General features: G+C 39.4%; 2 pseudogenes; both read right to left on the reverse strand.

The window, feature by feature from the left end:
- Positions 1-16,024: 16,024 nt before the first annotated feature.
- Positions 16,025-17,175, reverse strand: LOC101429646 (transcriptional coactivator YAP1-like; annotated as a pseudogene).
- A 4,043-nt stretch (positions 17,176-21,218) lies between these two features.
- LOC101430102 (serine/threonine-protein kinase Nek4 pseudogene) lies at positions 21,219-61,684 on the reverse strand (annotated as a pseudogene).
- Positions 61,685-144,179: the final 82,495 nt, after the last annotated feature.

The following is a 144,179-nucleotide window of genomic DNA, read 5'->3' on the forward strand; positions in this document are numbered from 1 at the left end:
TTGGGAAGCCAACTTCATCCCCAGATGAGGAGTAGGGTAGGATTGGCTTAACCCAGTCAACACGTAACATTTCACTGGCCTTAGGAGTGACCACGTGATCCAAACTAGTTGAATCTGAATGTATACCAGGACTCTTGCTTGGACTGGGGAGCACACTTTCCCACTGACAGTATACAGTGAAGCACTGCCCTCATTATGGCTGGCAGTCAGCCTAAATCAACAAAGGGCTTCATTTATGCCTTAGGATGAGCCAATACCATGGATGGCCAAAAAGAGAAATGGAAAAAAAGCAGTTCTTTAAAATGATATTGACGTGCCACTGAATCAACAGGTCCTTCTACCTTTTGAATTTCTCCTTATATAATCTCTAAATCCCTCTTTATTGTTTAAGCTAATTTTAAGCTGGATTTTCTGTTGCAAACTATAATACTCTAAAAAGTAAAAAAGGAGTCAAGAACCATAACAAACAGCTATGGAAAAGTGGCTATGTAGCAAGCTCTGACCTAAGTAATGATCTTTATAACCCCAAGAGACAGGTATTATGATTCTCATTCTCTACTGAAGTGTGGGACTCTGAATGCCATATGCAAAGTGTCATGACTACAAACTTTATACTTCCAATATGGCCTGTTTGTTGGCTAGATGGTACAGAAAACAAACATATAAAGCTTAGCTAGTGAGCCTCCCTCTTCCCTGCTACTCGGAATTTAATTTATAAATTGAATATGGAAGATATGATTTGGGCACAACTCAACTGAAACCTGACAGTTGGTTAAGACCTTCTTATATTTGTTTGGATTTTCAGTTTGTTTGAAGGTTTTGTTTTGTTTCTCATTTAATTGCAGATTTAATATGAAAATGTAGTTTTCTAGGATTTGAATGCTCATTGCTTTTTTTCCATCTCATTTATTGTAACCAAGGCATTTGACTCTTTGGAATAGATTTCTTGGCAGAAAGTCAAACTATCTCTGGTTCTTTGCATACTTTGGGATTTGAAACAAATGCTTTGAAGATTTATTTATCAGGAATTAAGTTTTTTTTCTCTAGCATCAGTCAGTGTATAATCAGGAGACCAAAACCATATAATAATTTGAATAGGGAAAGTTGAACACTGATAATTTTATAACTAATAATGTGTGATGACCTATGAAGGGGTGAGACAGTGCAAAAGAATACCCTAGGCCTCAGGTAGGGTACCCAAGTCAGGATAAATGTGGGAAAAGGCCACCCTCTCCAAGGCTGGGTTTCAGACCATGTTGGAGAAGGTATGTTTAGAGCACCTGAATGGTGGTTTCTCTGGGTTTCTCAGGCCAGAGATGACCCACAGACCTTGGGCAAGCAGTAAAGTCTCCTCCAAAGTGCAGGTGGATCAAGGCTGGGTAAGTAACTTCTGGGACACCTGTGCTGGGAAGCTGTTAACAGGAGTGCCTTTGACACTTGATGAGAAGTCTCCCACATGGGCACTCCTGAAACTTGGTAGGGGTGAATGCCACAGGATGTATCCTACACATGTAGGTGGCAGTCATGAGATAGAAACAAGAGGCAAATAGAAATCACCAGAACCAGGAAAAGAAGCTCTGCCCTTTTGTAATGCCTCTTTAGCAACTATACTGACAAAGCTTAACATCATGCTCACTGCCAAGGAGAAATATTTGAAGGTTCCATCCGTCTCCATTTTTGCAGAGCGAAGAGTAGTTTTTGAGCTGAGAGGCAATAAAATTTTAACTAGTATATGTGAATGCAGGGGATTAGTTTTCATTATACCCTATGTCAGCATTCAACAATAACTTTCATTTAAGTATACTACCTGTGATACTTAAAGGTAGATAAAGTATTAATATTATAATGTCTTTTCAAGTATTAATATTATAATGTCTTTTCAAAGCCTAAAGGCTCCCCAAATCCTCTTTGATTGACATCTGAAATAGGTTAGATCTTTGTTTATAACATAAAATATTGGCTGTAGTTAAATATGACTACCTTATGAAAAATAACTTTTACACTGTTAATGGTCATTAAACCTTAAGGTAACTGAAGGCTGTAAAGACAACTATTGATAAGGGAAATGAGGAATTCTGGGGGAATTGAGCTGTGGGAGAGGTTACTGAAGAGGAAATGGGCTAAGAATGAAGAGGCTAGGAGTACAAAAGAGAGTTTGTCCATTTCTTAATTTTATCTTGTCTGATTTCATGGACAAGAGGCAGGGGATAAGATTCTTGTTAAGGATAGTGGAGATTTGGCAGAAATATGGTCATTGGGAACTTTGTACATGATTAGGTGGCTTAAACATTTTATATTTAAGTGAAATTATGAATGACTGAATGATAGTAGAAAATGGAAATGCCTCTAATGCATGGAGCAAGTAGGAGGAGGACTCTATGATGTCTAAGATGCTGTCTGGCTCTCATGCACCAATATTTTATTGTTCCATTTCTTGGCATAATTGAATGTCCCACAATGGACTTGTTTATGAAGAGAAAAGACACAGGAGAAATTGAGAAAAAAAGATGAAGCAAGGGTAAGGGTGGGAAGTGGACTTGGCCCAATGGATAGGGCATCTGCCTACCACATGGGAGATCCGCGGTTCAAACCCCAGGCCTCCTTGACCCGTATGGAGCTGGCCCATGCGCAGTGCTGATGTGCGCAAGGAGTGCCCTGCCACTCAGGGGTGTCTCCCGTGTAGGAGAGCCCCACGTGCAAGGAGTGCGCCCCGTAAGGAGAGCCGCCCAGCATGAAAGAAAGTGCAGCCTGCCCAGGAATGGCGCTGCATACAAGGAGAGCTGACACAACAAGATGATGCAACAAAAAGAAACACAGATTCCCAGTGCTGCTGATAAGGAAAGATGTAGTCACAGAAGAACACACAGTGAATGGACACAGAGAGCAGACAACTGGGGAGGGGGAAGGGGAGAGAAATAAATCTTTAAAAAAAAAGGGTAAGGGTAAGGGTAGGGAAAGGAAGGTTAGGATAAAGATAGTCATATGGAGATGGACTCCATTCATTGTTCTAGAATTACTCCATGTATTTTGAGAGGAGAGGTCATGACTTATACGTCATTTGTACCGTCACAGCACCTGTAAATGCTCTATCTATGCTAGGCATTTAATAGTTAATGGCTAAGATATATTTAGGGGATTTGAATCTCTGGACTGACAATGTGATAGCCAGATCCTGAGCCTCAACAGACTCCAGCACCTACAATCTGATTTATTGGACTTACCACACTCAGCTAAGATGGAGTTGAAGAAGGACAACCACCACACCATGGAGCCTAGAGTGATTACAACTGAAAATGGGAGGATTGCATCCAGCATCCAGGTGGAATCTGACCCTCCTCTTGACATAGAGGTGCAATGGACACAACCAATCTAATGTCCACATAGAAGAGGTGGCATTGGAATGGGAAAAGTGGACATAGTGGACGAAGGGTATGGGGAAAGACAGGAAGAGATGAGAGGTGGAGGCGTCTTTGGGACATGGAGCTGCCCTGGATGGTACTTCAGAGGCAATCACCGGACATTGTAAATCCTCACAGGGCCCACTGGATGGAATGGAGGAGAGTATGGGCCATGATGTGAACCAATGTATATGAGGTGCAGAGGTGCCCAAAGATGTACTTACCAAATCCAATGGATGTGTCATGATGATGGGAACGAGTGTTGTTGGGGGGGGGAGAGGGGGGGTGGGGGGATGGGGTTGAATGGGACCTCACATATATATTTTTAATGTAATATTATTACAAAGTCAATAAAAAAAAATGAAAAAACAAACAAACAAACAAAAAAAAAATAGTTAATGGCATTTCCAGTATATGAAGGAATCTAATATCAGGGTTTGCGATCTGACCAATAATAGTATAATAGTTCTCCTCCATAAGAACTATCACCATTACTACTACCAAATAGATGGCCATACAGAATGAGTTTATATTACTGAAGGAAGAATTTCTTATTTGGCATTGTTTGTTAAGAAAAACTTCCTCTAGCAACAAGACTCTTATTCAAAGAACAAGAGACCAAAAGATTTGGAAATTCCCTCTTCTCTTGAACTGAGTTCCACCCCAAAACACAAGGAACCAACCATATTGAATAACTTAGCTCTACCCACTTATAAGAATTATGGTGCAAGGTAGTAAACAAAGAAACCTTATGACAGTATTCAGTGTAATCTAATGTTATCACTGGCAGTACTCAACGCTTTCTTCCAAGATCTTCAAAGTAAATCATGGTACAAGATGAGAGAGCTGAAAATAAATATTAATGAAGAAAAAGGAAACAAATTCATTAACTTCCTGTGCCAAGCACCACACTAGTTTCTGTATACAACTACATTATCTTACTGAATCATCTCACCCACACTATGAAGTAGAACTTATTGTCATTATAGATGAGTAAGCAGATGCTAGGTTCACACAGCTAGTGAAGCAGAACCAGAATTTGAATCAAGGCCTGTCTATCTCTGGAGGCCATGTTCCTCCTACCACACGACGTAATCTTTCTTAATAAGAGAATCTATACTAATCACAACCAGAGGAAAATGCACCATGACTTGGGTCTCCTCTAAGAGCAGAGAAAATTTCCATGTGGATTGGGTTGTGGATTCGAATAAGGTTGGCTTGGGTGGAGTCAGAGCTTGCCAGAGCAGCTGTCAAGACAAGAACCACAGTTTTAGTTCAGTTTTAGATCAACTCAAGCAGGGAGGGGGTGCAATTAGGAAGATTTTCTCCAGCTGGGTACTTCTTGCAAAAGGGAGGGGGCTATGGTCTGGTGGTGCCACAGTTGAAGCCTTGTAAATTACTGAAGATAAAACTACTGTAAATAATTATCTCTTTGACTTTCCCATTACATTTTATGTTTTACTTCTGTCAACTAGAGGAGGCACCTTTTGTCTACATACACTCTGAGGATTTAGAGGAAATGGTTACTTAATAGTTGAAAGCTGCAATTGAGTAGAATAAATTTCTGCAAACTATTATGTGGGATATAGAGAAGAATAAAGCATTATCATCTAATTTAATAAAAGGGGGGATTATAGGCAGGGAAATCAATTGGAAATAATTATTTGACTGTATAATTGGCAGGATATGGGGACTGATTGAATGTGGGAAATCAACGAAAAAAAGAGTTGACAATGCCTCTAATTGGGTGACACCAGGGACTGAGAGTAACTGTTGTGTCAGGTACCATGCTGGCTGCTGAACACAAATATTTGATCTAACTGAAACTTCTCAATCATGCTAGCACCCAGATGACAGGATGTAAAGAAAAGAACAGGACCTTGGTGATGAAGAGATGTTCACGTTTATAAAAGTTGATATTTAGGTGTTGGTGAAGCATCCACACGGAGATGTCTAGCAAGTAGTTTGATATGACGTTTCTTGGGATTTCAAATTATCCCATAAAATAGCAAGAATATAAATCCTACCAAGGGCTGAGGAGAAGATTTTAACTGAAATCCTGTATCTTAATCACCATTGCCTTTTGAAATGTTTTGACAAATGGTATCAAACTGAGCTCTCTCTGAGAGTGAGTGCCCTCTTTTCTTTTTTAGCCTCAGATATATGGTTAAAGTCTTGAATGTAGTACTTCTGTCTGAACATATGTTTATGTTAATGAGAAAATTTTCTTATCTTTATGTAGGAGGAAAAATTGCTTATTTTTCTGACATATGATAAGATACAGTAGAAAGCTATAAAACTTCAGACATTATTGATAGGATGTTTAAAGATAGAGAAATTAATTCCTTCTGGTAAGATGATAAAAATCTTTAAAATTTTACTGAAATATAACAACTTTTTAGGTTAATTTTAAGTGTGATAGAGGTATGGTTCAAAATTTTTGAGAAGTTATTAGATATACAGTATTTAAACTAATAAGTGGAAGAATTGACTGCCATACATACTGTTTTTCCTCCACTAACTGGTTTATTAGATGAACTGAACTTGGCATTTCTTTTCTCAGTACCGTCTTTCACCTGTGCTATTTGAATTTTTCCTTGTTGCTGAGTGAAATCTAGGTAAATTCCAAGCTGTTTTCTACCCTCTTCCCATTTTTAATTTCTTATTTCAAGTTTTGAATAGTTCTATCTAAATCAAAACTGTAAACTTTATCCCAGCTTGGGCCTGACTTGAGGTGAGAAAAGGGGGCAGAAAGGCAGCTTGATAGGCCTCTTCATTCTTTTCCTACCCTACTCTCTCCCTCTCAGTTCCCTCTTAACTATGCTACCTCTAGGTCTTCCAGGTCTGTGGGTGGGGTTGGAGAGGAGGGGAGAGATGAGACAGAAGCTGTAGTACTGGTTTGCTGGGGCAGAAGTATTACTTTGGAGGCCTCTGTATAGGGCAGATGTCCAATTGTTTGTGAGACATTTGTCTCATATGCCCATTGTGAGACATATGCCCATTGGTGGTTTGAGTACAGCAATCTTTATCTACCTTCTTACTGTTGCTCCTCAGCTGCTGCTTCAACAGTATATAACACAGAGTCTTTTGAGACCTTGTCTTAGACCTGGTTACCTCCCGGTAGTGTCCACTTGAACCATAAGAACACTCTGCTGAACTCTAGAAGTGTGTGCCACTTCCACAGCAAGCTACTCTCCTTTCTATGTTTTCAGGTCCAGCTCCAGGCCAGCTTCTTGCCTTTAAACTTTTTCAGGTAGCAGTCTCTGCACCTCACCAACTTCTGTGGTTGCAGGTCAGGCTCTCTAAGCTGTCCCTTGAGGCTTTCCTCTTCATTTGGCTTTATGATATGTGTGTGTGTGTGTGTGTGTGTGTGTGTGTGACTTCTCTCCTGCTCCTACTGTTAGAAGTGTAGAGAAAATGCATTGTGCTCAGATACTTTTTCTGAATGAGCCCCCTTACCCCCCATAATACTGTTAGGATTCATCACCTTGCCTCTTTTTGTTTTTTGGAAGCAAGTTTCTGGATCAGCTTTCTTAGTTATCCCTTAGCAAATTCATAAATAATATGGCTCTTAATACTGTTCTCTGCTTTGGGACCTAAGAGGAAAATCAGGCAACAGGAAAAAACTCACTTACTCTGATATACACGTAAGTAATTTTACTATCAAGACAATTTTCCTACAAAGTTTAGATCCAGGCTATATCTAGAAACCCAACAAGGTAGCCTAATTTATAGACTTGTTTTTCAAAGCATTGCTTCAGTCAATATGGTCAGACCAGTTTAGTGTGTAGAATTAGTCTCAGAGACTTTCATCATTCTTTTGGGGAGTTTCCTACTGACAAGCAAATGCATAGACTGGGCAAATGGGAGTTATTTTGTAGGTCAGGGCCAAAAGAGTAGATGCTTTCCAAGACGTCTATTTAAAAATCTCTTAGTGTTGATCAGTGGCAGTATTGTAGCCAATGAGGTTCATCTGTGGCATGATTATTGCTAATTAAAATCTCTTGGGCCTCTTTTCCAAAAAGCCTGAATCAAGGGGCTTCACCTAGCATCTATCTGCCTCTGGTATTCTATGTTCCTGATCTTCAAATAGTGGCCTAATTCTGATCTACTCAGTTTCTAATTTTGGCATGGTTACCAGATTCAAACAGCCTATGTTCCTAAGCTGTTTCTTATTTACACCTGATTTCAGTGAGCATGTTTTCAGTGCTGGATTTACAATCTGGGCCTGATTCCTACTCCTCATGTGCTTGCTTGCTGGTGTTTATGGCCTTTGATTTGCTTGATCTTGATTCATCCTGTTGTCATGACTGAGCAGGAAGGACCCTGACACAGCTGTCACAGACTCCCATAGCTTACCTACTAGTAAAGATTACAAAGTTAATATCCCCCAAACTCCAAAAGCCTTTTCTTTGGTTTCATCTTAACTGTCATTGAAGCTAGTTTTAAAACATGGGAGAAAATAGTTTTGCCTTCTCTTCAAAGTCAACATAACTTCTTAAAGGTTATGGCAGAATTAAAATCCTGACAGAGACCCAGAAACTTGTTCCTCTTCTACGCATTTAGACTGTGTGGGCTGTTCATAAATGCAGCCCACAGAGTATAAAGCTGTCTGTGACACTATGATGGAAATCACAGATCCAAATTCTGGAATGACTGAAAAGCAAAAAGCTCTTTTTGTCCATAGACTGGCATATCCTCAAGAGAGAGGAGAAAGGGTCACCATAACTTGGACATGATAGAACCTATGAATACGGACCAGCAAGTAGGAGAAGGGAGCTGGGAAGGGGCATAATGGATATAAAGATGGCCTTCCAGGGGAAGCTGGGTATCTAATGCACAGAACACATAGAAGCAGGTACTGATTATCAAGCCTGGTTCAAAGAGAGCTGTTTCATTCCCCAAGCAAAGACCCTAGTACTCATTGTTGATGAGGGAACTATTACCTGCTTAAGGTAATATTGGTACTACTTAAGCCAGTAGTATACCAAACAATTAGTGTATGGACTGTTGTCCATGATAAAGTTTTTAGCAGACCATGCAGTGATTTTTCCTCTAAAGTTACATTCTTCACTTTATTTTTTTATTTTTTAGGAGGTGCCAGAGATTGAATCTGGGACCTCACACATGAGAAGCAGGCATCAACCACTGAGCTACATCCACTTCCCTGTATGTATTCACATTAAAGAGCTATTTTTATTCTGAGATTAATTTTTCCTACTTTATTTTTTGGTATTAAAATATGCTTTTGTAAAACAAAATGACAGTGTCTTGTGTATAGTAGCTATTGATTTTGAGGTTTTTGCCTACAAATTAAAGATTGACAAATTTATATTGGTCCGCAAAATGTTTGTGAAAACATTGCTAGTTCTCCTGTAGCAGTTTGATATAATTGATGAATTCCCAAAAGAAATATTGGATTATGCTTGTAATCTGATCTGTACCTGGGCATGATTGAGTTACGATTAGGCCATTGACTCCCCACTCTTTGGTGGGTGGGGACTCACAGATAAAAGGCATGGCAAAAAACAGAGTTGGGACTTTTAATGTTGGAGTTTTGATTTTGGAGTTTGATGCTGAAGACTTAAACTGGAGCCCTGGGAAGTCAACACACAGAGGAAAGAGAAGCCAGCCCCAGGAAGAAAGGAACCTTGAAGCCAGAGTAAAGCAAGCCCCAAGAACCTAGGAACCCAGGAAGCCTGAACCCTCACAGACATAGGCAGCCATCTTATTCCAAATAGACTTTGGTGAGGGAAGTAACTTATGCTTTATGGCTTGGTATCTGTAAGCTCCTACCCCAAATAAATACCCTTTATGAAAACCAACCAATTTCTGGTATTTGGCATCAGCACCCCTTTGGCTGACTAATACATCCCCAAATCCAAAAGTTTTGGAAGTTCTGATTTAAGCCACACTAACATCCAGTGATGTGTACTCATTGACAAAGAAACAGGAAACTAATCAGGAAGAGACCTATTGTGTCCTTTGAATAATGGCAGAATGTGGGATAAAGTGGCATTAAAGTCCAGACCCAGGTTTCTCAGTCAAATGCAGGAACTGAGCCTATCATAGATGCCACCTATGGCTTTTCTATCAATGCCACTTCTGGGTTCCATTTGAAATAGTTGTTGTCATATTAATAGTAAACCAGGAAGATGGAAATCAAGGATTTCATAAGATACATCAATAAAGCACACACCAATTGCATAGTTATAGGTAAAATGAATATTTAGTATTAAGTAAAAATATTTATTGTCACTAGCATATTGTTGTCACAAAGCAAGATATGCTAAAGAATTGTCTGGTTTTCAGGAAATAATTTTTGATTGCTCCCACTTGGAATTGTTTTCTCCTTTCTACTCTTTATACGTATTATCCACATCAGGGATGCCAATTGCAGCTACTGGGTAGGTGTTGAGAAAGATTCTGAGGATAAATATGGATTCAAAGAGAAGGAGTGTTATGCTTGATCACTGAAATCTGTGAAGGACTCATGAAGGGAAGTAGTGGGAAAATATGTCATCCAGGTCAATATACTCATTTGACGCTTAGCATATACTGCCTTAGATTGTACTTATCTATTTATACAGAAAAGTCTCCCCTTTCACCATGGTTCTTCCTGTGAACTGAACATGAAATGGATTGTTTTTCCATTGGAGTAATGCTTTAACTGTAGGATGCTTTTCCACCCTAAGATTTAACATCAAATTTATTGTTGAAAGATCATACAAAGAATATCTCACACACACACAAAAAGGAGCTTGAAAGAAAGAATTCTTTTCTGCTCTAGAACCTAGCAGTGAAAAGAACCATCTAATTCTCTGCCATTTTATTGTGGTTAGAAGAGTAGTAGCATCAGCATCTCTTGGGAGCTTGTTAGAAATACAGAATCTCAGCCCCCACCCCTGGCATTCTGAATCAGAATCTGCATTTTAATGAGATCCCTAAGTGATTCTCCTGTACATTTGCATATTTTATAAGGGGAAACCAGTGCCTGGAGGGCTAGCAGACAGTTTATTATGACCTCAAATGAGAGTGATTTTAGGACAAGATTGGAGAGGAGTTCCATGCAGCCAGGACACAGGGCCAGACCAAGTTATCTGGAGGGATGAAAAGAATAAATGCATCACAAGAAATGCAGCCTGGTGGTAACTTGAAAGTCACTGCAAACTCAGAGGAATTTTTCCAGTAAAGAGATGATATGGCTCATCTATAACCCCAAACCAGTGTGAGACTCAGGGATTAATCCCTGGGGAGCAGGCCTCTGAAGTATAATAAACAAAAGGTAAGAAAAAAATAAATCATGTCTCTCCTTCCCTCCATCCACCAAGATGAAATCAATGTCAGGGGAATCCAAACCCTGCAGAGTCTAGAGGAGTTAGGATGTCAATCTGAAATTCGAGGGACAAATCAAAGATGGGAGGCAAAGAATAATCGGAACAGCAGAATAATTAGTCACAAGGAGGAAATGTGGCTTGATGTCAGACAAAAAGGCAATAGAATTTGCAAATACTAAATTTTGAAGCTTCTGTCTGTGTCTTTTCCCCTCAGGTAAGCCACTGGCCACATAGCATGCACTTAAAGCAAACAGAATTTAGTTTAACCTCTCCCTTTAAAGCTGAGAAAACAGAAGTCCAGAGAGAGGAAATTATTTACCCGAAGTCATCTGGTTAGTTAATGGCAGAGCAGGAACTGAATTTGGATTTCTTGATGTCTAGACCACAGTTCTTGCCTTGTAAAATTTCTGTAAAATGGATGTAAACATATGTTCACATTGATAATCCAAGGGATCTTATTATAAATAGTGTGTGCAGTATTTTAAAAACTAACAAATATTTTATTGAGTACATAAATACATATTAAGAGGTTAAATATTGCATAGAGGGGAAACGGACTTTGGCCCAGTGGTTAGGGCGTCCGTCTACCATATGGGAGGTCCGCGGTTCAAACCCCGGGCCTCCTTGACCCGTGTGGAGCTGGCCATGCGCAGTGCTGATGCGCGCAAGGAGTGCCGTGCCACGCAAGGGTGTCCCCCGCGTGGGGGAGCCCCCACGCGCAAGGAGTGCGCCCGTGAGGAAAGCCGCCCAGCGTGAAAAGAAAGAGCAGCCTGCCCAGGAATGGTGCCACCCACACTTCCTGTGCCGCTGACGACAACAGAAGCGGACAAAGAAACAAAAGCAGACAAAGAAACAAGATGCAGCAAATAGACACCAAGAACAGACAACCAGGGGAGGGGGGGAAATTAAATAAATAAATAAATCTTTAAAAAAAAAAAATATTGCATAGGGAGAATTCACACCAATATCAGGTTACTGGTTACCTTTGGGGAGGCAAGGGAAACAGGATAGGGCTTTTTTGCTCAGTGGTTCTCAACCCAGGCTGTTCATTAGAACAAGGACGTAACCTGGGGGAGTTTTGTTTGTTTTATTCTATTTTTTTAAAAGAATATTTGAACCACATAAACAAACAAAAAGGTATTACATAAGAAAAAAAATTTAACAATTTGTCTAAGTGCCTAACATAGGAGCATGCCTTACTTCTAAAACAAAAAATAGGTAACACTGGTACTATATATATATATTTGACAAGAGTGCATTAAAGAATTCTTTAATATAAAACATTTAAAATGTAGAGAATACTTTTTCAAGATACAGAAAACTGTTCTTAAGACAGGCAGCAGATGTAGCTTGGGAGCAGATGTAGCTCAAGCAGTTGAGTGCCTGCTTCCTATATGGGAGGTCCCGGGTTCAGTCCCCAGTGCCCCTGAAAAACAAACAACAAGGAGAAAAATGAAAAAAACAACTCAGGGGCTGGTGTAGCTCAGTGGTTAAGCACTGGCGTCCCACATACGAGGTTAAAAAAAAAAAAAAGGCATACCCACAATTAATAACATGCTTTCCAAAATAAAATTCATCTGAGCACTCAGATGTACAAAAGCTACAGAATTGTTAATTACTGGAAAACTGCCTCTGTTTCTGCATTGTTTGAGTTCCAACACCGATTATGAATTCTGAATTACACAATTTATTATAAAACTGCAACTATTTAGTATGAATACTTAGAATAGCAAATTTATTTGTAGAAAATAATTTCCCTATGTTCTTTTCTTCTTATATTTTTAAAGGCACTATATTTAGAAAATAGTTATTATAACATGTTGTGCTTTGGAAGATCTGAAACTTCAATGTGCTCCACCAACCATAAGTAGAACTGAGAAATCCTAACTGAAAAGAACACAAACACAAAAAGCTAATAAACTTAAAGACAATAAAATTGTTGTTTTTATAACAGCAATACTAGAAAACTCAGTTAAAGTCTTATCCCAATGCTGTACAATACAACCAAGAAGCAGCTAGCCACTTTTACATCACGAGCAAAGACATAAAACAAAAAGTCCACATCAAGGCTGTGATTCAAACTCAAAAAAAGAAAGGACTCTTGGGGTCTCCTTCAGGTCAGTATAGAGGGTATGATCAAAGCACTGTGTCAGGTACTACAGTGTTGCTACAACACTGAGGTATAACTGGGCAAATTAAAGTTGAGGGGAAATGAAGATCTGCATGTTCTTGTTTTGTGGGTGTATTTTAAGTGAAATTTTAGGAGCAACTGCCTTTAATGACAGCAAGATTCAAGACTAGTTTTTATTGAAAAGAAAGAAACTTACAAGTTCTGTATCAAGGTCCTACTGAGGCTTTACACCCTCCCTACCTTCCCACCCTTCCCCTAATCTAAAGCAACTCTGTGGATATATAAGATGCAAATCTTAATTTGTGACTTGCTGGCAAATTGTGGCCATTCCATTCAAGTAGCTTTGGTCTTTTGCCCATTAAAAAACAACCTGCTACTGTATCATCCATATACTCAGTTATGGATTGTAAGTAAAATTAAATTATTGCTCTAAAACTCAATGCATCTGCACAGTGGCATTTCCCCCCAGACTTAATTCAAGATTTAATCTCTCTACTGTTTTCTTTTTTTTACCTGCTGTTTTCTTAATAAAAGTTGTAGAGTCAATTATTATGAATGATTGACCTATAAATCTTATACACAACACAGCTAATACATTTTCTGAGCCTTTAAAGTATTTAATATAAAATTTCTTACTTTCAACTCCTCTAAATCAAAGGACCAGAATACTTAAGAGATTTTTAAAATTAGGAAGACAAAACTCCATCTTCCCAAACTGAGGGTTTTCATATTAGCTTTAGCAAGGAAAGAGATTGTATAGCTGTTAACCCTTGAAAATAAGGGCTTATCCTAGAATTACTGAGGAACCCTTAATTACAGAGATGCTAGCTGGTACCACTATAATTCACAATCAACTATTACTTTATAACTTATACTAAAGAGCTGATTCATGCTCATTTTGCTCTTTTAAGAAATTCTCTTTGGAAACCGTTATTGCTCCTGTAGACATACACTCTAGGTATATCTCTTCATGTAAGAATAAAAGTATAATCGTGATTATCTCTATTTCTTTGCTAAATTCAGCTACCAATATACAATTATTAACCTGATGACTTTCCCAGCTAACTCATGACCTTACACTGTCCAGAGTCAATTCTAAGCAGATAGAAGTAGGAGCAAGTCTTGTAAGAAGTGAAACCTTGTAGGCAATTTTTCAATCTATTCTTTAATATATTCATTATATATTTTTTCTTTTTAAATTTTTAAATTTTTATCTTTATTTTTTTAATATTACATTCAAAACATATGAGGTCCCCATATACCCCCCACCCCCCTCACCCCACTCCTCCCCCCATAACAACAATCTCCTCCATCATCATGAGACATTCATTGCATTTGGTGAAATATATTCATTATAAATGAGAACTAAAGCAGTAGAATTTACATCCAAAGATAGAATTTAATTTGAAGGTAAATCTCCAAAGCTAAATGAGGGTAAACCACTATATAAAGCTTACTTCTTTCATGCACATTTTGAGCCTACTGAATGATTTCCCATCAAGACTTAAAATTAGTGCAAGGGAGTAATAAAGGGAAAATAAAGACATTTTTGCTTGCTCCTTTAAAAATCATCAGATAATATTTATTGTGTGCTGAGACCAGCTCAGCAATAGGTTTGCACAAAGGGAAGGTGACACAGAACTGAAGAAATAAAAGGACAGAAAGAAAGACACGAGAGAAAATAAATATGGGACCAGGGGACCACAGCTTCTGGAACTGAGAGCCTCGACCCTAGTTCCCACGTCGTATTTATTAGAGATTACAAAGCAGTAGCTATCTATGTTTACTTTCAAGGCTGCTTTTTATTAAAGCTGCAACACCTGCAATACCAGGAAACAGGCCATACAAAGTTCAAATGCTTCCTCACACAAACAGTTTTCATGCTGACCAGACAGTATTCTATCTAGTCAAGGCTGGTGCTACTAAGCCCACACTTTTTAGCTGCGTTGTGGAAACATTTCAACTTCAAGCCAGGTTCCCACGTTCAAATTCAAACTATTTTCCCATAATTTTGTGCCCAGAGGATACAGGGTACTCTTCTAAACACAATCCATAATAATAGCCTTGAACACTAAACTACCTCAAACACCTGCAGACTGCCCCAACCAGGTTTAAACTATCTGTGAAATATAAATTATTAGTCATGTATTCTAATTGCATACCTTCAAAGCTACCATTTTAAAATAAATTGAAAGGTAGGGAAACCTAAAAAAAGATATATTCTACTATTGCACTATCATAAATATTTTAAGTGTGCTTGGGTATATATATATATATATATATATATATATATATATATATATATATAGAGAGAGAGAGAGAGAGAGAGAGAGAGAGAGAGAGAGAGAAGATAATCCAGATTTAAATAAGACAATTAAAAACCTGGAAATGTAGATTTCACCAAAAGAACTATTATAACCTTCCCAAGCTACAACTTAAAGAGTAGTAATAAAGAGGTACACTAATATGGTAGTTTGCCTAGGTTCTGACAAAGCCAACTAACCCCCAAAAAACAAAATGAATACAAAACCTATACTAGGGTCTGCAGCAATAATGGATATTTCTATGGAAATTGTCTCATGCTTTATAAGCTCCTAAAATAAAATCAAGGTCACTGTGTGACTAATGATAGCAGATGGAGGGGAAAAAAAAGAAAACACTGAAAGTAAAACAGTCTTCTTCAGCCTTATTTTCAATTATCTCTTCAAATCAGCATTAAGTACTTACCCAATATTTTTGATTTGTCAGTCTAGTAAGTCATGTCTTTCCACTGGTCAAAGGCAGCTGAAAAAACAACTGCTTGAACAAACTAAATACTGTGACATGAAGCATTTGACTTCCAAGTCTGATGGAGGGCATCTAAATGGGCAAAATCCATCATCCAAACAGGCTCACTTAACCCAGCTCCCAAAATGAACAGTAGCTATAATAGCAAAACAAAAAAGGTTCTGATTTTGTTGTTGTTGTTGTTTTTCTGATTCTTTAGAGGCAACTGTAAAAGAGGTCAGGAATATATTAACAGTGACAATGGACAAGGAAGAGGAAAATAGTGGATAAAAGAATCTTGCTGGCCATTGGTTCATCCTTTTCTGTAGCAGCCAGAAGGTTGCAACTGATTTATTTGGAACCAATCAATCATTTATTTGGAGATTTGGGCTCTATAACCAGGTAAGAAAACTTTCTTTATCAGGCTTCATGGCAGTCCAAACAGATTACATATCTTTAAGGATGTCAATACTCAAAACTTCCTGCAGACTTAGCATCAACTCCTCTCTTTCTATGTTCATTCTCTCTCCCTCCAGTGTTCCAAGGTCCTCATTTGTCCCAGGAATGGCTTCAAGGTAGTCTGGGGAATCGTTCTGCTGTGAGGGTAGGATGCTCTGGTTGATAGTGTCGCCTATATCCATTTCATCAACACTGTTCAGGAAGTTACCTGGGGTTCAAGGACCTGTAGCTGCCCATGTTTAGTCCTCTGTCTGTACTCATATCTCAAGAGTGATAGGTACCACTGTTAAGAAAGGGATCTGAGCTATTGGCTGTCATTGTTCTCAGTTTCTGAGATATCACCAGAGAAGATATTGGATTTTGAGTCCCTTCATCCCCCTCCAGTGTTGGTAACTGGTTGATTCCTGCTGAAGCAGTTCTTTTCTCTCCAGTAGAAGTCTCTTTCTCCATCTGCCATTGCCAAAGCCTCATCTGTTGTTGCTGGTTGGAGTTGCCAATACCATGACTCCTCCCTTTGGGCTCTGGGGAGCCAGGGGTGGTGGCTGACTGAAGCACTCTGACTGATTCCCTGGTTCATGGCAAAATGAGGGTCAAGCTAAGGGGTGGTCTTGTTCTCATGGTTTATGCAGTAAATTTCTCCGTCCCAAGTCATGGCTTGTTCCCATCTGTCAGTAAGTGCATCAGAGTGTGGGTTCATCATGCTCTGCTGCACTGGTGGACTGGTGGGGGTCAGTCACGTTCAACTGAAAGCCTGGCCTTCCTGTGATCCTGACATTCCTTTGTCTGATCAGTATGATTTAAGAAGTATCTCTGGGGCAGTAGATATGGCTCAAGCCTTTGAGTGCCTGCCTCCTACATGGGCAGTCCGTGTTCAGTTCCTTCCTCCTAAAGAACACAAACAAAACAACGAGCAAACAGACGAGGGAGCCAACTCAGGGGAGCCTATGTGGCTCTGACGTTGAGCCCTGCCTCCTGCATACGAGGTCCTGGGTTCAATTCCTGGTCCAGTACCTCAAAAACAAAACAAAACAAAACAAAACAAAACAAAAACAAAGTATCTCTGACCAGAAGATGTCTTTGCCATCTCCAAGCCTCCTTGCAAAGGTACATCACAGGTATCTCAAAAGAAGACTGGACCATGTTGAGCAGTAGGTGCAGCTGCTGGACCAGAGACGACTCTGGTGGGGTGGGTGTCCCAGGAGAAATTGTTCTCAGTTGCAGGGAAGCTGGGGAAGAATAAACTGGAACATGCTGGGGAGTCTGGGCCCCTGCGGTGCCTGCACGGATACTGGCCTCTGGGGAGCTTGAAGAAGGAGTTAGTTTCCATTGCCTCGTGGGCACGGTCTGGGGCACGTTGCCTGCCTTGGGGTTCATGACTGCGTTGAAGAGCGCGCCCCCGAACCTGCATATTCTCTTGCCTGGCGGGAGGGGCCTAAGGGGCCTGAGGTGCCGCCTGGGAACCCGGGGACACCACCGGCCCCGATTGCGGGCGGCTACTCTGTTCCTGGCGGCTACACTGTTCCTGAGGGGCCGGCTGAGATGGCGACTGCCACCCGGAATCCGTGGCTTCGGGCTCCGACGACGACGCACACTCCCTGACCAGGCGGACCAGGGAACTGCCCGACGCCCCGGCTCAGCGGGCCAAGCCGGAGAGCTGCAGGCTGGGCGGGAACGCTGCGCTCGGGGGAAGCGTTTAAAACCCACCAGAGTCTGGGCACCTCCAATGATTCTGATTTACTTTTTCTGAGGTCGCTCCCAATTGTTAACATTTAAAAAATTTTCCCCAGTCAATTTTATATACGATCATCATTGTAAATACTGTGACTTTTGAAGTTCTTTAAAACAAAAGTCTTTAAAATACGAAAAGGGAAAAATAATAAGTATTTATAAGCTATATATTATAACATAGCTGCTCTGCTATAGCATACATATATGCTGTATAAATTAATAAGTGCACTATAGGAAAAATTGATTTAGAAATATCTTTTTATTATGTTGGAACTTAGGATGAAGGAGAGCATGAATTCGATGGTCTATATATATGTGTTTTTTTTAACAAATCAATTTTATTGACATTAATAAAGCATAAATCCATCTAAAGTGTACAATCAATGGTATTCAGTATAATCACATATTTGTGCATTCATCGCTTCAGTCATTCTTAGAGCACTTTCATTATTCCAATAATAATAAACAAAAAAACCCATCAGTCTTAATCTCTCTGCTTCTCCTGACTTATGTAGTTGGTATTCTTTTTCCTTCTCTCTAGTATATTTGTATTTGTATTTTGTAAAAACTGTCTTATATATGCAATATCAGATGATCTATATATTTTTGGAAAACTATAACTGAAGTATTGTATTTTCACTTTATTCAAATTTCCTGTAACAAACAGAAATTCAAGAGTATAAATTGGGGTTAAGAATCAGGAGGTCTGGGTGTGCTCTGCCCAGTGATTAACTGTTGTTGAAACTGATGAATGCGTGGGTGAAGGTGAGGAATGGGTGTTAATTAGACTGCCTTGAAGTAGAGCAGCTCCACAAAAGGCTAATCTTGGAAACACAAAGATTCTTTTTATTAGTTTAACACCTAGTTTGCAAATTAGTAGCTAACTTTTACTGGGTGCCTGGCTAGTCTTTCTCATTTTATTTTGACAATCATCTTGTGAATCAGGTATTTTTCAGAAGATAAAGCAGGCTCAGAGAGACTAACTTGGACATGGATAGTACCTGGTAGATCTAGGATTTGAACCCAAGGATGTCTGTCTCCAGGGCCTATGATCTTTGTATAGCATACTTGCTCTGTTCCTTGTAGGGCCTCTTAGATCATGTTTCTTTATATCCATAAAAGTATGTCCTACACAGATGGCTGATGATATTTCTTTAAGACATGAACAAATGAGTTGAAGGTGAAAGATCTTTTAGGTTGTCTGTGGCTGTGTCCTCCATTGTGGCAGTATGCCATAGTCTCTTTCTCTTTCCTTGCTTCTTGTCCTCTTCTGTTATCTTCTTTCTGGTAATCCTTCTATGATATGTGCTTTTACTCTCCTTGGAGCTAAAGAGCCAAATGCTGGCCCAACTCTCAGACCCTCCATAGGTCCTATAGTTGTTGATCCTGACCTGGCAGTCTTTGAAAGTTTAGGTGGAAGATCAGATTGGCCTGGCCTGGAGATACCCAAGAGAAATCAATGAGCTGTACCGTGTCTAAGCCTTAATTTGAGTTAGATGCAGGTGCAATTGGAATAGATCTGGAATGGTAGGCTCAAACACTCTAATTCAGAGATTAGTACAGTCTACACACTTAACAGTTAACATCATGGGTCCCTGACACCCTTCATATTTCTAAATCATTGATGGGATTGAGCAAAACAGACTGTTCTCAAAGATTAATGCTGGGACTGCCTCTTCTCTGTAATTCATGATTGCTCAAATTACTAAGATTGAGCTCAGGGGACTTTTTAATTTTTAAAAAATAAAATCTACTTCTTAGATGGCTATTACCCCTTATTGAACAACTAATAATGTATGGTAAAGAAAGTGTACACTTAAAACATTGAAAGACAACTTAATATTTTGATGTACATGAAAATCAAACTTTAGGAGCTGTATTAGTCAGTCAAAGGGATGCTGATGCAAAATACCAGAAATTGGTTGGTTTTCATAAAGGGTATTTATTTGGGGTGGGAGCTTGCAGATACCAGACCATAAAGCATAAGTTACTTCCTTCACCAAAGTCTATTTGGAGCAAGATGGCTGCTGATGTCTGTGAGGGTTCAGGCTTCCTGGGTTCCTATATTCCTGGGGCTTGCTTTTCTCTGGTTCAAGATTCCTTTCTTCCTGGCGCTGGCTTGTCTTTCCTCTGTGAACTTACTTTCCAGGGTTCCAGCTTAAGTATTTAGCATCAAACTCCAAAATCAGAAACCCCCAACTCTGTTCTTTGCCATGCCTTTTATCTGTGAGTCCCACCCATCAAGGCGTGGAGGCTCAATGCCCTATTCATAACTCAATCATGCCCAGGTACAGATCAGATTACAAGCATAATCCAATATCTATTTTTGGAATTCATAGCCATATCAAACTGCTACAGGAGCCAAACATTAAAAATATCTAACATAGGAAGTTGATGTGGCTCAAATGATTGGGCTCCCGTCTGCCATATGGGAGGTCCAGGGTTTGATTCCCAAGGCCTTCTGGTGAAGGCAAGCTGGCCTGCATGGTGAACTTAAATAAATAAATAAATCTTTTTAAAAAAATCTAATATAACTAAAAATAATCCAAAATTAACAAAAACTAACCCAAATTACTTAATTCCAAAAGGAATTAGTATTTAAGAAATGTTTTGCTGATGAAAAAATAAATCTAACAAAATGGGTTGGTAATAACATTCATGTACAAAGCCAAAATATATTAGTTTCAATTCTTGTATATACTAAATGAGGTTCATATTAAATGAAAAGTTAAAAGTCCGTCAGTGTATAAAAAAGGAAGTCAATTGTTCAAATACTGAGTACAACTTGAGATTATTCAAATCTACCCCAGAATTTTGAATTGACTTTTAAAAATATTTATTGACTACTACCTAATATTGCTAATATTATTAATAATAACAAGTATGATCACTGGCTATATTATGTCATTTGTTTCTGCTGTTGCTTTATATAACTATAGTACAATATAAAATTTCAAAGTCAATAAATTATAGTCCTACATTAAATCTAATCAGTAGTTTAAAGAAAATAAAGTTCCAAATGTAAAGTTGATGGTTTCAGGCTCAGTAAACAGTAACTGAACAAATATCTTATAAAAGACTTTTGCTCTTAAAGAGAACGTGATAGTTGAAGTTTTTTCCTTTTCTTTCTTTGTGAGCTTTGTGAGCTTGATTATGTTACTCTGTACAGTCCCAATTTTTTTCCAGAAAAACCCAGAAAGAGATATAAGCATGCTGAATGGCTTCCAAGTCTTATTATGGTTTGGTTGTTTTCATTTGTTTGTTTCATTTTTTAAGCCCAAATCTGTTGAAAATAGGTCTTTAGTTCTAGCAGTAGATTAGAACAAATTCTCGAAAATTCACATACCTTCTAAAATGTTAGCTAATGGTCATCCATACTGTAAATCCTACACATTTCATTCATGTCCTCCGCCAATGTCCCTCTCTCTCCAATGCATCCTCTTCTTACAAAAGGTCATATACTTGCTCTAAAAGCTGAACACCCAAGCCCCTGATGAGATTAGCTTTCCAAGCTTCAAATATTCTCCAGATCTTCTTGAGAGCCTGGCATGAGAGCTGACAACAGCTCTTTAAAATGGAGCTCTGCTGCTTCTGCTGCAACTTTCCCTTCAAGAATTAGCATATCCTGGTATTTCTGAGGAAGTTTGAACTCTGACACCAGATTTAGCACTGGGAGATCTTCACAGATCTATATGGAGTTCAATTTCAGGGCCCAAGTCACTCATTTCATTTGTATGACCTGCTCCTTTTCTAGACTCCCCATCTGATTAATCAATTGAACTTGTAGAAGAATTTATCTCATTCTTAGACAATGGATTGGTTTCTTTTCCTGGGCAGCACTGCATTCAGAAGAGAACCATCAGGCAGATATGGGTTGGCCTTCTTCTGATGGTTTCTGTGGCCCTGCTATACTCAGATAATGTCTCCTCATAGAAGGGCCTGGAGGAAACATTTCTTCCTGAGACTTCCTCACTTTGTCTTGCTAGTGTTGGTCTTTTGATAATGAGACTCACTGCTCTTTGAGTTCCTCACAGACATCGTGACTGCTCTGCTTTGGTTTTCAGCATCCTAATGTATTGACACGAAATCTGTTTTACTTAATAGCAGGAAGAGAAGGTAAAAATCAAGGAGGTTTACGCGCTGTGCTCCATTTGTTCTCTTATTTTCTGCTATCACAGACCAGAGAGGGAGAGTTCAAACCCAGAGCTATGTGGCTGTAAGCCTGGGTGGATTCTGTCCTCTTTTTTCTAGAATACTTTCACCAGCAACTCGATGCTGGTTCTTTGGCTTTTGGTCTTTGTTTAGGAACAGCATTGGGTTGTTCCCTTCCTCAGGGGCATCAAAGCCCCATCTGGGAATCAGGTTTTTAAGATGAGCACTGGACTTAGCATTATCTTGCAGCCTTTCCTCCTTAAGAAATATTCCATTTCCCTTATAGCTTATTAAAAGGCTCTAAGTGTCTTGGACAAGTCTGCTGAACTAAGCTGTCATTCACAGAGTCCTTCCTTTCTGCAAGTACAATGTCCGTATTTACACTGCTGCCGGTGGCTAGTGACTCTATGGTATTGCCCACATCAGGTTTTCAGGGGTGGCCTTTCAGACTAGCAGATGTCTTCAAAGGGCCAATGACCACAGGTTTCTCCTGGGACAAACATTTGTCTTAACCCATCATACATAAATAAATTCTCTTCCTGACATGAAACCCTAAAAACAAAAAAAGAAGCAAATATGTCACATTTTGATAGCTGGTCAATCAAAATTGGAACAAAACTTATTGTAAATTCTAAATTTTGTCTAATGACCTGTGAGATTTCAGAGAGGGAAAATGCAGGTGTTTTCTGGAGAGTGAATCTTTTCACTACCCTTTGAGAGAGAGTGTCTGGCAGAGATGCTGGTAGTTGAGGCCATTAAGAGAGGTAGGAGGAGGATGTGAGGATGCGATTTCTGGTTTGAGAAGTGAGTTAAATAGTCTTGGTGATAAGTGACTGGATATTAGAGAGAAGATAATGGAAATGAAGAGAACTTAATATGTTAAAGTGAAGAAATCCCCATAAGAAATCAAGGTAGACAGATTTAGTCACCTTCACCTATTCTTTTGTTTCAAAATAGCGTTGTTAATCTACTTAGTAGAATTGCCAGGCAGTAACTGAGATTTGTGTTCCCAGTCTCTGTTTCAGGCTATCTCTTTAGTTTAAATTGTAGGAAAATATAACTGTTTGTAAGTGTGTATGTGTGTTTAAATAGGGAGTGCATAATTTTACAATTCTGACCTTACCTCTTTCATTTTTCTCCCAAATACACACATATATCCAGTTGCAATCATATGTACATGAAATTTTGTGCTTTTCTTTTTTATTCTCACATGCATATTATACATTGCCTAATAATTTTCATAATGATCATTTATAATAATTGCAAAGTATTCCATTGAGTGAATGTACTATAATTATTTTTCTATTGCTAGATATTTAATCCTTTTAGACTCTGTGCCTTTTAATAAAGGAGGTCACACTATTTATATATATTGTTAGATGTACTTGGTTTTTGTAAATCATCCTATTGACTTAAATTTTTTTTTGCCTTTTGCCTTTTTGGCATGTTAATGAATGGCCCATGCTTGTGTCTTATATTTTACAATTTGGAAAATAAGCATAATAATTGAAGTTCCAATGGTGATTATTTTAAGAGTGATTCTTAAACTTTAGTGGATACAGAATCACTTGTGATGCTTGTCAAACTGCACATTTCTGGACTCCATCCTTAGATTCTGATTAAACAGATCTATGGTGTAGACCTAGTTATTCTCATATAGGGAGTTATAGAAGACATGCAGACAAAGACTGTCTTCAGGGAAATTTAGGATATCATTTAGCATGATTGCTAGTGGAATTAACCATAGAGGACTGGAAGCTCTTTATCTGAATTTAGGTATACGTTTTAAGGCAGCCTGTGAGTCTAATGATTCTTACATTTATAAGCACTGAATACATCTCTCTCATTTTGACTTTATGCCAAAAATCACTACACAGCAGAAGAAGTTAAGCCTTGGAGAAGGAAGAGGAGACCAGAATTGAGAAGTAGCACCAAGCTAGAAAACAGAAAGGGTGAGAGGCCTGGCAGCTGTGTGGGCATGAGATGATGGGGTAGGGGAGATGTTTAAAGGAGGGCTTAGAGCTAATGGATCACATCTCTTTTCCAGTTACAAGGTGGTTTCCAGCTACAAGGTGGTGGAGTAAAGAGACAGTGACCCTCTTTGATTTCTTTAGAAATGAGAATTGTGAATCCTCCCCCTCTAAACAGTGATTTCAGTAAGAACAGAGTATTTAAACATATCTAGTGAGCTTTATAGTTTGATGGAACTAATGGCTTAAACATGTTCATCTCTTACCAAAAAAAATCAGAATTTCTACCTTATCAGAATGAAATATCTGTATGTTTATCACACTTCCCTCAAAGGCATCAGAGAATAAAAATATGATTGGAACCTGGTATGTTTTTTATATGACATTCTCCTATTTTAGTGGCTATCATGAAACTCAAGGCATTTGTCAGACTGTTCTTTTCCCTTTATTTCTCAAAATAAGCAGTGAGTAGGCAGATATTTCTATTTTATAATCACAGAGAAAAACACTGCAAAGTGGAATCTTTGCTGATAGTCCTACATCAGCTAAAGGTTGGGGTCATGTTTCTTTAGACTTTATATGTGCCACAGCAGCCCCAGCCCTTCTAGGGGACAATATTGCATGGGTCTCTCACGTTTCTGCACATGTTGGAAGCAGAGGCATCAACTGTACTTTGTACTTACTGTCTGTTCCAGGAGATTTGGAGAGCAAACCACCTGTGAATAGTGTCTCCCTCCAGAGAAAAGGGCAGATGTGCTTACTGTCTAGTATAAAAGATTCAAGTTCCCTCTGTTCAGGGCTCCTATCCTGAAATGCAACCCACTCCATGTGCAGACATCTACCTGGACTTATCTGCCTTGCCTCTGGAGGACTTGAGGACAAAGGGATCTGACACAAATGTGTTACCCATGCTGATTGCTGTGCTATGAGTAATAAAGTCCTTTGCCTTCAATTGAAGAGATGTCTTCAGCCAGCATCCAGGACACTGTAGCAAGCTACTTAGCTAATAAGTGGAGTCAAATCTCCGACCTTCACAGTTTTTGGCAAGCTCAAATCATTGTTCAATTAAAGATTGTAGAATAGACTGAAGACTTAAATAATAGACTGGGTGTCTTCTGACCATAAATTCACAGCAGTTGTGGAAGTCAGCCCTGCCCTATAAAGTACAACCAGAAAAGAGATAAGAGCAGCTATTCACATTCCCAGGGCCCCAAAGATATAGTAGAATGAACCTGAATTTAGAATCACAAACTTGGGTGAATAAGAAATGTTATCTTTATTTATTTTCTGCAAATCCCTGCGTTGGTAGGAAATACAATCTTTGTCATTACTTTGCTACTTCCCTTCCTTTCAGGGATTTAAACTGTAGCCAGAAAATAGGAACAGACCCTGCTGCTTTTGTTTATAACCTTAACCATGATCATCTTTGCTGAGGCTGTATCTAGAAAGGGAAGTCCAGGTCCCAGGCTGCTCACTTTCTTTTCCAATGAGGGGAAACTTTCTCACTCTGTAAGGCCAACGTGTCTGATCATCTCTATAGCATAATGCCTTCAAGGAGATTATAATTTTTAGAAAATAAAGCTGGAAAGAAAGCCTTTCCTGGAGCAAAGGAGAGGCTTTGGTTCCTTTTCTGCAAGGGAGCTGGAGAGAAAAACATAATTTGAGAATAAAGTCTGATTTAATATCTCAATAAATATCTTGCCACACTGTGTTGTATATATTTTTCCTTCTTTATATTCTCCTTGGAGAATTAAAACAGGTGACCATTTTTAGAGTGTTAACTGGACCATTTTAGGGGTGCAAGTTCCAGGACAGCAGTCTTGGGTGTAGGAGTAGAATATAAGGTGAAATGTGGCATGCAGGGAGCAAGTAAAATGATTAGGAAATCTGTAGGTTGGTCCTTTAGATCAGGGGTTCTTAACAAGGTTCCGTGAGCTTGAATTGAAATTCTAAAAAACATTATTCTTGTGGGGACATGTTGGTGTGGTAAGATGTATTTATTAAATAATACACAATATAATGAGGACTTAGTAAGAGATCCATGGTTTTCACCTGACTGACAAAGGGGTCCATGGAACTAAAAAGGTTAAGAACCCCTGCCTTGGATTATGGCATGCTTTATTATCTTCAACTAGTAACCCTTCCTCCCCATATCAGGCTCTCAAGGTAAAAACAACCAGCAAAATGCCTGCTTAGCCAACACTTTCACATTTGAAGACTATGTTAATGACAATAAAACACTGGCAGTATGTGCAGATTCCCTTGCATACTAGATTCAGAAAGGAAAATATGGTCTGTCTTGACTCTCACTGCTGTCAAGTGTTTAAATTGTCCTTCCAGCATATATTTAAAACACATTGTCATTGCAATGTTACCAAACAGTGAGCAAGTCAATGTATCTGAGACCACACAGTGATTGACATTTTATAAGTCAAACAGAGAGACATAGAACCTCATACTGCTACTGCTGTTTCCAGCTCTGAGGACTGCTGATACAGTTTCTGACAGTGTATAGAGAGGTGTAATGTTGGTTCACAACCACAAGCTGTAAAGTCAGAAGGTAGCCTCACCTCCTTGGTTGCTTGGCACGAGTTGCATTGTTTTCTTGAGTGGGAGAGAACTGAGGCAAAGGACAGTGATGTCACCAATACATTTTTGAGCAGTTCTTTTTTGTGTGTGAGTGTTGGGGATTTTCTTCTTTCGTCATTGTCTGTTTTTCACTTTATTTGGGTTTGGAAGAGATGAGCATGTCTAGGTTACATGCTTGTGTAGTATCACCTATAGGATCACAGGATCTATGCTTGAGTGAGGTCCTTGCCTCCATCTGGATTATTTGCTAGGTTTCTCACAAGTCACCAGAATTCCACTAAGATTCAACTTTTAAAAACTGAATTTGCACTTGAAATTCAAGGACAGACTAACCTTTTCAATTAGAATGAATTTCTATCCAAGTAGCTTCCTCTATCTTAACAGAGATATGATTAAACATTTTTTTGCCCCTAGAATGTGAGCCTGTGGAAGGCAAAAAATGCATTTTCCATCCTTGAATTATGAATGTGTAGCTCAGTCCATGGTACAAAATACATTTTAATAAATTCAATAATTTTTTGTCAGATGTTTGAATGGCAACAATTGGATAACAGTGCAATTATAAAAAGAGCCTTTTGGGTTCCCTGGGTCTTGTTTTCAGAAGTTATTTTTTCTATTGACATTTTTTCTCCAGCTCTAATGACTTTTATTTCATTTTATTACATCTTTTATTTTTTTTTCTAATTAAGCTTTCCATGGTTCACAAACCCTGAGAAAATAGCAAGGTCATCCACTAAAGAGTGTTTCTTGACCTGCATTCCCTTAATAAGCATCCCTGGCAATGTTTTTGACTTCCCCAAAGAATTGTTACATAGATTTTTATATTATTTAGATGAAGAAAGAAGAGAACAACATGATCAATGAAATTAAGACTTTTGCATAATTAGGGAAAAAACACCCTTTGCCTGGCACAACTTCAATCTTCTTTTTCACCAGATGCTAAGTCATTTTCATATCCCTAGCTGCTTCCTCCAAGTGCAAACACACCTGTTCTCACAGCTCAGTACCCATTTTATGCTGGCTCCTTGTGAACAGGAGATGTGAGTGTATTTTGACTTGCATCAGAAAACTGAACAACCATCTCTTTATTCTGAGATGATAGTAGTCCTCTTTGGAGCTGGGCAGCTGAGTAGTGGTCAATCTCAGAATTTTTCTCCTGAGGCTCTGAAGAGGACAGTTCACTTATCAAATCATTTGTAGGTATAATTACAAGCTTGAATCCTTTCTTGGATCAACATGTTGCCGTCTCAATCTGTGAAAGCCCCTTTGTCTGGGCTGTACTTTATAGAGTGACCAGAGCTTAGTGTCTGGTGGCCAGTCTAGAAACAACTAATCAAGTGCTTCCATATCTGCTGCAGATGAAGCCACCAATAAATTGGGTAACTGGGAGCCAACATGGCAACTCTTGCTCTGGCACTCCAGGAAGGGGACTTGATCTAATGCATAAAGGTTGCACAGTTTATGTGTAAATGGGAACAGAGCAAAAGACAATGTCAGAGCATGAGATTAAGGGAGGCCAAAAGTAGCGAACAATCAGTGTGCTGATTGACAGTGATATTTGGCCAAACTAGGAGCTATTCCCATCTCTGCTATTCCTATTACACGTCCATCAGGTACAGATGAATTATTTGGAATTCAAGGATTTTAGCTTCAGCTCCCTTAATGCATTTACCACTGAATATCAGGAGTGCCTGCCTCACTTTTTTTTGGGAATTGCTTCTAGACCCCCAACTCAATCTGATTTATAATAGTTTCTAAAATAACAGTGTCATTCTGAGGATTTCTTTCCATTGTTCCTCTCTGCATTACTCCCATCTGGTTAGTACACCACTCATCTTAATTAGTAAAATATCATCCTGTCTGGTTCTCCCTTGCCAGCAAGTCATTCAGTTCCCAAATCACTTCTTCACCTCCATCATATAGTTTAGCATTTTGCAACAGTAAAACTGTAACATAGCACATTCTTCCCCTAACAGGGAAAAGTGAAATCCGCTACAGCAATGCTAATTAAGCAGAGTTTAACATTAGCTTTAATTTAAAGCAGCCCTCCTGAGACTTCCTAGCATGTACCCAGGGTGTCATAAAATATGAAACCACACTCCTTCTCAATTAGCATCCATTTATTTGGGAACAACAAAAAAGCAGCAATAAACAGGCACAACCTGTTCCTATCTCTCAGATTCTGCCCAGCAGCAGCCTGCTCATTGGATACTTGCTTCACAAGCAGCATCCTCCTCTAGGTGACTGGATTAAACCAAATTGGGGCCAATTAAAGTGTCTTGCTAGGCATTTCCTTCTCATGTCTTAGGTGTGTTTTTCAGTTTAAAGCTGTATCATGGCAATGAGTTGGCTGTTGAAAAACTTGCATTAAAATGAAGACTAATGAAGACACAAATTGGAATTGGTCAGAGGTCTTTTTAAGCAGAAAGCAAGCTGGAATGGAGACTGCGGGACATAATAAGACTGTGATTGTGTTAAATCTATGAATGAGGCTGCTTTTGAAAAAATCCTGTACCTGCTGCTGCTCCTCTACCTGCCCTCCACCCCTCTTCTACCATCTCTTGGCAGCCAGTACCCCTATTATTGAACCTTCTTGATTTCTCTCTCAAACTATAAATTACTTATGTCTCTGTTTAGTAGTTAGTGCTACTCTACTAGCTTATTCTAAAGTGTTCATGTTAGACTTCAGATAGGCATTTTTAGTATGGGTGAGGTGTTAACATTTTTTCTTTCAATTTTTATTACATAAGCATCAAACACACAAAAAGAACATTTTAAAAGAAAGAAAAGTAACTCGTAATCCATCCACTCATCTGCATCAAATTTTTAGTACTTTGGAAACTGCTTAATCCACCTGTGTGGTTTGTTTCTGCTGGTAAGACCTCAGCACGTTTACAAATGCACGACAGTAATGTATTTTAAATCGGATAAGGTGATCTTGGCAAAATAAGCCCAAACAGAGAAGCCTTCTGTTTCTTTCTTGTTATTGTAAATCGGAACTAGAATTTTAATAAATAATAAATAAGAGAGGTGGGAAGAAGAAAAAAATCCAAGAGAAGTAGCAATAATATCAAACGTCTTCTAGGTCCCATCTGTTGCATAGTCCATTAGCTGACAAATTGCATACAGCCCTAATAATAGTGCTTGGAATTTAAATAGAACCTTTTAACAAAGAGCTTTGCCATCACAAATCTCATCTATCTTTACAACATCCTTTTAAGGTAAGCGCTTGGATCAGGTATTATTATACATGGTTTTACAAACAGAAGTACCAGGACAGAGTTTAGTGATTTGAGCAAGGTCCCACTGTTAGCCAGGGGCAGAGGTAGGACATGTACCAGGTGCTACCAGCTATGGCACACCTCTGCAGCAGCTATACTGTTTAGACCTAGGCAGACCCAGATGTAATTTAATGACCTAAACAGCACAGACTTTAAACTTTTTGTGCACAGAGATCAGATATGCTACTTAAGGGAATACTGGTTGCATTTACAATAATGCATAATAAATATTCTTTGCCTAGGTAAACACAAAGAACAAATTCACCTTTGGAGGAAATTATCTATGCTTATCATAGCCTGAGTTCACTTCTGTCCTTTCTATATAAAGGTGTGGAACTTCTTCATATGCTGATCAAGTCTGAGGCTGAGCTACTGTTATTAGAACAAATCAAGGCAAAAAGCAGCAGTCAATCTGGTGAGGGGCAAATATATAACAAATTTATGTCAGTCTGCATTTCACTCCAGTGGATTTTCTCAGGGTTCTGCACCTGGTGTTAAGTATTATTCATTTGGAGGACCAAATGAACTTGGCTTTGGGCAATACCGCTGTGCTTTACAAGAAAAACTACAAGGAGAACAGGGGCTCCTTTAATATTTAAGAAATGTTAAGTATGTTTATGTTCTTTAGGCTTCTCAGTTTTTTTCAGTAAGTAATTAATAGATGTATCATTCAGTCAATCAGCAAATATTAATTAAACCCCTGCTGTGTGTCAGACCTTTATCTCGGTGCTGGGACAGAGCATGAAATAAGACATCCAAGCTCCCTAGGGGTCTGCAAGGAAAGAGACAATAAAGAAGAAATGGGGAAGAGGTATGGAAAATAAGAACATATAAATAAGACAAATAAATAAGACAATTAAAGATTTTGTAAAATGCTGTGAAGGAAATGAGATAAGGAGAGAGAGTATCTGGGGGAGGCCTCTTTAGACAGGATGGTAAGGGAAGACTTTTCAGAGAGGGTAACATTGAAGCTGAGGCCTAAAGCCACTGTTAAAATATCTATGCTATTTGCATGTTCCTTAATTTCTGCGTGGCCCAATATGCTAAACCAGTAGAACAATATTTCATTTCTAACTCCTTTGTACTAGAACTTACTACACAACAGTCAGTGGTTCTCAAACTCTCTTGTCTCAGGTTCCCTTTACATTGTTAGCAATTACTGTGGACCCCAGTGAATTTTAGTTTATGTGGGTTATATTGATATTCATCACACTAGAAATTAGAGAAATTTAAATATATTTATTCATTTAAAAATAATTCATGATTTTTTAAACACCAATAGCATAATAATATATTTATATATTATATGCTGATGTATAAATATAATTTTTTAAAGAAAAATATTAAAGAGAGTGACATTGTTTTATATTTTATAAATCTCTCTAATGCCTGGCTTAAGAGGAGACCGCTGGATTTACATGTCTGCTCCTGCATTTGATCTGTTGTAAAATGTTTTGAAATGTGTATTTTAAAAAATTCTCACCTCAGACAGCTATGTAGCTGGAAAAGGGGGTATTTTGTGTACCCCTGAGAACGCCCTATTCTAGAGTACCTTTAGCTCAGTATATCCATATTACTATTCCAAGAAAGTAGAAAGTATTTGTGGCAAACTAGATATCTGGTGATCTTAATCATCTTCACATTTATTACTTTCAAGTGGTTTACACCCCTCATTAATATGGGCATGGATCAGTTTAAAGTCAGACTAGAAGTCAAATCAGACTTCTAGTACCTTATTCCTTTTTGAGGAATTTACAAAGTGACTTTTAAGTCTCTGAACATAGAAAATGTAGCAGGTGGTAGAAATTTACACACTACGACTCATATTTTCACTGTATTTTCTACAACTGATTTTATTGCACTCTGGAGCCCTCACTCCCACTGATTGCACATTGGCTGTGCCAAAAACACATGCCTCCATCTCTGTGGGGCCATAACAGTTTCTTTCGTGTCATTACTCAATTGATCAGGCTCTCTTCGGGGCAAATGTATAGGAATCTCATAATTTAGGACCCCTCACTTACCTGGGACCCTTTCAAAGCTCTGAGATTTAAAAATTTGTAATTTTGTGTTCTTTTTCCTAACGAGGACTCCTTAAATTGCAAAAGCTTCAGGTACTAGGAAACCTGGGTTTGCTCCATGCTTGTCCTTCTCAAGTGTCTTGCCTTCTCCTACTTCCTAAGATGCCACTAGGTGAGAGGAAATGCTAATTATCCTTTTGCCATTGAGCATAGAATGCCTGACTCTTACGTTGCGCTCTGGTACTTGCCCAAAGAGCTGCTGAAATGCCCTGGGCCGGGATAATCTATGGTATGACAGATCTTGGCTGACTTGGCCCTCAACTCAGCTGTTGTCATGAGTCAAGATATGATGCCTAACCTAGTAGACTGCTGCAGAGTTACCTCACTCATGATCGAGTGAGCTTGACAGCCTCAACTATCATCTGTGACCACCCCTAGGGCATGTGGCATCTTCAGAATCACATTCAAGCCCTTTGCCAGCCCTGGGGACAGGTCCATCTGGCTGGCACCTTGTTTAGTTACTTTTCCTCTGTTGGTCAGGTACCATAATGGACATGGTCTCATGATGACTGTAGGACTTCTCTGAGTTGCTTACAGACAGTCTAGGAGAAAGGCTCCTGCTCCCAGATTTCTACCCCCACTTTCCTCAACCAATCTGGATACAACCCATCTGAAATTTTACTCTGAGAAGGTAAGGGGAAATTGAGCTCATTTGATCTGATCTCTTGCCTCTCTCTACTTTTTTGCTAACATCAAAACCATCCCCACCTTCACTCACCTCATGGAACAAATCTCCCCTTCTTGGGTCAAGAAATTTCTATAGATAATATAGGCTTATCCTCTTTGCATCCTGGTTCCTTGTAAAACTCTAGGCTCCCGAATTCTGTATCTGCCTTTTATTTAGCTTATCAAGGAATGCTTGGCTTTTTCAAATAAAAATAATGTTTTGGACTATTGTCTTCCTATTGACTTAGAAATGCTATTCTAAAACTCAAAATCAAGTAATGAATTCCCTATCTTAAGATTTTTTTTATGAAGAAGACTCTCCCAAAACAATGTATGAATCCACTTATAGAATATCTTAATGTACCTGCTCTCCACTGCACCCCAACTTAACTTCCACCTTCCCTCCTATGGTTTGAGGTCATGCCCTGACCATTTTTCAAACGAACTATTACAATGGTGTTCTTCTAATTGGTTTCCCAATCTCTGGTTTTGATTCTCCCAAGCTATGCTGTTTTCCATGACTGGAGTGCTATTTACAGACCATGATTTTGATAATTACTCACTGCTTGAAACTGCCCTCAGTAAAAACTTCAGATTCCTTAGTGCAGCATATAAGGCTATTTATCATCTTAGCTTTGACTATTGGTTTGTGTCTCCATCATATCCTGAATACCCTTTATCTCAAAGCACTTAATTACTTCTTTTATAGTAAATATCTTGAGGTCAGGGACCCTGTGCTAACTCATTTTTGCATCGTTATTTCTCACTTGGTGTCTGAGCCAATATAGGTACTTGACAAATATTTGCTTAATTAATGAAGGAAAATAATAACCTATAATTGCTGGAATATATGTGTAAATAATTAAATAGACTTTTCCTAAAGCAGGGATATATATAAAACTTATTAAGAAGTATTATTAAAGAGACACATAAAATTTTGAGCAAGTTGTCTCCATCCAAAAATTGACATAAAAAATGATGAAATTCAGAGAATAAAAAGAAATGAAAATATGTGGTTAATATTTATAAGAGAGTACAACCTGCTAACAATTCTATAACAGAGTTTTAACAAAATATCCAAAATAGTCAAGAATTATGTAGGAAGAGGGAATCATTCTGCACTAATTTCATCCCCATACATTTTTTATAATAAACTTTATTTTTAAAAAGGTTTTAGATTACAGAAAAATTACATAGGCAGTATAAGGGGTTCCCATGTACTTCCCACACATAAACATATCTTACCCTATCAATAACATCTTACAATTTTATGGTACATTTGTTACAAATGATAAGTAATAAAGGATTGCTACTAACCAAGGTCTATAGTCAACATTGTGGTTTACACTTTAATCCAATGCCCTAAAAATGCCCTGTTTCACCTATTATTCCCTCTCCATCACCTCAGAACTTCTGGTAACCATAATATTTATAACAATGTTACATGTTCTTCCATTACTACAGTGTTAATGTTTACTTTGTCCATGGTTGCATTCCTCAACCTTGAGGATTTGGGGATGGTGGTGCCTCTTCTGCCTCATATTGAGAGGGGTCTTAGATCTTATGGAGCAGATGGAAGGAGCCATTTTGCTTGCAGTTGGCAAGGCGGTTTTCCACCATCATTGTTTTGTTAGTTGTCCTGGGCAAGTCCTGTGATCTGGAGAGTAGGTGTTGGCTGCAACCAACTCTTCTGAGATTGCAGGCTCAACCGGCATATAAACAGACTGAAGATTTAAGTCTCTGAGATATATATTTAATGGGTATAGTGCTAATTATAGGTTCAAATAGAAGGGGTAGAGGAATCTTGTGTAAGGAAATTATAAATGTTTATAATGAGTTTAACTCTGTTACATTGGGGGAATAGGTTGCATGTATTTCAAGGTAAAGTCCACCAACAGGGTGCTGACTTCAAGGGATTGGGCCTTGCCTATAGTGTCCAGATGGCTTTATAGTCCTCTGGAGTACCCCTACTTGAGGCTTTGTTCACAGTGGCAGTTGGTGTGTTCTCCCTGAGGCATATATAATTGTAACCTCTGGACTGACCTCCTGACTCATTTTGAAATCTTAGCTGTAAAGATTTGATGTTTCCCCCTTTTGGTCAAGGTCTTTTTCCAAATGCATCCCTGCTTGGTGCTTGGTATTAATCCCTTGGTGCCAGGGAGGCTTATCCCCAAGAGTCATGTCCCAAGGTTGGGGCAGGGTGGGGGGGGGGGGTCGGTGTGGCAGGGAGTAGTACATTAATTTGCTGAATTTGGTTCAGAGAGGGCCCACATTTGAGGAACAAAGATTTTCAGGAGGTAACTCTTAGGCAATAATTATTAGATTAAGTTTCAATTTTATAAGAATAAGTTTCATAGATACATGCATTACTATTGAGGCTTGACATATCATCCCCATATATTTTAATGGAGTAGATGCTGCTGTTTTCACTGTCAATTTCTTGATTCAGATGAATGATCCTTGGGATTGATCATTTAAGGCATTGAGATCTTCTTGATATTTGTGAGACATTTGCCCTTATTTTATAAAGCCTTGACTTTGTATGCTGACCTGAAAATGACAGATAATGTAGTATGTGTTATGTTTTTAAAATTATTTGTTCCAAGTAGTGTATCTCTCTTGGACCTCAGTTCCACCCCCATGATGATTTACTGTCAGCTAGTATTGCCATGACTGAGGTTCAGAAAGCTCTTTCAGCTGCACCTCACATGTTCTTTCCCAAAATATTCCTGTGCCTCAAAATTCCTCAGCCAGTATTTACCTGGCAGGGAAATGTGTTTCATCTCTTCTGTGTAGCTGTATAAAGTGCTATACAACCATAAGGTGGTCTCATTATTCTGCTTCTGCCCTACATCTGTGCTTCTGACAGCTAGCTCCTGATGGGCCTGGGAACTGACTGCAGATGTTTATGTCACCAACAGTACCTTAGGACTCAGTTTGAAAACTGACGTGTTTCTAGCTTGGCAATCAGGGCTGGATGTTTCTCACATTTCCTTTCTTTACTGCATTTATTCCTGTTCATTCACATATTTTCCAGCATCATGGTTAGGCTTATGATGATTTTTTTCTCTTTAAGCTTCCTTCTGTAATTTAGGAACCTGAAGGTGTTCAGGACTTGTGTGCTGACCTTGGATTTTGGGAATCTTAGGTCTGTGCAGGACCTGCTACTAATTGGTAAGTCATTTGACAGGAGTCTCTGTTCTCCATTTGTCATATGGATTTATTATCACCTGACAAAAGGATTTTTGTAACATTTCAATAAGATTATTTATGAGCGAGTGCTTTGAAAGGTGTAAAGTGTCCTACAATTTTGACTTAGTATTATAATTATGTATTATTCGACCCATAGCTATTAAATTTCTGTTGGCAATTAAAAGGGTGAATCTTTGCTATATTATAATAACTAGCCATTTAGCTAATTCAGCCAAACATCTGGTCGAATCCATTGTAATGTTATTTTGACCGAATTGATTAATGATCCTGTGTAGGGAAAGTCCAAAATAGCCTGGAAATTTCATTTTGCTATTTAACAAATAAATTTCCTGTTTGCCTCGTTAATGGCACCTGTATGATTCACTTCTGGGCCAGATGTTGTATTTCATCATTTCATAACATGTCATCTCTCTGCACTGACTTTCTTTTCATAGTTTCTGAAGCAAAATCATTTCATCCCATCACCGGGATATTGTTGGTGACAGCTATAACACCTGAATTGGTAGCTTTAGCTTAACACGTGGACATGGAGATAGAATTTTTTTCTCAGAATCGAGCAAGCAGGGAACGAAACATATGGCAAGAAGCAGAGGAAGTGAAGACTAGTTTCTATAACAAACCCCTCTGAGTTTTGACCAGGCTCTCTCATATACTGTCAAATCACCCTAGGGCTGAGAAGAAGGAAACCCTTCTCATTGCTAGTCTGAGCACTAAGATTTGCCTGAGGGAAGAACTTTCTTACATTCTTATCTAAAAAACTGTTGAGAGGCAGTGAGTGCTTCACTACTGGATATAATAAAAAAATGTTTTATAACCCTAGGTGCAATCTGTATAGATGTGTGGACCCCCATATTTGGATTTTTTAATGCAATAGGTTAGGGAGGGGGTCCAGCATCTACATTTTAAAGAAGTTCTTGCATTTCTGATGTGCAAAAACCCACAGTGTTAAGACAAAAGGCTTGGCAGAAATGTATTAGAGAATTTAGTTATCTAATGGACAGTTGTTCTAGAAATTGGACTTTAAAACCCCTGCCAATACTGAGTTTATTTGAGTGGATGAAGACAGATTCACTTGCAGGGACCAAAATCTGAAATCCATTCATCATGGATTAATAGGTAAGGCAAATGTGTGAAGTGGCCTTATGAAATATAATGATAGGTAATGGTGGGGACTGTGGCAAATTTCAGAGTGAAACTCTATTGAAAGGCGCTCAAGTTAACAAAACACATTTGTGTATGTATTTGGCCCTTAGGTTGACACTTTTAGAGTGTAAAGTCTAACAGAAGGGGAGGAGGTGGGGTAGACACAGAGGGGGTTTCTACTCATGCTTGGATTTTCTTCAGCTTCTTCAGTGTGAAATGCTCAGTACGATTTTTTTTGAGGTTTTTGAAACATGTCAAACATTACAAGTAAGAGGTATATCTTTTACAAAGATGGAGGAGAGGAAATTTGATATGATTAAAATGGACCCATTTCATCCCTCAGCTTATTCCATCTGATTACGTGTCTGAAGCAAGTTTAAGTTAGACATAGACAATAAGCATAGTCTGGTGAACTTGACATTCATTTTCTCTTGATTTCTTACACTCCTGATTCCACTCAATCTTGTAGGAAATGCCAATAAAATAAGAGAAATATGAATGAATAGGAAGTACTTCAAGAAGAGTTGAAGAACTGTTTTAAAGTTAGAAGAAGTAATTTGGGGGCATCTGCTGAAAATGCTGCCTAACTGTGGTATTCTTTTTTTTTCACTTTGGGGCAATGAAATTTTATGAGTCACTGAATACATATTTTGACATCTGGCTTCACTGCTTTTTTTTCTTGAATGCTGTAAATTTTCATCATAAGAATTTCCTGCTTGCCAGTCTTTTGATACTACACTTTCAATCATTTTCTCAGCAACTTACAGATGGTGGTACCTAATTGCTTTAGTCTTGTCAGGTCTTTGTCTTCTATTTATTCTGTAGGCTAGGGTAAGGCATGAGGGCAAGGAATGGAAATGTTAAATTTTATGTGAGGACAGAATAAGTTTTAGCTATCCTTTACTGCATAATTTTTTATCTTTGTGTCTGTTTCATTTGTTAATCTAAATTTTATATCTAGCATCATTTAGACATGATTTCTTACAGATCTGAAAAATTCTCTTGCCTTAAAATTTCATTCTGACACCTCTAGTCTTAACCACAGCTACCAATTTTGGAACTCTGATCCATGTGAGAATCTGAAATGTGGTAATTTTGAATTAGTCTGTTTTCTTTTGTAGAGCTATTAATTTTATATCAACATAAGATAATGATTGCTTTATGATTTTCTATTAGTACATTTAAAAATACTAAGCTGAATATTTACGTCATCAAAAAGTGTTATGATTTCTATAACCAATGAAGTATGGTTATACTATTTGATATATAGGAAATATAGGTTAACAATAGTACTAATCATTTTCATTGCTATGAAATGAAAATTTCTCCTATAATTTTGCATTTTATGTTGTTGGTTCAAAGTTAAATAAAGGATGAGGTCACAGTTCTGTTTCTGACTGCAGTGCTTTTTGTTTTCCCTCATGATTACTCTGCCTGATTCTCTTGTCGTTTATATTATTTTATTGGAGTCCTGGTCCTGAATTTGTAAATTCATGCTTTGGTGTGTGGACTTTTATATCAAGAGCTGGGTGATGGATGGGAAATTACTTTACTGACAGTATTTTATCAAAACTGACTGCCCAGTTGAGAAGTAATGCTTAGAGTGTATGTGTATCTTTTGCTTTAGTTTTTCCTTCCTCTCAAATTTTATAAAGATTCCTCTAGCAGTATCTTACAGAGTTTTGTTCAAACCTGATCATCCTCATGGGGAGAAGGGCCTGTGAAGAGTACTAGTCAGCATGAGACAACCTTCTAAGAAAGTACACAAGGAGGGTTCTTGGGGGAGAGAGGGTCATGGCAGTTTGTAGTCACATGTGCTAGAAAATTCATGATAATGCGAAATCCCAGCTCTCCAATTAGTGAAGCAGAGAAAATGTGATCAGATCCCTTCTTATGTATGTACGTTTTTAGGAAATTAGCTCAGAATCTCTGAAGCACCTTAACATCTGAGATATCAACATTGAGCTCTGGCTGGTCACATGGATTCCTGAACTGAAATCGCCTAATCTTAGGCAATGCTGCTAGAGGATGAAAGAAAGTGGGGTGATTGTTCTTTACACTTGCCAGCAATACTCCTTTGGCTTCTAAAAGCACAGAGTTAATTCCTGAAGCAAACTACAAGAACTCTTAATGACCGTTCTTAGGACTGTAGTAAGAAACTTCTAATGGGTCCCCCTGAATTGCTAACAGTAATTATTTCTAGTAGCACTCAGTGGAGTGGCTTCTACTTTTGACTTTAGGGTTGGGGAAGAAGTTTTACCAGTTATGTACAGGATCTTCCAGGCCTGGAATGCCAAATAGTTGCTATTGGGAGGATATTCAACCCATTTGCCTGAGGGTTAATAACCAGTTTTGCTTTCCTGTCTTTCTTAAAGAAAACTGCTTCATTACGTAGCTTGGCTTTGGTCAGAGCTAGAAGTTAGGAAACTTTGACAGGCAATTATTGGCTACTTGCAATCAGTTTTGCTTTTTGTTTTATATTCTGCCCCCATGCTGTTCACTGATTTTTACTATCACTAACGTCACTCTATCAATCTCATAAAATTTGATTAAAATATTAGAATACTTTTTTAGTTTATCGCCTCTTGCATCTCAGCATCACAGACGGGCATGTCTCAATGAGCACATTATCAATTATTCATGAAGTCATATTAGATATTGTAATTATTATCTCTTCTTTAAATCAAATAGGTCTAGTCATCAATCTATAAATGAAAAGATTAATCAGAGAAGAGTCAGGAATGAAAAAGCCAGGAAGGCCAACTTGCAAATCTGATAAAAATGTCTAGTATATTGAAATTGAGGAGAAGATGTAAAATTAAGAAAGTTACAAGCAGGAAATGGCAAACACCAGCTGAGGCGATAGGGAATGCCATATGTTATATGTTCTTCAGGCTCTTTTTTTTCTCTTGCTTTTTTCAAAAAAGTCTCTCTATATATAATACATATTATATATATATATATATATATATATATATACACATACACACATACATGCATACATTACCCTGGCACATGTATCATTAAGGATCTCCTTGGAAAGATAAGTTGATATATTTATTTTTTGGAATCAAAAATCCGAAGTTATTTTCTGCAGCATCAGGTTTGCATTTATACCAGTAATCCCACAACTCTATTCATTGTTAAAGATTTAAAATTCTAGTCAGTTTTCTTTTGGTTTTTCTGTTGGATTTTATCTGTCCAAGTTCTGAGCTCTGCTGTCTCTCTGTGTTTCTGTTGATGAGCATCCAAGGAATAGTTTTGAAGCCTGTTCCAATCTATTCTTTCCACAATATTTGTTTAACACAGGATAAACAACTGATCACAAAGGGTAAACAATGATAGAACATTCTTAATCTTACTATATTAAGGCCATGTAAATCTGGGCAGCATTTATTACATGGAGGCAATTGCGAATTTTATGTTATTTTATGATGTGGAATTAATTTTGGATGTCAAAATGAATTATCCCATTTATAGTCCCAGTTTAGATTTATTTAAAATTTTTGACATTTTTCCCCCTGCAACTCACTGTTCAGAACCCGTCTGCATATTTATATCCTTTCATCGTATGCTGCTGTAAACAATAATCAATAAAGCATCCAATAAAAAGTCTAGAATTGCTAGTTGTTAAAAAAATCAACAGCTTTTGAAAAAGGAGCAGCTACTCATCCTATCTGTTCATCTACATTTCTCCAGGCCCTAGATGTTTTTGACCTCCCTAGATTGCCTTCCAGATGGCAGTAGCAACTATTTTCTCTACATGTTCTGTATTAATTTCATAGAGCTAAAAAAAAAAAAAAAAAAGGTAAAGGATCTCTTGGCCCTGGCTAACAATTTATTATCATTTAACAGACTTACAAAATTTACTAGTGTTCTCCCCGCATTTACCCCCTCCCCTAGTATTATAAAACAAATAGCAATGTTGCTTTCTATTTTAGGAAGGAGCCCACCACTTGAGTGACTTAGCCTTGCTTCATGGCTTAGCTCTCTATTGTTTTGCAATCCTAGAACCTGTGGAGACTGTTCTTCTTTCGGGATACAATGAAAGTGGGCTCTACTATAACAAAGAAATAGGCTTCATAGCCATCAAACACTTCATTCAGGATGTGACATTCTTTTCTGAGAGACTAATTTGTTAGAAGGGAAGGTTTCCTAACTCAGTCAACAATTGGCAGTGACCTAGTATGTCAGTTTAAACCAAAATTAGACTACAATAAAAGCTTTTCTTTAAATATTTCCTAGACAATGGTGATTTTAAAAGGAAGTTATTGGCATGGTATGGATACAAGCAGTATAATAATTACTAATTCAGAATGTCAGGAAGATGTAGGATCTGGGGATTTTTAAGATCTGGGAATAATATTTTAAGGCTTTGTCTACAAAAACATTGATAACTTTGGATTATTCTACAAAGTCCTGAGTTACTTAATGTTTTCTTGGTTTTTTTTTTAAAGATTTATTTTATTTATTTCTCTCCCCTTTCCCCCATTGTCTGCTCTCTGTGTCCATTCACTAGGTGTTCTTCTGCATCCACTTGCATTATCTGGTGGCACTGGGAAACTATGACTCTTTTTTGTTGCATCATCATGCTGCATCAGCTCTCTGTGTGTGTGGCGCCACTCCTGGGCAGGCTGCCCTTTTTTCACGTGGGGGGCTTTCCTTGTGGGGCTCACACCTTGTGCGTTGCGCTTGGGCCAACTTACCACCCAGGTCAGGAGGCCCTGGGGATCGAACCCTGGACCCTCCATATGGTAGAAGGATGCTCTCTCAGTTGAGCCATGTCCACTTCCCTACTTAATGTCTTAAGTAAATGTCCTTTCCTCTTCCTTCTCCTCCTCTCCTTCTGCCTCCCTCTCTCCCTTCCTCCTCCTTCTTTTAAAAAGTAAGTAAACTTATCTACTGTTATCTTAGTTGTCTATTGTATTTCATAAATGATATTCTAAGTCAGGAAAATAGAAACAAAAAAATAGGGAAATGAATAAAAGATTTCTCTTATTATATCATAAATGAAATTTCAGTTATAAATACAAAGCTAGGCATAATTTGACTGACAAATGTATCAGACTTAATTGTTTGTCTGGGTCTTCACACTGAGAGATGCAAAACAGCTGCCAGGAATCAAGGTATTCTGTTTCTCAGGGAAAGAAGAAAAACTGAAGGAAATAAGGATTATGTCAGACAAGATGGTTAAGAAATTAGAACATTGTGAATTCTAAAAGAAACTGTAGAATCACGAGAACAATTGAGAAAGAAAAATGACCAAGAGCAAAGGAGTCAGTAGGTTTTGGAAAGATTGAGAGGAGGCAGGGTGGGGGTGGGGTGGAGGGGGAGAAGGAAGATATTTTGGAACCTTAAGGTATGATGAGAAGAGAAACAGACCTGTATTCCTTTCCCTCCTTCTCTTTTTTCACTTCTCCCTGACCCACTAAATCATCATGTTGAAGGATAGGGAGAAGAGTCAGTCCTTTATTCAGAGTGATTGTTATGTGCTTTGATAAATAAACATTCCCATTTCAACTTTGTCACTGGGTGGGAATCACAGGACAATATGCCATAGTCTGGACTAAATAATTTCACTGATCCCCTGAAAAAGCAAAGATGGAGTGTTTGTGCTTGTAAATACTGATAAGGGTTAAGATTACTTGTTTTTTACAATGATATTTGCATTCTGTGTGATGTTCATGTACTGAGGATTCTAGCAGTAGAAAGGAAGATGAAAGGACAGGCAAGAAGGGGAAGAGATAGGAGACACATTTTACAATTTTCAACCTTTCCAGACTACTGATGCCTCAGTTTTTTAATTTAAAAAAGTTTGTGTTAATTTCTCTAGTATATGGTACTAAAGATAACTATCCTGATGAGTGAGGCATTACCTTTATGGTAGGATTTAGGTACTTCTGGGAGAGCTTGTTTCTTCCAAAATATTTTAGTTTCTTATTCTTTCAGTCTCAATCAGGATTGATTTCTTCATGTCCTCAAAAATGTCCCACTGAACTGCAAATACCCTGGGGGGAAGATAACACCCAGTGCTACCATCAGTTAATACCCTGGTGGGTGAGTGGGGATGGGCTTATTTCAGAGAGATAAATCCTGCTTGAATAAAGCATCTGAGGATGGGAGAAGAGACAGCAATGTTTCAAGAGGATAGCTGAGCAGGGAGGTGAGATGCTGTAATGTAGACAGAAGGTGTTGCAACTTGCTATGAGGAGAGCCAGGTAGTAATTTAATATAGCTTCCATTCTTGAATTGAACAGATGAGGTACTTAAATGGTTGCTTTTGGGGGCCAGACAGAAGAATTTGAAGTCATTCGTCACCTAACTTTTTATTTTAAAGCTAGAAAACAGAGGGCTCTGACAGAAGCATGCTGTAATTGTGACCACGTGTGAATCCCAAATGTACCATAACTATCTCTACCTGTGCCTGCAGGATCTAAGTCATTTAGTGTTCTACTTTCTAAAACTTCAAATATAAGAAATTTGGAAAATATAGGAAAGTAAAAAGAAAAAAATTGCACATTGTCTCATCTCTCAAGGGCAACTGTTGCTAATAGTTTCTTATATTTGTTTCCAGTCCTTTTTCTTTTAAGTTAATAACATTTCACGTCTGTTTATGAAGGTAAGAGATAGCCATTGCAGACTGTTTAGATAATTCAGAAAAGTATAAAGAGAAAAAATCTCCTCAAACCCTTTTACCCAGAGACGGTCACTGTGAACATTTGGTGTATTTCCTTCCTGCATTTTTTTATGTGTGTAATGTGATATGGCAGACTGCTGGTTGTTCCCAGATGCACTCTGCCCTTCTTCATGACACATGGCCATCGAACTAAAGACTACATTTCCCAGGTTCCCTTGAGACTAGGTGTGGCCATGCAATGAAGTCCTTACCTACGAGACAAGCAGAAGTCACGTATGCAATTTTGGGTCATTTTTTTTTCTCAGATGATTGGCAGAGATCTGCTTTGTTTCTTCCCCCTCAAAGGGCTTGATTGTTGGGCGGGAGCTGGAGTTCCAGGTTAAGTAGGAAAAGTCATGTTCACCACCCCACAGGACCCTGCCCTTGCTCTTCACCTTGGAGAAACTGTGTGCCTTTAGTAGACTTAAAGGGATGCTCATGCAGAAGGAAGCCTGAGGGTTTTTAATAAACTAGGTGATAGGACCTAGGGGACATTTGGATTTATATATTAATATTTTTGTGAATACTGCATAATTTTTAAAGGCCCTAGAAACATTTTTATAAATATTTTAGTTTTGGCACATATTCCTATATCATTAACTATTCTTTGAAAACATGATCTTTTACACTTGGCTAGTAATCTATTATATGGCTAAACTATTTGTAGGACATTTTAGCTATTTAAATTAAAAAAATTTTTATATACCATTCCTTGATATGCATATAATTAGTTTTTACTTTGACTTAGTAATTTTTGCTTTGGATAAAATACTGAAAGTGGAATTACTAGCTCAAAGGGTTTGCACATTTTAAAGATTCAACATATTTTGGGGTTACTAAACTGTGACCACAAGTATGAGGTAAAAGGGATGGATCTGTGAGTTTTCCCAAAAGAAAAAATTATACATATGGCAGCAAGGGAAGTGATTATATAATGTTTGCACAAGGATCATGAAAAGTCCCTCATTATTAAGAAATTATGCTTGTATACTCTCTAAGGTTTCTATTAGAGATGAGAGAGGAACCTGCCTTTCAGTACACCAAATAAATCAAGGAATTTGTGATTGGATATCATCATGGATCTTGGCTTAAATAACATAAGACCCCTGAAAGCTGATTTCTGCTTTAGTGGAAGTAATGGAAGGGGTCGGAATCCCTTCTCCTTTCGAAGCAATTGCCCATTGCTACCTTGGTGCTTGACTGTAGCCTGAGGGCAAATGCTTCTTTGGCAGCCAATCCTTAAACCAAGGGAAGTGGTCCAGATGGGAGGGCTGGGAGGTCCTAGGCTGCAAAGTGTCCTACCTTCAATAGAGGCAATATTTGAATATTGTTTATGATGTGTTAGGGAATAAATCAAATAAAACTTGTTTCACTCTGATTTAAAAAAAAAAAAGTAAAATGGACATTTGTGTAGGGTAAGCAGCCCCTAGTTCTGGTAGCTCATACCAACATTCGTGATTGTTGGAGGCATCATTTTCACAGAAGAAATCTGTAGTCTGGGGAGGGCTTTATTACTGCCTTCATCGCACAGATGTGCCACTTGCTTCTACTCTGCTGTTTTTTCCCTATGTTTATTAGAATTTATAGAATTACCTTCAATATGGATTTCACAATGAGGTTTTCCAAAAACACTTCATAAAAACCAGATTTTGTATTGTTTCTAGAAAAAGCACTGGTCAGTAAGATTGTATCACTCCAATTACTGTATGTAGCTGGAAAGAACATAACCTTCTAGCAGGGTTGCAAGTCCTAGGGAATGTACATCTTCCAACTAAGTAGTAGTGGACAAGCCAAATTCTCCATATCCTCCACATCCTCCACTCCAACTTGGTTTATACCATTCTGAATGCACAGGATAGTTCATCTACTTGCTCATTGTAATCTTCATTGCCTTTTTCCCCTCATGTCCACTTGCGCTATACCAACCAGTGTTGTAGCAACAGCAGCAATATACACGGACTTTCCTGCTACCTGTAATTCAGTTAAGTGCTGATTTCAATATGGCCTCCTTGCTTGCCAGCAACTGGAAGACATATTATATCTCATGCTTGAGTTGGCCAATGAATAATTTTGAGTGATAGCCCTCTTGTTTTGCATAAACTATAAAAATAAAAGAAACGAATTAGAGTCTGTGGGTTGAGGTCTGAAATCTATATGTTACCTCATTAGCAGTACCAGTCTCTCACTTTCCATTCCTGGCTGCATTCCTGAGCACAGATGCCATGCAAAATGATACTAAATTTCACCTGGGAGTGGGGGTAGGGAAAGTGCCAGGAAAATTATGAAACAGAAGAGTAATGATTAGAATTGCAGGCCATAGTGGAGAACAGCAAAATATAAGTCATATTATAAAGCTATAGAAATTTTAAAACTTTGACACTAGACAGAACAATGGAAAACAAATAGGAGTCCAAAATGGACTCAAATGTGTAAGGAATTTAATATGGCAGTTTTTAGTAAGGTGGCATTTCAAATAAGAGGAGCAAATACCCACTATTTAGCAAAGATGTTGGGTTTCTGGCTAGCCATTTGAAAAATATTAAGTTGTATTCCTAACTCCCTCCATAGCTGGAAAGATTGCAGACAAATAAAGGTTCAATGAAAAAATGAAATTGTTATAAAAAAGGACTAAAACATGGGCAATTAAAAATATCTGGAGCAGGGAAGACTTTTCTAAGCATGATGCAAAATCTAGAAATCATAAAGAAAAAGACGTAATTTTTACTAGTAAAAATTTAGAACTTCTGAATAGAAAAAACTATTAAAATGTTTAGATAAATATGGGGAAAATAACCTCAAGAAATGTGGCAAAGTACTAATGTCTTTAATATACAAAGAATGCTTACAAATCAATAAGAAAAAGATGAAAAAATCCAATTGAAAACGAGGCAATGGACATGAGCAGAGGAGGATCACTTGGGTTCATACAGATGGGAGAAGAGTAAAGTGGAAAAGGACTTTGAAATGTATTTGTGGGACCCAAGGTGAGTTGTCTTGATGTGTGGGAATCATCTGGAGAATAGACAGTCACCATCATGAGAGTTACCAGTTGTAGGCAGCAGGGAATTCTGTGGGACTAGTCAATATCTGCAGACACCTATTGCCATCCTATAGTCTCTGCTGACAGACCCTGTGGCTGTTTCTATAGCCTCAGCCTGGTATGGGTCTTGGTGGAAAGTTGCTTCACATGGCTTGTGGATTGCTCAACAGATATAACTACCCCTAGTTGTGATCTAATACTTTGTCCAGCTCCATCTGATTACTGCATGTGGTTTCTCCCCTTCTAGAAATGGAAGGCAAGGTCCTCCTATCTAGGGGACACTGGATAAAAGGAAATTTTGGAAGCTCAGAGTGTGTACTTAGCCACGCCTGGTCAGTGAAACAACACAGAATTTCTAATGTGACCAATTTCAAGCTACCAAGTGACATCACTGGTGTGGAGTTAGGGAGAGCTGTGCACACTCAGCTGGTGCAAACTGGCTCCAGCAACCCCTGGATAGATCTCGAAATCATTATATTGAGCAAAAGAATTGTACTTTGTATTATTCCATTTATATGAAGTTCAAGACATTGTGTTGCACATACCAGAGGTGTGTTCATTTTTGTATTGCTGCATAGTATTCTTTTGTATCATTATACCACAATTTGTTTATTCCTTTACCTGTTGGTGAGCACTTGGCTTGTTTCCAGTTTTTGGCTATTTTGGATAAAATTACTGAGAACATTCTTATACAAAAGTTGCTGTGAACATTCTGTGCAGCCTTTTTGTGGACATATGTATTCACTTCTCTTGGGTAAATACCTTGGTGTGAAATTGCTGGGTGATAGGGTAGTATATATTTAACTTTACAGAAAGCTCTACATCATTTTTAAAGTGTTAAGTATCCAAACTCAAAAAAGATACGTGAAACCATGAGTGTCCAGTGTCCTCTCCTTAGACTCTGATTTTGATGCTACTGGTATGCACCTTACCCAAGATTAAAAGAGAGAAATGCATGGCAGTTTGTTCATTCAATCATTAGTTAATTAGTTCATTCAAAAATATTTATTGAACACCACCGTGTGCCAGGCAGTGTGGTCTGCATAGGGAATAAAACGGTACTTAGCACGTAGTCCCTGACCTTCAAGAGCTTACAGTCTAGTGAGTGCCAAACCTCCCTTGGACTTTTTGATTTCTACCAGTTTTCATTTGTAAAAGGGATGATTATAGAGTTACACTATTGGCTCCTGAGACAGAGAATTTCATGGAGAGTGACTCCCCACCACAAAGTCCAGTCAGATTTGAGCAGTGTCAAGAATTATGACTAGGTCTAGCCTAAGGTCACTTTTGCTTTGTTTTACTCTCTAATTAGCTTGAAGTTTGGTGGTCTCAGCAGTCTAGGCAGAGTGATGACTCTACCAGTGAAGTCCATAACTGTGGGTTCTCTGCCTGAATTAAAATTTTTTTTTAGATTTTTAAAATTTTAATTAAAAAATTTTTTTATTTCTCTCTCCCCTCCCCCCTCCCCCGCCCAGGTTGCCTGCTCTCTGTGTCCATTTGCTGTGCGTTCTTCTGTGTCCGCTTGTATTCTTGTCACCTGGAATCTGTGTCTCATTTTTTGTTGCATCATCTTGCTGTGTCAGCTCAATTCGCTGTGTGCGGTGCAATTCCTGGGCAGGCTGCACTTTTTTCATGCGGCTCTCCTTACGGGGTGCACTCCTTGTGAGATGCACTCCTTGTGCGTGGGGCTCCCCTACATGGGGGACACCCCTGCGTGGCACAGCACTCCTTTTGCACATCAGCACTGTGCGTGGGCCAGCTCATCATATGGGTCAGGAGGCCCTGGGTTTGAACTTTGGACTGTCATGTGGTAGGCAGGTGCCCTATCCTTTGGGCCAAATGCCTGAATTTAAGATGGCAATAAAGGATGACCTCGTGGCAGCACTTAAGGGTCCTCTGTATTCCCATATAAAACTTGCTCTGCCACAGTAATCTACTCCTATATTTTATTTCTTTCCACATCACTAAGCCTACTGAAAGTTTCAGTGCAGGAAACCCCATATATTGGTGTTGAATTTGCCAGCATTGAAACAATTTTTGTTCCTTCCAATACTTACCCTCTTGTTGGAGAGAACTTGATGGGTCTTATATTCTCCCTCCAGGCACAGGCAAAGAAGTGGTAAGAAAGGCTCCGCCAAATACTCTTAATGCTGCTGCAAAATTTTCAACTCCATTTTGAAGATAAGGAAATTGAGGCTGAGACTTATTTGTGCTACACAACTAATAGGATTTGAAGTTGAGTCTATGTGATTCCAAATATGCATTTCTTCCTGGATCCTTGGTGGGTAAAATATTGAGCGCTAAGGAGATGGGGGAGATTTGTGTTTCCTGGAAACCCCCAATGGCTTAATAACTGTTTGCCCCTTTGTGTTCTTGTAGTAGTAGGCTAAAGTGAATAAAGGAGGGGATAGCCAAGAGTTTTTCCCAAAGTGTACTTTGTCTTCTTATTGTTTTAGTTCTACCAGCAAAACAGAGACAAAAGTTACTTGCCTGCTTTCCAGTGTTACTGAGGAAGGCCTTTGTTACAGATTGCCAATACAGATCCTAACTTGTGGGGATACCAAGTTATTTGCAGTAAATTAGACATATTACCTCCATTTTCTTCTGAAGGAAGTTCCATGTGGATGCTTGTGATTGAAGAGAGAAGAGACTTGGATAGCGTGTGCCGTATAGAAGTTGTCTTGATATGAAAACTTAAAAAAAATTTTATTATTTAAAAAAATTATTTCTTTGAATCTTTCTTCTTCCCCTTTCTCCTTTACTTCTCCTTCTGGGACTCCCAAAATGCTCATATTAGGGAACAGATGTGCCTCAAGTGATAAGTTCTCCACCTACCATATGGGAGGTCCTGGGTTCGATCTCTGGAGCCTCCTGGTGAAAAAGAAGAGAAAGTGTGCCTGCACGGTGAGCTGAGTGCCTGCACGGCGAGTCAAGTGCCCATGTGGTGAGCCAAATGACTGTGCAGCAAGTTGAGTGCCCATGTGGGTGCCTATGTGGCAAACTGAGTACCCATGCAGTGAACCAAGTACCCACACAAGTGCCCATGTGCAAGCCAAGTGCCCACATGATGAGCCAAGTGCCCGTGTGGCGAGTTAAGTGCCCTCAAGGAGTACCTGCACAAGTGCCCGCGTGGCAATCCAAGTGCCCACGTAGCAAGCCAAGTGCCTGCACAAGTGGAGTCATGCAGCAAGATGATGATGCAACAAAAGAGATGAAGGGGAGAGTCAAGGTGAAGTGCAGCAGAGCTCAGGAACTGAGGTGGTGCAATTGACGGGGAAGCTCTCTCCACATTAGAGGTCCCCAGGATCTTATCCCGGTGAATCCTAGAGGAGAAAGATGAGAAGAGAAGACAAAAAGAGAAATAGACACAGAAGATCACACAGCGAATGGACACAGACAGCAAAAACAAGCAGGGTGGGGAAAGGGAGGAAGAAAAAAAAAATGTTCATGTTTGACGCTTAATGGTATCCCATAGGTCTCTTAGGCTCTGTTTGCTTTTTAAAATTCTTTTTTCTTTCTGCTCCTCAGCCTGAATCATTTCAATTGTTTTGTTGAAGACTCTGTTTTAAGACATAGCTCGCTGTGCCAGCATTTCCTGCCAATGTGTTGTTAGTTATCAAAGCTGTATTTTTTCCCCCCTTAAACAAAGCTTTATCAATAATCACAAACCAGCTGGAGGAAAATAAACAAACAAACAAACAAAAACAAAAAACAAAAAAACCAAACCAAAACCCTTAAGAGTTGAATTCAAACACCAGCAGTTATTTTGGAGAAAAATGATTGACTCAACTTAACATTTTCCTCCAGCAACAAGCACTAGTGCAAAGAAGAAACCTTGGAGGACAGCAAGTTCATATAGCAGATAGTGAAGGAGAAAAACTGTCTTTTGTTTGTTTCATGTTATCACTGTGCACAGATTTTTTTTGATTTAATATTTTATATTTAACTTTACCTGGACCCAAGCAAGGATTTGAAGCAGCTTGGACTTAAAATGTGAAACGTGTCAATCTATACATACAGTACATAACTACTGGAAAGTGGCTTTTTTTTGGTTCTTTAAACTTTTCTGTGTAAATCAGCTGAATAAGAAAACACAACGGGATGGGTTCACCACATTTATTCCCATTGCACAGAAAGTAACTTGCTTGTATACTTAGTAGGTCTGAAGCAAATCCACGTTTCCTGATTTCTTGTCTTTCTTGGTAATTAGCATATTTTTTTCTTAGAGGAGCATATGGCATTCTTACTTGTAAACAAACCCTGCAAACCTCTTTCCATGTTGTCGAGATCTGAACTGAGGCTGTAATTTCCTCAAGTCCTAATCAAGGAAGCACAATACAGTCCCAGTGATGATGAAATTTAACACATAGGGCTAATAGGTAAAATGTCAGAAACTGGACTAATTTGGACTTATTTTGTCAGAGAGTCAGAGTATGCACAATGTATAGTACTGAAGAATGAAGCAACCTCAGCCTGCAAACAAAGTTGGGCGGGTGGGGGAAAGTCCAGATAAAAATAGAGAGCTGTTGTTTTTGAACTACAAAACTGTGTTCAGTGACTGAGGAAATCGAAATTGTTCTTTAAGGAAAAAAACAGATTTTTGATGAGAAGATTACTTTTGTCTGAGATAAAGAGACTAGACTCAAACATGATTTTTAACTTCCTGCTTTGTCATAACTCAGTAAGAAAGGGGCAGTTATATGTGGTCACATTTTGGAGTCTGTTGTCTGAGACTTATACAAGGAAATTTTACTTGACATTGTATTCAATATGCTCATCACAAATGCAGCACACAAATAACATATATCTACTTTCTAAATGTGTAGGTGTAACTGTAGTCATTCTAAGTTGAAAAACAACCCACAATGTTTTTAAATTCTGGCCTTGAATTTGGGAGGTCAGTTGTGCATAAAATCATGTTGAATATTTATAAAATCGTCATAAAGAATATTTTAATGGAATAATTCAAATACATTATTTTTGGTACTTTGATACCTACTTATACCCAAAGAGAAAGTGCAGGTGATTAGTTACAGAGGTTCTAGTGAGTGCTTGTCTCTTGCCAAGAGGAATCATTCTATCACTTTGAAGCTGTGTTTTTTATATCTTATATAAGATATGCAAGACATAGGATAAGGAGGGAGGTGATAGAGACTGTGGAGGGTCTAAAGATTCTGCCTTGTTCCCTCTCTTCCCCTGCCATCCCTTGATGCTGCCTTGTTACAGACTTTCTTTAAAGGCTAACCAAAAGAGCTCAGAAGATCCATATGAATCCATCCACCTTAGCTGACTTTAGCCTTGCAGGGGAACAGATGGTTCTAGGCCCTCTCAGGAAATTTGAGCTAAGAGGTTTGGAAGTTGGCTGAGATAAAGAAGATATTTTGAGGTGTGTCAGAACCCCTGGGATAACCTCAGGACTTCTAAGCTGGGGACTGAGGATACAGGTTGGGATATGACAGATGGCACAGCTGATAGCCCATGAAGAGGTAAGAGTCAAAAGTAGTTGAGTCTCCCCAGGGAAGCCACTTCATTAATTATTTCCATGATTTCTGACTTTATATTAGTCAAAAAAACACAATAAACTCAAATGTACATCAATTGCCCAAGCTAACTCTTATATTAGTGGTCCCAGCCTTGGCTACCTATTGCACTCATCTGGGAAGTCTTATAAAATACTGATGTCTTAGTCTTAAAAATACATATTTAATTGATTTTGGGTTCACCTGAGGCATTGGGAGTGATTCCATCAGGGAACCAAGATTGGGAACCATTGCATACAGTTTTCATGGAGTCTATTTAGGTAAAAACATTGAAGTTTACCTTTTCTAAGAAGGTTTAGGGAAAACGGACTTTGGCCCAGTGGTTAGGGCGTCCGCCTACCACATGGGAGGTCCGCGGTTCAAGCCCCGGGCCTCCTTGACCCGTGTGGAGCTGGCCCATGTGCAGTGCTGATGCGCGCAAGGAGTGCCGTGCCACACAGAGGTGTCCCCCGCGTAGGGGAGCCCCACGCGCAAGGAGTGCACCCGTAAGGAGAGCCGCCCAGCGCGAAGGAGGGAGCAGCCTGCTGAGGAATGGCACCGCCCACACTTCCCGAGCCGCGTGCCGCTGACGACAACAGAAGCGGACAAAGAAATAAGACGCAGCAAAAAGACACAGAAAACAGACAACTGGGGGAAGGGAGGGGAATTAAAGAAATAAAAATAAATCTTTAAAAAAAAAAAAGGTTTAAAAAAGTTTTAACTTTGCACTAGCATTTCAGGGAGTTCCATGGTTTACCATAGTTTAAGAATTGAGTAGTGTGAGGGTTAGGCTATTGCGTCAACTCGACCAGGTAATTGCGCCCAGTTATTTGGTCAAGGAAGCACTGGGCTAACTGTAATACAAGGACATTTATGGACTTTAGACACCATTGACTTTACTGCAGTGGTAAAGCCTAGATAGCTAGTTGTAATTACATCAATCAGGAAGATTGCCATCAGCATTGAGTGATGCTTAATCCAATCAGCTGACTGCCTTAAAAGGGGAAGTGATTCCAGCATTGAGAGAGAATTTCCCAGCTCATCTTTGGACAGTTGGCATCTCCCAGAACTCGTCAAGATCCTTCGTTGGAATTCATTGCAGCCCCTGGTGGCAGCCTGCCTGCGGAACCTGGACTTGTGCATCCCTATGGTTGTGTGAGAGACTTATAGAATTGCATACTATTGACAGATATCTCTTGTTGATTCTTTTTCTCTAGAGAACCCTGACTAATACAAGTAGTGTATATTTGAGATATAGTAATACCTAGAGTCAGGTTCCCTCTAGGACCCAGTCTGGGTAACTTCAGCATGGTAAAGTACACCTGTCCTACACCTCAAACCTTTGCTGTGGTGCTTTGTTCTCTTACAGTGACTGCATATCTCCTTGCTTATCATGAATAAATAGTGGCAAAGCAAAGGTCCCTGGGAACCAAAGATAGTTATGGTACACTATTATCTGTAAGATAATCTGGGAGTTCATTGAATCATTTGTTCTTGTGTGTGTGTGATTGTTAATACTTTGCTTTTTCTTTTCCAAGAGAAAAACATGTCCTTTACAAAATCCGTCAACCAAGTATAACTGAATATTGCCTCTTAGGATAGAAATGGGGATGATTTAAAGAATTTGAAAACCTGGCAAGGAGAAAAATATCTGAAAAACACGTTGATTGTTCCTGGATAATGGTGAAGAAAAGGGAAAGAAATGGAATCAAGTGAATTTTGGTTGTACTGTCAAATCCTCTTGACTGTTCGTAGACCTCGTCTTGTGACAATTTCCAAGGGATTTTAGAGTTGTTTTTATACCATTGGTCCTCTCTCTAGGCTAGTTTATACAGGTCCAGAATTCCTATTCTCAATAGATGTCTAAGCCTCTTGAAGGCCATGATTATGAATTTCCTCCTTGGATTATTTATCATAAGATATAAGGAGTAAAGCTGTAATGGTAGAATAATGCAAGGCAGGGTGGAAATTTTGAGGTATATTCATATAACATCTCCTAGGTGGCAGACCATCCCTCTACTTTGAAGGTCAGTCCTGTCAAAGTCTCAGAATCTGCTTGCAAAGGAAGGATGCAGCTTGTCAAAGAAAGAAAAACTTGGAAAAAACAATCATGACATGCTTTTAGAGCAGAGTCTCCAACATTATTTACTTACATGATTAAACTGCCTGCAAAATATTTTTGTTGTTGTTCTACTTAGGAAATTGTACTATAGAGATCTTTTGTATTGTCTTGTCATTTGGAGAGAGAAAACCAAGGGCCAAGAAAGTTAAGCTGCCAGAATCAACACTGTGAGTTTGTAAAACATCTAGAACTAGAACCTGATTCTCCAGCCTCAAATTCTATGGCTCTTTTCCTAGGTTTTCTCCTTCTGGGTGGCTGCAGCTTCAGAATAAAGCGAAGAACCTCATTGGTCCATCTTATGGTTTAAGAAAGGTGATTAGGAACTATGGAAATACTAAAGTTTTTTTATGGTATTTATATGACAGTGAAAAACACCAGTCATTTACTCTGAACTAGATGGTATTAGAAACTAGTGGTGGGAGTATAAATCTGTACAGAATTTCTGGCAATATGCATTTGGCAACATGCATCAATAGCTTTAAAAATGTTCATAGCCTTTGATGCAGTAATTCAACTTTTGGGAACTCTCTTAAGAAAATAACAGACATGGTTATGAAGATTTATGTTCAAGAATGTTCACCCAGCATTTATTTATATTATAAAAAATTGGAAGTTACCTAAATGTCCACAGAAGGGAATAATTGCTAGGTAAAATAATTGCCAGGTATAATTCAGCCACTAAAAATCATGTTCCCTTTGCAACTGTCCTATAAGTTTGAAATTATTTCTAAATAAAAGTTTCATTAAAAAAATGACCTTGAAGAATCATGTTCTTGAAGCATATTTACAGATCTTAAAAGATGGTCACAATAAATGGTAAACAAAAAATCAGGATTACAAAATATTATGTAGGTTATAATCCCAAATTTGTAAAAAAACCCTATATATATATATATATATGCATAGGAAAAAGACTATAAAAATAGCAAAATGTTTACCATTGTTATCTTTGAGTGGTAGAGTTATTATTTTACTTTAAAAAATATATACTTTTCTGCATTTTCCAAATTGACCACAGATCTGTATATTATAAAATTGCAAAATGAAAATATTATTGAAAAGATAGTTGGTTTAAACTTACAAAAGTTTTATATCCATGCTCTTCAGACTGAAGGACATTTGTCTCAAATGAGGTGAAAGACATAGGTTTTCTGCCCTTTAGAAGGGTTTCAGAAGGACAAAAGTCCCTGTCAGAAATACCCAGAACCCTGGACTTAACATTAGTGAGACTTTTGGGGCCTTCCTTGGAAGAGTAAACATCTTAAAAGTGCAAAGGGGTAAGGAAGTCATAGCCTAAGACAGAAAGCAGAATTGGAAAAACATTACATTTATATTCTTACCTTAGTTTATAATACCATCTAGTTCAGATTAAATGACTGGTGTTTTTCCCTCTCATATAAATACCATAAGAAAAAAATCTTCTTTAATATTTTCATAATTCCCAATCAGCGTAAAAGTGGAAAAGTTTAGAAGCGAAGCATTGTTTCAAACTACTAGCATTGGTATCTAAGACTACAGATTTCTGAAGTTTATAGAGAGTCTTTAAATGTCAGCATCATTTTTAGCCCAGAGCTCTTTTCTTACATGATGTCTAAAAATATCTATTAGTTTAAATTGTTAGCATGTTGAACATTTGCTATGACTTTTTCTCATCTTATCATTCAAATCATGTCAGAGCTAGAAAGAAAAAAAAATGCCAGGATAATCTGGCAACTACAAATATTATTTGACAAGAGTTTCATGAGGATATTTAATAGCAAATTTTTCCTTTTCTTTTTTCAACTTTTCATTTTGAAATACTTTCAACCTTAAAAGACAGTTACAAAAATAATAAAAACCCCATACAGAGAACTCCCAACATACCACAGATACTCAGATGCACTAATTTTAACATTTAGCCACATTTGCTGGATTGATCTCTTTCTTTCTATCTATCTATCTATCTATCCATCCATCTATCTATCTGTCTGTCTATCTATCTATCTATCTATCTATCTATCTATCTATCTATCTATCTATCTATATCTATCTATCTATCTAAATAACATGTGAGTGTAAGTTGTATACATCATGCTCCTTGAACACTTAATACTGCCATGTGCATTTCCTAAGAACAAGGATACTCATTTATGTAATCACCTTAAGTGCAGTTATCAAGTTCAAGAAATTTAACATTGATATAACATTTAGAGTCTATATTCTGTTTTTTCACATGTCCCAATAACATCCTTTTGAGCTTTCTTTCTTCCCTTATTAGATCCTGTCCAGGATCATGTATTGCCTTTGTCATTATCTCTTTAGCTGCATTTTTTTTTTTAAATCGTGGGAACTTGTGTACAACATAAACTTCCCAATCTCAACAACTCTTAAGCATACCATTCAGTTGGATTAATTCACATTAATTACTCTCACTACCTGCTACACTAAAATTTTCCCATCTCCCCAAATAGAAATCCTACACCCATTTTGCATTAACTACCCACTCCCTCCATGACTTGTCTCTGGCAACCTGTATTCTAATTTCTGTCTCTGTGTGCTTGCATATTCTCTGATATTTTCTTTGTATGTACTATGTGGCTTATATTTAGCATCCTAAATCTGTAACAGTCTTGTTTACTTTGATACCAACTTAACTTCAATAGCATATACAAACTATGTTGCTATACCCATCTATCTCCCCACCTTTATGTAGTTCTTGTCACAAATTACATGTTTATACTTTATGAGTCTAAAACCACTGATTTCTCGTTATATTTTATCCATTTGCCTTTTATTCTCTATAGGAATTAAAACATACTCTTACAAACATTTTGTTTGTAAAAACATTACAAACAAAAATGCAAACAAAAATGTAATGTAAAAACATTACAAACAAAAATGCAAAAATGCAACTAGTATATGTATTATATAGTATATATATAGTATATAGTATATATATAATATAGTATATATATAATATAGTATATATAATATATATACTAGTATATATATTTACCCGAGTTGTAACCCTTCCTGGAGATTTTTATTTCTTCATGTGACCTCCATCAATTGTCTACTGTCCCTTCCTTTCAACCTGCATAACTTTCGCCATTTCTTGCAGGGCCAGTCTAATGGTGACAAATTCCCTTTGTTTTTGCTTATCTCAGAATGTCTTAATCTCTCTCTTATTTTTGAAGGACAGTTTTGCCTGGTAGGTACAGAATTCTTGGTCGGCAGTTTTTGCTATCCACACTTAAAATAGTCATCCCATTGCCTCTATTTGGTTCCTTTTTTGTTAAATATTCTCTTTTTGTTCATCTTTCATTTTCCTGATTTCCTTTAGTTTATTGTCCATGATTTTCTTTTGTGATTTGCACATACTTAGGACTATTTTTAAATAGTCTTTATCTGGGATATCCCAGGTCTGATCCTCCTCAGAGATGGTTTTCTGAGCTTTAATTTTCCTTCACACAAACCAGGAAGTGGGCTATCACTTCCTGTTTTTTGTATGCTTTGTAATCTTTTGTTGAAACCTGGACATATTGACAGTTTAGTGTTTTTGCTGGAATTAAGCTTTGAGGTGTCTGTTCCTTAAGCCAGTATCCAACTAGGGCTATGACAGAACTGTCCTTGAAAGCCAGGAACTAGCAAAAAAAAAAAAAAAAAAAAGAAAAAGGAGAAAAGAAAACACCTTTCCCAAACCTATGAAATTGCTCTCTTTTCGGTTTATCCCTACAAAGCATGAAGAATAACTCCAGGTCAAAGCATAGGGTTCACTCTGATCCTTTGTGCTCATGTGTCTTGTCTTGGGCAAACATGTGGTTTTGAGAATTCCTCCATTTACATGGTTCCGAATGTCCTCTCTTCCCTAGGAATGAGTTTCCTCAGGGTCCCCAGACACCCCTTGCCCCAGTCAGCACAACTTGACTCCTCTCCTGCAGCATTCTGTAGACCAGTTCCTTGACTGCCTTCTACACGCAGGTCAAGTTCTGGGATGGCAAGTCCCTTGGGCCTCCACCAGACAGATTGGGCCAGACATACATGCTCCTGGTTTGCTCACTCTGAAACAGAGACCAGGGGTCCACACTGGGAGCACAGGCCGGTGCACACAGAACCAGTGAGGGGTGGGGAGGGCCCAGCCAGGGCTCTAGGAGATTCTACTGCTTATAAGTAGTCTTTTTCTTGATTTGGTGCTTGCCCTGTTACTGTAATCTTTCTTTTTCCTTTAAACAAATGAATTTTATTGATACATATTCATAAAGCATACAATTCATCCAAAGTGTACCATCAATGATATTTGCTATAATCACATAGTTGTGTGTTCATCACTTCAGTCATTATTAAAGAATTATCATGATTTCAATAATAATAATAAACAACAAACAGACAACAAACATACAAGAGAATTCCTCACCTCTCAATCTTTCTATGCTTCCACCACTGTACATAGCTGCTACTTCTGGCTATTCTTCCAAAGTGTATAATCAATGGCTTTTAGTATAATCACACTGTTGTACGTTCATCATCTCAAAATATATTTTAGAACAATTCCATTACCACAAAAAGAAGACCCACACCCCTTAGCATTCTTTCCTCAGACCTATATAACCACTTATCTCCTTTCATGTTTACAAATTGATTTATATTTACATTTTATATAAATGGAATCACACAATATGTAGTACTCTGTCTCTGGACTCCTTCACTTAGTATAATGTGGGTTTTTTTTTTTTGTCTGATATTAACATTTTGTACTATTAACTTCCATTTGTTCAGCTTCAAAGAAAAACGGTCTTATATATGCAATTCTACCCATATTAATATTTCACATAATATATTTAGTTCATAACAGTGCAATCATACAGTATTTGTCGTTTTTTTTTTTAAAGATTTATTTATTTATTTAATTTCCCCCCCTCCCCTGGTTGTCTGTTCTTGGTGTCTATTTGCTGCGTCTTGTTTCTTTGTCCGCTTCTGTTGTCGTCAGCGGCACGGGAAGTGTGGGCGGCGCCATTCCTGGGCAGGCTGCTCTTTCTTTTCACGCTGGGCGGCTTTCCTCACGGGCGCACTCCTTGCGCGTGGGGCTCCCCCACGCAGGGGACACCCTTGCGTGGCACGGCACTCCTTGCGCGCATCAGCACTGCGCATGGGCCAGCTCCACACGGGTCAAGGAGGCCCGGGGTTTGAACCGCGGACCTCCCATATGGTAGACGGACGCCCTAACCACTGGGCCAAAGTCCGTTTCCCAGTATTTGTCGTTTTTTGTCTGGCTTGCTTCACTCAACATTATTTCCTCCAGGTTCATCCATGTTACCATGTTTCATGACTTCATTTCTTCTCACCACTGCATAATATTCCATTGTGTGTATACTCAACAATTTATTTATCCATTCAGCAGTTGATGGACACTTAGGTTGTTTTCAACTTTTGGCTATCATGAATTAGTCTGCTTTGAACATCAGTGTACAGATAACTATTCGTGTCCCTGTTCTCAGTTCTTCTGGGTATATACCTATCAATGGTATTGCTGGGTTCCCTTGCAAGTCTATATTCACCTTCCTTAGGAATTGCCAAACAGTCCTCCACAGTAGTTGTATCATTCTACATTTCCACCAACAGTGAATAAGCATTCCTATCTCTCCTTATCCTCTCTAACATTTACACTTTTCTGACTTTTTAATAGCTGCCAGTCTAATAAGTATGAAACGATATCTCATTGTAGTTTTGATTTGCATTTCCCTAATCTTTAGTGATGTTAAACTTTTTTTCATGTGTTTCTTCGCCATTTGTATTTCTTCTTTGGGCAGTTGTCTTATCAAGTCTTTTGCCCATTTTTAAATAGGAAACTTGGTCTATTTAATTGTTGAGTTGCATGATCTCCTTATATATCATGGATATTAAATCCTTATCAGATATGTGATTGCCAAATGTTTACTCCCATTGAATAGGCTGCCTTTTCACCCTTTTGACAAGGTCCTTTGAGATGCAAAAGTGTTTAATTCTGAGGAGGTCCCATTTATCTAATTTTTCTTTTGTTGCTTGTGTTTTGGGCATAAGGTTTAAGAAACTATCACCTACCACAAGATCTTGAAGATGCTTTCCTATATTTTATTCTAGGAGTTTTATGGTTGTTGTTTTTGTTTTTTATTTTTTTTAGATTTAAAAAAATATTTTATTTCTCTCCCCTTCCCCACCCTCCCCAGTTGTCTGCTCTCTGTGTCCATTCCCTGTGTGTTCTTCTGTGTCTGCTTGTATTCTTGTCAGCAGCAGCAGGAATCTTTGTCTCTTTTTGTTGTGTCATCTTGCTGCGTCAGCTCTCCATGTGTGTGGTGCCATTCCTGGGCAGTCTGCACTTTTTTCATGCTGGGTGGCTCTCCTTATGGGGTGAACTCCTTGCATGTGGAGCTCCCCTATGCGGGGGACACCTCTGCATGGCAGGGCACTCCTTGTGCGCATCAGCACTGTGCATGGGCCAGCTCCACACGGGTCAAGGAGGCCTGGGGTTTGAACCTTGGACCTCCCATGTGGTAGGTGGATTCCCTATCCGTTGGGCCAAATCTGCTTCCTTGGTGGTTGTTTTTATACTCAAATCCTTTATCCATTTTAGCTTAATTTTGTATAAGGCGTGAGATAGGAGTCTTCTTTCTTTCTTTTGGATATGGCTATCCAGTTCTCCCAGTACCATTTGTGGAATAGACTGTTCTGGCCCAGCTGAGTGGGCTTAACAATGTTACTGTAATCTTTTAAGCATTTTCTGGAACTTTGAGAAAGATGTTTCTGCCAGTTCTCCCTTGTTGACCAAAAATTCTGTGGAGGGATGGAGCCCAGAGACATTTTTGCCATTGTGATACAGTTTCTTCTTTCCCAATAGGTATTTAACCACAATGGTCGTAATCATAAGAATCCTAAACAAGCAGTACTATCTACTGCACATTTCCACTTAGATGTGTCATCAGCACCTCAAATTCACAATGTCCCAAATTGAACTCAAAATCTCTCCCCTACATGTTTTTTTCTTTCATAATAAATTTTTATAAAGCAAGTTTTAGATGAATAGGTATAGTAAGATCCCATTTTACTAAATAAATACTCCACCCCCATATGAACACACACACATGTATAATATATATACATAATATATTTAATGACATGTGTATGGCTGTATACAAGCATAAGATAAATTCCTTGAATTTCTTTTACTCTTAGGTTCTAAGACACCACATTCATCTCGTTTCCTTCTTACATCTCTTTCAGCTTCTTCTTATTTTCCTTTGTTGGTTTCTCTATACCTTCTTCCCCTCCAAACTTCAAAGGCATGTAGAGATCTGTCCTTGGATCTATTCTCATCTCACTTGCAATTACTTCCTTTTTCTCTAACTTGGTTTCTAACTTCCACTCTCTAACTTTAAATATCATCTGTAAGTTGATGACCATTCAGATTTATATTCTATCCTGGATCTCTTCCCTGACAACAAATGCATATCCAACTGCCTACTTGACATGTCCACTTAAATGACATGTAGTCATATCAACGTTAACACTTCTTCAGGATGAAATGTAAGCTCCTTAGCATAGTCTTCGGGGTCCCATATGACCTCTATCCTTCTTACACCTCCAGCCTCAAGGCCTGCTAGTTCCCAGATATGTCAGACTCTCAGTTACTGCAGGACTGAATCCTCTCCTAGGATCCAGCTTGATGTTGCTTCCTCTCAGATTCAAAGCTGGTTGAGAGCCCCATCCAAGGAGATTCCTGGCACCATGATTGTACCTTTGTGTTAAATTGTATACTTTCTCTATTAAAACTGTAAATTTTTGAGGCGTGAGATCCTGTTCATTATCATATCCTCAGCATCTATCATAGTGTCTGTCATTGTTGTCAGAAAAGTTACCTTCCTTTTCTCATTAGCAACCTGGAGGATTGTAGCAGAAAGGATCGCCTACCCAACGTTCATGTCACATTCCCCACAGCCATGCCCACTCTTCCCTTTTCACAACAGAACTCAGTTGCTGCGTATCTATGCCCTGCTGATGTTTCAGAGGAAACTGACACCAAACCTGATTTGTTTACAACTGTTATGTTAATGTCCTTCCTCTTGCCAGTAATTGGTTTAAGAATAGCTCTGTGACCTAGTTCTGGTCCAGAAGGTTTGAGGAGTAGCCTGCCTGGACTTCTGTGGAAAGTCTCCTTGCTCCTAAGAAAACTACTAGAAAAGATGGTCCCTTTTATTCTTCCAGACATTTTTATGACTAAAATCATTGTAGCCTTCTTGCTCTGGTTAAGGGAATAAGCCTGGGAACAAAGTCCTCACATTAACAATGCCTGAATGGAGAAGTGTTAAGGACTTGTGTCCCTTTTGGCATGCATAAATGAGCCTATGATCATACCATTTGGAGCCCACCCAAGCTCCAGATTTCTTATGTGTGATAATAATGTTTCCTTACTGTTCAAATAAATTTAAGTTGGGGATCTCTGTCATTTGCAGTCAAATACATATGAAATTATGCAAAGATATGTTATAAATAGGCCTTTGTTCTACTGAGAATTATCCTGGTATTAAAAATGTAGGCTCTGTACTAATGAGAAGTATAATACTGGACTTAATATAATTACACAAGTCAGATCTCTAATGGCAAATTATTACTACCTTACATTGACATATATTTTTTATATACTCCTATTGGGTGTTTATGTTTTACCCACAGGGAAAATTACATAAAAGTAACACATAAGTTACACAGAGTTAACTAATTTTAATACTTTGATGTATTTCCTTTAAATCTTCTAAAAAATCAAAGATATCATATAAATGAATGAATATATATACTTATATAAATATGTAAGTATACAGATATATAGTCTTGAATCATGTTTTTTTTCCCACTTAATATTTTATTCTGAACATTTTCCCTTGCAATTATTTTTCAAGACTGCTTCTAAATATATATAATACTTCATCATCTGGATATGGCGTAATTATTTAACCAATCTCTTTAGTTGGCTATTTCAGGGATTTCTTAAGATTTTTGTCTTAATAAAATATTAAAACAGTACAGGATGCAAATTTCTATTATTTCCTTAAGGTAAGTTTTTACTTATTCTGGTCTGTCCTTGGGCTATTTATTTCATTGATCATTCTACCTCTTCTTACATTAGTCAGCATCACTTTTTAAAAATCATTGTAGCTTTATAATATATGCCAGTTTCTAATAAGGCAAGTTGCCCCACACAAATCTTTTGAATATGTTTTCTTGCCTATTCTTTTGTTAATTATTCTAGATAATTTCTAAAATAATTTGCCCAAGTTCCAAAATATCTAATGAAATTTTGATTAAATTGTATTAAACATTTACAATGATTTGGTAACAAAGAGCATCTTTACAATATTAAATCTTCCTATGTTGTTTCCTGGTATACCTCTCTATTTATTGATGCTTTTTTTTGTGTCCCTCAGAAATATTTGTAATTTTTTTCTGCCTTTTTTTTTTTAAGATTTATTTATTTACTTTATTTTTCTTTATTTATCCCCCCTTCCCTAGATGATTCTTTTGTCTGTTGCTTATTCTTGCTTGCCTTCTCCAGGAGGCACAGGGAACCAAGCACAGGACCTCCCATGTGAGAGGTGAGTGCTCAATGGCCTGAGACACATTTACTTCATGCAGGCTGCGGCATCTGCTGGCTTGTGGCATCTCCTCGTTGCAATGGAGGCAACATCTAGCTCATTGCAGCAGGGGCAGGGGCAATGTCTGCCTGTCTTCTTTTAGGAGGCACCAGACCCAAACCAGGGACCTCCCATATAGAAGGTGGGCACCCAAGAGGCTGAGCCACATCCATTTCCCTGCTTATTTCTTTTTAAGCATTTTTCCTCTGCCTTTAAAAAAAATCTTTTTTGGTTGCTGTAATAAATGTATGGGCAAAATATTAAAAGTACCTTACTGAAAGCTGTGCCCTTTCAGTTGGCAGGTTATTTTTCTTAAGATGCTCACTTTGGCATTTTTTGGTAACAAATCATAACTTCCTTGAGGCAGGAATAGTAGAGTTCTGAGTCCCCGTTCTGTCACTAATGGTAACAATTTATAAAAAGCAAATTCCTTCTTATCTTCTTTTATAAATCTAAGTTTATATATATAATATTCCTTGGACATGCCATTTAAAAACTTCAATCATTGCTGTTAAAATTAAAGCTATATCCTAAAATAGGTAAACTTTTAAACAATATTTTTTCTTTTCTTTTTATATAAAGGAATATAAGACCAGTTGCATTTAGTTTTAGAGATTTGATGGCTCTCATAATTATGCAGAACTAATTAATTCAAAATCTGTTTATCAACAGTAGTCTGTAGCTACAGCATTTTCTCCCAGAGGCATTAACAAAGGCTTATCACCTGCTTTCTTGTTGCAGTTTGTCTCAAAGGCAAATCAATATGAAAAATATAAAAATGCTATTCCCAGAACTAACACTTTCAACAACTTACAAGAACTTTTAGTATTTGATACCAATTAGTTTTCTTAGCTTAAATTAAAACAGTTTTATTTAGCAATGAAATGTGTCAAAATACTAAGGATTTCAAAAGCATAATAATTTTTTCCAAATAATTTTTTAAAAATTTAGGTTATATCTTAAATATATACATACATACATCCATCTTTAATTATTGTATTTTTCTGGCTAAATCACCATAACAATGGTAGAGGATAAGAGGATAAAATAAACATATTATGTGTTTTATAGATTAATACAATGCACATTATGCACATCCACATGTAGTACATGAATATAGGAATAAAATTATCTACATCATGGTCGTGTCTTCTTTGATATAATAGCAGCAAAGCAGTAGAAATGAGTTATCAATGAATGTCGGATATTTGGTTTTCTTATCAATTAGATTTCCTTAAACTTTATATGCCTTCAAACTAATTTTCTGGGTGCTCATTTGATAGAAAACGAGTGAGAATGAGAAGTAAAAACAAATAATTCTGGAAACATATGTTTTGGGTTAAAGAACCAGTATTTATTTCAGATAAATAGGTGTTTTTTAAAAGGTGGATTAGTCTTTTGAAAGGTGAAAAGTGTGCCCCGTAAGATATGTGAACTTTTGGTTATCTGAAACTCATTTTTAGAGTTGACCTTCTCAGGCTAAAGGAATGTTTAACTGCTGGTTCTGGCTCTTTACTCTTGCCTCAGGGATGCCTGAGGATTTGACTGTTGGTTATATTCTCCTTGCAACGCAACTCCAACTGTTAGGACTTTCCCTTTGCCAGATCCCAAATAAAGGAGCATCCTACTATAAATCATACCAAGCACCTGTATCTCATGACTGAGATTGTTTTTCAAGAAATGAGTGACTAGTATTGATGTAATGAAGCTGCACCAGAGACTGGGTGCCAGTCCTACAAGTCTACCTGAGTATAAAAGCTGGAGGTATCCCAGAGCTTAGGGCTTCCATGAGCTGAGAGGACCTGCACCTACTCAACCTCATCTGTCATTGTGACTACATTATGTCCCAAGAATGGAGAGCCTGGGACATCAAGAGCTGTTTCTGGGAGTCATGAGACCCCTACTATGATGTTACTTTGCACACTGTGCTATTACTAGTCCTGATTCTTGCTTAAAACAAAGTAAATTTGGAGTTGGGTAAAGTTTTTCGTGTCTCATAAGTTTGATTACTATTCTGAACCAACTTTAGGAGACTGGATGTTGCAAAGGGAGATTTACATAGCAAGAAATTATCCTCTGTATGCTGCTTTAATCCATGCTTCCTCTCCCCAATCCAAAGTGTCTACAAAGAAGAAAAAACCTACTTAATAAATGGACAGGTAGATTTTTCACCAGGATGATATAACCTGAATGCCTCTCCCAGCATTAGTTCAGCAACTTCAAATACCAAATTGTCAATGACTACAGTGATTTTCTGAGATAGTAGAAAGTATAAAAAAGAGGTATAAAAACCACGTGGGGTGATAATCCTATGATATAAATAGCATGCAGTTAGTAGTTCCCGATACAGTCTCTCTACTCTCCTTCTAGAATATCTATGAAACAAAAGACAAAAGCTCACTTTACCTCATACTGTGACTAAAAAATGACAAATAATTGTTAAAACCTGGAATAACTTTCCCACTACCACAAGCCAAATAAAAGTGGATTGAGAAAAACAATTTGTGACCTAACATGCTAAAAAAAAAGATAAAAAAACATGTATTTTTTATTAAGCCCTTACAAATAGATCCAGGGTTTGAAACAATTGGAAAAAATGGGCAGCCCTTTTGGGCATACTATTCTCCTTTATTCCCACTTTCTACATCAATTCATAAACATCCAAGCAAGAAAATGGGGGAGGGTAATTGGTGGTATGTCTTTGCAACCTCGGAGATAGAGTCCCTATAAAAAGGGCGTTGTAGTTGCAGTACAGTACTTAAGAGCCAGACAGTCTTGCTACTTACCAGCTGGCTGACTCGTTGTAGATTATTTAATCTCTATCAACTCAATTTCCTCATCTGGGGTTGTTAAAAGTATTAAATGTGACACCGAATGTAAAGCACAAAGCACAGTGCCTGCTACATTGCTTTGTTCAATAAATAGTAGATTCTGTTTTTATTATGTTAAGTGTGTTGGTTTGAGTCTTATGAATTCTAGAAAATTATGTTCTTAAATTGAAGCTATTGTGCACTTTTGATTAGATTATATCAGTTAAGGGCCATTTGGTTAGATTGCTCCAAATGGGTATGACCCAGGTTGGGGTCTTAATCCTCTTACTGGAAAAAAAAAAAAAACAGAGGAATAAAAAGCTGCAGACACAGAAAAAAGCCAGAGAGACTGAGAGAAACCCCAAGAATCTGAGAGAGAAGACCCATGGAAAGTAAGAAGGTGAAAGCAATGTGGCCCATAGAAGGCAGGGACTGGCAGAAATTGTGCCCTGCCATGTAGCAGGAATCCAGGATCACCAGCATCCGACCTTTGGGGAGAGAGCTTTACCTGTTGCCTTGATTTGGACACTTTCATAGTCTCAGAATTGTAAACTTTTTACTTAACAATTTCCCATTATAAAAGCTAACAGACTTCTGTTACGTTGCTCCTGGCAGCATTTAGCAAATTAAAACAGCAAGGAACGGCAGAAAGTGGGGAAGTTCAAACAATTCTAGCAGAGTGTGCTATAGATTGTAGCTCTATTTTATGCCCTCTCTATGTTCAGTGTGTCAAAGAATTTAGCAGTGGGGTGAGAGTGGGCTCTATCTCAGTCTTGTGCTGTCACAGGAGACAAATGCTTGTCAGATACTGGGACTTGGCCAGGAGCTCTTCTTATCAGGCAGATCTCTAGCTTCACAGTCAATGAGAGGATCATTAATACCCTAATGGATAGAAGAATGCAAACCACACACTTTTTCTTTTGGTAAAAGACAGAAACAAAAAAATTTGACATGGATTGGGCCTATGAAAAAAATACTCAAGAAAAAAACTGTTTGGAATCTTAAATAATATGCAAGAAGACATGGCCTCTGAATCAGCAGAAAGCTGATTAGTCTCCTAAATCACTGGAGAGTTTGGTGTCTCATTCATATTCTTCATCTGTATCTTGCATTCCACTGTTGTTCTGGTGCCTTTAGTATCCTTATGGAAGACCCATCCAATTGCCTGGCCTCTCAGTGTCTTTATTTTCTCCTCTCCAGAGAAAGTCATTCCTCTTCAGCTACCTACTCTCAGGGTGGCAACCTGATGTTGTCATAATCCAGAATTACTCACTTCTGAAATATTACACTCAACTGTACTGTTTACTAATCTCTGACTACAGTTGCACTGGCTTCCAGCCTTCATACTAGACTACTTCCACCTCACCCATCCTTTCACCTCACCGGTATCCCCAGGTAATTCCCATGCTCTCACTTTCAGTTCCCTTCTGTCTTCTCAACTTAATCTAGTTGATATGATGTCATCCTCTTTCTCATCAGACTCTTCAAACTTTTTACCTTCCATTGCAGCAGCCTTGAAGAATCCCAATCCAGCTTTCTGTTATCCCTGCATCCATTCAGTATTTCTGAAACACTGCTGAAAAAATCAGCCACACCACATGTACTAAAAACACAGTAAAGTTGTAGCCTTCAATTTCATTTAAGCCCTCATCATAACACCACCTCTCTCCCATTCTGCACAATTACTATTTCAAACTTCCTCTATTTGCTTTTTCAAATCTGAGACCTCACTACTTGCATCCCCACTTCCAGCAGGTAACTTCACCGTTCATTTCATAGGGCAAATTGAAGTTACCAGAGTGAAATATCCCCAAATTCCTGTCAACATACCTGTCAACTTATCTACATTCTCACTTTCTTTCCTTGTTATATCATGTTACAAATGAAGATGTGTCCCTCTTCCTTTAGAAGGCTAATTCTTTAATAACTGTTTGAATATAGTTCTTGGGGGCTTCATACTTTTCTTTGTTCTTTCTTCTCTCTCATGTTTAACTTTCTCCTTCCTCTTATTCTTTCTTTCCTCATTCAAATAGCCTCAAATTTCTTCCACTTAAATATATGCTCCCCAACGTCACAGACCTAGACTTATTTATAATTTCCCTACACATGGTTCTTCTGCCCCCTTTTTTTTGAGCCTATAATAAGCACTCTAGTCATTAAATATATGTCCCAGAGACTTGAATTTTCAGTCTGCTCATATGCCAGTTGAGCCCTGAATTTCAGCAGAGTTGCAACACCCTAGTGGATTCATCCATGACAACTAAGGATGATGATGGACAATATCCATTCCAAAAAACAGATAGTATCCACAACTGCAAGCAAGATAGTTCTATCCATCTGCCCTATGGGATCTAAGTCCCCTCTCAGTCAGAAGCAGTGGGGATCACCATCCCAAAATCCTTAAGATTGAGGAATGAACAAGCTAAGGAGGGAATGCAACTATGGACTAAAGTAGACATTATAAAAATAGAAGAATTTATAACATTTATGTAAAAGCAGAGGCCACCAGAGGTTCTGAGGGAAGGAGAGGGAAGAATAAATGTAATATGGGGCATTTTGGGGACATTGGAATTGTCCTGCAATGGCATCACCTTTGCCCCTGCTATGGGCTGCTTTTCCTCTACTTATCACTTAAATGTTGCTCTCAGGGTTCTTCCTCAGTTCTTTCTCTTCTCATTCTATACATTCTTCCCAAGGATCATATTCACTAGCAGTGCCTCAATACATTTTATATGCTGATTCTTTAATTTCTACCCTCAGTTCAGTCTTTTTGGCCAGTTGCCTATTGGATATCTTTAATAGAATGTTCCATAGACAATTAACTAGTCAATGTTTTCTCTATTTAGAAAGCTGAGCAAATGTCTTTCCCAAAGTCTCCTGTGTTCTTTATCTTGGTGACTGGCCCCACCCAGTTGTTAAGACCAGTATTGTGGGAGTCAACCTTAATTCCTTTTTTAAAAAAAGGCTTATTTATTTATTTTCCCTCCATTTCCCCTCCACTTCCCCCCACCCTGCTGTTTTTGCTGTGTCCATTCGCTGTGTGATCTTCTGTATCTATTTCTCTTTTTGTCTTCTCATTTTTTCTCCGCTAGGACTCACTGGCATTTGATCCTGGGGACCTCTGATGTGGAGAGAGGTTCCCTGTCAGCTGTGCCACCTCAGTTCCTGGTTTTTGCTGTGCTTCACCTTGACTCTCCCCTTTGTCTCTTTTTTGTTGCATCATCTTCTTGCTCCATGACTCACTTGCGCAGGCACTGGCTCGCCATGTGGGCACTCATGCGGGCACTTGCGCGGACACTCGGCTTGCCATGTGGGCACTGGCTCACTGCACAGACATGCTTTTCTCTTCTCTTTTTCACCAGGAGGACCTAGGGATCAAACCCAGGTCCTCCCATATGGTAGGTGGAAGCCTTATCACTTGAACCACTTCTGCTTCCCAACCTTCTTGCCTTTCCTTCTGTCATATCCAATTAATCAATAAATTCTGTTGATTCTACCTCTTATCTGTTAAATATCACTTGAGTTTGCCCTTTTTCTGCAACCCTACAGGCATATCCCTCCTTTCAGTTCATCATCATGTTTTGTTTCGATTGCCGTTTCTGGTCATTCCCTGCTCCCATCCTTTTGCACACCACAATGAGTCATCATCTAGCAAGGTTTGCTCTTGTCAGTTCTCAGGATGAGGTCCAAACTCCCTAGCAAGGTTTACAATGCCCTTTGTAATCTCACCTCTGCATATCCCTCCAGTGCCTTCTCTCATCACACTCCCATCCTCAACCTGCTGCAGCCTTACTGAGTTGCTTCCCTTTACCTGCATGTTCTAATACCCTCTTTCTCTTCCAGAATTTTGCAGATGTTGTTCCCTCTGCCTGTAGCATTCCTTCTTTCTGTATCCTTTGCCCCACTTGTCTATTTAACTCCTCTTTATCTTTCTGGTCCAAATTTAGATTTCACTTCCTCTCGGAATAAATACTTCCAGTATTTCACACTCATATCTAGATTAGAGGCCCTTCCCTCCTGTCCTATCAATACCTTGTACTCACCTTATCTTATCATCATATGACCATAAGTAATTGCATAACTTATTGTCTGTGTTCTTCACTACCTCTGTGGGAGAAGCTGCTACATCTTAATCTTGGTATATTTTCATTGCCAAGCACTGTGTGCCACATACTCATAACTCAATATTTATTAAATGAATAAATAAGAAGAGAATGATAAAAATGGAACAGGACAGATAAGGGTAAGAAAAATTAAAAATAATGATAGAATTCTAATCTGCTTTGCAGGAGTGAAGAACAGAATTGACAATGCAAAAAAAAAAAAAAAAAAAATACAACCAGTGGTTTGGAGGACAACTTGAGATGTTTTCCTGAAATTCAGAGGAAAAGACAAAGAAATAACATTGTTTTTTGTGAAAGAAGACTATATGGAAGATAGAGAACAGAGAGTAACCTAAGAATTATGACTATTCTCAAGGAAGGAACTAGAACACTTTTTATAGAGAAATTATAAGAGACATAATTGGGAAAACTTGCCTGAGTTGAGACCTGAAGGGTAAATAGTTAAGCATATGGGACTGGCAATGCAAAGAGAAGGAATACTGCAGTCAATTTGCAAAATGTGGAATGCACCAATCAATGAAGCACTCTGGGAACCAGGAAAAAAGAATAAAGAGACCTATTGTTGCTGAAATTTCTCTAGCTTCTTGGCTATGTTACAAAAAAGAATTTAAGAATATGCCAATTTAGTTAGGCCAGTAGTTTATTAAGAAAATGAGAGAATAACATATTATGGGTCCCAGATATACTCATGGGCTGGTCCAGGCAGAGAGGAAAAAGGGCAAAAAGGGAAAGGGTCAAAAGGGCTGATTTACTGAATACAAGTCCCCATTATAGATTATAAGTCCCCAATTATGCTTGTATGCTGATTCAGGCAAAAAAAACCAGGGCAATTTAGTGTCTGCACTTGCTTTTTAAACCATTGATTACCCTGTCTCTTGTTAATATTTGGGGGAGGAGTCCCAGCTGTTTGCTGTTTTGATTGGTTACCCTACCTGTTAATCCCCCTAAGGCCCAATGATAAGGCCTCTTGGGAATATCGTGGGCTTTTCCTTGATCCTGGATGAAATCCTGTTCCAAATGTGAAATTCTCGCAAGGTTATTCCAGCAGCTATCTTGGGGTGTCTTTCCCTCAGGGAGGGTTCCCACGGCCATGTGTTTCATAGTCATGGTTTTCTGCCAGGCCCCAGCTTTGTCTTTTCATTCCCTAAACTAGCCTGCTTCACTACTATGAAATTATTTTGAATTTCAAGAATAAAGAACAAAATTCATTAAAATCCATAAAAAGGCTCTGAGCAACACAAACTCTGTTAGACTGAATTAGTCTCCTGAAATATCATAAGACAATGAAGTAACATCCATTGTCATGATTCTTAACTGAAGTGGCCAGGTCATGGTTTCCTGGGGGCAGGCAGTATGGAAGCATGGAGCCTTTTTTAGCTAAACACAACTCTCTAGATGAGTCTGACACCCTTCTGTAGTCAGCCTCTGCAGCTGCCAGGAGTGTGTCTCATGCCTCATTGGGAGGAGCAGGAAAAAGAAATTGGTTGAGATGTGCCCCATGAAAATGCAAAGTTTTGAAGCAAAAAAGGACTGACTCAACAATTTTTATTAAGCTGAATTTTCATTCATGAGTGAAAGAAATGAAAAAGTTTCCTCAGTGTTAGTGAGGCAGGTTAGTATAGAAAATGAGGGAAGGTGCCTAGTCAGAATAAAACCATAATAGCTGGGACCTCCCTGGTCAGAACATAGCCACATTAGGCTGAAAGAAAAGTCCCTATCTAGTCCCCTTTCTAGGGAGGAAGTCTGGCCTGGTAACTTCAGTCTGGCAGCAGGACCCAGATGTTTCCTAAGACCTCAAAGTTTCTGGGGAAACCCAGCAAGCAGGGCTCCCAATCCTTAGAACACTGTAATAGCAAGCAAGATTTCTGACCCCTGGGACACAGGACAGTGAGGAATTTCCATTCGGTTAGGTCTAGGAGTGGTACACCACTAAGAGTGACGAAAGCATTTATTCTCCCCTAGGATAATGGGCAGCTTCTCCAGCGTTCCAGCGGGCTCCCCATTGAAGTGTCTTCTCAGGAATTGGGATAACCTACCTACTGATGGAATAAAAAGGAAGAGACTAATCTTTTCCTGCCATACACATGTGGCCACAGTACAAAGTAGAGGTCTCTTTATGAGGCCCTGAATTCCAGCTGAACCTCCTGTGTAAGAAGGAAGGAGGGGACAAGCAGTTCTGAGGGCCAAAGACCACTGTGGTCACGTGTCTACTCAAAGGGATGAGGAAGTGCACTATCAAACCAGTCACTTATAATAGGCTCAGGGAAATTACTCAGAGGCAGAACCTAAAACCCCAGTCTTATTTCAAGGAAAGCTGGTAAAAAATACCTTCTGGTAGATCCTGATCTAGAGAAGAACAGATCCTTCTAGGACTCACTTTATTAACCAGTCTGCTTCAGATATCTGTAGGAAGCTGCAAAAACTCCCTGGGTCCTAAACTTCCATGAACTCCCTTTTAGAAACAGCCTTCGCAGTTTTCAACAATTGAGACCTTGCTGCCGAGGAGAAATAGGTAAGGAGGAGCAAGAAAAGGGCCCGGGAATAATCTCACCTTTTAGCTGCCGCTGTTAAAGGCACCCTGTCACCTCAGGGCCACCCAAATCCAGGGTTCTTGTAGTGGTAACCCGCTTCACATATGGAGAGGCAGGCCCTGACCCCAAGCTGCCCCACTGTGGACCCACAGGGACCTTGCCCCAGGGGAGGTTAGAAGGGGCCAGGCATGGCTCCCTGTATGACAACATGAACCATCAACCAGCAGGTGCCTTGAGTGACCCTTGATGTGGCAGATAAGATTGTTAATTTAATTAACATGGGAACCACTTACTGACCTTCCGCTCCAGACCTCTTTCACCTCAGTCAGTCTCGCCTATAAGGGGAGTGAATGGGGAATCAAGATCTGGGCCGTTTGCTATAACTCTCCGCTGTAGAATAGGAAACCTCCTCCTAAATCATCAGTTAAGCAGTATACTCTCAAGGAAGAAGTTGCTAAAGGCTTCCAGCCCATGATTAAAAAGTTCCTGGAGAATGGCCTCCTAGTTCCCTACCAATTCCCCTGCAATTCTCCAATCCTTTTGGCAAAAAAGCCCGCAGGACTTTACCCCTTGCGAGAGCTAGCTAATAGGGATGCAACCCCAGAACAGCCCTGATGTGTGTCTCATCGGCTGCAGGGCTCCCCTGGATCCCTCAGCTCCATGCCTACGGGTTGCTTGGGAATTTCCTCAGAGGATTGAAGCTTGAGGTTCCAGTTGAGGTTTCTGCCTTGGGCGGACACTGGGTGCTTTATGTGAAGATAATTCTAAAGTCAAGTCTTTCTCTATACTAAGTAAGTATGTAAAATTCTTCTGTTCTAATCTGTGCTTAGTTTAATTTTGTCAGTCTGCCTCGTGCCTAAGAACTCATAAATCAGATTTGGGGTTTGCCTGTTACAAATGTGATAACAGTGAAAGGTAATCTAAAAATGAGTCTTTAGATTTCAATACTGTCTTGCAAATGAATTTGATGTATAAAAGAAATCACAAGTGGAATTAGTTCAACTTCTGAAAAAGTGAAAAAATTTAGCAACATTAATGTTACTAATAAAATAGTTTTAGTTGCTTGGTTAGTAAACAAAAGTGCCCAATTTGTTTTGAAATAAAAATTTACTAGAAACTTTAACAAAGACATATATCATTATATAGTTAAGACAAAATCATTATATAGATGCCTTTATATTATAAAAGAGCAAAAAGATTTTACCTGAAATTGCTGAAACTGGCTGGATTTAGCCTAGACCTACAATTGTAATGGTAATTCTAAATTAAACTTACCTTTGTTCATGGTTGCTTCAAGTTTGGCCTCACCCTTGTGTATGCTTGCTATAATAATGGTAATCCTGAACTGAACTTAACTTTGCTTACAGTTATTTTGAGACTACCTTCTCCCTTATACTGACTATTATGATGGTAATCCTAAACTGAATTTACTTTTGCTTATGGTTATTTTATGACTAGGTTACTAGCTTTATCCTTAGATTTGAGCTGTTGCGATGGTAATTCTAAACTGAACTTAGTTTTGCTTATGGTTATTTCAAAACTGGTCCTCACTCTCATGTATGCTTGCTATTGTGATGGTAATTCTAAACTGAGCTTGCCTTTGCTTATGGTTTTTCAGGACTGGCCTCACCACTGTAATGGTAACTCTCTCTTCTCCCCTGTTTGAATCCATGGCAACTTCTGTTCCCTCTGGCTCAGGGAAAAGCAAATTTGAGACACCCCTGTGTCCTGTCCTTCCACTGGCATTAATAATCCCACTTTCTCTTATGACTATCCAGGTGTGGAATCAAATTTACCTACTCTGGCCAAGAGCCCAGGGGGACCCCATGACCTTTGAGTAGATCGCTGCCCAGTGGAAACCTCAACTCTTGGAGTTGGACATCCACTCTTCCAGTCCAAAGGCATCCAGAGTCCTAGTATATCTGAGGGCTGGGGAGTGGGTGCCTCCTACCCTGAGCATTAGGTATCCTGAAAGCAGAAGTTCATGAGAGAAATCAGTTTTCCCTGAGACTTCAGTGACCTCAGTGAATATACACTGGAATTGATGTTGCTCATCCAAGGACTGTCAAAGTCAAATTGGGGAATAAGCAAAGCTCTGAAGTAAAGAAAAATGTTGTAAATTGTATTTTAAAGCATTGAGAAGAATTTGGTTATAAACCAATAACTAAAAAGAAAGAAATTCTTGTGCAAAACTGCATGGCCACAGTGCAGATTAAAATAATCAGAGATCGCCTTTATTTTTTATGTAAAGGGATTTTTTTAAAATTGATTTTGTAAAAATATTACATTAAAAAAATATGAGATCCCATTCAACCCTACCACCCCCACCCCACCACTCCCCCCCCCTAGCAACCCTCACTCCCATCATCATGACACATCCATTGCATCTGGTAAGTACATCTCTGGGCATCTCTGCACCCCATGGTCAATGGTCTACATCATGGCCCATACTCTCCCACATTCCATCCAGTGGGCGCTGGGAGGATTTACAATGTCCGGTGATTGCCCCTGAAGTACCATCCAGGGCAACTCTAAGTCCCAAAGGCGCCTCAACCTCTCATCTCTTCCTGCCATTCCCCATACCCATCAGCCACCATGTCCACTTTTCCCACTCCAATGCCACCTTTTCTCTGTGGACCTTGGATTGGTTGTGTCCGTTGCACCTCTATGTCAAGAGGAGGCTCAGATTCCACATGGATACTGGATGCAATCCTCTTGCTTTCAGTTGTAGGCCCTCTAGACTCCATGGTGTGGTGGTTGTCCTTCTTCAACTCCATCTTAGCTGAGTGAGGTGAGTCCAATAAATCAGATTGTAGGAGCTGAAGTCTGCTGGGGCTCAGGGCCTGGCTATCCTATTTTCAGTCCAGAGATTCAAATCCCCTAAATATATCTTAAACCCCAACACCAACTACAATTCCAGTAAAGTAGCATGAAAGTCTTGTGCAAAGAGATCCCATCTGAGTTCAGCTCCATCACGCAGAAACACCGGCTCCAAAGAAGGGCCATCTGCCATGGTAGTAAACCCCATCTGCCATGACCATAGAACCCGTGGGTCTCTTTAGCCCTCAAAGGAACGAATACCTGGGGTTGTATCTACTTTATCTGTCTCTTAGACTCTGCTCAGTTGTGCTTAAGGGCAATCCTTCTGAAAGCCTCCAGACTCTTTTTTAGAGACTTGTAGCCATATAAACTCATTTCTCCTTTCCATTTCCCCCTTACATTAGGTCAAACAGCAATTTAAAGTCATGTTATTATATGTAGACGGTGATATTCTGCTGATCCGCATTGAACCTTCAATTCAAGGTCATTTTCCAGTTGCATCATCAGTTGGTACTTGGTAGTGATCCCTCGGTGCCAGGGAGGCTCATCCCTGGGTGTCATGTCCCACGCTGGGGGGAAGGCATTGCATTTACATACTGAGTTTGGCTTCGAGACTGGCCACATTTGAGTAACATGAAGGCTGTCAGGAAGAAATTCCCAGGCACAGTGCTGCTCTAGGCCTTGTTCTTATTTCAGGCATATAGGCTCACAAGCATAGTCATTAGTATCATGCTCTCACTGTTGGACACTCATTCCTTCCTCGTCCTTACCGTTGCACCTGGGGGACTGCCGCTGCTCCCCTAGGGGCCACAACAGAGCACCCCCGGCCAGGAACCCAGTACCCCCCCAGCTTTAGTTTTTAATTGTTGCCACTATGAGTATATCCAAACATTACCATGCACCCTGGACATATGCCCTGTATAGCTCCCTGTCAGCCCTATATCACTTGTCAATAGTGTCCTATACCAGTATTCCTCCGCCGCCACTGCTGAACCACTCTGTGATCCAAAACCTCCCGAAAATTGAAGCCCAATATAATGTCAGGATCCCTTCTAGGAAAATGGGATAAGGCGATGGGTTTAAAGGTCAGTTACAGAATACGTGTTGACTTGGAAAAATTCTACATCCTATCTTTTTCTTTTTCTTTTTTGTCCTAATTATTGAACTTCTCTTCACAAGAGCCCTAGACTACAGCAATTCATATATACAATATACAGTCTCCCACACATCCAACATAGAACCTTTTCCCTTCCACAGTGATATTCTTATAACTTATTCATATCATATTTATTTAAAGTGATGTACAGACTCTGAGACAATAACTTTCAAACAAGGCGACATCCACACTTACATTGTGGTCCATACTTTAGGATATACAGTTTTCTAAATTTTTAGTTATCCTATGTTTTACATTATGGTTTACATTATTAGTCTGTCGTCCCCTATATGTTTATGGTGTAATATTACATGTTTTATATCCATCCCTGTGCACTCTCACGAAACTCCACTCTTACCCCACATTTACTTTGCTTTCACACATTTAACATCCATTTTCCCATCCCCTTGGTGCCCACAGTGACAGCCAACCTCCATTTCCTGAGGAGCCATGTCCAGAGACACTTGCAACAGTGTTCAGGGCCCAACTTGCTCAACTGCCCCAATGCCCTGGGAGCCACCCTTTCTCTTGAGAGATACGGTTCCCTCTATTTGATGGCATTAGTCCTGCCAGGATGTGGGTCCACCCCCACTCTTACTACTTGGGTCTCTACCCAATGGTACCACCCACTCTGGCAAAATGAGCATTCAGACATTTCCCAGGAGCCCGTCCCGCATCAGACCATCCCCTCTGAGCATCCTAAACAAGTAACCCTCTTAATTATATTTTGATACGATTTTCTCAACATTTTACTCTCAACCAACACCTGACACTCTCCTAGGTTCGTATGCTACCCCTCCCTCCCCCCACTTTTTGGGCAATATTACCCATCTGCCCATCCCCAGCCCCCCTCAAACCCTCATAGCCCCACCCAAAGGCAACCCCTTGCCCCCATTTTATCTCTTTTTTGTGTTCATACTTACCTCCAGCTCATCATAAATTCCACCCCTGCAGACGTCAGCTCACATCCTTCCTCCACCCCCCGATTTCCTGTAAGCCTATTGTTCCATCTCTAGCTCTCTGAGGCAGCTTTCTTATTTCATATCATTGAGGTCATGTAGTATTTGTCCTTCAATGCCTGGGTTGCTTCACTCAACATAAGATTCTCAAGATTCATCCATGTTATCACGTGTGTTTGTAGTGTATTTGTTCTTACAGCCGAGTAGTATTCCATTGTGTGTATATACCACATTTTATTGATCCACTCATCTGTTGATGGGCATTTGGGTTGATTCCAACTTTTGGCGATAGTGAACAATGCTGCTATGAACATTGGTGTACATATATCGGTTTGTGTCCTTGTTTTCAGTTCTGCTGGGTATATACCCAGCAGTGGTATTGCTGGGTGATATGGCAAATCTATGGTTAGTTTTTTGAGAAACTGCCAAACCGTCCTCCAGAATGGTTGAATCCTTCTGCATTCCCACCAGCAGTGGATGAGTGTTCCCCTTTCTTCACATCCTCTCCAGCATTTGTATTCTTCTGTTTTTCTCATAGCTGCCAATCTTATGGGAGTAAGATGGTATCTCATTGTAGTTTTGATTTGCATTTCCCTGATAGCTAGAGATTTGGAGCATTTTTTCACGTGCTTTTTAGCCATTTGTATTTCTTCTTTAGAGAAGTATCTATTTAAATCTTTTTCCCATTTTTTAAATGGGTTGTTTATCTTTTTATTTTCAAGAAATAGGAGTTCTTTATATATGCAAGTTATAAGTTTCTTATCAGATATATGGTTGCCAAATATTTTCTCCCACTGTGTGGGCTCCCTTGTTACTTTCTTGACAAACTCCTTTGAGGTGCAGAAGGCTTTAATTTTGAGGAAGTCCCATTTATCTATTAGTTCTTTTGCTGCTCGTGCTTTTGGTGTTATATTCATGAATCCATTTCCTATTACAAGGTCCTGTAGATGTTTCCCTACACTGCTTTCCAAGGTTTTTATGGTCTTGGCTCTTATATTTAGGTCTTTGATCCATCTTGAGTTGATCTTTGTATAAGGTGTGAGATGGTAATCCTCTTTCATTCTTCTACATATGGCTATCCAGTTCTCCAGGCACCATTTGTTGAATAGGCCACTCTCTCCCAGTTGAGAGGGTTTGGTGGCTTTATCGAATATTATATGGCTATATATGTGAGAGAGATCGCCTTTAAAGAGATCTTTTGAATAAAATGTTACTGTACAGTTAAACTTATTCTGTAAGAGAAAGAAAATTATAAGTGACATTAGTAAATTGTCTATTTTTGTGTCCAACTCTCTGTGTCTATTTGTTAAGTGTATATTTTCATACTGCAGCATGGTAACATCAAATTAAATGAAAATTCTTAAAAGAGCTCTATTCAAATTGTTAAAAATTAAATAAGCACTTATATATATTAAATCAATATTCTTGAAGCCCAAATTAGAGAAGTTAAGCAGCATGGAAAGGTCATATAGAAATCTGAATATAGAAACTATTGGGAGAGGAAAAATGTTTTTCCTAAGCTACTTGACCTACCCAGGCCCCTCCCCCCACATAGGGCCTCCTCATTGCACGAGCTATAGAGAGAAGGGTTAGGTGTGCCAAGGTAGGAAAATGCAAGTTTAGCTTAAAACTCTGTCTACTAGGCCAGGGGATTAAGAGTCATGTTTTGTCCTGTAATTCCCCAAATTAAACATTTTATATGTATTAAATCTTTTTTTATTTAAAGATTTATTCTCCCTCCCCTGCATTGTCTGCTCTCTATGTCCATTTGCTGTGCATTCTTCTGTGTCTGCTTGTCTTCTCTTTAGGCAGCACTGGGAACCAATCCTGGGACCTTCCAGAGTGGGAAAGAGGTGCTCAATCTTTTGTGCCACCTGAGCTCCCTGGTCTGTTGCATCTCTTATTGTCTCTTCTGTGTCTCTTTTTGTTGCATCATATTGTTGTATCAGCTGTCAGTGTGGGCTAGCACTCCATGCAGGCCAGCATTCCAGCACAGGCCAGCTCACCATGTGGGCCACTTGCCTTCACCAGGAGGCCCCAGGAATAGAACCATGGACCTCCCATATGGTAGACAGGAGCCCAATCACTTGAGCTGCATCTGCTTACCTATTAAATCTTTAAGATGATGAAAACTGTAAGTTAGTGTGTAATGAAATAAAGTTCAGGAAGAAAATATGTTCTAAAGTGAGATGACTGGTTTTCACAGAACAGAATGAGGGATGAAAGACAAGACTTTATGGATAAAAGTAAATTTCATTGATTGCTAACTAGTCTGTGTATTTATGGTTGGTTAGAGGACATTTGCAAAAGCATTTTCTAAACTAAAATATTTAAACAACTAATTCCAAGAAGCCATTATTAAATAAAAACTGAAACTGATATGATAACAAAAAGTACTTCATAACAGGGAAACTTGTCAGAGGTCACCTCAATCTGCATATTATAATGGTGGTGGGGGGAAATATTCTTGATTCCATTGAGAAGCTTAGTTTTTATAAAATAATGGAGAAAATAGTTTTGTTTTTTCCTGTACTGCTAAAGTAAAATACCTATTAACTAATATAATCATGGTAAAGTTGTAGAAGTAACAAATAAAGTATTAAAAATAGTTAAGTTCATTTAATATGTTATAAACTGCATTGGAAGTATTTAGAAAGTGTATAAAAATTAAAAGAGATAGACTTCAGTATTGTCAAACTCTCTTGGACCTTCGAATCAGGCCCCCAGTACCCTACATGGTGTCTCTCCATTTGAGTTTTTGGCTAGATTGGACACCACAAACCCTAAAACAATAAAATATCTACCACATTTCTGGTCATGCTCCTGAAGTAGATGGAAAGTATATTCTGTTTCAGACTCCTGTAGCAGCCGGCAATGGCTTGATATTGCTAGATTTACAATGGTCATTACCTCCAGACTGGCTCTTTTCTTAGTGCCAAAGAACATTATGCACCAGGCTGGTGAAATACTGGAGCCTCTTTCTTAAGACCAATGGTGCTGCAGCATGCTGGCTGTGTGAGGGACATACCAAGTGGAGCAATAATTACCAGAGTAATGGGAACAGAACTTAAATAAACATCACTGGCATTATGCCCTGCTCCATGGAGAGACAGCATGTATGGTATTGCAAACCTGGAGCTTAGATATATTAACTGTAGCTCAAAAGAGGAACTTGTGCATTGATTAATATTAAGTGCTGCACCTATATACCTGATGAATATGAAAATATCGCTTCTATTCTAGATCATATGCAGAGGGATATTGAGCATGTTAAAAATCTTAGCAAACAATTCATTTTCTAAGTAGTTAATGAACATACCTATAAGATAAAAGAATGGCTCTCTTAAGTACTGTCTTTATTTTGCTTGCCATATGCTTGTCTTGCTGTTGCCTGTAATATCTTTGTGAGTTTATGTCCAGGGCAGTGCCTCTCCTTATATCTCTCCTAGCTCTCCTGGACATAATCACCACCATGGGAACTGGGGTTGGCCATTTACACCAAATACAGCAGGTCTACCACAATCTCTCCTTAGAGTCAACCAAAGGAAAGAAGAAACTAACTGTGGCTTAGAAGCTCATAGACAGCAAATAGACTTCCTTTGCCATTGTGGTGCTGCAAAATCTCAGAGCCCTAAACATGTTAACGGCAGCACAGAGAGTAACCTGCCTGTTCCTCAAGGAGGAATGCTGGTTCTATGTAAATCACTTTGGAACAGTCCTAGACAGTATTCAAAACCTACAAGATCAAGCCCATCAACTTTGGGAGGATGTAGCCTCTGGAGGTACCTGGACTTTCTTGCTCCCATGGTCTAGTAAGTCATGGCTGGCCCCCCTTTTTTGGGATTCTTACTTCCATCTTCTTTATCCTCTTAGTAGGACCATGTATCTTCAAAATTCTAAGTTTATTTCTTTCAGAATCAACATCTTCCAGAACAAGGTATTAGTCATCCAGTTCTAACCACAGTGCTGGACCAGCCTTCCTTCAATTTCAATAGAATAGCCAGAGAGTTTCACACTCTGTCAGGCATGTAATATTGCCCCTGACCAGCAGGAAGCTACTATAGAAGAATGACCATTGTCTTTTAGCTCACCCTTAAGAATAAGGTATAAACTCTCTGAGGGGGGTATTGAGGCAGGTTAGTACAGGAAACAGTGAAGGTGGCTGGTCAGAATAAAGCCACAACAGTTGGGAACTCCCTGGTCAGAACATAGCCATGAGACTCCACTCGGAAACCCCCTGAGGGAAGGTAGCTACCTGAGAACAAAGCCGTAGCCATTACAGCCAAAAAGCCTGACACACCCTGCTCCCAAGGTCCCATATGAAACTTCTGGGTTCAAAAGAAACCTCTGATAATTCCAAACAAAAAGACCTCCTCATTGGTTCCCTGAAAGCAAATAGATGAAGACAGAAAAGCAAACAATGAGGACAGCAAATAGCTGGGATCCCTCCTTCATGTGGAGAAGGGGAGGAGGAAAGGCCTCCTGCAGCACACCTGCACCCACGGCTCAGGTGTGTATTCTCACATTTTCTTGTTTCTCAATAAACCCTTTTACTGGCCTTATGAAACTGGTACATTTCTGAATTCTTTCTTGTGATGAAGCCAAGAATCTAGAGACCCTGAAACCAGAGTGTTCCACTAATGTAAGGAGACTCAGAAATAGATCACACATACAATAATAAAAAATGACATAATTATATTCTGCTACTGATGTAATTAGCAAACATAGCATTTTCTCTGTGTCAGTCATTGATCTAAGTGCTTTCCATATTTTAACTCTAATTCTCACAGCAAACCTCTGAGGAAGGTACTATTTTTATCCATTTTGAAGAGTTCAGAAAATAAAGCACATATAATAACAAAAGCAAACATTTACATGACACTTATTATTATGGGTGTTTTATATGTATCAACTCATTTATCCTCACACCAACCCCATAAAGTGGGTACTATGACTATCTCTGCTTTGTAGGGTGTGGTTTGCCCAGGTCACAGAGCTGATAAGCAATAGAGCCAGAATTTGAACTCAAGCAGTTTAACACTATGTTCTACTGGTTCTCTACGTGGACCTTTTTGTAAAATTAGTTGAAGTGACCAAAAATCAATTCAAAATAAAGAAATGAAGAAGGGGGAAGTCATGGACTAAAAGGATCATGACTAATTTATGTCGTATGAATTCTCTGGAGAAAGACTTCCTTATTTTATGTATCATCATTTACCAGCTCCATGATCTTAGGCAAGCTTCTTAACCTTTATGTGTTTAAATTTTCTTATCTATAACAAAGGGAATAATAAAAGTATCAATCTCATTGGTGGTTGTCAGGATTAAAGAAGATAATGCAATAAAATATGTATATCGATATTCAAGAACATGTTATGTGCTAAGTAATTCTGTTACTATTTTGTTTCCCTTACATTTTCTCAAGCATGGGTAATTGACAATGCACATATAAAGTGTAGAGGAGGCTGGTGAGGGAAGTGGACTTGACCCAGTGGTTAGGGTGTCCGCGGTTCAAACCCCAGGCCTCCTTGACCCGTGTGGAGCTGGCCCATGCGCAGTGCTGATGCACTCAAGGAGTGCCGTGCCACGCAGGGGTGTCCCCTGCATAGGGGAGCCCCATGTGCAAGGAGTTTGCCCCGTAAGGAGAGCCGCCCAGTGCGAAGGAGGGTTCAGCCTGCCCAGGAATAGCTCTGCACACATGGAGAACTGATGCAGCAAGATGACGCAACTAAAAGAGACACAGATTCCCGTGCCGCTGACAACAACAGAAGCAGACAAAGAAGAGGAGGCAGCAAATAGACACAGAGAACAGACAACTGGGGCTGGGGGGAGGGAAAAGATGGGGAATAAAATAAAATAAATAAATCTTTAAAAAAAAATAAAGGAGGCTGGCGAAATCTTTCCTAAAGAATTTGCAGAAGTGGCTTAATCACTTTTGGAATGTCCCTTAGTATTGCTGCAATGAGTCTTCAGCTGTATAGCTCTTAGCCTGGACATGAGGGGCTCTATCCCTGGCCCCACACTTTTGGAGGTCCCTCATATCACATGAAAAATAATTTCATTAAAGAAATAGGGGTGCCTCTGTCACTGGGAAACCCTAATCATTAACTCTCATGAATAATGACACTGAGGTCCCAGGGAAATGCTTCTCCACATTTCCTGCTTGTTCTTAAAATAGAAGCCAACTGTTCAAAAGGGGTGCAGGTCTGGAAATGAATCGCTATTGATGTTGGAGACACATGCTACTTAGAGTTCAGGGAATAATTTAAACAGTAGACACACTTAGGGAAGGGAAAATATAAATGTATTATCTCGTCAAATTCATCCTCCTAATTAGCATGAACACAATAGATTTTTGCCTGATGAATATTCCAGTAATACTGAGTATCTATTCTCTTACTTCTCTTCTTGTTCCACGATTCCAGATCAATATTTGTAAGCTACACAAGGTTGTAGAATAGTGTGCAAAAAAGTAACTCATATTATTCTTAAATTAGTATATATATCTAAACTTAAAATACATGAAACATGAGATCGAGTCTCTGCATAACTGTATGGGTATAGACTTATTTTATTTTTTTCTTTCTCCCCACCCCCTTGTTGTTTTTCACTTGCTGTATCTGTTTGACTTCCTTGTTCCTTTAGGAGGCACCAGGAGTTGAACATGGGACCTCTGATATAGGAGAGAGGTACCTAATCGCTTTAGCCACCTCTGCTTCCTGCTTTGTTGTGCCTCTCATTATGTTTTCTCCTTCTTGTGTCTCTTTTTGTGTCAGCTTGCCATGCCTGCCTGCTGTGTAAGCTTACTGTCTTCTTTAGGAGGCACAAGGATCTGAAGCAGAGACTGTGTGCTAGGTGGGAGCTCAGTTGCCTGAACCACAACTGCTTCTCCTATATGGGTATAGATGTTGCTTTAAGATATGATTAAATAGTAACATAAGTGATAGCTACTCCTATGATGAAATTAAAAATATTTTGTAATATTTTCTGCATGAATAATAACAACACATATGGTCCTATTGTAATGTTTGAAGAAGATACATGTATTATATTCATCTTTAAATCTAATATTATTAATTTGAAAATTGTAATTCATATTGCCTCAGTAGAGCAAAATTTCTTCAAAGTGTAATTAATAAAAATCTTAAAAACTATGACTCAGGAAAGCTTGTCTAATTTGGCGTTTCTTTCAATAAAACACAAATTATGTGAAAATATTGATTATAACAACATAATTAGCGACTCTACTGAAATGAAAGAAAAATTTTGGAACAAATATATGTAATATATGAATTATCTATGTTTTTATTTTATTTCTCATCCAAACATCACTGACCTATCAACAGACATGCATGATAATAATTAAATTCAGTCATCTTTGGTATTTTGCCAAATTTCAGTCATAAAAATTCATAGCTTTAATAAAAGGAGATTCATGGGTGGAGGAAAACACCCCTTCTTTGCTGGATAGCATCGTGTCTATATGTGCTATGCGGACTGCTGCCATCTCTTCTAACCCTGCAGGGAGACACCCCCACTGTGGTGAGTGCACAGCGGAAAGTAAAGAAGTCCCGGTCCTTGACAGCATTGCTGATGACACCATCGAGTTGCTGAACCACCTCTGGAACCATCCTGCCTTCTTGTTATGGAAGGCCATAAATGTCCTATAGGCCAAGGAGAAAAAAATCATAGCTTTATACAGATTTTTTCTTAGCTTCATCATTAGGAAGATGTATTTGTCAAAGTAGGAGAAGAGAATGTATTTTCTCTATTAGCCTGCTTTCCAATTTAAAAATAAAGTATGTAGGGCCCCATTTATACTGTTGCCTTGGACCCTGCAAATTTGAGGGACGGGTTGGGTGTCAGGCCTGGATGGAGGGTTCAGGAAGTAAATGTGCACTCCTCCCAGAAATGAAGGTTTGATGTCTATCTAAAAATAATTTTCACTTATTCAATACATTTGTTTATTCATTCAACAAAAATTTATTGAGCACTTACTGAGTATGGTCTGTGCTCAGTCTGAGGATACAAAGATAATCACTGAGTAGTACGAAGATGGATACACAGAAGGGCAGTAACAAGGATGTGCAAAAGTCACACTTCTTCCAGGAAGATTTCCCTGACCACTGGCTGACCCTTTTCTTGGCTTTTGCTTCTTTTTTCTCCATTTCCATGAAGCAGAATGTAACACTGGGAAAATTTGCTGCACCAAGTCAGAACACCTGATTTTAAATGGTAATTCTGTTACTTACTCCTATGATATCCTGGAGTAAAATTTACAGGGATGTTGTGTGGACGCATACACATAAAGAACAAATACATGTAAGATAAAGAGAGAACCTAAGAAAGAGCATATTGAAGAAAGTGCTCTTCAAATCATAAAGTGCTATACAAATGTGCAAAGGCACTATCCTTAGGTTCAATTTCTACCTTTTCTAGGACTTTCTCTGCCTATAAAAATTTATTTTATGTCTGTGTGACCTCTTCTCTTTCATAGGGTCAGCTTGGCAAACTGAGGAATTCAGAGTGGCATGGAATTAAACAATCCTTTCCATGAAGAGACCACCTTCCATGGCAAGGTGCATACATGCTGAACTGTAGAAACATAAAGTGCTTCTACATAGCACTTTAATAAAATATCTTACTGTGCTAAATTGTTAATATATCATTTTTTGGGTTTTTAAAAAGAATTTTTTAGGAGAATTTCTCATCATAGTATAGGAGAGAGGAAGGAGAGAAAGAGATTCCAAAATATTAGTAGTTTGAAACAACGAAGGTGTTTCTTACTTACACAGGTTTATTTCCTGTTTGTGGGCTAGCTAGGAGCTTTTCTCCATGTGTCCTCACTGCAGGACCCAGGTGACCCACATCGTCTGCTATTTGGAAGTTTACTATCTCTGTGGCAGAGGTAAAGAGTGCTCTGGAGGGTCGCATATTGACCCAGAGCAAGTAAATGCTCTGCCCCTGAAGTGCCACCCTCTCTTCTCACAACCAGGTCACACCTAGTTGCATGGTCTAACCCCACAAGGCAGTCAGGAAATAAAATCCTACCATGGCCTGTAGATGGAGAATCAGAAATATTTGGTAAGCAACACCAACAGCTATAATAGCATCCTATTGCTACTTGCATAAAGTGGATATGTGGATCCTTAAAATCAATCCAGCATTGACCGAGAAGGCTAGGTGGCTGCCTGGATATCATTGTTGGTCACAGGCTGTCTTCCCACACACACCCTCTCCAATCTATCCTACCATGGCTTGTCATTCTTTCATCAGAATTTACTCCTTATGCTAATTCCTGCCATTCTTTTTAAAAACACAAATAAACACTAAGTATACTCTAATTTTAATGTGCTCATTTGATGGCTTTGGAGAGATGGTTGCTGCAGGGCTCTTGAAGATGGTAATGCTATTTCTGAAAGACTAGAACTTCCTCCCATGAAGGAGAGAAGGAGAGTTTGGAAGATAAATTTTTTGCTTCAATATATTCTCACGGTAGGTCTTGACCACCCATTCGGGGATTTATAGCAGTTGCTCAGCAATTGCAAGCCCTGGAGCAGCCACAGATTCCATTCTTGCCATTTTAGGGAACAGACCTCAGGGGTCCCCAGGTTTTGGATGCTTCCATTGCAAAATGCAAGGTGCATGTTGAATATAGATTCTCTGCTGCCCAATGAAAATAGAATCCTGCTTTTCTATTCTGATAGATGTCCAGGAATTAAAACATCTTTTCTCATGAACATTTGAAAATACTTCCCATTGTCTTTAAAAACATCTTAGAAAATATATTTTAGATTGTTTTCTAATTATGCAACACAATCACTTCTAGTTCTGGTATGTTGGTTAAAAGTCAAAACAGCTTGTATTTGAATACAGCTATACACATTCAACATTCAAAAGCTGTTTTCGTCACGATAATTAGACATTAAATTATGATTTATATTGTTAAATACTCATTTGTAGTTAACCAAGTAACAGACTGGGAATTTAGAAGTACTTTATGATATTATAGTAAAGTATGCCCATAATGTATTATTTTCTTCCCCCTCCCACACACAAATTTAATGGATTATTTAAATTACCATCTTAGAAATAATTGGAATAGGCAATGTGTGGAGGCAAAACAAATATCTAAAGTTGTGAAAAGTAAGTATTCCCCCATCTTAGTTTCCCAATTATTGATTTCCCCTTTTTGAGATATCCACTGTTACCAGTTTAGTGTGTTCCATTCCAAAGATATTCTATATTGCTATGAATTTTCAAATATGTGTACTTTTTATATGTTGTTCTTACAACTTGTATTTTTCACTTAACAGTTTGTTTTAGAGATTGTTTCATATTATTATATACAGAGCTAATTTATTCACTTAATGAGTACGTGTGATTCTATTGTATTGTGATATCATAATTTATGTAGGCAACTCTCTATCAACGGAAATTTATTTGGTTTCAAATATTTTTTTATATAAACAGGCCTGGAAATGAATATCCATATACTTAAGTTTTAATCTACATATATGAGTTTACCTGTAGGGCACAATTCTAAAAGTAAATTTCTAGATCAAAGGCAGTTGTCTTAATAGAAATGTCATTAGCATGAATTGAATTTTAAACTATGTGACAGAATAAAAATTTTAAGTTTTTACCAGGGTGAATTATTTTTTTCACCCAATTTGTCCAACTCTGGGCTAACACAGTTGAATAAGACACAGTCTCAAACGTCAAGGAACTTAAATACTGTAGATAAAATGGCAGCCATTTAGAAAGTAGGTATCTTAAAAACCATTTTAACATCATCCTAAAAAGATTCGTTTATTCACCATGAATTTGAATTTAAAAGAGATACAAATGTTCCTATAGGTCTGGACTATTAAAATTCCTTACCTGTGAAAAATTAATACAGCATTTCAAAAGTAAATGCATTCTCAAGTCATGCTCTGATAAAAATCTCTCTGGGATTAATAAAATCAAATCTGTCTCAGAATTTCATAAACAGCAGACAAAGTCAAAACAGTGATGGGCTTCTTTAAGGTCTTGCTGAGGGGCTAATTTGTAAATTAATTGTGTCTAAGAAAGCTCATTGGGAGCTTCCTTTAACAAGAAATTTCCCTGCTTCATACTTCCAAGAAGATACCTGAACTTTTCAGAAACCCCTGCAAGATTAGAGATGATTAAAGAACCCATAAGTAATTTCATGGGAAAATATTAGAAATCCATTTTTATCCAGAAAAGAAAGGGTGTGGTTTCCCAGAACAGCACAGGAAGGGTTAAACTATCACTCCCTCCTGATTATTTCATATCACTTGTGTAAGATTGCTAAATGTCAAAAAGTGTTTATTTTTTTTTTGCTAACAGTATAAAACTGAACATACTGTGAGACATAAGGTAGCAGGTGTCTTGGCTCTAAACTATCAAGTCTGTGGGCATTCTGTTATAACAGGTGCTCCAAAAAATTTGAACAGATTTTAACAAGAGCTGTATGGGCTTTTTAATTAGCCTGGTTATTCAGCATGTATGAAAAAGATTAGGTATATGCTTAAAACATCATAGGGGCTAAAAACCGAATGCTTCACGCAGTCATTCTCTTTTGGGTTTCTGTTTGCTTTCTGCTACTACATTTGACGTATGTGTTTCTTTTATCACAGAGTTTCCCCAGCTGAAGTAGGAGCATGACAAAGAACTACCAGCAGTGTAGTCATAGAGTAGGAGATCCCAAAAACTGTTCTGGCGGTAACATAGACAACCTGCATGCTTTTAATACAACTTGAGTTTGATACATATTAGAAGGCAGCCTGACCGTCCCTGGAATAGGCCTTTAAAAAAATTTCATATGTCTCATAAATAGACTAGTACTGGAAGGATGTGTATTTGTCATCAATATCTACAATGTGAAGAGATGAGATTTTTACTTGGGATCCTCATATAAGATTTTAGGGCTAAATTATGACAAAAACAGATTCGATTCTCTCTATATTTGAATTGCTTTTTGTGTCGTAATGTTAACGTAGATATTAATTTGACTACCTATTAACATCTACTTGTTTCCTTTTGTTTTTAAAATGTGCTAATGCTACATTTTATCTTTGGAATCCAACATTGTGGCATTAATTCATTTATTCAATAAATATTTTATGAAAATCTGTTATGTTGTTTGCATGTCTGTGTGTGTAACAAAAGGAATAAATTAGGGTTCTTACCCTTAAGGAACTTAAAATCTTATATAAATTACAAAGCAGAATGTTTGGCACCTTAACAGTATTATAAACAGATTACTTGTGGGAACTGAAAGGATGGAGAGATTTATATTTGGTAAACTGAAGGAAGTTTCATTGGAGGAGGTGACATCTGATCTTGGGCTTGAAAATTGGATAGAATTTTGAAGACATGTAGGAGATGGCATTTGGGGTGGGGCTGCATCCCAGGCACAAATGAAACCACAATATAGGTCATTGAGCCATCAATTATAATTATATCATGTTGTTGTCATCAGAGAATCATTTTTTAAAATATGCAGATGTGAGGTATAGATTTGTTCTAACTTAAGGAAATGCAGTTACCAATTACTGATTGCTCTTGGTGAACCAGGTCCAGTGCTAGAAGCTTTACTTTACTCACTTTGTTTAGCTGACATTTACAACAACACTCTAAGAGATATCATTATACCTGGCTTACATATGGGTGCTTAGGATTAACAATATTAAATACCCTATTCAAGTTCATGTGATAAGAAAGTGGTAGAGTCAGGCTTTGGTCCTAAACCATCTGGTGCCTAAGTACATGCATTTCCCCACCATACTGTACAGAAGAAATCTTGTGGACCATGTAGTTCAGGCATGCTCAATGGGGGCAAATTTTTTGGGGGGAAGGCAGCAAAAAATTGTACAAAGAACAGATAACTGTCATTGTCACAAACAGATATACAGTATATCTGTGGTATTAAAATTTCACAATGTAGGACTATTAGGGAGAAAACATATAAAAGCGCCTAGAGGAAAGGATAAGGGCAGTGATAATAAAACATGTTGAGAAACACTGATCTAATTCAAGCTCCTGCATTTTTCAGGGAGCAGATGAAGAAAGTCAGAGAGTGGAAATGCCTTCCCCAAAGTCGTACAGCCAGTTAGTGGCATATATGCATGTTTATACTTTAAAAATAGCCACAGATTTTAGGGGCAAAAGGCACAAGGACCATTTATCACCTTGCCAAGCTCAGCAATCTCTTTATGATATTCTCTGCTTTAGCTTGATTTTTCTGGATTTGTGCATGGGCTTATTTACACCCTCATCTTATTGCAGCTCTAAATAACTGAACTTCAACTTCTTGGACGTCAACAAGAAGGAGTGAGTTCTGATTTTAGGGGCTCCTTAACTGTCCTCTTGGGTGCTCCCAGAACAACATCTACCATGTAATAGGTGCTCGTAATTATGAATTAATGCATTAATATTGCTTCTTGGAAATGAGTACAAACTCTTCTCCGGAGGCTCTGTTCTTTCCCCTCCAGCCACTTGTGGTCAGTTGGAAGCAAAAGTTCAACTATCCTGGAAGCCACAGTTTCCAGCCCCTGAGGGCCACCTCAGGGCAAGGAATGGCCTCTGAGCGCAGGGTCTTGCTCCTGGCTGAAAATCCCATTGGCTAACTGTGCAGCCCCCAGAATGAGTTCTCCAGAGCCTGGGCCAGCACATTGTCTGTGTCCAGTCACATAATTTATTCTTGCAATGTGCTGCTGCACCTACCCTGAGCAGCTGGGTTCTTCTGCTACCTCTGTAGTGAGCCCTTTCCCTGTGGCTGCTGCACGGCACTTTATTAAGGCTTCCTCCCCTGTCTTCTTCTTGGGGAGGAAGCCTTAATAAAGGATGCCTCTAAGTCTGCTAAGCATCTCCCCTGTCCACCCCACCTTCCTAAAAAATGTAGCAGGAAAAGAAGGTTCAGAAGGACTGAGAACTGTTTATCTTTTAAGTTATTGCAAGATTAGTTGAACTCATTTCACACGGAAACAAAACAACACTGGCTATTTTGTCGACAGTTGGACATCTGCTGATGCTAAAAGTGGCCTGAGGTCCTGAAGTGAAGTCCGGCACTAGGTAGAGACTCTATCTTGGGTTCAGGTGCTCTACTGGGTTTCAAATTTTATTACTGTTATTGTGCTGAGAAGCAACACCAATTTTGGGGGTCAGATAAGATGCTTATCATGAAAGAATAAGTGTTATGAGGTCCTTACAGTTTTACTTACACTCCTCCTACACATCATTGCACAATTTATTAAATTTTTGAGGATAGAAGAGAGGATTTTTAAAAAACCTTTAAATGCTCCATATTGGTATATGGAGAGTTTCCTCTTTTTTTTTTTTTTAAGCTGTATAATATTCCATTGTGTGAATGTACCTTTTATTTAACCATACTTTTAATGATCAACTTATAGATTGTTTGCAATTTTGTGCTATTATAAACAATGCTGTGATTAATAACACTTTATATACATTGCATATGTGCAAGCTTAGATGTAGGTTGTATTCTCAGAAGTGAAATTTGCTGGGGCCTCGAGTATATATATTTGTGATTTTAGCAGTTATCATAAAATTACCCTTTCTAGGAGGTGTGTCAATTTATACTTATTCCAGTGACATATAAGAGTGCCTGTTTCTGTATAAACTTGTCAAAAGAGTGTGATATCAAAGTTTTTCACTTTTACTAATCTCAGAGGTAAAAATATCTCCATAGGTTAAATTTTCATTCTTCAAATTTTGAGTGAGGTTGAGTTTCTTTTCACGTGTTTAAAACCATTTTTCAAATGTGTGAATTGTCTAATCATATTGTTGCCATATTGACTTGATCTTTTTTATATTATTGATTTCTAGAAGCTCTGAATTTATTATAAAATATCTCCTATTTGAGGTTATGGTTGTTTGTGCCCATTTGACATCTATGATTTTTAAATATTGAATAATTAAATATAAAATTTTATTTTAAAAATTTGCTAGCCTGATGAATTAACATTGTTGAAAAAGATGCCTAATAAAATTCATCACAAACTATTTAATTTCTCATATTAAAATGAATAAATAGGGCACCCACAAAAGTAATATGAAGAATTACAGCCGTTTTACTCTATTTGCTTTGCAGCTGTTTGTGCTGCAAAGAGAGGTGGTTTTGTCATTTATTTGCCTAATGATCCTTAACAAACAAGTGACAGATCTATGGCAGTTCATCTTTCTATGCCTGTACTTTATAACCAACCACCAATTGACCAAGAAACCTGAAAAGTCTGTATCTGGAGCTTGTCAAAGCATCTAATTTTTAGGACTTGAAAAATATCTAATTACTGTGTTTAAAACTCTCACTATTCTTACTAGGATTGGAAGGATTCCATTCTTGGTTGGTATTCATGGAGTGCAGCTAAAACCATAGGGAAAGGCAGACATTTCCCTCCCTTATCTTTACGTATTACATTGAACCATATGAAATTGCCATTTTGTATGTCAAAAGTGATTGACAATTGGCAATTTCATATGGTTCAATCTATTCATATATCTGAAAGCCTGATGCAGTTAGGGATGTTTCACCTTATACAGGCGGAAACGCAAAGCTTTCAACACACTGGGAAGACGGGAGATCCAAGAATCCCCACAAGATTTGGATACAGGATGTATTTAGAGCTCTCAAGCTGAAATCTGGGATTGCAGTATTCAGCAGCCACCACAAGAGGGGGAATTTCTCTCAAAAATGTGAAGCTTCTGGCTGGTTTTCAGAATAAGAAACAGGCGGCCCAGGAGTGAGCTGTAGGTCAGCAATAAACGTTTATGTTGGAGGGAGGTCAGTGATTACACCGTAGGCCATTGTTTAGCTCAGGGAAAAGCCCAGCAATTTTCTGTCTGGAAACCTAGAGTTAATCATGCTGAGAACGGGGAGGTCAAAATAAAGGGATACCACAGCTATACCAATTACTTCTTTGGTGGCCTAATTGCAGATTTGGTAGCCAGAATCAAAACATCAAAAATGATGAGCAGAAAGGGCTGAAAGTACATCTCTTTCACATTAGACAATATCAAATACTTGGAAAAGCCCAGGATGATATAACAGGTATGCTGCATTTTCCTCTTGCAAGGTAGGCACGTTCCTGCCTGCAAGTCTCACAGTCTTGCTAAAAATACAGTCCAGACTAGCCCCTTTGCCTGGATGTTACATAGACCCTTATACTGGGCAGATTTGTGCAAAAAATTTTTGTTTTTTGTATTGGCACAGCTGTTAGTATCTTTAACTCAAAGACTTTGGAGCCCTTGACTTAACAGCAGGCTAGTCCTTTGTTCAGCTCTGGAAGTTTGTTCTAAATGAGAGTGAGATTAGGCTGCTCATTTACTCATGTAAAGCCTCGTGGCAAATGAGAGCAGAACAAGGCAATTCCAGCCTTCCAGGGCTGGCCTTTAGACTCAATCTTCAATTGATGAAGAAACATTGCAACAGCAAGTCCCCGTAAATGAGAACATTAAGTGACCCTAAGGAAGTTGCTCATTTAGAAGTATTCTTACTTAAAAAAAAAAAAGAAAAGAAACAGGGAAAAGAGAGAGAGTTAAAATGGCTAATGATGGCATATTCTTCTGATATTTAATTTAGCAGTCCTAGCAATCTTTCACTGCCCAGCATCTGGGATCAAGTAGAACTCAGGGATTCTCGGATTCAGCTAGTGACATTGTCTATAATTTGATAGAGGGATAATGAATAGGTGAGGATTTCTCTTCCATGCCCCCCTTACTTCATCTCCCCACAAATAACCAATGAACTGGGGTGCTATCCATTGGTGGTTTGTTGGGATTCTCTCTCCTCCACCTCCAAAATAAGCTTTTATGCTTTCATTTGTTATTCTAAGAAAGAAACAAGACTGTTATGTTGAAAGAAATGTGAGCTTCAGGTTGTTATTGTTGATAGGCATGAAAATGGCTTTTTTATCCATTGCAGGAAGTACAAGATGCCCTTACTCATGCTAAAAAGAAGCAATTTGCTGGTAATGCTGGTGCCAGATTAAGATTCTCAGAACATTGCAAGTGAATTACTATGAGTATATAATTTTCAAGAAGAAAAAAGCCAGCAAAAAAAACAAACCCAAGAAATGTAAGAAGGCTGAGCTTTGGTAAAAAAGACACATGTCTTTGGAGATAATGCTTCACTAGATTGTCCTGTTTTGTTTCTAAAACGAAAAGGTTTTGCATCTGAGCTGGGAGAATGGAATTGTCCGTTGGTCTTGGTGCTGTTTTGAGTTCTTATTACCGAGCAATGAATAATATTCAGACAGTGAGACTTGCGTACTTTGTGTGTATGTTCTACACACCCAAATGGAGGGAAACATTTTAATATATTAATTTGGCATAATAAGTGCTCGATAAGTGTATTGTTAAAACAATGGGTTTAAGGGGCTCATTCTTAGGCAACATTACTAAAAACACAATTTATTCATCGCAGATACAATGAATAGGGATTGAGATATAGTTGAAAGGAGGTGGGTCTCTCCTGGGGAAAAGTGGGTGGAAAGTGTCTTCTTCCAGGGCAGAGGTCTTGAAATACGAGCTGTGGCTTCTTGCTCCCTACAAGCCCCACTTTAATTCCAAGAGCAAAGCAAGGGAAAAAGGATTGATGTGGAAAGGAGAATTTATTAAGGTACAGAGATGTGGGGTGACAAAGGGAGACACGCTTGCAATAGTCCAGAGGCTTTAATTTTAATCCTTTCATGGGGATTACTCTGAACACATTTCCAAGGGGAAAACCAGTGCTTTTGTCTTAAAGGTCCACCTGGGGAAAGAGTGCTGGTCAGTTAAGAGGTCTGGCGGTCTGAGTCCACAGGTGCTGTCATTATTGTAATTTAGCCCTCACCAGCAGTCAGGACTAGCAAATCACATTCACAATGAAGAGGGAAATAGAACATCTGGGCTGCTATTCGTCTTCCTTATTTGCTCCTACATTTCAAAGTGACCTTTTGTTCCAGTTCTTTTGAAGGAAAGAAGTTTCGTTTCTGGGCACCTCTCTGTAACTATTTGTATTTCACAGGAATGCCGGCTTTCTTAGGAGGAACTCAAACAGTTTTTAGAAATTCTTAGGTCTTCTTGATGAGGTTGGTTTACTATTTGTGCCATTACACGCATTTTCCAAGAGGACTTAGAGAAAAGGAGAGATGGGTGTGTTCCACTTGATCATATAACTCATTGTTGGATCACCATAAGATCAAATTCTTGCTAATTTCTTAGAGCTTGGGGGATTTAGATTGTTCAGTGTCTTGTTCACTCATTTTGTGGGTGAGATGTTGATCCTCTTGGATGCTTTTGAAAAATACTGTGGCACTGGAGGAAATGGAATACAGTCCCTAGATGTTGTAAATAAATTCTTTTATCTCTAGGAGTGAATTCTAAGGCCTAAAAGTGAATTGTGTTCTATAATAGAATCCTGGAACTTTTCTGAGGATAACAGTCTCAGTCTTTAAGGATCAGGACCAATAGGCTTTCTCCCTATATATCTATACCATAAAGAATGTGCCTACATGTTAAGGATAGATCCTAAAATCAGGATATGCTGTGTATTAGAGCATTGCCAGCGAAGAGATGCCTCGATGGCTGAGGTGGAGAGGTATCCTATATGTTCAAGAGGACTCTAGGGCTCTGCTTTCTGTGTCTTTTCAAAATATTCCCCACATTTATTCTCAAAATGAATTTGCATCCTTTACATCGGTAAGCCAGTTTTTAGCATCTTTCCGCCATCTATTTTCTAGTCTGATGTTAAATTCCTGTCCTGAGAGGAGGAGAGCTGAATGAAATTTTGAATTCTCAAAAATTGTCTAAGAGTGATGAGAATGTGCCTCCATGAAGATGTGGTTCTTCTCTAGAGGCTTTAGTCAGTCTAAAAGATTGTTCTTCTTACCAGGTGGAACCAGACTCATAGGGGCATGAAGATGCTTTCTCACCTCATTAGGACTAGACCTGGGAGACCAATATGATGGTTCTTTCAAGATCTAGAGAGTTCCAGGAGGAATTTGAATTAATTCATTAATGTTAAAGTTGAGAGGTTAGAAGTCTAGATTAGCAGCTTCGATGTCAATTTCTCTAACAGAAACTTAAGACTAGATTAGGACTCTAGGACTTTCTCTAGTGAGAGCTCCAATAGTTGGTAGGTCAGTGTCTAATCTCTGGCCTCTGTCTGCTCTGAGGTCAGACCACCCTACCAATGTTGTAGTTGGCTTGACTAACTTCAAGGCTGTCCCAAACTGTGTCCAACCTTCATTGACCTATACCAACCTTCTGTACCACCCATAGCTAGACAACCTTGACTACTGTCCATACTCATTGTCTGCCTCAAGCAAGGCTAGCAGTTTATTTTCCTAAAATATATCCTATTTCTTTTGATGCAGTAGAACAAACATAGTTCAATATTAGGAAACATGATATTTGAAAATCAAAATCTAAAATCTGATGGAATAGGCAATGTTCCTTTTTCTAGATGGAGTAGCAATCAGCTTTGCTGATCAGTTAAAAGTTCAAGGCATGCAGCAGTGGCCTGATGCTGGAGATTGGGCTGAAGACTCAGGGTGAGTCTCAGTTCAAGGATGGCATGGACTAGCAGAACCAGGGTCCTAATGGCCTTAGGGAGAATTTCTAGGAGTTAAAGTGTTATCTGGATCCCAAGAGAGCAGCTCTTCCTTCATCTCTGGTCTCCCAGATCTTCTCTGACTTGTCTTGAAGATCTAAAATAGTTACCAGGATGAATCTGGCTCCCTGGAAGGAGGAATCTTTGAGCCAAGAGTCCTTGGTTTCCAAGTCTAAACTAGGGTCAAGCCCGCCCGTGGCTACATTGAGCCCTGTGGAGTCTGATTCCTCTCAGAAGAATGTGTACCCTGATCTCTTCCTAAAGGAGCAACTAGCATTTATTAAGCCCTTCCTATGATTCAGACACTCTTAGGCACTTTTTTTTTAATTAGAGAAGTTTGTGAATGATCAGGCATAAAGTACAGGATTCCTGTGTACCACCCCACCACCAATACCTTGCATTGATTTGGAATATTTATTAAAATTGATGATAGCACTTCTTTTATAATTATTATTTTTATTTAAGGAAAATATCACAGAATAGTCTGGTTTAAAAACAGGAATTAATTGTCTCATGGCTTTGGATCCTAAAAGGCCAATATCAAGATATTGGCAGGGATTGCTTTCTCTTAGAGACCGTCACATTCTAGCAATCCCCCGTCATGTGGCAGTCTCTTGCTCCTGGTGTCTGCTTCTCCAACTCCTGTTAACTTCTAGCTTCTTCTGATTTCTGGCTTCTGCTGACTGTGCCTGAATTTCCTTTGCTTATAAGGACTCCAGTCCTATGAACCAGGGCCCGCACTGATTTAATTTGACTTCATCTAAATAGGATCTTCTAAGATCCTATTAACTAGTAAAAACGTCTCCAAACGTTCTATTAACAAATGGGCACACACCCCCAGGATTGGAGGTTAGGACTCAAACATGCCTTTTGTGGGGGGCTGGGGAGCATTATTCAATCCCCAACAGGTATGTATTACTATCTCTATTTCCCTTTTAAGGCAATTGGGGCTCAAAGAGTAAATTAACTCACCCAGGGTCACATAGTTAATATGAAGTGGAGCTTGGGTTTAAACCCAGGTTTGCTGAACTCCAAAGCCTTTATTTACTTGATAGAAAAGGAAGAGAAATCCTGGCAAATGGGAGGTCTTGATGAGATGTGATTATCTCATTGAGCTAATTTTTAAATTAAACACACACAATTCCTCTGAAGAGTGATGCCTATTAGTGAATTTCAAACATTTGATTTTGAAAAGATCAAGTCATACCATTTTACAGTAAAGTGTATTTTACATAAAGTAAGTTGCAACTTGAGACTTGTGTGTGTCTGTTTTCTTAGCAATGTTCAAGAATGTTTTTCTGTCACTTATTTCCTGTCCTTTTATTTGGGTTGTTTTATCCCTCCTTTCCCCACACTCAATTCAGCTTTTCAAATGTGATCATGCTTTTTCATAAATCCTCAGGAATATGTTTTTCTGTTTGTTTGTTTTTAACCACATGCCATTTTGTTCGAAGAAAGAGAGAAATAACACAACTAATCTTGGATCCAAGAAGAGGTTTTGAAATACTGGAAAGAAAAGGCAGCAGCTACAGAATAACCCGGTGACCACTCCTCCCCTCCCCTTCTCCTTCATAGCTGCCTCCTTTGCTGGTGGCCTTGCTGGTAGGAGCTGGTGCCTGGCTTCCTTGTCACTGAGGACCTCGATTGCATTAAGCCCATTAATGATCCATTTGTTTCTTCTCCTCCTGCTCCCACAAAAGGAAATACATTATTCATTGATAAGCTTTCTCCTCTTTCCCTTTGTGTTTTATCAATACTGTATACTACTTAAGTTTCATGCTGTCACATAGACTGTGATGCTGTCTGTTTCGCTGGCTCTCATGTGAAATTACTTCATTGTCATCAGATATAAGCCGGGTCCAGGAACACATCTGTGAGGCCACTCTCTGTCTTTCTTAGAATGCCAGCTGTCCTTCTTAATGGCTCTCAACTGACCCACTTCAGCAGAAAGCTGGCCGAACCTCTGTTCTGTTCATTTGGGGAGATGCCCCTTGTCTCTTGTTTATCTAACAAATATCCTACCAAATGTTGAAATCACCTATAGAGGTACAGGGGTTGTGAGTACATCTTTTCTCCCTGCTATGTTTGGTCATTAGCACCAACAAAAGAAGCTGAGTCCTAAGAGCTACAGCCATGTCTTTAATTGGTTGGGCCTATTCTACAGTGCTTCAGGGTCCTCAGAGGATGGAACTCAGCGTCTTTTTTGACACTTATAAAACCTGTTTAATGTAATGGCTCCCTCTTCTGCATATAGCCACTGTGGCTATTTAAATGACAGTCATTTAAATTAAAATTTTAGTTTGTCAGTCATACAAGCCACAATTCCCATCCTTAATAGCCATGGGAAGCTAGTGGCTACTGTATTAGATAGCACCATGACCATGTCCATCACCTCAGAAAGTTCTAGTGGATAGCACTGGTTAGTAGTAATAACAGCTAACATTTTTGAGTATTAGTTATGTGCTAGGCACAGTTCTCAGCACTTTATGCGTATTGATTCTCTTAATCCTCACAACAAATCTGTGAGTTAAGTTCTGTTATTTGCACCTTTTTATAGATGAGCCAACATAGGCACAGCCACTTGTACCATATCACACAGCTAATAAGTGGTAGACAAGACAAACAGAGGCAGTCTGTCTCCAGAGCCCAGGTTCTGTCTGCATCTCTGTGTTTAATTGCTTCGCACACGAGGTGCATTAGTAAGAGACTGAACCCCAAACCACTTTGATTTAAATAAACATTCTTATTTAAAAAGAATGAAAGACTATTAATCCAGTGATCATCACATCTCCCCCCCCCCCCCCCCGCCCCCGCGCCCCACTCTGCTCTCAGCAGAAGGCTGAACTTCTGTTTTACAAAAAGGAGCAAGGCAGAACACGGGCTTCCTCAGCCTCTTTTCTTGCTACCTGAACATTGCCCAGTTTCTTCATCCATTTTTGTCTCCTTGCCTCTTGCCTTTTCCTGGGAAAGTTTAATTCCAGTAACAGCCTGCTCAATCTCATCCTTTCCAGCCTCACTTAGAACGAAGCTTCCACATTTTACTCCCTCTCTTGGCAACTTCAGTTTTTCCCTCTTGGTAAGATTCTTTGTCTTTGTAAGAAAATATATGCATCATGTGTCTCTCCCTGCTCTTTGTTGAAATATGCCTCTCTAACTTTTATTCCTCTTTTAATACTCAAGGCATGACCTGGTCCAGGAGGCTGTTCAGCATCATCACCAACCCTTGCCCCCAGACCAAGCTAAATGTACCTCTTCGATGTTCCTGTAGCCTTCCCCCCTCCTTGTGGCTTTTTGTGTGCTGTCTGCTCTCTGTGTCCATTCACTGTGCATTCTTCTGTGTCTGTATTTATTTATTTTATTTCCCCTCCCACCTTGTGGCTTGCTTGCTGTCTGCTCTCTGTGTCCATTCTCTGTGGGCTCTTCTGTGTTCTCGCTTGTCTCCCTTCTTTTTGTTGCGTCACCTTCCTTAGTCGGCTCTCTTCAGTGTCTCTGCAGCACGCAGGCGAGCCTGTCTTCCCAAGGAGGCCCTGGGACATGAACTGAGGGCCTCCCATATGGTAGACGGCAGCTCCTTTGATTGAGACACAGCCGCTTCCCTCCCATAGCCTTTTGCCCACCTTGATTTCCATACTTACTACATGGTATTAAGCAATGCATTTACATTTCTATTTTCTCCACTAAATTGTTTGCTGCTTGAGAATAAGGACCAAGTTCTAATCATCTCTGGATCCCACCATCTAGTACAGTGGTACAATGTTGTCATAAATAAATGTTATTTAGAATTAACCATTTATTCTAAATAGACAAAAATAACAAAACCCTAACCATCTTAATTTTCTTTTGATCCTACTTCCACCTTTGATAATTGACTTCTTGTATTATATCCTCAAACTTCTTGAAAAATTTGTCTACAATCTTTATTACCAATTGTGATGGTTAGGCTCATGTGTCAACTTGGCCAGGTAATGGTGCCCGGTTGTTTGGTCCAGCAAACACTGGCCTAATGGTTTCTGTGGGGAAATTTCATGGACTCAAATTATCAGTAAGTTGATTGCATCTATGGCTGGTTACATCTACTATCAACTGATGACATTGCCTTCAGCAATGAAAGATGTCTTATCTATTATGTTAAAGACCTTAAAAGGAGAAGGGATGATTTCAGCAGTCAGAAGAGAGAATTTCCATCTCTACTTCAGCCATCCAGCTTCTTCTGAAGAATTCATTGAAAACCTTCATCGGAGGTCCCAGCTTGCAGACTGCCCAATGAAATTTGAACTCATGCATCACCATAGTAGCATGAAACAATTTTATAAAATCTCACAGTATTTACTGATATTTCCTATTGGTTCTGTTTCCCTAGAGAACCCTGACTAATATAATACACCAATTAATCTTTATCTCCTTGCAAGCTGGCATTTTGCTTTTAGGAAATGACATGATGCAGTGTCTGTGCCTTGAAATTTGCAATATTTGATATTGTTGATCTTTCTTGAAATTCTCTTCTCCCTTGAATTCTGTTCATTTGGAACTTCATTACTTCTTTGGTCAAATGACTTCTTCTTGGTCTGATTTTTTTGCTAGTTCTTACCATTCTACTATCATTAATTATGGATATTCCTGAAACTTTAGGACATGCTTTCTCTTTCTTTGTGATGTTATACATTTCCGTGATTTCAATTATTCTCTCAGTGAGAACAATTATTGCACTTATACTCTGATTATGGCCTTTCTTCATGGCATTTCTGCTTTATGTCCTGCCAGTTCTTAAAACTTAACATTTGAGGGAAGCGGATTTGGCCCAATGGATAGGGCATCCACCTACCACATGGGAGGTCCACGGTTCAAACCCCGGGCCTCCTTGACCCTTGTGGAGCTGGCCCATGTGCAGTGCTGATGCGCGCAAGGAGTGCAGTGCCACGCAGGGGTGTCCCCCACGTAGGGGAGCCCCATGTGCAAGGAGTGCACCCTGTAAGGAGAGCTGCCTAGCGTACACATGGAGAGCTGACACAACAAAAAGAAACACAGATATGTAGTCACAGAAGAACACAGCGAATGGACACAAAGAGCAGACAACTGGGGAGGGGGTGAGGGAAAATAAATAAATAAATCTTTGAAAAACCCCAAAAAAACCCAACACTTGAAAACTAAGTTCATCGTTTTTGCTTTTAAACATGTTCCTCCTTCCTACTTTCTCAATTCTTCCAATGGCATCTCTATCTTCTTATTACCACATTTTAATTTCAAACCCATCTTTGATGCCTCCTATATCTCCAAACCCATATATCCAATAAGTCATTATATCCTATTGAGTTTTCTTTGAAATCATTCTCACTTCTGTTCCTTTCACAGGGCTGCCTCTGTAATCAAGACCTTTATTTATTATTTAGCGCTTGTCTGTACCATTGCAATAATCTTTGAGAGACTAGCCTTCTGAGCCCACTACTACATCTTTTACCCACTGCCAGAGAAATCTTCCCAAACCATGCTGATTATGTCTGATTATGTCTTTTCCTTATTCAGAATATCTTTAATGGCAGAGCCATGCCTATTTTTCAAAAGCCCATATCATTTGCTTGACAGTTAAGGACCACATAAAACAATTTTTCTTTGCACGTTTATCTTCCATTGTTCTCCTGCATATGCTTTGAATTTCTTATTTCCCCAATACACCTTATAGTTTTTCACTTCCACACTTAAAAAAATTCTCTCTTCTGCTTAAGTCATTCTAGGCCACTTCCTCTTCTCCACCTCTGTCTGCTTACTGAGGTCATTTCCTGTCAATGTTCTGTTCAAATGTCATCTGCTCCATGAAGCCTTTCCTGGTGATTTGAGGCCAAAACGATCTCTCCTGTTCTGAACTCCCATCGCATTCTATCTGGGTCACTATGAGACACACTGCCTTGCGATTGTCATATGATCACAAGTCCTCTATGGATGGTAGCTCCCTGAGGAAGAATGCCTGTCTAATTTTTCATGTGCCTCAAAATACTTTACTAAAGGGAAGAGGCTGAGGAAATATTGGGTAACCATGGGAAGCCCCTAGTTTTTTTTGCAGTGCTCCTTTGTCCAGTATATTGCATTAGCATGCCACTAGGAGAACTTCAGCAGGCATAAAAGAAGAAATGGAAAACCTGCCATTTAACTAATGGTTAGAAGCTCTGTGATATGTCTATCACTTAATATCTCATATTTGTTTTGGATGGTAGCAGAATACAGATAATAAATAAAGGCTTGGAGATGAGAGAGTAAAATCCTGATCGAGATCTCAACATTAACCTTTCTGTCATATGCGCATATCTTGTCCATTCCTTAGTTTCTTCTCAGTGGAATTGATTTCACTATGCTACCTCAAATGAGTTGTTGGTGATAACTTTATTTCCATGACACTTTAAAATGTTAAGGTTTGGATGCCATCACCCCAGCCCATCGCACTCTTTCCTCTGAATTCTTGTGACTCTCCTCGGATACCACACTGATTTTATGGTTATGACTTTATACTTATTATAGTGGATTTAATTGTGACACCTCCCAAATATATATCTTCATCCTAATCCTTGGAACTTGCGAATACGATCTTATGTGGCTAAAGAGTGAATATTACTTTCTATAGCAAAATATGTGATTACTTTAAATAGCGTTTTTAAAAAAAGATTTTAATTTTTTATTTCTCCCCTCCATCCCCCATTGTCTGCTCTCTCTGTCCATTCACTGTATGTTCTTCTGTGTCTGCTTGTATTCTCATTGGGTGGCTCCAGGAACTGATCCGGGGACCTTATGGAATGGGAGAGAGGCAATCATTCCCTTGTGCCACCTCCGCTCCTTGTTCTACATCTCTTATTGTCTCTCCTCTGTGTCTCTTTTTGTTGTGTTATCTTGCTGCGCCAGTTCTCCATGTTGGTGGGCACTCCTGCATGGGTGGCACTCCCACATGGGGTGGCACTCCCATGTGGGCCAGCTCACCATGCGGGCCAGCTTGCCTTCACCAGGAGGTCCTGGGCATTGAATCCTGGACCTCCTATATGGTAGATGGGAGTCCAACAGCTTGAGCCACATCTGCTTCCCTACTTTGAGTATCTTGAGAGAAGGAGCTTATCCTGGGATTTCCGGTTGGGTCCTAAATGCAATAGTGTGCGTCCTTTTGGACAGACACACAGAAGAGAAGATATATAGAGAGAAGCTGAAATGAAGCTGGGGGCAGAGATTGGAGTGGTGTTGCTACCAGCATTGTCAGCAGCCACCAGAAGCTAGGGGAGGGAGATGGAATGGATTTCCCTCAGTGCTTCTGGAGGGAGCACAGCTTTGATGACATCTTGATTTGTACTTTTCACCTCCAGAACTATGAGAAAATAAATTTCTGATGTTTTAAGCCACCAAATTTTTGGTAATTTCTTATGGCAGCCCTAGGAAAAGAACATACCTGTCTTGTCCTGATGTTTAATATTTATGTCCATGTTTTGACTTTTATACAAGGCTATTTGGGGGATTCTTAACAAATACTGTGCCTGAAACTCATTCATTCAACAGTTATTTATTGAGACTCTACTGTTTGTCAGGTATGGCTTTGGGTTCTGATAGTTACAAAAATGATAAGATCTCATTCTTGTCCTCAAGGAAGTTATCATCTTTACGGAGGTAAGGAAATCTAAGGGGGTGGGAGATTAGGAAGGATTCCTAGAGGGATTGACCTTTAAATTTGTTCTAAAGATTGAATTGGGGTTAACTAGGCTGAGGGGTTCAATATTTTCAGCAATGAGGACAAGATGAATGAAGCCGTGGAGACCAGACATCATACTGTGTGTAATTGTGTAATCAGTTACGAAATTGTTGGAGTGAGAGGAGGCAGAAGTTGGTGCGAAGGAAAGCTGGAAAATTAGGAAGGGTCATCTAAAAGAGGGCCTCCTATACTAAGATGAAGGGGAGAAACCAAAGAGTTTTTTTTTTTTTTAATATCTTTTTTTTAAATTATTATTATTTTTAATTACATTAAAAAAATATATGAGGTCCCATTCAACCCCACCGCCCCCGCCCCCCACTCCCCCCACAGCAACACTCTCTCCCATCATCGTGATACATCCATTGCACCTGGTAAGTTCATCTCTGAGCATCACTGCACCCCATAGTCAATGGTTCACATCATAGCCCAGACTCTCTCACGTTCCATCCAGTGGTCCCTGGGGGGATCTACAGTGTCCCATAATTGTCCGTGAAGCACTATCCAGGACAACTCCACGTCCCGAAAACGCCTCCACATCTCATCTCTTCCTCCCGTTCCCCACACCCAGCAGCCCCCATGGCTACCGTTCCCACACCCATTCCACATTTTCTCTGTGGACATTGGATTGGTTGTGTCCATTGCACACCTATGTCAAGTGAGGGCTTAGATTCCACATGGGTACTGGATGCACTCTTCCCGCTTCTAGTTGTAGACACTCTAGGCTCCATGTTGTGGTGGTTGACCTTCTTCAACTCCATGTTAGCTGAGTGGAGTAAGTCCAATAAGTCAAAGTGTAGGAGCTGAAGTCTGTTGAGGCTCTGGGCCTGGGTGTCATATTATCAGTCCAGAGATTCAAATCCCCTACATATATCTTAAACCCAGCACCAACTACAATTCCAATAATGTAGCATGCAAGTCTTGTGAAAAGAGATCCCCTCTGAGTCCATTTCCATCACGCAGAAACACCAGCTCCAAAGAAGGGCCATCTGTCATGGCAGTGAACCCCTTCTGCCATGACCATAGAACCCGTGGGTCTCTTTATCCCTCAAAAGAACCAATACCTGGGGTTGTATCTACCTTATCTGTCTCTTAGACTCTGTTCAGTTGTACATAGGGGTATTCCTTCTGACAACCTCCAGACTCTTTTTTAGAGACTCACAGCCTTATAATCTAATTTCTCCTTTCCATTTCCCCCTTACATTAGGTCAAACCGCTTCCCGAAGTCATGTTATTATATGTAGATAGGTATATTCTGCTGTTCCGCATTGAATCTTTAATTCAAGGTCATTTTCTAGTTGCTTCTTCAGCTGGTATGTGGTAGTGATCCCTCGGTGCCAGGGAGGCTCATCCCCGGGTGTCGTGTCCCACGCTGGGGGGAATGCATCACATCTACACACTGAGTTTGGCTGTGAGAGTGGCCACATTTGAGTAACATGAAGGCTGTCAGGAGGAAACCCCCAGGCACAATGCTACTCTAGGCCTTGTTCTTATTGCAGGTGCATAGGCTCAAAAGTGTAGCCATTAGTATCAAGAGCCCACCGTTGGGCCCTCCTTCCTTCCTGGCTTTTGCCGTTGCACCTGGAGGATTGCCGCTGCTCTCCCAGGGCCCACAACAGTGACCCCCCGGCCAGGAGCCCAGTACCCCCCCCCAGCTGTTGTTTTTAATTGTTTCCACTATGAGTATATATAGACATTACCATATACCCTGGGCATATGCCCTGTATAACTCCCTGTCAACCATATATATCCTGTCAATAACATCCCATATCAGTATTCCTCCGCTGCCATTGTTGAACCACTCTGTGATCCAAAACTTCCCGTAAAGTGAATCCCAACATAATGTCAGCTTCAGAAGAGTCTTAGATCACCAAAATTCATATATACAATATACAGTATTTCCCCAGATCCACCATAAAACCTTTTCCCTTCCACAGCAATAATCTTTTAACTTATTCATATCATATTTCCTGAAACTGATGTACAGATTCCGAAACTATAGTTTTCAAACAAAGTAACATTTGTGCTTACTATGTGGTCCATACTTTAGGTTGTACAGTTTTCTAAATTTTTTTAGTTATCCTATGTTTTGTCTTATGGTTTTCATTATTAGTCTGTCGTCCCCTATATGTTTTTGGTGTAATATTAGCTGTTTTATATTCATCCTCGTGTACTCTCACATAACTCCTCTTTTGCCCCCTTATTTACCTTTGTTCCATCCATTGCACGTCCATTTTCCCCTCCCCTTAGGGCCCACAACGCCTGCCAATCTAATGCCCTGGGAGCCGTCCTTTCTCACGAGAGATACAGTTCTCTCTATTCGTTGGCATTAGTCTTCCCCAAGATATGGGTCCACCCCACCCAATGGTAGAACCCACCTTGGCAAAATGAGCCTTCAGCTATTCCCTCCGGAGTCCTCCCGCATCAGACCATACCCCCTGAGCGTCCTAACCAGGTAACCCTCCTACTTATACTTTGATACGTTTTACTCAACATTTAGTTCTCAATGAACTTCTGGCACTCTCCCATGTTTGTATGTTGCCCCTCCCTCCCACCTATTTCTTGGACCATATTACCCCTCTTCCCATCCCCGGCCCCCCTCAAACCCAGAAAACCCCACCCGAAGGTAACCCCTTGCCCCCATTTTGTCCCTTCTTTGTGCTCATACTTACCCCCAGCTCATCACAGATTCCACCCCTACAGACATTAACTCACATCCTTCCTCCACCCCCCGATTTCCAGTAAGCCACTTTTCCAGACTCTAGCTCTCTGAGGCAGTTAACTTATTTCATATCATTGAGGTCATATAGTATTTGTCCTTCAATGCCTGGGTTGCTTCACTCAACATAAGATTCTCAAGGTTCATCCATGTTATCATGTGTGATTGTAGTGTATTGGTTCTTACAGCTGAGTAGTATTCCATTGTGTGTATATACCACATTTTATTGATCCACTCATCTGTTGATGGACTTTTGGATTGATTCCAACTTTTGGCGATGGTGAACAATGCTGCTATGAACATTGGTGTACATATATCGGTTTGTGTCCTTGTTTTCAGATCTGATGGGTATATACCCAGCAGTGGTATTGCTGGGTCATATGGCAAATCTATGGATAATTTTTTGAGAAACTGCCAAACTGTCCTCCAGAATGGTTGGATCCTTCTGCATTCCCACCAGCAATGGATGAGTGTTCCCCTTTCTTCACATCCTCTCCAGCATTTGTATTCTACTGTTTTTTTCATGGCTGCCAATCTTATGGGAGTAAGATGGTATCTCATTGTAGTTTTGATTTGCATTTCCCTGATAGCTAGGGATTTGGAGCATTTTTTCATGTGCTTTTTAGCCATTTGTATTTCTTCTTTGGAGAAGTGTCTGTTTAAATCTTTTTCCCATTTTTTAAATGGGTTGTTTATCTTTTTGTTTTCGAGATCTATGAGTTCTTTATATATGCAAGTTATAAGTCTCTTATCAGATATATGGTTGCCAAATATTTTCTCCCATTGTGTGGGTTCCCTTGTTACTTTCTTGACAAACTCCTTTGAGGTGCAGAAGGCTTTAATTTTGAGGTAGTCCCATTTATCTATTTGTTCTTTTGCTGCTCGTGCTTTTGGTGTGATATTCATGAAGCCATTTCCTATTACAAGGTCCTGTAGATGTTTCCCTACACTGCTTTCTAAGGTCTTTATGGTCTTGGCTCTTATATTTAGGTCTTTGATCCATCTTGAGTTGATCTTTGTATAAGGTGTGAGATGGTAATCCTCTTTCATTCTTCTACATATAGCTATCCAGTTCTCCAGGCACCATTTGTTGAATAGGCCATTCTCTCCCAGTTGAGAGGGTTTGGTGGCTTTATCGAATATTATATGGCTATATACATGAGGTTCTATATCTGAACTTTCAATTCGATTCCATTGGTCTGGTGTCTCTCCTTATGCCAGTACCATGCTGTTTTCACTACTGTAGCTTTGTAGTATGTTTTGAAGTCAGGAAGTGTGATTCCTCCTATTTCGTTTTTCTTTTTCAATATGTCTTTGGCTATTCGGGGCCTCTTTTTATTCCAAATAAATTTCATAGTTAGTTTTTCTAGTTCCTTAAAGAAGGCTGTGTTGATTTTTATTGGGATTGCATTGAATGTGTAGATCAGTTTTGGTAGGATAGACATCTTAATAATATTCAGTCTTCCTATCCATGAACAGGGAATATTCTTCCATTTATTTAGGTCTTCTTTGATTTCCTTGAACAATCTTGTATAGTTCTCGATGTATAAGTTTTTTACCTCTTTAGTTAAATTTATTCCTAAGTATTTGATTTTTTAATTTACTATTGTGAATGGTATTTGTTTCTTGATTTCCTCCTGATCTTGCTCATTATTGGTGTATAGAAATGCTACTGATTTTTGCGCATTGATCTTATAACCTGCGACTTTGCTAAACTCATTTATGAGTTCTAGGAGCTTTGTTGTAGATCTCTCAGGGTTTTCTATATATAGGATCATGTCATCTGCAAATAATGAAATTTTGACTTCTTCCCTTCCAATTTGAATGCCTTTTATATCTGGTTCTTGTCTCAGTGCTCGAGCCAGTACTTCCAAGAAAATGTTAAATAGGAGCGGAGACAATGGGCATCCTTGTCTTGTTCCTGATTTTAGAGGGAAGGATTTCAAGATTTCGCCATTGTAAACAATGTTGGCTTTAGGTTTTTCATATATACTCTTTATTATGTTCAAAAAGTTTCCTTGTATTCCGATCTTTTGGAGTGTTTTTATCAGGAAGGGGTGCTGTATTTTGTCAAATGCCTTTTCTGCATCTATGGATATAATCATGTGGTTTTTTTCTCTCAATCTGTTTATATGGTGTATTACATTGATTGATTTTCTTATGTTGAACCATCCTTGCATACCTGGAATAAATCCCACTTGGTCATGGTGTATAATTCGTTTAATGTGTTGTTGAATACGATTAGCAAGTATTTTGTTAAGTATTTTTGCGTCTAGGTTCATTAGAGAAATTGGTCTGTAATTTTCCTTTCTTGTGGTGTCTTTGTTTGGTTTTGGTACTAGGGTAATGTTGGCATCATAGAAGGAATTAGGCAGTGTTCCTTCTGTTTCGATTTTTTGGAATAGTTTCAACAGGATTGGTGTTAGTTCTTTCCGGAATGTTTTGTAGAATTCACCTGTGAAGCCGTCTGGCCCTGGGCTCTTCTTAGTTGGGAGATTTTTAATGACTGATTCTATCTCTTTGCTTGTGATTGGTTTGTTAAGATCATCAATTTCTTCTTTCGTCAGTATGGGCTGCTTATGTATTTCTAGGAATTTGTCCATTTCCTCTAAATTGTCATTTTTGTTGGAATATAGTTTTTCAAAGTATCCTCTTATGATAGTCTTTATTTCTGTGGGGTCAGTGGTGATTTCACCTTTCTCATTTCTTATTTTGTGTATTTGCATCTTTTCTCTTTTTTTCTTTGTTAGTCTCGCTAAAGGTTTGTCAATTTTGTTGATCTTCTCAAAAAACCAGCTCTTGGTCTTGTTTATTTTTTCAAGTGCTTTCTTATTTTCTATTTCATTTAGTTCTGCTCTTATCTTTGTTATTTCCTTCCTTCTTCTTCCTGTTGGGTTACTTTGTTGTTGATTTTCTAATTCCTTCAAATGTGCAGTTAATTCTTCAATTTCTGCTCTTTCTTCTTTTTTGATATATGAATTTATGGCTATAAATTTCCCTCTCAGTACCGCTTTTGCTGCATCCCATAAATTTTGGTATGTTGTGTTATCATTATCATTTGTTTCAAGGTAGTCATTGATTTCTTTTGAGATTTCCTCTTTGACCCACTGTTTTTCTAAGAGTGTGCTGTTTAATTTCCAGATTGTCGTGTGAAGTCTGGGTCTCTGTCCCTTGCAAATTTCCAGCTTGACTCCACTGTGGTCAGAGATATTGTTTTGTATGATTTCGATCTTTCTGAATTCATTAAACCTTTCTTTGTGGCCTAGCATATGGTCAATCTTGGAGAATGTTCCATGTGCGTTTGAGAAAAATGTATATCCTGCTGTGTTTGGGTGTAATGATCTATATATGTCTATTAGATCCAGCTCTTCTAATAGACTGTTCAAATGTTTTGTTTCTTTAGTGATTCTCTTTTGAGATGTTCTGTCCAGAGTTGATAGTGGTGTATTAAAATCCCCCACTATAATTGTAGATGCATCTATTCTTTCACTTAGTTTTTCCAGCGTTTGCCTCACATATTTAGAGGCGCCCTTGTTAGGAGCATAAATGTTTATGATTGTTCCATCTTCTTGACAAATTGTCCCTTTCACTAAAATATAGTATCCTTCTTTGTCTCTCACAATTGTTTCGCATTTAAAGTCTATTTTGTCTGATATTAATATAGCTACTCCTGCCTTTTTTTGGTTGTTGTTTGCTTGTATGATTGTTTTCCAGCCATTCACTTTCAATCTCCATGAGTCTCTGGGTCTAAGATGTGTCTCTTGTAGGCAGCATATAGATGGGTCGTATTTCCTTATCCAGTGTCCCAGTCTGAATCTTTTGATAGGTGAGTTTAATCCGTTGACATTCAGTGTTATTACGTTTAGAGAGTTATTTATGGTAGCCATATTTTGGTTGGATTTGTGTTTGTTATATTTTGTTTGTATTATTTCATTTTCCCCTTCTATTTTTGTCTTTCTTGTTGCTTTTACACTCTCCTCCATCTCTGACTGTCCTGTTTTTTCCTTTCTTCCTGCAGAATTCCCTTAAGAATTTCTTGAAGGGGAGGTTTCTTGTTGATATACTCTTTCAGTTTCTGTTTATCTGTGAATATTTTGAACTCTCCATCATTTTTGAATGCTAGTTTAGCTGGATAGAGTATTCTTGGTTGGAAATTTTTTTCCTTTAGTACCTTGACTATATCATACCACTGCCTTCTTGCCTCCATCGTTTCAGATGAGAAATCAGCACTTAATCTTATGGAGTTTCCCTTGTATGTGATGGTTTTCTTTTCTCTTGCTGCTTTTAGAATTTTTTCTTTGTCTTGAGCATTGGATAATTTGACAAGTATATGTCTTGGGGTGGGCCTGTTGGGGTTTATGACCAGTGGAGTGCGCTGTGCTTCTTGGATATGTACATCTGTCTCTTTCAGTAGATTTGGGAAGTTTTCATTCATTATTTCCTGCAACACTCCTTCTGACCCCTTTCCCTTCTCTTCTCCTTCTGGAATGCCTATAATACATATGTTTGAGCGTTTTGCGTTATCATTCAGGTCCCTAAGTCCTATCTGGATTTTTTCTACCTTTTTATTGACCACTTTTACTATCTGTTTGATTTCCAATGCACTGTCTTCCACATCACTAATTCTCTGCTCTGCCTCTTCTAGTCTGCTGATATTTGCTGCAAGTATATTTTTGATTTCTTGAATTGTGGTGTTCATTTCCATCATATCTGTTATTTTTTTGTGCATGTCTGCAATTTCCCCTCCAAGTGTTGTCTTCATGCTGTTAACCTCTTTCATTACTTCATCAAATTTGTCGGTGATAAATGTTCTGAGATCTTTCATTGCTTGTGCGAAGTCCTGCCCCCCTTCCTGATTTTCAGTTTGTTGATTGGATTCAGCCATGTTTTCCTGATTACTGGTTTGGTTTGTAGATTTTTGTTGCTGTCTTGTCAACATTTTTTCTTGACGGGTTTAATCAGTTCCTTAGCTTCTTTGTCTAGTCTTGGAGATTAATTAGCTGTTGTTTTTGCGTAAGTGTTATATCTTCTCTTTGTCACTTTGTTCTTCTTATTCCAATTTCTTATTGCTAGTTAAGCTCACTTTAAAGGAAAGTATTAGTGCTGGGGAAAGTCAATTGTGTAAGGAAGGAGAAAGTGTGAAGTAGTATTGGTGATATATGTTTACAAAGCAACAATATGAGTTCTGGGAGGATGGAGGTTAGATCATGTAAATTGTGTAGAGTTATAGTAGTAGGAAAGTACCTGTAATGAGGTAGACGACTGAATATGGGAGGAATGTGGTACGTACTAAGAGGCTATTGTTTTCGTGAGAGAGGGAAAGAGAAAAGAGAGGTAATAGTTTCAGAGACGAATACCAGATGGAAAACTAAACAAAGGTATTAGAAATTAAGAGTTAGACACTTTGTGGATCAAAGAAAGGGAGATGGAATATAGGAGAGATAGCAGATGGTGGAGGATATCAAGTTGTAGGGGAAAGGGGATAGTGTAGATAGGCTAAATCTATTCACAGAGAAATGAGGCAGTGGAGGGTGAGGAAACCCAGCAAATGTGAGGTATTTCCTGTAGGACCTATTGTATTGTTAAGGTAAAATAGTATAAGAAGAATATTGGGGACAAGAAAGAGAGGATTGGAAAAAAAAAAAAAAAAAGAACAACAAGAACAACAACAAAAAAAAAACAAAAAAAACCAAAGAACAGAAACCCCGCCGCCAGGCTCGGCTGGGCTCAGCTGGGCTCCGGTCCCCCGCCCGCCGCCCGCCGCCCGCCGCAGCTCGGCTGGGCTCTGCTGGGCTCGGCCGGGCTCGGCTTTCCCGCCCGCCGCCCGGCGCGGCGCAGCGCGGCTCGGCTCTCCCGCTCGCCGCCCGGTGCGGCGCGGCTGGGCTCGGCTGAGCTCAGCCGGGCTCCGCCCCCCCGCCCGCCGCGGCTCAGCCGGGCTCGGCCGGACTCGGTTACCCTGGCCGCCGCCCGCCGGGGCTCCGCGCGGTGCTAGCTGCCTCGGCTCCGCCTACCCAAGGAGGGAATCCTCCACACGTAGCTGGGATCTCCGTGTATATTTCACAGATGGATCCTCTCTGTTACCTTCCCTCCAAATCAATGTCCAGACACCTCCGGACCAGGAAAAATCCCGAAACAGCCAGTCCCAAAGAGTCTCCGACGCCTCCCAACCAATTCCCCCCAGGAGCTAGTAACCGGGAAGTTCACTCAGCCGCCATCTTGCCTCCCCCTCCTGAAAAGTCCCAATTTATATCTTATAGACCAGTCCTTTCCGTTACCTTCCCACCAAATCGATGTCCAGACACTTCCTGCCCTGAAAAAATCCCGAAAAAGCCCGGTCCCGGAGAACCTCCAGCGGTGCCCAGCCGCCTCTTCCCAGGAGAGACGGCAAGGCAAGCTCACTCAGCCACCATCTTGCCGGAAGTCCCCAAAGAGTTTTAATCTCTTCATTACATCACTCATGGTGGGTGAGTGGTTTTAACCAAAGAATAGGTAGTCAGTAGGTGTTCCCTGAATAAATCCATATTAAAATGGATATAATTTATAAAAATCACTATAAAAATAATGTTTTCTTACTGGATGTATGTTTAAACCCCATGATTATCATCTGTGAGTATGTGATGAGTTTAAATGTGAGAATACATAAAATTTACAGATACATGTTTTTAGATACAGAAATGTATAATGAATTCTTTAAAACTTGCTACCTTTCTAGACTGCTTTTATGAGGTCCATAGAGCTAGTTTGTTCAGTGCCATGGGAACTAATTAAAAGCCTGTTAGTACCAAGACAAAACCTCAAATTCTCTTTAAGAAAAGTGCAAGCTTTCTCTTGAGAGAAAAGCAGGTGTCGTTTATCTGGTCTATCTACTGCAATGGAAGTTTCAGATGTGGTTTTAGCAAGGAAAAACAATACTGCTTTCACCAAGGTAGGTCAGTTGACTCCATGTGGTATGATTATGGCTTTCAGGTTGACAACACTGACGTCCTCAGAATCAATGTGGAGTGGAAAAGTAAGCATCAGGCGAGAACTCTGTCTCTGCAAGGAACACCCAACTGATAGACATAAATGAATTAAGCACTTCCTGTCTCTGGATCAAATCTGTTAGGGCTTTGCACATCTGATCTGTGATACAAGCTGAAATAAACTATGTTACAAAAAATATTTGCCAACACTGTCTTTTTAGCAGATTATAAAATACTCTGAAAGTAAAAATCTCCAATGGGCATGTTAAGTGAATGAACAAGTTCCTATGAAATGTTTACTGTGAATTCATTGTTACGGGCTTTGCCAGACACCAAGGAGACACGAGTTCAGCTCATGAAGGGTTTTAAGTTTTTTGGGAGAGAAAATGGGAAAACACTGGAAGTAAATACATAATTATATGAAGCATAGTAAGACACTTGGAAGTGCCTAAGTGGGAAGTCCTTGTGGGCTTGCAGGTTAAAAGGTGAACAGGTTGGGACACGTGGGTCTCTCTGTCTTGGAGGACTGTGTTTGAATTGGTGGAGCTGGAGAACTAGCTTGAGTGGAGGGATGGTATGGGATTAGTAACAAAAGAACATGTTTATGGACTTTAAAGAGACCAGGCTGACTGGTGCAGTCGGGTCACATTGCAGAGTAATGGCATCTTGTTTTGGATATATAAATTTGAACCAGATTACTAATGGTCTTGTATTAGTTTTCTCTTGCTGCTGTACAAGTTACCACACACTTATAGCTTCTAACAACACAAATTCATGACAATATTGTTTTCTGCCTGTCAGTGGGCTCGACTGGTTTCTCTGCTTCCAGACTCATGATGTCAGTATCAAAGCATTGGCAGGGCTGGAATCGGGGGGAGAATCTACTTCTAGGCTCATTCAGGTTGTTGGCTGAATTGAGATTAATGTGGTTGTAGGACCAAGGTGGGTGGGTGGGGGTTGTACTCAGCTTCTAGAGGCTTGTTTCTCTCTCTTCCACTACAGTGCTTTGATTCCTCTCCCTTCCTCTTCCACTTTAACCTGGGTAATCCACAATAATCTCATAATGTCCCTATTTTAAGGTCTGTAAATGGAATAACATTCATAAAGTCTCTTTTGCCATGTAACTAACATATTCACAGTTTCCAGAGATTGTGAGCCAAACTGAGGAGTTGGAATGCCATCTGAAAGGAAATGAGAAGCACCATAGGTTCTTTTTTTTTTTTAAGATTTATTTTTCATTTCTCTCCTCTTCCTTCCCCCACCTCTACACACAGTTGTCTGCTCTCTGTGTCCATTTGCTGTGTGTTCTTCTGCATTTGCTTGTATTCTTCTCAGTGGCATGGGGAATCTGTGTCTCTTTTTGTTGTGTCATCTTGCTGTGTCAGCTCTCCATGTGTGCGGTGCCACTCCTGGGCAGACAGTGCTTTCTTCACATGGGGCGGCTCTCCTTACGGGCGCACTCCTTGCGTGTGGGGCTCCCCTATGTGGGGAACACCCCTGCATGGCAGGGCACTCCTTGTGCACATCAGCACTGCACGTGGGCCACCTCGCCACACGGGTCAGGAGGCCCCGGGTTTGAACCGCGGACCTCCCATGTGGTAGGCAGACGCCCTATCCGTTGAGCCAAATCTGCTTCCCAGCACCACAGGTTCTTAAACAGTGCAGGTTCTCTGAGAGGTATGTGGGTACACAAAAGCAGGTTACTGATATGGCAACAGTTCAAACCATTATTCTTTAACTATACACGCAATATTTAGAGGACAGACTGAGCAGGACACAGGGAATGGAGGAGAAGAACCACTGATGGCTTTTTCAGTCTGTTTTAGTTCAACCCAAGCAATTGTGCTCTGACCCAAACATGCGAACTCCATTCAGCAAAAGAAAAGTCCTATAGATGATTTTACTTGAAGAGTTTAGCTAACACCTCCATGGGGGCTGTGCATCCTTCCCTAGTTCCCATGTTGTTGGTCAAAGTACACCTTTTAAACATTAACAAAATGTCTAGAGAAGAGTGGCAAAATAAATGCTCTCTGTCTCAGTACCTTTCAGTGATATTTGAGTCCTTTTACCGTAGGCAGCTACCCCACTGTGCCCCCCAACCCTAACCTGGCTCTGGTAATAATCATTCATGAATACTTGCTATGTGCAAGCACCTTTCTTAGTGCTGGAGTTACCGCAATGAGTAACAAAGTCCTTCACTCATAGAGCTTACATTCTAGCGAGAGAGGAAAGTCAAGACTCAAATAAATATATAGCATATAATGCAAATATGAAGAAAATAATCAGGTTAGGAGGAAAGAGAGTGATGAGTGAAGATGTATGGAAACATTTGAACAGATACTTGGAAGAAGAGAGGGTTTAAACTATGTGGCTGTCTGGAGTAAAGGTGTTTAAAGTCTGGGGAAACAGCAAGTGCAAAGACCCTGAGTTGGGGGCATGCTTAAGAAGTTCAAAGGAAGCAAGGGGGTCTGAATGGCTGGAGCAAAGTGAGTGAGGGGAGAGTTTGAGCAATGTGGTCAGAAGAGGTGGTGGACAGTGCTGTAGAAAAGTTGCCTGTCATCAATTCTCATTAAGCAACATTCTAAAATTGTGCCTGTAAGCTCTTACACACAGTTTACTCCAAGATTTTAGTATGATCACTGTACAGAAGGATTTATTTGTCTCAAGAAATTTGGACCAAAGAACAAAATAACATATTTCAAGTTCTGGGTATAGATTGCTGTGAAAAATTAACTTGTTATATGCTTTTATTGACTATTGTTTATGACATAAACAAAGCTGCTCTTATTCTATAATAAGAGGAGTTGGTAATATTGTACCTTTCTCATTTTCCACCCTCAACATTATTATACAATAAAAAACTGAATATATAATATACTGCCGAGAGGGTAATGAGCAGGATTCAATCACACATTTAAATGAGTTTTTAAAAAATCTGAACCATTTCCAAGTTCTTCCATCTAAGCATCACTTAAGAATCTGTTTGTTCAGTTGAGTTTCATCTCTGCAGCTGCCAAGGCACTTCAGTTCTGCCAGCTCGACTCTCTGATTGCAAAATAAAGGGTGGTCACTTAACAGTGGATGCGAAAAACTGGCGCATTCTGTGAAAAGAATGACATTATGAGAAAGCCTGATAATAGAAAACTGGAGGCTTCCTTCTTATGCACCCCCTTAGCCTAAGGGCAGTTAATTTTGAGGCAATATTCTCACCTTCTCCAAATCTAAGAAGTCTTTGGTGGAGGTGGTGGTGGGCGGGTGCTTTGCTACAGCTTACATTTGTAAATATTTTTGTAGTATAATAGGTTGTCAAAACAAATCTGTGTTTTCCATTTGTATGTGTGTGTATGAGTGAGTGTGTCAGTATGCCTTTTAATCCTTTTGTCCACCTAGAGGTGGAGCATAAATAATTTTACTTTCCTCATTGTGGATTTTTTCTTAAAGTAGAGATTCATGAAGAAGTGATGCATGAGGACCAGGATTGGTGTCCACCAAGACTCATCACTGATTAGCTGTGTGATCTTACATGAATTGCTTAACTTTTCTGAGCCTCATTTCATATTCTGTAGAATGAAGAAAATATTACCTATTTTTGAGGGTGCTTATGAGGATTGCCTTAGATAATGTAGCTAAAGCACATTAGCATTGAGCCTGCACCTGCTAAATGTTCTGGAAATGGTTGCCATTTTTATCATCATCATTTTTGTGGGCTTATTTCATTTGGTGCCACAGCATGGAGAGTTGGCATAAAGCAGCAGTCTTTCTGGTGCATGGAAATGTAGGTCCCTAGAGGATAACACATCAAACCCTAAAACTCAACATATACGTTCTTTTGCATTTTCACAATATTTTTCTCTGTTCAAGTAAACCTGAAGAAAACATTTTGCTGCTTGTTGTCTAAATTGGCCAGCAATTCTAGTTTCCAAGGAGATTGTAAATGGATGTATTTGTGTTTGCTGATTTGTCTCAACTTTAGAAGAATTCTTCAGGGAATTCTTCAAAAGAAACGAAACATAATGGAAAGGCTTTTTCTTTTTTCATAAGCCACAGCAAAAAATTTTTTTGCATGTGAATCTCCTTAGTGATTAAAAAGTTACTGAGAAGTGATGAGGCAGAATGGAAAGATTTATCTCACCATGCCTGCAATTTTATATGTCTTTTCAAATTAATTTATCTGGGGTTTTTGCTATTTAGAAAAGCATTTAGAGCAATTTGGAATTGTAATTAGGATATTCTATACCATCTGCAGTGCTTGATGTAATTCTCTAGCTTCACTATGGTTACATCACAACAGAGGCTGAAGCTGAAGTCTGTTTTTCTACTCTAGAAACCCAATAGCACCTGTGCAGAGTCAATCCTCAATCGTAGTCCATATTGGTTAATTGATAATAAAGGTTTCCTCCTGTTGCATCATTTCCATTAGCGTTTGGGGCAAAGAATTTATATTAGCATTTGAAAAATTAGAGATTGCTGAGAAGAGGATACAGCTTTCATAGGTTCTTGTTTCCAATTCTAGATTGATGAGAAAGCCCATATGACCTTGACCTGGGCTTTGCTTTGTCTCTGTTTCCATTCAATCAATGTCAGATAGGTTAATAAAACTAGTCTACCTACTAGCCTGGTAAGGGAAGTTGTTGCTGTGTGTGTTTGTGTATGTGTGTATACACATCTAAATGCTGAAAATTTTAATTCAGAACTGAATGTCATTCTTTTCACAAAATACTCCTATTTTTCACATTCACTTTTATGTGAACCATACTTTGTTTTGCCATCAGAGAGGTGAACAAAACTGAAGAACCTTAGGTTCAGGATTGATTGATTCATTCATTCCTCACTCATTCATGCATTCATTCAACATTATTCAACATACTCGTAAATACAACATGGTATGATGTAAAGAACACATGCCTTAAAATCCAGAAGATTGGGGTTTGTTCCTAGGTTTTCTTGCTAGCTTTGTGATCTCAGTAAGATTACTTCAACATTATGAATTTCCATATTGACATCTGTGAACGGTAAGGTTGTGGTGTTGATTACATGAGAATATATAGTTGAAATGCCTACACAGTGTATTGCTCATAAATAGTAGATGCTCTAGAAACATAACTTACTTTCCTCCTACTGAGCATATTGTGAAACTCATTGCAGGGAATTAACACAGTCTTTATCCTCAAAGAAGCTGACAGTCTAGATGGGGGATACATAAGTAGAATGAGTATAGCATAAAGATTAAACAACAGTAGTCCTGGTTTTATTACAAAATGTGTTTGTGGATAGTTTGGGTAAAAAGAATGAGTGAATAACCAGGGTCCAAGTGAGTCTAAATGAAACGTGGTTGGCAATCAAGCTCACCTTCTTCTACTGCAGCGGCCCCTTGCTGATGCCTTCTTCACCAATAGAAAAGTTGTAGCAAGACCACAAAACCCAAATCTCTCATATCTGTTTGCTATCAAGAGGATTATATTTAGCTATATGTTGGTTGTGATGGATTAAGTATTAGCAAAGAGTTTTTCTTCTCAACTACTACTAAATAAATTAAATGCCATGTCAATATGCTTCTAATTCCATTATCTTTAATATTTTTAATTCAAAACGTATGCAATAGGTTGGGAGTGTTGGGGGATGTACCCAGCCCCCACAAGCAGATTCTTTTCCACCCCATCTGCCACCCCAAATGCTAAATCCCAGGAACACCACTGCTTTGCAGTATGTTATATTTTGCAAGACTTTGAGGAAAGAGAAACACAGAAAGACAGTGACAATCACTGCAGGGCTAGAGAGACAGAGAGCATAAGGTTAGAGCTAAAACTTCTAAAAAGCAACTGGAGTGTTGGGAAAGAAGAACAGAGGGAAGAATTGAATACATTTATCAGGAAATTAATGAACAGGCTAAAGGTATTTATGTAGGCAGAGAACATATGGAAAAGGAGGAAATGAATCATGGAAGAAGGCAGCCTGTTTTGCCACACAAATGACTTCATCTTGAGAAATATGCATGTGTGTGTGTATGAGTGTATGTATACACACATACACAGATACATATAAGCTAATATTTTTCATATATGTTTATATGATTGGAAGAAGAAAAAGTCATGAAGTCCAGAAAATGCCATAGGAGAGAGGGAAAATATGTTTATCACGATGTTTTCATGTTAATGTGTTCTGAAGTACTATGTCTAAGAACATAGTTCTGGATCCCCTTTTGTAGGGACATTCCATTGCAGTTATAAAGAGAAAGCTATAGAGAAAGCAAAGGGGTTACAGGGAGCTGAGATCTATTTGAATATGATAATCTCCTTCACTTCTTGGCACTTTTATTGAACCCGCCCCCCCCCCCCCTTTTCTGGATTCAGTACCTACTGTCATGCCAAAGGACTGGTGTTGCCAAGGCCCAAATGGCTTTCTTTTTTTTTTTTTTTTTTTTTTTTTAAAGATTTATTTATTTATTTAATTTCCCCCCCTCCCCTGGTTGTCTGTTCTTGGTGTCTATTTGTTGCGTCTTGTTTCTTTGTCTGTTTTTGTTTCTTTGTCCGCTTCTGTTGTCGTCAGCGGCACAGGAAGTGTGGGCGGCGCCATTCCTGGGCAGGCTGCTCTTTCTTTTCACGCTGGGCGGCTCTCCTCACGGGCGCACTCCTTGCGCGTGGGGACTCCCCCACGGGGGACACCCTTGCGTGGCAGGGCACTCCTTGCGCGCATCAGCACTGCGCATGGCCAGCTCCACACAGGTCAAGGAGGCCCGGGGTTTGAACCGCGGACCTCCCATATGGTAGACGGACGCCCTAACCACTGGGCCATAGTCCGTTTCCCGGCCCAAATGGCTTTCGATGTTGGTAACTCTTACTAGGATGACTGTGGAGGGGAAGTGGGAGGCTTGGAGAGATTGTAGGTTTTTGAAAGAATATAGCATGGTAGGTTTAAAATCTTCTGTTATTAGGGACTGGAGAGGTAGGGATGGCAAGAAAAACACCGATAAAGAATATCTTGTCTCATGAAGTGTGACTATAATTCTGAGGACAGAGTTAAGGGGAATATATGGAACAAGTGAGAGTGGGAAGAGAAAAAGCATGTGGGAGGAACCTGAGGATGATGCAGAAGGAGGAAGTGCCAGGTAGGGCCCAGAGCAGCTGAAAAAATGACTGAACCTGGAAGACACAGATTCTGCATGAGGCCAAATGATGGCCTGAGGTGGAACTGCCAGGCCTGTGTACAAATAGGAATTGCCTGAAGCTGGAGTCGAGCAGCCAGCAGAAGACCAGAAGTTGGAGCAGTGACATCTGTACTTAACTCAAGCGTCAGAGTTGTACTTCTCCTGCAGGAACAGGGTCTGGCACTGCACCTCTGGCAAGCTGTTCTACTCCATACTGCTACCTGAGCAAGGCTTGTGTTCCGGCATCATGCTGTGGTTAAAGTTGATATGTAGAAATCATAATATATGGTGGCAGACTTGGCCCAGTGGTTAGGGTATCCGTCTACCACATGGGAGGTCTGCGGTTCAAACCCCGGGCCTCCTTGACCCCTGTGCAGCTGGCCCACTCACAGTGCTGATGTGCGCAAGGAGTGCCCTGCCACGCAGGGGTGTCCGCCATGAGGGGAGCCCCACGTGCAAGGAGTGCACCCGTAAGGAGAGCCGCCCAGCGCGAAAGAAAGTGCAGCCTGCCCAGGAATGGTGCCACACACACACAGAGCTGACACACAAGATGACGCAGCAACAAAAAGAAACACAGATTCCCGTGCTGCTGACGACAACAGAAGCGGACAAAGAAGACACAGCAAATAGACACAGAGAACAGACAACCGGGGAGGGAGGGGAAGGGGAGAGAAAGAAAGAAAGAAAGAAATCTTTGGAAAAAAAAAACATAGCATAAGGGCTTGAAAAATCTCCTGGCCATAATGAGTTCATCTCTAAATACCTCCAGATATGTAAGGAAAACACAATAAAAGGGAGAACCTGCCTCTGAGGAAATAAAGAGAATGGGGTCATTTGTAAATGATTAAAAATGTAAATGCACTTAATAACCTCAAGAGATAAAGGTGCAAAACATTTATAAAACAAGAAAAAAGCTTTTAAAATAAGAATAAGTTGTTATGAAGCAAGATTAGAATTATAAATGGAAATAAAAAAGTTGTTGAAATAACAAAAATAATAAAAATAACAAAACTCAGCATAATGGACTGGACATAACTGAAGAGTGATTAAGTGAATCATATAATTAAACTGAAGAAATACTAGTGTTATCTAATATTTATTGAGATTTGAATGCTATGTACCAATCTTTTAAAGTTTAGCATATATTGTTGCATTTAATACTCATAAGAATATTACATAAGTATTCTTTTCATCTCTTGCGGCGGCTTGCTCGGTCGGTAGAGGTGGGGTCTGGCTGCGGACGAGGGGTCGGTCCAGCTCTGGACGAGGGGTCGGTCCCGCTTGGGACGAGGGGTCGGTCCCGCTTGGGACGAGGGGTCGGTCCGGCAGCAGACGAGGGATCGGTCTCACAGGGGTTGCGCGGTTCGGCTGATGGGGTCGCCCGGCGAAGCCGGCGACGAAGGGGTCGCCCAGAGAAGCAGGCGACGAAGGGGCCGCCCGGAGAAGCAGGCGACGAACTGGGGACAAGGGAGGCCAGGCCCTTGTCGGGGGCTCTCAGGACTGGAGGGCGCATGGCAGAAGAGCTACCACGGAGACAAGGTAAACACGCAGGTCCACTTTATTGAGGGAGAGGCAACAGTTTTATAGGGGCTGGGAAAGGCTGATTGGTTGAAGCCACGCCCTGTTCTGATTGGTTGCCGGCGAAAGGTCAGTGGGCGGTACTGGACGGGGGAGGGGTGGTGGTTAGGGATTGGCTGTCGCTGTTGCTGGGGGAAGGGGCAGGGTTTAGGGATTGGTGGCTGCTGTTGCTGGGGTGGAGGGCAGACTTGAGTTTCCCGCCCACGCCTGGCTGTTGCTGCTGTCGGGGGAAGGGAAAAGGGCGGGCTGGATTTTTCCGCCCACGCCTGGCTGTTGCTGCTGTCGGGGGAGGGGAAAAGGGCAGACTGGAATTTTCTGCCCTGCGCCTGCGCAGGGAGAAGGAAGAAGAAGGGTGCCGCCCCACAGGCATCGTGTGGCGCCATCCGGGAGGAGGGGCGGCCGCGGAAGCATGGCCGCTGAGAAGGGGAGACCCGAGGGCACTCTGCGCCCATGCCGAGCTCCCTTCGGGGGTGGCGGTGAGTCCGACCAGCCACCCTATTATGGGGGCAGCGGCTTGGCCTGCCGCGGCTGCTCCCCTGCCAGGCCAGCAAACCACACTTCAGCCCGAGGGGTGACCGCAATCTCTGATTTTTCATTAAGAAACTGAGACAGAGAGAGGATAAGGAATTTGTCCAAAGTCATGTGAGAATCTTGAACCCAAGGAGAGCTTTTGTATTTGTTAGAGGTTTGCAATAATTATCAAGCTGTAGCTCAGTTTCCCCTGATATGCACTGGGGAAAGGCTAACCCCATCCCCCATAAGCCTACAGGTCCAAGGACGTGGCACTTCCCCCACAGGTTAAATAAAGAAACCACATAGAGACGGGAGTAAAGGGAAATGGAAACCTTCCCTACCTGCATATCAGAGGGAGATAAAATTCCTACAGAACAAAGAAACATCTGCTCCTGCAGCATTGCAAGAAACCATAACTTCCTAACTGACTATCTTCTAGTCACTGTCAGGTAAAGTTTTCCTCTCTAGGGCTTCCTATTGGCTCCTGCACTTCCCTTGAACCCTCAACCCCCTCCCACCAACTATCATTCCCCTGCCTAGGAAAGTTCTGTATAAATTCAAGCCCCCCCCCCCCTTCCAGGAGGGGGCTGAAGTCTCTCTTTATGGTGGGGGTGCTGAAGTCTGTTCTTCAGACTCCCTCCATTGGGAGAGCTTCTCAATAAATCTTTCTTTGTCTATAGTTATATCAGTCTCCATGTCCCAGTAAGCACTGTATTTTCTCCAACGGTATTGAACTACTGCATTATACTACCTGCTTTTAAAGTTTTTCAAAATGCAGCCCCAAAAAATAAAGAGTGGAAACTAATGAAAGAAAAGTTAAGAAACACAAAGAATAAATCCAGATTCTAAAACATATGTTTAATAGAAGTTCCACAAGGAGAGAATAGAGAAGAAGAGGACGTATATGTGAGCATACAATGAATAAGATTTTCTTAGAACCAAAGAAAGACCTGAATCTCAGATTTAAAAGATGGTCTAGCCAAAGTCCCTTCGGGTGAGATCTCAATGACAAGTGCACCTAGAACTAGTGGCTTGGTAGTTTAATCCATGCTGTCTTAGGGTGATGGCAAGAGGATCTATTGCTTTCAGCACGAAGCAGTATCTGTTAGACATCTACATGTCTGCCAAGCTGTAGACTACCCTAGTCAGAGAGAAAGTGAAGAAAGGACCAGGCTTCAAGGTTAGTTTCATGAGATGTTCTCTGTTCTCTTCTTCCACACAGTCCACACACCACATGCAACTCCTCTTTCTGTTTTTATCCTCAACATTTTGCAAAAAGGTAAATGGCTCCACCAATGGATGAGGTGAAATATGGTATCAGTCAGGTTCCCAAGGGCAAGTAAATGGCACACTCAAATTAGAGTACTTCAAGGAGGATTTAATTACAAAGGTGTGCTGTTGTTAGATCCGGATGATGAAAGGATGGAGAAGCTATGGGGACTTAGAAAGAGAGTGCTGCAGAGAACAGCACCTTGAGAGGAGCAGTGAACTCCTGAAAAACAGCCCAAAGCAGCCTTGTAGGGACAGAGTCAGGGGAATAAATAGCGTGACCGCACTTTCCTCCCTCCCTCCAATCTTCTGCTGAAGTTTCCGATTGGCCAAACCCCACTGGAAGCCAGAAGACAGGGGAGCCCTGTTGACACATAGATCCTAAAAGACAGACCTCTGCCAATCTAGGGACAGGCTGAAGAAGAGAGGAAAGTGGGTCTGTAGGAACAAATGGACAATGTCTAACACAGAATGTTAGCTACTACATCTAAGCTGAACTTAGAAGGGTTAGTGACATCAACTTCAGTTCTGGTATGTTCTAGAGACAAGTCCAGGTTGGGATACTTATTCTAAATTTTTAGGAATTCAGGCAAGTGCATCTTGGCATTCCATAAGTATTGGTTAGCTAGAATGGATTGCTAAATGGTGTGGAAGTGCTGTGGGGTTCTTAGGTACCTTGTTCTAGAAGAGTGGTTCTTGAGCCATCAGCATTGGCATTACCTGGGAGTATGTTGGAAACTCAGAAAGTCAGGTTTCATCCCAGACCTACTGAATCAAAATCTGCATTTTAACAAACGCCCAGGTAATTCATATGCAGTTTGAACATTGAGACAACAGCAATCAGCACCGTTGAAACCACAATATGTGGCTGAGAAAAAAAAAAACGCAAAACTGCCCTAGTGAAGTTTTGAGAAGTGTAGGAAAAATTCTAGGAACTGGAAAGATAAAGGGAACCCTTTATCTTTGTAGCATGAGCAAAACAAATTGTACTTATAACCTAGCAAGCACCTTAGAATAGCATCTTTAGAAAAGCATAGTCCTGTCAAGTTTAATATTAACAAGACCTTTTACTTTTCTTTCTCTGTAAAACACACACACACACACACACAAAAGAACAAAAAGTATGGCGTAGCTTTGTAATGTTTTCCTTATTCCCTATTTTTGCCACTGTGAAACTGAGGCATGAGACACAATATGTATCTTAAATGCTAACCAGAGCAGAAAAACTAGAAAAGCTCCCTGATCCCATTCTCAAGGATGATGAGTCTGTGACTAATTTTCTTTGTTTCAAATCATGTCTATGGTTAATTCTCTACTTTAAAACCTGTATAAAAGCTGTAGAAAGAAAACAAAAACAAAACCACCCTTGACAGGGAGACAGATCTGAGATTGACTAGCCCCTTTTCCCTGCCAGCCTAGCTGAGTGCGTCTGTGTTCTGCTGTGCTGTTCTGGTCTCCTTCAGGGGCTGTTCAGTTAGCTGGTAGCTTTCAGAATCAATGGCAAGGCTCATCCTTTGTGAGGAACAAGAAAGAGGGATGAGTTTCCTGAAACAGTCAGGTGAGAGAAGGTGGAAGTGGTGAGGTGAATTTGTTGTGTGTGTGAGTGTGTGTCTGTGCACATGTGTGTGTAAAAGGCAAGGGCTGTGTTTTCTCTTGGCCTTGCTGATTGAGGTGCAGGTCTTAGAATGCTTCATGATTTACTTGGTTCCTGTCACTTTCTAGACTGTGAACAGCTTGAGAGCAAGAACTATCTTACTCTTCTTTGTGTCTGTGAAGAACAGAACGGTACTTGGCATACTGTAGCCACAAAGTATCTTTTTATTTTTGAATGCCAGAGTAAATTATTCTCAAGTCTTTTTTCTTAAGAGATTAATTAGCAAAGCTCTTCTTTCATCCTTTAATGGACTTTTCTCTGAATGACTGATTCTGGAAGAATGGATGCATAAAAACCTCTGTCAAGGGGAGCTCACTCTTTAGCCCTCCCTAGGAAACTTATGGCAAAATAGATTTCCTTTTGTATGCCGCCTGCAAGTAACTGGTAGTGGGCTGCTTGGAGCTGTGCTGAGAAGGATTCTGAGGCTGCATCTGGCCTCAGCACGGAAGAGTACTACAATCCATTAGTGAGGTGCACCATGCGCAAGGGAGTGGAGGTTAACAGGATGGTGGCTGCATATTTGTCCTTGGGAGAACCCCCCCCCCCATCTACCAGACATCTCCAGAAGCCAATTAAGGACAGGTGTGAAGGGAGATGGACAGACAATGAGGGCCAGTCCTTCTGTAGAGATCTTAAGTGATGAATTACCAAACTTTCAGAAGACAACCTTTTTTGTGTGTTGATGTAAAAGAGTCATGCCTGTACCAGCATGGGCTTAGCGGCTTCTCAAATGGAACCAGACATGTCTATTCCAAATTCTAACACTCAAGAGAGCCGTAGTGGGATCGCTGTTCAGGGGAACCTCTGTACCAGATTATGTGAACTTGGTTTCTGACCTCCCAGGAGCTCTGTGGACAAGACAAGATTTCTAAGGCTTTATTACCATTCCTTCCAATCTGTATAAATGAGAACCACTATCAATCTGTCAGGACTTTGAATATCCGTGCTCAGTTCCTCATTCCTACACTGCTCTTCTCAACCTGACCTAGCACCAGTTTGGGTATCCTTAGGGCCTGTCACTTGTGTCAGGCCATAGGATGTTGCTGCACCACTGATTTTACTCAATCAGCTATTTTGCTTTCTTTTTGATTTTTCTAAGTCTTTCTGTTTGCCAAGGTTTTTTATTTTATTATATTTTATTTTTTTAAAAAGATTTATTTTATTTACTTCTCTCCCCTCCTCGTCCCCCGGTTATCTGCTCTCTGCTTCTTCTGTGTCTGCTTGCATTATCCGGTGGTACTGGGACACTGTGTCTCTTTTTTTGTTGTGTCATCTTGCTGCCTCAGCTATCTGTGTGTGAGGCACAACTCCTGGGCGGGCTGTGCTTTTCTTTTTCATGTGGGGCAGCTCTCCTTGTGGGGCACACGCCTTGCACATGGGGCACCCTTATGTGGAGGTGCCCTGCGTGGCATGGCACTTCTTGCAACCAGCAGCACTGCACATGGGCCAGCTCACCACATGGGTCAGGAGACCCTGGGAATCAAACCCTGGACCCTCCATATGGTAGATGGACACACTCTCAGTTGAACCCTGTCCACTTCTCTGACAAGGTATTTTAGAATCTCTAATATTTTTCAGGAGGCAAATATTGTTTTTTAAGCAATTCTTGCATTTGTAGATACTCTAAGTTGCTAAGGTAAGATCTTTGTCCTTATTTTTGCCCTGTGAGGAGGTGACTGAAGAGGAAATTGAAGTGCACTTGGCTTGTCACATGCAGAGACTCCTAGCTCCTGAATCTGTGTCACACCAAACAGTGTGCCTTTTGGTTACCTCTGAGGTACAAGCACAAAGGACTTATGGACAAAACCATCTCCTCATGCACTGCTCTCATGGCATCCATCACAGTGCTGGGGTCTAACAAGTGCCATGATGACTGATGTCCCAGAAAGCCACTTCTCCCACCATAGTGAGCCACCACAGTCCAGGCCGTGCTTGAGCTTCAGATGGTTTTCTGCTTTTTCCTTCTGCCTTGAACTCAATTTGGTCAATGTGAAAGGAAACTTGATTGTGAGGCCTAGAGAAGGCCAGCTTCCATAAAAAGACACACCATGCAGACTTCAGCAGATGGCAAAGATTATTATAGAGTCATCTTCACAACATTTATAACAGTAAAGGATGTGGGAACTGGCAGGTGGAGATAATAGAAACAGGTTGTGATGTGTTGAGAACTGTTTTGTTTTGGTGACAGGGAAGGTGCTAGTAAGACCAAACCAGTCAGAACCAGCTACAGTGAGCCCAGTTTTTATAGGAAACAGGTTCCCAGAAGAAAATCTCAATGTCAATAGGGTGACAACTATTGACTTGTCCTTGTCTCCTACATTTAAACAAGCAGCTTAGTGATAGATGAGACTCCAGCCTGAGGTCAAGATATTTGCTAATAGTTGGTTCCTGGTCTTGGCATTGAAGGGAAGAAAACAGGTGAAGATTAAGAATGGAATCTACTAGATTCGTTAATGAAGGCAATTAATACCTTTTGAGATAAAACAAACAATAAACAAAACAAAACAAGTCAAGAACAAAGACAAGAAACATAGAAACCATGCCCAGAAAGTTGAGAAAAAGAAAAATCAGCATGCGTGTATCAAGGGCTTATGCAGCTCCTGAGCTTCCTGGGAAGGAACTGATATGGAATATTACCAGCTAATTATTAGGCACAATCTGCTGCCAGAGCTGGGAGAATGAACCAAGGAGGAATCAACATCCTCTTCATTAAGTGTTAATTTCAAAGCCCAATTAGGCCTCCATGGCTCTGATTTCTTGGCTGCAGAAAGCATGTGTGACATTCCCACTTTTTCCATGCTGCTGCCAGCATGCCCTTGCCATGTGTCCTTAGGTGTCAACTGATGACATCCTGGACCTGAGATACCTAAGTGCACACCTGCTCAGACAGAGCTACAGCCAAAACGGGCTCAATTTCAGACTGAATTTTGAATTCTCACTTCAGTGCCTCAGTACCCTGGATCAAATATTGGCCATCTCTGTCCCTTCCCCCATTGTCCCAAGGCACCAATGTTTTGAGAGACTTAAGTGCAAAAAAGATGAGGTTGGATTGGATGATCTGTTGGATCCATTTTACTACTAACTCTCTTTAATTATCTGTGCAAATGACTTGCCATCATGAAGGTTTCGGACACTGATTTCTCTTCTTTCAGCTATCTGCCTTTCTTGAGTTCCCTGCTCTCTCTCCGCCCAATCCTTGTGCACTTTGCACAACCCTTAGGGTATATACCATGTTCTGTTTTACAACAATCTGAATTCTTGACTTTTTATCTCTTACAGATTATAAACTTTGGAACAACAGATGTGGCATTTTATCACTTTTGTTTTGCATCAAAATACCAAGCAAAGTGTGATAGTTTGAAACTGATGGACCCCAGAAGATCATGTTCCTAGAGCTAATCCATTCCTGTGCATGTGAACCTATTATAGGTAGAAGCTTTTCATGAATTACTTAAGTTAAAGGCTTTTAATTAGATTGTGTGACCCAGGGTGGGTCTTAATCCCCCTGCTGGAGTCCTTTATAAATGCAGAGACATTGAGAAAAACTCTAGGAGCTGAAATCAAAGGAACCCAGGAGAGAGAAAGTCACAGGATCAGAGAGAAAGCTGGAGGCAGTCAGAAGCTAAAAGCAATGAGACCCAGAGGAGAGCCTCTGTGTGCCTCCATGAGCCTGATCGCTTATAGCTGCAGCTCAGGGAGAAAGCATCTCCTGGTGATGCCTTAATTTGGACATTTTTCTCAGCCTCAGAATTGTAAGCTTATAAATTAATAAATCCCAGTTATAAAAGCCAACCCATTTCTGGTATATTGCCTTGGCAGGCTTTAGCAAACTGAAATACAAACTGTGCTGGGTTCTTGGCACCCAGCATGGGAAGTGTGAAAAGCAAACCATTTCTCTCTCATGGCAGGTGCCTGGTGTCTGGGAAGCCTTCCTGACTCCCTACTAAGATCCCATGTATTAAGATCCCATGTCTCAGACAGTATTGCAACCTTGGCTGGTCTGATCTTTGGTATTTGAAGGTTTTTCGGGGTCAGTTTTCACATTTCATTTTTTTCTCCAGCTTTCCATTGGAGAAAAGCTTTTCTCTTGCTCTTTTAAATTATTTCCCATGCTTTTTTTTTTTTTTTTTGCCCAGTACTATACCAGTTGGATGCCACACATCTGATTGCTATAACCTTAGCCATTTTGAAATAGTGGGTTTTAGTAGGAAAGATCTGAGGTTTAATTTAACCATGACTAGTAAGGGATCAAGAATTCTACTAGGAAGTAGCCACTTGATTAATAGATACAGAAAAACTTTCCCCTCCATTTAATATTTTTCCCTTTTTTCTTGCAGTAGTTATAATCATGTCCTTTTATTTGAAGTTTATCAGTGAATTTGTAGATGACTTTGAGCACCTGTATTGCCAGAGAGACCTTGAATGGAAGGAGATCGAGATGATAATTTCCATTCTCATTTTCTACAGTTGCCTGAGGTTCTGTTCTACCTTTTCAAATGGTCCCTGTGGTGTAAGTTTGATAATTTGTGATGTCAACAGGCTGCAAGTTCAGGGTTGGATGGAGCTCAGTTCTGAGCTAAAGAATTGCAAGCCATGGCTATGGTGGAGAGTTGTTATTATTCTTGACTGCCCAGTACCTGAACACTCTGTGTATGTTTGGGGGAATTTCTGTTTCATGAGACAGTCTTTTTCCAATCACCAAAGAAGCACAAAATGCTAAATACTTGTCTTCCTGGCCTTCCTTGCGGCTAGAGCTTGGGCATATGACCTGGATTCTTCCCACCGCGAGCATTCATGCATTTTTTGGAAGCTGATTAAGCAAAACAACTCAGAACAAATGCAATATATCCCAGGGAGGGTGGTGATAGCAGCAGCAGCTACCCAGGGGTTTCTGAGGTGTTGTGGCGGCAGTCCTATTGACAAAGCGGTATTCAGCAATGGAGTTGTTTACGGCGCCAGTTGGGAGGTCTGTGACCAATGATGCTGCAATTTGTCTTCACAGGACTAAGTCTACTGTATAATCTGGGGCCTTGTTCTGGCTGTATAGACACTGTGATGGCTAGACTAATATGTCAGCTTGGCTAGGTTATGGTGTCCAGTTGTTTGGTCAAGCAAGCACTGCACTAATTGTACTGCAAAGACTTTTTGTGAACTTAAATCATCAGTGAGTTGGTTGCATCAATAGCTGATTACATCCACAATCAACTGAGGAGATTGTCTTCAGCAATGAGAGATGTCTCATCCAATCAGTTAAGGCCTTAAAAGGAGAAGAGATTTTAGCATTGAGGGAGAGAATTCCCGTCTCTAGTTGAGACAGCCAGCATCTCCTAGGGGACTCATTGAGGACTTTCATTGGAGTTCCTGGCCTGCATCCTGCCCTACGGAATTTGGACTCATGCACCCCCATGGTTGTGTGAGGCAATTTTTATAAAATCTCATAATATGTAAATCAGTAATGATATCTCCTGTTGGTTCTGTTTCTCTAGAGAACTCTGACTAATACAGCCTCTAAGCCTGGTTCTCCTGCCCTCGTGGAGATTCTCTGAGCCATGTCATTAAACATTTTTAAAATTGAAGTATATCATGAACAGACATAAATAATAAGTTTATAGTAAAAATTGCAAACTTACAAAACAAGCATGTATAACATCATACAGGGCTCCCATATATCACCCCATCATCAACACCTTGCAATGTTGTGAAATATTTGTTGCAAACTATAAAGGACATTGTCAAAATATTACTACTAATTATAGTCCATATTTTACATTTGGTGTATTTTTCCCCCCAACCCACCCTATTCTTGACACCCTGTTTTAGTATTATATATTTGTTAGAGTTCACGAGAGAACATTCTCATGTTTGTTCTGTTAATCTTCTACCACAGGATTCACTGTTTTATACAATCCCATACTTTTTACAATCCATTCAGAGTGTATACTCAATGTGAGCCATGTAATATCTTTTTAATAAATTCCTTTTGCTGCTTTAATTAAAAGTTGGTTTCAGTCACTTGTATCTGGAAACTGTGATTGATATACCGGCTTATGCCCTGAAGGGGTTTATAATCTTGTGACACACAACAAACACCTGGAATATAGAAGACAGTGTATTGAATTATGCCCAATAGATTGTGCTTCATACTGGAAGTACATAGAACCAGAGAACAGGAGAAAGTAGAGGGTAATGACTCAGACTCCAGACTAAATTCAGGGATTACCATCTCAAAAGCCAGCAGATAAAGTAAATAAAGGAAGCAGATGGTGGTTTCAGGAAAATGAAATGAGGTGATGTTTCTAAAGCACAGCACATAATTTATAGTAACTGCACAAAAGCAGTACCACAATAACAACAACAATGAGGGCTGAACCAATAAAAATAGCTGGTACTAACTGAGTACTTATTGTGAGCTAGACCCTGTCCTATGTACTTTATTCTTGGGGTGACCTCATAGCCGGTTTGCCCAGGACATTCCTGGTACAGATCTGCTGTCCTGGCATCCTGTTCAGTTTAGTATTTGTCCTGGGTATTTTTTAAACTGCATTTTTATTAAAAGTTGAATTAAAATGTCAGGATGAGCTTCTATCATTGCTTTGCCTAACCCGTGATAAAATCGACCATCCCTTTCCAACCTCTTCCAGAGACAACATAAATCACACTTGCCTTTCCCCACCTGCATTCAGGATGCCTATGTTAAAATGAGGAGTGCTTGGGCAGGAGCGGCGGGGGACAGCTAGCTCCTTTCAGGCCAGGTGGTTTTGGGAAGGATATTCCAGACTGCTGTCCCCACTGGCCACTCATCAGACCAGCCAGATGTGCCATGATCTGTGGGACACCGTCTGCAGATAGGCATCGGAGACAAATATGGCTATGAGATGGGCTAAAGTGTATGAATATGTACCAAGAATTGATTATTCTGCTTATATTGCTTTTTAATGTTCAGATAATTGATATAAAGAAGTTAATTTTTTTTTTTACTGTAATGTATACTGAGATAAATAATGTTTTATTCTTCTGGGAACATTTTATTTCTGAAGTTTTTTTAAAAAATAGATCTAACTAGAAATAAAACCAATTTGGTGGTCAGTAAATAAATATTTCAAAAAATTCTATATTTTTTTACATTTATTTATTTATTTACCCCCCACCCCCACCCCTTGTCTGTTCTCTGTGTCTATTTGCTGCGTCTTGTTTCTTTGTCCACTTCTGTTGTCATCAGCGGCACAGGATGTGTGGACGGCGCCATTCCTGGGCAGGCTGCACTTTCTTTCGCGCTGGGCAGCTCTCCTTACGGGTGCACTCCTTTGCGTGGGGCTCCCCTACGCGGGGGACACCCCTGCCTGGCGCGGCACTCCTTGCGCGCATCAGCACTGCGCATGTGCCAGCTCCACACGGGTAAAGGAGGCCCGGGGTTTGAACCGCGGACCTCCCATGTGGTAGATGGACGCCCTAACCACTGGGCCAAGTCCGTTTCCCAAAAATTCTATTTTTTAACACTCTTTTTAGTGCCCCTCAGAAATATTTGTTTTGGACAATAACTTTTAAGGTCACCATATTTATTTGTATGTACTTATTTAATCCTCACAAGAACTCTCTAAGGAAAATTATTTTTTCAAATTCTTGTTTACAGTTGGGGAAACTGTGACTCAGAGAGGTACAATAATAACATGTCTAAGATCTCTGGACTAATCAGGGCAAACTGAACTTTAAACTTGGGACTCTGGATCCAGAGGCCCTGCATCCAACCACTACCCAAAAGTAGACTTCATGGAAGGGGTAGAATTCTAGCCAAAACAACTGCTCTCCTCCCCCACCCATCCACTTACTAGCGTGGGTAATTTACTTCTGCTCTCTGAGCTTCTGAATCTTCACCTATAAAACTGGGAGTAGGGGGTGTTACTGCCTGTCTCGTTGAATTGCTGGGAGGATTTGATCAATTAACATATAAAAAGGTGCTTGGTAAGCTAAAATTGTCATAGATATTTAAGACCTTAATACCTTTTCCATAAATCTAGGTAAGGCAGCGTTGTGTGGGATAAAGCCCTCAATTGAGAAGTCAGGGGGCATGCTGGGGGATTCAGGCAATGATGCTCACTTCCTCCAACTTCTGTCTCCAGTGGAATAAATGAGAAGATAATACTTCAGATCTGTATGGAGAGGCACACTGTGGTCTTCCATATCAAGAATCCTCACGTTCTGTGCATATGTGGTTGAATTGTCCTGCGTACACAGGCACAGGTCAAGGGATCTGATGGACTTGAATTCTGTTTTATTCTTTCAGATAGGGCTGTCTGCCAAGGGGAAGCATTTCTGACTTGTGTCTCTGATTCTTAGATACCTGCAGCCTAAAATCACTAAGCTCAACTCTATTACTAAGCTAATTTTATGACCTAGACAAAAAAAAACCACTCTATATTTCCAGCTACTAAATTGGCATACCAATAAGTGTTCTTAGATGTGTACAAGAGATGCCAGATGCTGAGTGCAAGTGATGGGCCATGCTCTGGGTGATTAATGCTCCTAATTCGTGATTTTTCACAATCATACTTCTTTGTGATCCTTGGATACTTTTGAAATGCTTCATCTTGAAGATGAAGAAAAAGTAGAGATTTAGGAGCTGCACAGACCTAGGTTTAAATACAGGCTCTAACAAACATGGGTTTTGTGACCTTGGGAAAGTTACTAGTATCTCATTTTTCACATTTATGAAAGAACTTCAGTTTTCTCATCTGTGAAAGAGATAAAAGAATCTATCTTAAAGTGCTGAACATACACACATGCATATAAATACAGACATATAAATATAGGCGTAGATTTTTATATACAGAGCCTAGAAGATTGAATCCTAATGTATTATAATACAATTAAATACTGTTTATTGACTATCTTATACGTTGACACATAAGATATTCAATTAATAGTATTTGATTGCTTTAGACTTAAGCTGGTATTTTCAATGAATGACATTTTTCATTTTTGAACATAATAAAATTAAGAAAATTCTAATTTGAATTACAGTGATTTTGTTATATAAAGAGCTAGGCTAGTTCAATACTTTTCAAAATACAGAGTCATTGATCATTTCACATGTACAATTATGTAAGAGAGTTTTCTGAAACTATTCAGAAATTACCCCAAATTCAGATTTAAAATTTTGGGGGGTAGGTTTGTTGAGATGCTGGCATATTACTATTTTATTATTTGAAGAGCCAGGTATCTTTTGAAAAAATTATAATAACGTTTAATAAGGAGTCTGCTGATACATACCAAGCACATTTCTTTTCCAGTATTTTCTTCTTAATGTAATTTCTAAAGAATAGGTTTTTTTTTTCCCCTGGAGAGTTTGTGTTTTAGATTGTCCGAAAACAGACTGAGACTGAGAATTGCTGACAGAAAATTTATTGGGAAGAGCTCTTATACTGTTGCTTAACTTTTACTCTACCTTACAGAAATGAGTAAGACAGGATTGGGCAGAAGAAACTTACTTCTTCATCCTCCTATCTCATTCTATTCACTATTCAAAGTGCCACTCAAGAATGAGCTCTTCTCAGATGAGATGGGGAGGCATTTTCGGGACATGGAGTTGTCCTGGGTGGTGCTTCATGGACAACTATGGGACATTATAGATCCCCCCAGGGCCCACTGGATGGAACGTGGGAGAGTGTGGGCTATGAAGTGTACCATTGACTATGGGGTGTAGCGATGCTCAGAGATGTACTTACCAGGTGCAATGGATGTGTCATGATGATGGGAGAGAGTGTTGCTGTGGGGGGAGTGGGAGGTGGGGGCGGTGGGTTGAATGGGACCTCATATTTTTTTAATGTAATATTTAAAAAAAAAAAAAAAGAATGAGCTCTTCTCAGAAGACCTCCCCTACAACCTGAGTCTTGCTTTAGTTGTTCCTTCTCTGTCTTTGCCCTCTCCCCAGTAATCCCTCTATACTGCAACCACTCATCTATTTCTCTGTCTCCCTCTCTGGATTATAATTTCTTCAGGGGTGGGGACTTTATCTTATTTAACTGGCACCCCTAACTCTCAGGAGATGGCATTTTGAGGTTCAATGTGCTTGTTGAATGAACTGATGCAATTCACACCCAGTTGAACTTTTTTCTAGTCCAGAAGATCTTTGGTTCCCTAAAGAAATTTATCAGATTTGACAAAATCTGGGGGGAGAGGGGAGAGTTCTATACTTTTTCTGACCAGATTCTATTTAGTCTAAACTATTATTTAGACCTACTGTCCCTTCATAAGGTAATATCCTAAAATTACTTGCTCCCCAGGAAATCTGCGGTTTTATACTCCAGGACTCTGGGAGTGAGATTCCCCATCAGCTTCTAGACGGGCCTAAACTAGGCTGGACTCAAAGTGAGTTGCTAGCAGGACATCTGAAAATGAACGTGAATGTAAATATAAATCAATTTATAAAGATGAAAGGGGATTAGTGGTTATGTAGGTCTGAAGAAGAAATGCTAAGGGGTGTGGAGTCTTTCTTTTTGGAGAGATGAAATTGTTCTAAAACTTTTGAGACGATAAAATGTACAATGTTGTGATTATACTAAAAGCCATTGATTATATACTCAGGATAGAAAAGTCAGAAGCAGCAGTTAGGTACAGTGGAGGAAGCATAGAGAGATTGAAAGGTGAGGAATTTTCTTGTTTGTTCATCTGTTTTTTGTTTATTATTTATTATTGAAATAATGAAAATGCTCTAAGAATGATTGAAGTGATGGATGCACACTATGTGATTATAGCAAATACCATTGATTATATACTTTGGATGAATTGTATGTTTATTAATAAGTATTGATAAAAGTGATTTGTTAAAAAAATGGAATGTGATCATTTGGCTTGGGAGTGGTTGGGTTTGATGAGCTCTGGAAGATGATGCTTTAAAGAACACAGTACTTCAAGAGAGTTCACCTTTCACTCATTACTCAGCTCACTCCAGTCTGGCTTCTGCCCCATTCACAGAAACAGTTCTGGCTGTGCTCATCAATACCCAAAAGTCACAAATTCACAGACATATTTTGGCCCTTGTCTGACTTGAAATCTTATCAGTATTTGGCACTGCTGACTCTGGTTGCAGTATCAAACACTTCCTTCTGTCTTCTGTGACCGGAGCTTTATACTTTCCTTTCCAGCTGTCCTGTCTCAGGCTCCTTTTCATGTTTATCTTCTATGAAGCCAATAAATATTTGGTCCCACAAAACTCATTCCTAGCCCTCCTCTGTTGATGTTTTAAATTCTCTTCCTAGGAGTTTTAATCTATACCCAAGGCCTCCATTATTACCAGCATACATAAAACTCACAAATTTGTATTTCTAGTTCAACTTTTCAACTAAGCACCAGACCTATAAGTATAAATGTTACGTAATAGTGCTAACTAGGTAGTACCTCAATCTCAACATGTCTAAAACTAAACTCCAGAACTTCTGTTCCAAACAGTCCTCAATCCATGTTTCTTGTCTCAGTGAGGAGCACCATCTTGCATCCATTTGCTCAAGCCAGAAATACAGGCATCATCATTGACATCTTGTGTTCCTTAATATTTAATCCATCTTTAAGATCAGTCGATTTCACAGAAATATCTTTCGAATTTGCTCATCTCTCTGTATTTTCCATTACCAACAAATCAAATTTCTAAAATAGCTTCCTAAATGATATCCCAACTGTATTAGTCAGCCAAAGGGGTGCTAACACAAAGTACTAGAAATCTTTGGTTTTTATAATTGGTATTTATATGGGGTAAAAGCTTATAGTTACAAGGCCCTAAAGAGTCCAATTCAAGATTACTTCCTTACCAAACTTCGTTGCCTCGTGTTGAAGCAAGATTGCTGCTGATATCTATGAGGGTTCACCCTTCCTCTTCCTCCTTAAGGCTCCATGGGTCCAGCTTCTTCCAATCTCAGTGGCAAGCTGGCATCAGGCTGGTCTCTCTTCCCAGGGCTCACTTCTTTCCAGGCTCTGTTGCTCTGGTCTCTTCATAAGGTCAGGTGCAAACTATCAGGCAAATAGCTCATCTCTCTCCAGGGCCCCAACATCAAGTTCTCTCCTCTTCCATGTCTACGGAGCTCTCTCTATTCCTCTGTGTATCTGCTTCTGTGTATCTACTACTGTGTTCTTGATTGAGATATATAAAAAAGTTTATATAGCCCACCAAAGGGGTGCAGACTTAACCCTGCATGCCTTAATGATGTAGTCAAATCAAAGCCCTAATCTTCTTTTTTAAATTTTTCTTTTCTTTTCTTTTTCTAAATTTCTTCCCCCCCCACCCCTAGTTGTCTGTTCTCTGTGTCTACTTGCTATGTGTTCTTCTTTGTCCACTTCTGTTGTTGTCAGCAGTACGGGAATCTGTGTTTCTTTTTTTGTTGCACCATCTTGTGTCAGCTCTCTGTGTGTGCAGTGCCATTCCTGGGCAGTTAAACTTTTTTTTGTGCTGGGCGGCTCTCCTTATGGGGTGCACTCCTTGAGCGTGGGGCTCCCCTACGCGGGGGACACCCTTGCGTGGCACGGCACTCCTTGTGCTCATCAGCACTGCCCATGGCCAGCTCCACACGGGTCAAGGAGGCCCAGGGTTTGAACCACGGACCTCCTATGTGGTAGACAGATGCCCTAACCACTGGGCCAAGTCTGCTTCCCATCAAAGCCCTAATCTTGATTTAATCAAGTAAATATAAAGCCTTTGAATTTAAATCAATCAAAAGGTAACATGTCCAGTGGAACAGACCAGTTTACAAACACAATCCATATCTCTTTTTGGAATTCATAAATAATATCAAACTGCCACACCAATTATACTTGTTTCCCCCTCCAATCTATTCACCACCTTGTAATGATAGTGATCTTTTTAAAGCAAATTTCTTTGGTGTCACCATATCACTTCAGAACCTTTAATGACATCCTACTGCTGTTTGGACTGAGAAAAAATTCCTTAATTTAACCTTTAAGGCTCTACATGGTCTGGCCTCTACCTGTCATTTCCTGACTTATCTTGTACAAATACCTTTCATTCTTTGCTCAAGTCACACCTGCCCTTATTCAACCCTCACAGTTCGCCATGCTCTCTTTCACTATAGGCATTTTTACATGCTCCTTTATTTTTTCCTCTTGATCTGACTAAATTCTACTCATTCTTTAGATCTTAGTTCAGTGGTCACTTTTTCAGGTGAGCCTTCCCTGATGTTATAGCCTCAGTTTCTTGTGTGCCTTCCCTTAGGACCACTCCTTCATAGTATTAAACATAGTTATAACTTTACTTTTATTGGTGTAATTACTAGATTATAGTGTGCCACTTTTACTAGGGCTGTCTGATTTTGCTTTTTTTTTTTTTTTGCCAGTTAGGTATTGCTACATAATAAACCACCCCCAAACATAATGACGTAAAACATCAACAATTTATTATTTCACAAGAATCTACTGGTTGACTAAAGTCTGTTCTGTTGATCTGGATGAGATTCCTTCATCTTAGATGGATTCATTTATGCAATTGCACTTAGCAGTGGAGTCAATTGGGGATTGGATGGACTAGGATGATCTTAGCTTGGATGACTAGCCTCTGCTCCATATAGTTTCTCCATTAGGCTATCCTGGGCTTATTCTCAAGTTAGAGGCAGATGCAGAGGTCTAAGGCAGCAAGTCCTCTTGAGACCTAAGCTTAGAAAGGGCATACTCACGTCCTCTGAATTAGTTGGTCAAAACAAATTGCCAAGGCCTGCTCAGATTCAAAAGGTAGGGAAATCGATTCCATTCCTTGATGCAGAAGCTGGAAAATTGTATTACTAAGGGCATGGTGAGGGGTGGGGAGGTTGAGGTGAGGGCTGGAGTAAAAAAATAACAGCCCTGCATCCCTTCTGTAAAGCCAACCCATTGTATGTATTTGTCATAATAGCCCTGGAAAACTAAGACACTCTGATTTCTCTTCAGTCCTTTGTAGAATGAGGGTACAGCTACTCACATAGTGGCCATTTAAAACAGTCTTTCAGGACTGTTTCTTTCTGGGTAGGAACCAATATTCAATTATAGCTCAACTATATAATTTGATTTTGATAGCATTACTTCATCACAATCTGAAAAATTTAGAGGTTCTTCTGGCACCAAGTGGAACCAGAAGAAATAAGAATGTATTTAATGGTTTTACTGTATCACATAATATTCAACATAATGTAATCAATACATATCCCTCTGTATAAGTAAATCATTTAGATTCTCACACATATGACAAAGAAAAAGGGTTTCATTCCCAGAAGTTGTTTCTTTCCATTTATTAAACCATAGTCCACACCTTTGGAGAATGAAATATTAATTTAAAGCCAAATACTAAGGCTTGTGTTATCTTTTCCTTTTTTTTCTCATTTCATTTCATTTCTTTTGATATATATAATGGTCTCTTGGTATACTATGAACCATGGACATATGTTTTTCATTTCACTGTTACTGGCACACGTGTTTTTTTCCTTCTGTGGGGGAGAGGGGAATCAACATATAAAACATAACAGCTGTTACAAAATATATATGCATTTTTAGTTGATTGACTGAAGTTCCCAATGCAAATTATGTCTTAGTGAACAATAGGAAAATTTGTGATTTATTTACTGTGTACAGGACCCAAACATAAAAGCTTAATACAATCAATCATCTGTAGCTTTAATATTAATTGCACTTGGAAAAGCAGCATACTAGCAACCTTTGGTTGAGACAGAGCAGCTGAGAAGCATATATTCATAATACAAAGCAGCTGGTTACCCTTGGCCAGGGTTGGGAGATCGACTTGAGAAACGTTAACTCATCCCAGGAAAAGAATGCACTCTAACTCAGCAGCCAAGGTCAAAAAGCCAGGAATCCTCCTAGAAAAGAGTCGACTGCTGGGGCAATTTAGTTCAACAAGCTGTTATTTCCCCATGCTAAATTCATTGCCTTCCTGCCAATTCTCATGAGCATGTAATGAAAAATAACCACTTGCATCTATTATTCTGGGCACCAATGTCACTGTGGGCTGTGAGTGATGGGTTACCCTGAAGTCCTGTGGTGTGCCTCCCAGGGACAGAGTAGAAAGATCTGGGTTCAGCTAAATTCCATGAGACCTGATATGGGTCTTAAAACCAACTCAGTAACTAGCCTCACCTTTGGGAAGGGAGTTGTGGAGAAGTGATCGAATGCTTCTATTTGGACCCAGAACTGAGAGTTGAAAGTCTTGACTGGGGAGAACTTATGCAGAACTCTTAACCTCAGAATTAATTCCTCTTTGCTGGATATTCCTGTAGCACGTGATTCTATTAGGTTGGTGTAAAAGGAACTGAGGTCAAGGATTGTGAATTTTAAATCATTATAACTAGGCTCAAACACATCTTTATTAATTTAAATAGGAACCATTACAATCAACACATTTTTACCAATGAGAAATAAGTTTATTTATTCCTGTAGTGTAAAAATCTGTGCTTTGGGATTCGATGAACTATTGGAAAGCATTTTCTGCATTTTGCTGGCTGTGCAAGCATTTTCCCTGCAAAAAGTTGTTGAGATGCTTGAAGAAGTGGTAGTCGGTTGGCTAGAGGTCAGGTGTACATGGCGGATGAGGCAAAACTTCATAGCCCAATTCGTTCAACTTTTTTGACTTAAAAAAAAATTATTGAAATATATCATGCATACGTAAACATACATAAACAATAAATGTATAATAGTTGTGAACTTACAAAACAAACATATATAACATCAAACATACATATATAACATCTCACCCTACCAATAACTTGCATTGTTTTTAAACCTTTTAAACTAATGATTAAAGAGCATTGTCAAAAATATTACTACTAAACAAAGTATTTTTCCCCTAACCAACCAAATTATTATCTTTATATCATTTATATATGAACACACATAAACAATTGAGTGTATAGTAAAAGTTGGGAACCTACAAAGCAAACATGCATAACAGGATACAGGGGTCCCACACGTCAACCCTCGACCAACACCTTGCATTGTCATGAGACTTTTGTTAGAAACTATGAAAGAATCATAGTTCTTTTCTTACATTTGGTGTGTCTTCCCCCCAACCCACCCTATTATTATGTTTTAAATATATTTTTTATGACAGAAGTTGTAAACTTATAAAACAATCATGCACCTGTGCAGAATTCCCAAACAACACCCCTCCATCAACACACCACACTGTGGTGTGTCATTTGCTACAGATAGGATAATATCATCTGATTATTGCCATGTCCATAGTGTACATTTGTCTCACATTTTCCATACTGCCTCAGTATCAACACAGTACATCTTTTGCATAGATGCAAGAATATTATATTATTACTACTAACCACAGTCCATAGGCCACTCCAGCTGTATTTTTCCCATACTTCTCCACATTCCCAACACCCTGCAGCAGTGATAAACATTTGTTGTAGCTAACAAAGGACACTCTTGCATCTGTATCATCAACCACAGTTCTCACCCACCTCTTGGTTTACTGTGCTATCCAGTTCTTAGATTATTATTCTCAAGCATTCTATCAATTGATATTTACATAACTAGACTACAATTTTCAGTCACATCTCCATTTATAAACTAGGTGTTACTCACTGTGTGTTACCATCCACTCTATACATTTCCACAATTTTACAGTAAAGCTAATTAAAACTTCTACATACATTAAACATCAGCAGTCCACTCAGTCCTTCTCTTATCTCCTTTAAGAATCCAC

This window comes from Dasypus novemcinctus, chromosome 7 (genome assembly GCF_030445035.2).
Source record: "Dasypus novemcinctus isolate mDasNov1 chromosome 7, mDasNov1.1.hap2, whole genome shotgun sequence".
In the NCBI taxonomy this organism is placed as follows: domain Eukaryota; kingdom Metazoa; phylum Chordata; class Mammalia; order Cingulata; family Dasypodidae; genus Dasypus; species Dasypus novemcinctus.